General features: G+C 42.0%; 3 protein-coding genes and 1 non-coding gene across 7 annotated transcripts; 1 reads left to right on the top strand and 3 right to left on the bottom strand.

Moving 5' to 3' along the window:
- Window positions 1-5,609: 5,609 nt before the first annotated feature.
- Window positions 5,610-25,331, top strand: Tlr2 (toll like receptor 2). Its single transcript, XM_046458955.2, has 2 exons — window positions 5,610-6,001; window positions 17,630-25,331. The coding sequence occupies exon 2, from the start codon at window positions 17,644-17,646 to the stop codon at window positions 19,996-19,998; it is 2,355 nt and encodes a 784-aa protein (XP_046314911.1). The 5' UTR covers window positions 5,610-6,001; window positions 17,630-17,643; the 3' UTR covers window positions 19,999-25,331.
- On the bottom strand, window positions 20,875-88,150 carry Rnf175 (ring finger protein 175). 4 transcript variants are annotated; one of them, XM_058583893.1, is made up of 10 exons: window positions 88,067-88,150; window positions 76,798-76,835; window positions 73,991-74,132; window positions 59,168-59,322; window positions 53,983-54,090; window positions 44,846-44,966; window positions 32,252-32,385; window positions 28,579-28,680; window positions 26,144-26,216; window positions 20,875-21,005 (listed from the first exon to the last, which is right to left on the bottom strand). In XM_058583893.1, exons 1-10 carry the CDS (start codon window positions 88,115-88,117, stop codon window positions 20,925-20,927), a joined length of 1,005 nt encoding a protein of 334 aa, XP_058439876.1. In that variant the 5' UTR covers window positions 88,118-88,150; the 3' UTR covers window positions 20,875-20,924. The 4 variants fall into 4 exon arrangements, with proteins under 4 accessions (XP_058439876.1, XP_058439877.1, XP_058439878.1 ...); XM_058583894.1 differs by lacking the exon at window positions 88,067-88,150 and adding an exon at window positions 82,332-82,486 and having other exon boundaries at window positions 73,991-74,172; XM_058583895.1 differs by lacking the exon at window positions 88,067-88,150 and adding an exon at window positions 82,332-82,485.
- A 9,946-nt stretch (window positions 88,151-98,096) lies between these two features.
- Window positions 98,097-98,172, bottom strand: Trnav-cac (transfer RNA valine (anticodon CAC)). The gene has a single exon. It is a non-coding gene; the product is annotated as a tRNA-Val (tRNA).
- Window positions 98,173-104,675: 6,503 nt separating this feature from the next.
- Window positions 104,676-112,386, bottom strand: Sfrp2 (secreted frizzled related protein 2). Its single transcript, XM_046458989.2, has 3 exons — window positions 111,561-112,386; window positions 109,171-109,251; window positions 104,676-105,808 (listed from the first exon to the last, which is right to left on the bottom strand). The coding sequence occupies exons 1-3, from the start codon at window positions 112,060-112,062 to the stop codon at window positions 105,504-105,506; spliced, it is 888 nt and encodes a 295-aa protein (XP_046314945.1). The 5' UTR covers window positions 112,063-112,386; the 3' UTR covers window positions 104,676-105,503.
- Between the last annotated feature and the right edge of the window lie 9,510 nt (window positions 112,387-121,896).

Here is a 121,896-nt window from a genome sequence, read left to right as displayed (position 1 = left end):
TATCTGAAGAGGGCATCCAGCACTTAGTGATATTAAAATACCAGTCACTCATAGATTGTCTGGCAGTATGGATAAAAATAGCATGTGATCTTTATTCCCAGCTTTAAATGGGGTTAATTATAGTGTGGCAGGTCAAGGAATTCAGTTAGAACAAGGGTTGTTCAGCTTCTCTCCCACACAGTTCCTTGTATCTGCTAAGGGCCACTTCAGATCTTTATATTCCATTCCTTCAGGCCCATTCTGAAGAGGTGAGTGAATGCATCTCTCAGTCAGTATTAGTGAGTGATTATTATGTTGGGGAGAATTCACTACAGAAAGGAGAATAAAAGCCATGGCCCCATGAGATTTCCATCCAGTCACATTTGGCAGATAAATGGGAATCTAGAAGCTCCTTTCTACAGTCTAATAAAATTCTTGCAACAAAGGAGAACTATTTGCCTTGTCTCTGCGAGTCTTCTGTATTTCGATCCGACCTATAACAACTTACCTCATTTGTCTTCCTCACCATTTGGCCCTTTGCCTCTAGGATAGTTCATTAGAGACTTGGGGAAAAGTCCCTTTCTCTCTTTCTTTTTCTATTTTCCCAAACTTTAGATTCCTGAAATAATTTATAAGTCTCTTACAATAACACTCCACCACAAAAAACCCCCAAACTGTTCAGTTAGGTTTTTGTTGCTGTGACTGAAATGCCTTACCAGAACAACTTAAGAAGGAAAAGTTTATTTTGGTTCATGGTTTCAGAGTTTCAGTCCATGGTCAGCCAACTCCATTGCTCTGGGCCAATGTGAGGCAGAATATCATGGAGGAAGGCTTTGGTGGGGGAAAGTTGCTCCATCCATGGAGGTTGGCAAGCAAAGAAAGGGGAATGCGTTGAGCTGCAGGGAAGGTGAGCCCTTCCATAGCACATACCCAGTAACCCACCTCCTCGAGCCATGCCTCACCTGACCACAGTTACTACTTAGTCCATTCAAACTAGGGTGGAAGGATTAGGCTACAGCTCTCATAATCCAATCATTCCATCTCTGACTATTCCTGCTCTAACCTAGGAGCTCTGGGGGACATCTCACATCCACACCATAACAAAAATCAATCAAACATTAGAGCTGGGGTGTAACTCAGTAATAGAATGTGAACTTAGTGTGCACAAAACTCTAAATTCAATCCTCAGAAAACAAAACATGACAACAGCAACAAAATGAATAGGATTTTATAGGCTTTCTCTTCTGAATTAAGATTGACATTTCTAATTCTGAGATATGAACCAAGAAGCCTGAGATAAATGTAGATCAGTCATTTGGGCTGACATATGAAACAGTCATTTTTACTCTGAGATTCGGGTACTTAAGGAAACACAACACAAGGGGACAGCTGAAATCAGACCAGGCCCCAACAGAGACTGTAATAAAAACAGCTTAGCTACTGGAATTTTCCATGATGACAACTTGAAAGGAATGCTTCTGCTTTTCCATTAACTGAAGAGATTCACAGCTGAAAGTTCCCAGACCTCCTTAATAGTGTATCTTCCGTCATGATATTTAAAAATCATCAGGCTACTTGGATCTCAGTGGAAATTTGATGGCTAGAAAAAGATTGAAGCATTCATTTCACAAGGATGCCTGGTGCTTATTATATATCTCAAATTTAATACAAAATCACATACAAGCTTTGAAAAACACTTCTTACTTTAGAAAACCTAACACTGATTTTGGGCAGTATACACTTGTTTCTTTACCACTTGACAGTGGCCAGAAAGAGTGGAATTTAACCAACAGAAAAATACACAATAACCCAGTGTTTCCCAGACTCCATGCTTATCAGATGTCAGCAATATCATGTGCATTTTTAGCCAGAATTTTAAAAACTTTACGTTTTCAGATATGTTTAAAGACCCTCTCAGATGCTTTTTTCCTCCTTAAGAGTAAGCAGGAAATTTGCCAGGCATGATGGCACGCACCTGTAATCCCAGTGGCTTGGGAGGCTGAGGCAGGCGGATCCCAAGTTCCAGACCTGTCTCAGCGATTTCCAGAGACCCTGTCTCAAAATTTTTAAATGAGGGAGGGGCTGGGGATGTGGCCCAGTGGTTAAGCACCCCTGGGTTCAATCCTGGTACAAAAAAAAAAAAAAAATCAAGTAGCAAAATAAAACTTTCTCTAAGGAGCAACTGAATCCGTTTCACAGCCTGAAGACTCTGGAGGCTGGTGGCAACAACTTTAACTGCTCCTATGAATTCCTGTCGTTCACTCAGCGCCAGTCAGCTCTGGCCCAGGTGCTGGTGGACTGGCCAGACAGCCACCTGTGTGACTCTCCCTCCCACGTGCACGACCAGCGCGTGCGCGACACCGGGCCTCCGAGTGCTGTGCTGTGGCGTGTGCTGTGCCCTCTTCCTGTTGATCCTGTTCATGGGGGGTCTGTGCCCTCTTCCTGTTGGTCCTGCCCACGGGGGGTCTGTGCCACCGCTTCCACGGTGTGTGGTACGGGAGGGACTCCCACTGGGTGGAGAACCTCCTGGTGCAGGAGCTGGAGAACTGGGAGCCGCCCTTCAAGCTGTGTCTGCACAAGCGGGACTTCGTCCCTGGCAAGTGGATCATGGACAACATCATCGACTGCGTCGAGAAGAGCCACAAAACCGTGTTCGTGCTTTCGGAGAACTTCGTGAGGAGCGAGTGGTGCAAGTATGAGCTGGACTTCTCCCACTTCCGCCTCTTTGATGAGAACAGGCCATTCTTGTCCTGCTGGAGCCCACTGAGAAGCCATTTGTCCTAGTTCACGTGGGCTGCGGTGACAAACATCACACAACAGAAATAGGTTTCTCGCGGTTAAACGGGAGGTTGAGAAGATGCAGTGTCTGGAGAGAGCTGTCTTTCTGGCTCGCTCAGCTGCTTCTTGCTGTGTCCTCATATGGTGGAAGGGACAAGGGAATTCTCTGAAGTCACTTCCATAAAGGAGCTGATCCCATTTAGGCGTCTTGATGGCCTATTTGGATACCAAGGACCCTACCTCCAATCCCACCACTACCATTTTTACCCATGAACCATTTTTGAAGTGTGGGAGGTCACAAACCTTCATTCTATAGCATCATTCCGCGAAGTTTCTATAGGCTGTGGAAGATAACGAACACCATGATCTTCTTGGAGGGACCTTCAAATAAAGATCAGCTGGAAGAGTTTGAGTTGGAGAAAAAAATTCTAACTTTTAAAAGGGAAAAAATTATAAAATGAAATATTCTGATTTTTCATAGCTTGATTCTATGTGGACTTAGAATTTTTCTATTTTTACTTCAGGTAGCTTATAGATATTAAAGCAGTTTGATTAAAAGTAGGGTTTTCCTTTATAGAGTACTCTCTGCATGATGGTGATGTTTTAGTCAATGATGCACCACATATACCACTGTCCAGCCTAGGTATGTAGTAGCCACATGGTATATTCTTTTTTAAAAAAAAATATTTATTTTTTAGTTGTAGTTGGACACAATATCTTCATTTTACTTATTTATTTTTATCTGATGCTGAGGATCGAATCCAGGGCCTCGCACGTGCTAGGTGAGCACTCCACCACTGAGCCACAACCCCAGCCCCACATGGTATATTCTTGTGTAAGTGACGGAATTGTAGAAGGGCCTTCGAAGTCAGGACACGATGGTGAGTGAGGAGGTCAGGGGCAGGGTCAGAACAAAGGAGCATGGAGAAAGTCTTCTAATGAGGTCAATTTCCTGCTTGATGAAAGGACTCATGGACACAAGCGGGGGACCCAATCAGACAGACACCTGTAGTGCTTGTAGCACTCCTAAGTGGGGGATCCAATAGAAAAACTAAAACAGACACATGGACAGAAGGGGGCACCAATAGAAAGGACAATGTGGACAGGGAAGGAGGTAAGGAAAGGAGGAAATTCTAGAGACAATGAAAAGAACAAGTTAAAACTCCCCACCAGATTCCCAGCTCTGGGAGCCCTTTCTCTTTGGAGAAGTCTGACTGTCACTTTTGCAATTATCTGTGTTCTGTTCTTCAATTCTTTACTGAATGAAGACAATGAACCCAGCACCCCTAGACAGTAACATAAGATACTCTACATTGTTCACACAATGAGAGAGTCACCTGAGGATGCATGTCTCAGAATGTGTCCTCGCTGTTAAGCAATGCATGCCTGTGTACTACAAGAACTACTCTTTCACATGTGTTCCTTTTTTTCCTCCTCCTCCTCCCCCCCCCCCCCCCCTCCCCTCCCCTCCCCCTCCCCCTCCTCCTCCCCCTCCTCCTCCTCCCTTTCTCTCTTTCTTTCACCAGGGATTGAACTCAGGGGGTACTTAACTAACGAGCCACAACCCCAGTCTTTTTATATTTTAAAATTTTGAGACAGAGTTTCACTAAGTTGCTTAGGCTCTTACTAAATTGCTGAGGCTGGCTTTGAACTTACCATCCTCTTGCCCCTGCCTCCTGAGCCGCTGGGATTACAGGAATGAGCCACCACATCTGGCCTGTGTTCATTTTCTAACCTTTTTTTTTTTAAAGGTATTTTCAGTTGTAGGAGGTCTTATATCAAACTGAAAAGAAGGCAGACCAGAAAGGAGTAAGGAGAATTGGAGTCTAACCAGGGATGTGCCACCTGTTGTTAGCTGTGGGTCCCTTGACTCTAGGCAACTCTTTAATCACTTGAACAGAAGGGATAATAAAATCTGGAATTTCATGTGTTATTTTCATTTCATGTGTTATTGTGAACCGCAAATGAACAAATAGATGTAAAAATAAAACTTTGAAAATGTTCAATGTGGGGCTTCCTGTTAGTGCTAACAGCTTTGATGAGTGTGTAGGATTGACTTCCCTGTATATAACACTGCTAATAATTTGTGGGTGAATAATTGATTTCTCTCTGATTTTGCCAGAATATTCTGTTTGGCTTCAGGTTTAAAGCAATACTATCAAAATCAGTCTAAGCAGTTTAGGAAACATACATAAAGAACACAGGTCTCTAGCTTCAGGGAAAAGTAATTGGAAAGACATTTTCACAAATACCTAAGAAATCACATGAAAGAGAGGTGGAGATAATGACTTAAGAAAGAAGTCTTTCAGGTAGCTGGTGGGCCTGAATCGCCAGGGATGGAGATAAATATCTACAATCAGTAAGCTATATGGCAAATCAGACTTCACAGGGCACTGAAGTCCTATCAATTTAATATTCATGCCTATTAATTGTTTCCCTGATTTTTGAACGTCACAGATTGGGGTGGGGGGAATATGGGGCTGTCCTTTTCCAGTCCAACAGGCAAAATGTTGCTGTGCTGGTTTGATGTTGGTTGGTAAACTATTTTAATGCAGCAGGGCACAGATTTCAGCGTGAACCCTTGGAAATACACTGGTAGATCAATAAAGTGAACCCTTGGAGATATACTGGTAGGTCAATAAAGAATTGAACGGGGTTGGGGTGGGGGTGGGGAGAAGCACCTTCAGAGTTTGTATTCCGGTTTCCAAAAATGGAGAAGAGTCAGAAATGGAGTTGAAGGAGTGCGTTTCGGGGTGAATTGAGGTTTTGGTTACCCAACCCTTCAATAAAATACTGGTTGGGCACTCAGCTTTCTCTTTGATGACGGAATCAGCTTCTGTACTCGGCGAAATCCCAGGCGGGGCCCTCTAGCATCTGGGTTCCCTTTTTCCTGCTCTGCAACCCTTACCAAGTCCCCAGCGCCCTCCTCTGATCCCCGCTTGGCACAAGGCAGGCACAAGGCAGGATCCACGGGCTCCGATCTAGGCCCGCCTCGGGGCTACAGCCACCAGATAGAGCTTGTGCGAAAGGTGGCCGCGCAGGCGGGGGTGGGGGGTTTGTCTCTGCCACCAGGTGTGCGGACCGAGGTCTGGCACAAGCCACTGCGTGGAAGCGCGCACATACAGTGGGCGTTCCTGCGTCCGGGAAGGCCGGGCAACGGGCTGCACCGACCTCCCCTTCAGTCACTTCCCAGTCCAGGGCCGAGAGGGCGCAGCGGCTCGACCGCCCTCAGCGGGCACCCCAGGTAGGTCAGCCGGTTCCCGCCGGCGCGCTCCGCCGCGTGGTCTGGTCTCTCTGCGCTCCTCCCCGGGCCGGCGGGCAGGGGCGGAGGGGACCCCGGGTTCCCACTCGGCGCACCTGTGCCCCCAGCCGGGAGGCTCAGATTGCGGCGGGGAGGCAGCGGATTCTGGACGCTTGTGCTTCCCGCAGCTTGGGTCTCTGTGCAGCCTCGTGCTTGAATAGGGACAGCAGCGACATCAACGGAGGCCGAGCTGCGGGCGGTACCCGGGAGAAGCAGGGGCACCCAGAAAGGGAAGCGGGCGAGGCAGAGATATCCCTAGCCACTGAGGAGTCTGAGGACGCTGTCCTCCGGGAGTGGTCACGGGTAGCCTCGGAGCCAGCGTGGACGGTGGTCCTGGCTCTGCCAGTTATCCAAGTTACGTTTTGCCGTCGCAGCTGACGGAGTGGCTCAGAGGGAAAGTAACCAGGGGCACGTGAATGCTGTCACCTAGCCATTGCGAGTGACCGCTAGCGTTCTCCGGGATTTGTGTCTGCGATCGTGATTACTTTAGATGGGATTTCAGTCACTAGGGCACTGAAGTGGGCAAGGTGCCAAGGTTCGTTCCAGGGGGTGGTCCAGGACCCTCCCTTACTGTTTTAGTCAGCGTTTTCGTCGCTGTGACCAAAAGAACGGACAAGAACAGTGTAGAGGAGGAAAAGTTTATTGGCCGGCTCTTAGCCGGCCGATGTCCTTGCTGTGCGTCAGAAGCGTGGCAGAACATCACCCGCAGAAGGGTGTGGAGGAGGAAAACAGCTCAGGACATGGCAATCAGGAAGCAGAGAGAGCATCTGCTCATCGGGGACAAAACATAAGCCCCCAAGGTACGACCCCAGTGACCTACCTCCTTCAGCCAGAAGGTATCTGCCTATAGTCAATCCATTCAAGTCAATGCACTGATTAGGTTAAGGATCTCATAACCCAATCATTTCACTTCTAAACTTTCTTGCATTGCCTCACATATGAGCTTTTGGGGGGACACTTTATATGTAAACTATAAGACCTCCTAACAGGGAGTCTGGCCTCTGCACTGTGGAGTGCTTCATGCCCGCTCTGCATTCTTTGATTCTTAGAGTATCTTGAGTTGGGTCTCTCTTGAAAAACCACCTTAGAGCATTTAAACAGTTGTTCTTTAAATAAGAACACTATGAAGTTCCTCTTACAACTTCTTCAACTTCTGAACATGAAAACAAGTGTTTGAAAGTGTTAGAACTTGCAAACCAGAAAGGTGTTTTGTTGATTTTATTGTTTAAGAAAAGAGAAAGTGTTCTGGGTGTTAACAACTCAATCTGCTGCGGATTCCCGCACCCCTCTTTTCCTTCATTGGTAGGTAGGGTGACCTGGCTTGAAAGAGACCATTTTTTTTTTTTTAAAAAAAAGGAAGCACAAAGATCTTGACTTAATGGAAAATGACATTCATCAATATTTTAAGTTTCTTCCTGTTCCAAGTAAAGAACAGATGAATCTTAAACTTTTTACAACATCCCCATCTTACAGAAGTTGCCAGAAGTTTACAGCATGTTTTGGAAGTTTCTAAGCTATCAGTTAATTTTCTCTTATTATTTCATTTATAAACTAACAGGAAGAAAAAAAATCTAATGATAAAAATCACCTCCAAATTTAAGAGAAGGAAAAAAAAGATAGAGACAAGATAACATGAAAAAGGTGGGACTAAAAAGCATAGTGTAATGACTTATATCCCAACAAACCATTAATTAATTAATTAATTAATTCTATTGAATAAAAGGACTATATGTTGTAATCCTCAGACTAATTGTGAGAACAGAATTAAAAACTACAAGCCAACAGTCATGCGTGTTCATAAAAGACATGTTTTAGAAAGATACTAAAAGGTTTAAAGTGAAAGCATGCCACTAATTATCCAAAGAAAAATGTGCAGCTATATTAATTTCAGATAAAATAGACATTAAGCCAAAGAAAGAATATTTCACTGGGATAAAAGTTTCACTGAGAAGAGATACAAATTCTGAGTTGATAAGCACTTACAACATGACATTTAAAAAAAAAATGGAGCCAAAGTGACAGAACTATAAGGAACCAGACAAATCTAGGCATGGTGGGAAGTTATATCTCTACTGATATAAAAAGCAGAGAAAAGGTCAGAAAGGATAAAGAAAATGTGCAAACTGTATGCCAACTAATTGGAAAAGCTATAATAAATGGATAGATTTATGGACACATACATCCTATCTTGATTGACTAACGAAGAAATAGAAATCCAAATAGACCAATATCGAGTAATAAGATTGAATCAGTAATAAAGCCTCCCATCAAAGAAAGACCTAAGAGCTGATGGCTTCACTGCTGAATTCTACCAGACACTTAAGAAGTAATGCCAATTCTTTCCAAACTACTCCAAAAAATTGAAGAGCATGTAATGCTTCCAAACTCATTCTATCATCAGCCTGATACCAAAACCAGACAAGGACCTGACAAAACAAGAAAACCACCATTCCTGATGAATGTGGATGCAAAAATTCTCATCAAAATACTAGCAAGCTAAATTTAGTACATGAAAAAAGAGTATCCTTTTTAATGATCAAGTGGTTTGGATGAATCCCAGGACTTGAGAATGGCTCAACATAGGCAAATCAATAAATGCAATACATTGTGTTAACAGAAAGAATTCAAAAACCATATGGTCATTTCAACAGATGCAGAAAAAGCATCTGATAAAATTCCTTTTATGATAAAAACTCAATAAATTAGGAGTAGAAGGAATGCACCTCAACACAATAATAGTCATTTATGACAAACTCACAGGTAACATCATCCTAAATGGGGAATGATCGAAAGCCTTTCCTCTAATATCTGGAAGAAGATAAGAATGTCCACTTTCATCATTTTTATTCAACATAGTACTAGAAGTCCTAACCAGAACAGTCAGTCAAGAGAAAGAAATAAAGATAACCCAAATTACAAAGGAGGTAGTAAAACTTTCCCTGTTTGCAAACAACATAATCTTATATATAGAAAAATCCTAAAAATTACACTTACAAAACCTGTTAGAAATAATAAATTCAGAAAAGTTACAGGATATAAAATCAACAGGAAAAATTATTAACATTTGTTTTTGCCAATAGTGAACTATCTGAAAAAGAAATCTAGAAAGCAATCCTATTAAAAATAGATAGAGTAAGTCCCCGTGAAACATAGTGCTGTGTTTTAGATATTAGGTGTTCCCCAAAAACCTCATGTGTTAATGAAAGAATGTTCAGAGGTGAAATGATTAGATTATGAGAACTGTTACCTCATCAGTGGATTCAGCCACTTGATGGACTAGTAATTTGGTAACTGTAGGCAGGTAAGTTATGGCTAGAGGAAGTAGGTTGCTGGGGTGGCCTTTGGGTGTTATATTTTGTCCCTGGCTTCTTGTATACTCTTCTCTCTTTCTTTCTCTCTCCTTCCTGGCTCATGAATTGAGCAGGTTCCCTCTGCCATGCTCTTCTGCCTCACCTTAGGTTCAGAGCAATGGGGTTGCCTACCACCGGCTGAACCTCTCAAGCTGTGATCTCAAAATAAATTTTTCATCCTCTAGGTTCTTAGCAATGAAAAGCTGGCTAATACAGGAATTGGCACTCAGAAATGAGTTCCTTGCTGAGAGTAATTTGATCATGTGGTTCAGAAGCCTTTGGAACTGGTTTGTGGGAGGAGTTTGCAAAATTTTGGAGACACAAGCTAGAGAAGCCTTAGTATGTTGTGAGCAGAGCTTAATGCAGGATTCTGGTGGGAGCCAAAAGATCCGACTGCCCATAGGAATACAGACAGTAAAGACTGTGCACATGAAGTTTCAGAGGGCAATGAGGACTCAGTTGGGAATTGGACTAGAAGCTTTTAATGTTATTTTCTGGCAAATAACTTGTCTACATTTCCCCCATGTCTGAGACTTTGTGTGATGCCAAATTTAAAGGTGATGGATTAATTAATGTGGCACAGGAAATTTTTAATGCAAAACAGCACTCAGGCAGTGACATGGGTATTGCTATCATTTTTAGCCAGGTTTATTGTGATAATTTGAAGCAAAAAACAAGAGAATAAAAAATTTTAAGATCTGCAGTTTGGCCAGAAAAAGACATGTAAAACAGGCCAAGGAAAGTGTGGTTGATGAAGAGATTACCACCACTAAAGATAAATACTTTGCCTAGAGACAATGGGATAGATGTATTGAGGGAATCAGGAATCAGCAAGACCATACCATGGCAGATTCAAGGGTGTAAAAGTGAAAACTTGTTTAAAAAGAAAACATGGAGGCACACTGATGTGTAGAAAATTGTTTCTCAAGGAATTTGTTTTGCATGGGTCAGCTGCTCAGACATTAAGAGGCCACTGCAACCATGGTGCAAGGGGGCCTGGTTACTGCTCAAGCTGGAGGCCGACCTTGGCATCATCCACATGGTGCTGGTTCTGTAAGAATGCAGGATGCTAGTGTTAAGGGGTCATGGAGGCTTTTTACCAAGATTTCAAATGAAGGCCTGGCATGCTAGGCAAAGTGTGGCAGGGTTGGAATCCCTCTAGGCAGCCCCTGAGAAGATGATGTAAGAAGATGTGAAAGGTCAAGCTGAACCTGGAATGGAGACCCCTGCAATTAAAAGATGCCAGTAATGTGGACCATCTGCCAATAGGTTGGCCTAGCAGAGCCAGGCCAAGACATGCTATGTGGGATGCAGCCAGCATTTAGGGGCAGGGCTTCCCAAGCCCTTTAGAACACCCATCTTGCCACCACATACCCCAGATGCCAGACCTGGAGCTATAGGACTTATTTGACCAGATGGGTTTTGATTTTGTTTTGGTCCCCTCCCTTCTTTCTGTGCTTCTGTTCTTCCATTGTGGAGTGGAAATGTTTACTTTGTGCCACTATGTGCTGGGTATGTGTAACTTGCTTTTGATCTTTACAGAGGTTCATAGTTTGCCTGTGAGTCTAAGATGAGACTTTGGACTTGGACTTTTGAACAATGCTGGAACTATAAGACTATGGGGACTCTTAGAGGTAGAATAAATGCATTTTGCATTGCAACATTTTGGGGCCAAGAGTGGAATGTTATGGTTTGGATATGAGGTATCCCCCCAAAAAACTCATGTGTTCATGCAGGAATACTTGGAGGTGAAATTATGAGGTTATGAGAGTTGTTACCTCATTAATGGATTAATCTATTTGATGGATAAATAATTTGAATGGGCCAAGTAGGTGGTAACTGTAGGCTGATGGGATGTGGCTAGAGAAAGTAGGTCACTGAGATCATACCTTTGGGGATTATATTTTGTCTCTGACTCCTTGCACTTTTCTCTCCTCTCCTTCCTGGATGCCATGAACTGAACAGCTTTCCTGTGCCTTTTGCAGTGATGTTCTGCTTCACCTTAGGCTCACAGCAATGGAGTCTGCTCACTATGGACTGAGCCTCTGAAACTGTGAGCCCCAAATATCCTCTGCCTCACACACACTAGGCAAGTGCTTCACCACTGAGCTACAACTCCAGCCCCCAACTAATTTTTGACAAAAGCACCAAAAACAATCACTCAGGCAAAAACTCTCTCTTCCATGAACAGTACTAGGAAAATGGATATCCAGATGGAAGAATGAAAGTTAACCCATCCCCCTACATAGAAAAATAAACTCAAAATGTTTTGAAGACTTAAATATAAAACCAAAAAATAGAAAACTATTATAAAACATTAGAGAAGTATTCCTGGATATTGATATGAGCAAGAATTTTTTTGGTTAAGAATTAAGACAGGGCTGGGTATGTGGCTCAAGCGGTAGCGCGCTGGCCTGGCATGCGTGGGCCGTTGGGTTCCATCCTCAGCACCACATACAAATAAAATAAAGATGTTGTGTCCACCGAAAACTAAAAAAAAAAAAAAATAAAAAAAATAAAGAATCAAGACAGTAAAAGCAAAGTAAGGATTACATCAAACTGAAAACTAAAAACCTGATCTCCTAGGGGGGAAAAAAAAAGAGTACAATAATGATAACTGGAGGCTAGGAAAGGTTAGGGGGAGTGGGCACAGAGGGCAGCTGGATAACAGGAGCCCAAGGCCAGTTAGTAGGGGAATAGGTTCTATTGCTCTACAGCACAGTAAGGAGACTACAGTTTACAGCTTATTATTATTTTTTGGTACTGGGGATTGAACCTAGGGGTATTTTACCACTGAGCCACATCCCCAGTCCCTTTTTATGCTTTTTATTTTTATTTATTTATTTGGGGGGGGTACCAGGAATTAAACTCAGGGACACTCAATCACTGAGCCACATTCCCAGCCCTACTTTGTATTTTATTTAGAGAGACAGTCTCACTGAGTTGCGTAGCACCTTGCTTTTGCTGAGGCTGGCTTTGAACGCATTATCCTCCTGCCTCAGTCTCCTAAGCCACTGGGATTACAAATGTGCACCACCACGTCCGGCTATGGTTTTTATTTTGACGCAGGGTCTCACAAAGTTGCTTAGGGCCTCACTAAATTGCTGAAACTGACCTTTAACTCATGATTCTTCTGCCTCAGCCTCCTGAGTCACTGGGATTATAAGCATGCACCACCATGCCTGACTCTTATTATGTAGTTTATAAAAAAACTAGAAAAAAGGAGTTTGTAGACTCCAAACACAAAGAAATAACTAATGTTTAAGGAGATGGAGATGCTAATTACCCTCATTTGATCATTACATGTTGCACACATGTATCAAATGATCAGCTGTACCCCACAAATATGTAAATGACTCTGTTACAATGAAAAATAAATAAAAAACCAAGATTCTGTACAAAGAAGGAAACAACAGAGTGAAGAGTCAGCCTACAGAATGGGAGAAAATATTTGCGAACTGTGCATATGACAAGGGGTTAATATCCAGAATACATAAGGATTTAAAGCAACAACAAAAACAAATTATTAAAATATGGGCAAAAGGCATGAATTGAATTCTCTAAAGATAACATACAACTGACCAACAGATACATGAAAAATTGCTGAACATCATTAATTATCAGGGTAATGCAACTCAAACCCACCAGTGAGAGATCACTTCACCCCAGTTAGAATAGCAGTTACCAAAAAGACAACAAAAAGCCAGGCTCTCAATCCCAGAGACTCAGGAGTGTGAGGCAGGAGGATCACAAGTTCAAGGCCAGCCTTGGCAACTTAGTGAGACTCTGTATTGAAATAAAATAAAGAGGGCTGGGGGTATGGCTTAGTGGTGGTGAGCCTCTGGGTTCAATCCCCAGAATTGCAATAAAGGAAAATAAATGATGGAGTAGATGAATATATAAAGAAAATGGTGTATATACACACACACATACATATACATACATACTATTTGGCCATAAAAAGGAAGAACATGGATGACATAAGAGAAATAAGCCAGGCACAGAAAGGCAGATACTAAATGTTGTAATTGTGGAATCTAAAAAAGATGATCTCATAGAAATACCCAGTGAAATAGGGGTTTGCGGAGACTGAGGAGGGTGGGCAGCTGGGAAGGGTGGGGAGATGGTCAATGAGGATAAAATAAGATAGGGGAATACGCTCTGCTGTTCATAGGGGGACTGTAGTTAACAATGTTATACTGTATATTTTAAAATAACTAGAAGAGAGGATTTTGAATAGTTTCATCACAAGGGATGATCAATGTTGGAGGCAGTTAATATACCAAATATCCTGATTTGATTGTTAGTATACATGTGTGGAATATGTTTGATCATCAGTGTACACTGTTCCCCATAAGTACATATGATTATCATGTATCAGTAAAGAAGAGAAGATATGAACAGCATGGTTAATGTAGTTGATTCGATGGACCAGTATAGATATTGTTCCAACAGCTGCCAAAATCACAGAACATACACAAATCCTGGACTACGGAACAAAGTGCAACACATTTTAAAGGATTTAAATCATTCTGAGTATGTTTTTTTCCTTGCCATAATGCAACTAAAGTAGAGAACAACAACAAAGACTGCCCCTCCCCCCCAAAAAAGAAAAAAAAGCCCATATGTTGGGAAATTAGTACCCACATTTCTATATAAACCATGGGATATAAAAGAATCAGAATAGAAATTAGAAAATGTTTTAAAATGAGTTTTGAATAAACTACATAAAGAAACATGTCAAATGCAGCAAAACTGTTGCTTCAATGATAATTTCTAACCTTAAGTGCATGTACTGAAATTGAATAATGGCCGACAGTTAATGACCAAACAAGAAATTAGAGAAAGAATAGTTAAATAAATCCAGAGAAAGTAGAAGGGAGGAAGTGGTAACAGAACAGTGGAAAATAATGAAATAGAAAGTAGACAATCTGTGAACTCAGAACTGAAAATGTTAATAAAAAATGGAAGACAATCAAGAAAAAAAAAGGCAGGCACAAATAAAATTCGTGAAAGAATAAAACAGAGGACTTCATTTCATTAAATAAAATAAGCTGGAGGCCATTAGCTGGAGACTGTCTCTGTACTCTGTGTTCCTGCATAACAAACTGCAAATTAACTTAGTACATATACAGACCCAAACCTAACTCAGTAGTTTATTTTTTATTTTTATTTTTGTGGTACCAGGAATTGAACCCAGGGGTGCTTTACCACTGAGCCAAATCCCCAGTCCTTTTCTATATTTTATTTAGTGACAGGGTCTTGCTGAGTTGCTTAGGTCCTCACTATATTGCTGAGGCTGGCTTTAAACTCCCTATCCTCCTGCCTCAGCCTCCCAAGACACTGGGATTACATGTGAACTCCACTATCCCCAGCTAGAAGTCATTTTTTGGTGACAAATAGCTATTTTAGCCACTCTCAAACAGCCAGCCTTCAGCCAGTCACAGGTAGCTGAATGATTAGACAGGCCCGTAGAAGACGAATACCTCATCACATCGTGTCCAGGAAGTGGCCTGGCTGTAGCCAGTCCAATCAGATGGTTCCCCTACTTTGCTTCTGTATTCAGCCTATAAAACCTCACTGCTCGCACTAAACTTCCCCTGAACCCCGGTTCCAAGCATGGCATGAACCATTCTTTGCTTAAGATACATCCTAATTTGTTTCATTTTTTAAAACACCTTAAATCCTTTAGACATTAAAATAATAAAAATATTATAAATAATAAAATTGAAAATTTATGAAAGAATAGAAAGTCTTTGAAAAATACAACTTACCGAAAATAAGAGGAAGAAAATCTGAATAGTTCTGTAGTTGTTAAGTAAATTTATCCTGGGTCACAAAACAAAACATACAAACAACAAAACTTCCCGCCTGGCGACACTGGTGAATTCTACCAGGTGAGAATGTCAGGAGAAAGGAAATTGACAGGGCAAATTTGTTTCTGAATATAGCTATAAAAGTTCTAAACAAAATATTACTAAGTAAAATCCAGCAATATATGAAAAGGATAATACATCTTGTCTAACTTGGGTTTATTTTTTAAAGTCGTATTATCTTAACGCTTTAAAATTCACCAGTGCAATCACTACAGTTTATTAACAGAACAAAGACATTGAATCATGTCTCAATAGGTAACTCAGCAACTTGTCAGAGAGTCTGTCTCAGAGTAAAAATTAAAAAAGGGCTGGGGATGTAGCTCTGTGGTAGAGTGCCCCTGGGTTCAGTCTTAGTACTGCAAGAAAAAAAAAAAAAGTGAAGAAATGTTTGGAAGTGATAGATATGTTTATCTTTGGAAGTGATAGATATGTTTATCACATGAATTGTGGTGAGGGTACCATGAATGTGTACTTGTGTCTAAGCTCACCAAATTGTGCACATTAATTATTTACAGTTTTTAATACTAATTATACCTCAATAAAACTGATAATAAAATGAAAATCCAGAATAAATATGCATGGTATGACCCATTTATCTAAACAGACGAGGGGATTCAAAGCAATGGTATTAGTGTGAGCATAAAAATTCTGTCTCCAACAGCAATTAAATTCTCTATGACTATAAACTGTATAACCTGGATCCTTATGACAGCTTAGATTCTGTGAATGTGGGAAGTTCTTTCCATAAAATGTTTTGTACTTGGGGTTAAATATTTTTTTACAAAATGTGTAGAGTTAGTTCATGAACAAATACGGACAAAGGCACCCAGATGCAAGGATTAGGGGCACTGAACGTAGCTAGGGAGGATGTAGGGCCCAGGAAGTGGGCAGAGAGAAAACTGTTGGATTCCTGGCTGAAACTAAAACAGCAGTTGTGTGCAAACAGGTTTATTTCCTCTCTATTCATCTGAACAACACACCCAGGCTTGAACATTGCTTTCTGAACCTCTCTGCAGGAAGAGAAGGTTCTGATGGTTTGAGTGTCGCTCAACTCAGCAAGGTACTTTGCTCAGCCTGGTACTCCCAACATCCCTCCTGCCTGAAAGTAGTAGGTGCAGGCAGGGTTGGTGACCATGAAACCTTTTTCTTTTGGTCAAAGAGCATGCTATTTCTAGAGCTCCATCCAGTGAACAGTTGTCCATGAGAGCAGTAGTTTGGTTCTATGAGTTCTTTATGTGCCGGGTATTAAGGAAGGGGAGAAGCATGCTTAAAGCTAAGAGGGTTTCCAATTCAGGAAGAGGTGATGGAAAGTGGCTATGGTGAGCCTAGCTCATTTCTTACTTTCTTTCTTTTTAAAAAAATGTGTGTGTGTGTGTGTGTGTGTATGTATACACACACACAGTAGATGGACACAATACCTTTATTTTATTTATTTATTTTTACATGGTGCTGAGGATTGAACATAGTGCCTCTCATGTGCCAAGCAAGCGCTCCACCACTGGGCCACAACCCCAACCCCCTAGCTCTCTTCTTAAACTGCTTGCTTGATCATGCCCCCGTTCCTTTATTTGCTTATAACCCATTTTTATTGAGGCCTGTTCCACATTCCCACATGGTAGTGAAGCCAGATTTAAAGTTAGGTAGTCAGTGTAGTTAGGTAAATTGGGTCTAATATTGAGTGAAATCTAAAATGGAGACCATGATGAGAATGACTCTGGGAAAACACAGGACAACTCATGGAATGTTAATGAAGTCCCGAAAAGGCCCTAGGCCAAAGTCCACCTCAAAGAAATGTTAATGAACAGCCCCCAGCAAAAAGGTGCTGACTCAGAAGTCCTTCCTGACCAGATTACTTCTTTGGCCCACCTGTGTCCCACCCCTCGGGCCTTCCCACCTACATTCCATCACTGAAAGAACTATAAAAAGGGGAGACAACATCCCTTCCACGGATTCCACCTCTTGGGTCCCCTTCTTCCTCCGGGAGAAGTCTTTTCTGCTGTCCTTTAATAAACTTCTAATTTCTACTCTGACCTTGCCTCGGCGTGCTTCTTTGGTGTTATTCTTCAACATTGGGGAAGCAAGAACTCGTCACTGGTCAACAGCGGTAACAGTAGTACTTTAAGTCTGAGCAGTGGCCAAATACCTGTTTGTGCTGCTGTATGTATCAGGGAATTCATTTCTCATCCTCATTCATATGTTCCATTTGCCTTCCTGTTATTTCCTCTGTGTGTGTATGTGAGAGAGAGAGAGGTGGGGGGGGACTGTGAGATGCTTGATAAAGCATTTCTCAAGAATCAGTTATGTTGTCAGACACAATCACTCATTGGAACCGCTTTTATTTGTAGGTGCAACCTGGACAATGCCACGGGCTTTGTGGACAGTGTGGGCCTTGGGGGCCATGATCCTCCTCTCCAAGGAAGGGTCTCCAGATCCGGCTCCTCTGTCTTGCAACCCCACTGGCATCTGTGATGGCCGCTCCAGATCTTTCAGCTCCATTCCCTCAGGGCTCACAGCAGCCATGAGAGGGCTTGACCTGTCCAACAATGAGATCACCTATATCGGCCAAGCTGATCTGCAGAGGTGTGTCAACCTCCGGGCTCTGATGCTGAAGTCCAATGGGATCAGCACAATTCAGGAAGATGCCTTTTCTTCCCTAAGCCATCTGGAACATTTGGATTTATCTGATAATCAGTTATCCAATCTATCGTCTTCCTGGTTTAGGCCCCTTTCCTCCTTGAAAATTTTAAACTTACTGGGAAATCCTTACAAAACACTTGGGGAAACATCTCTTTTTTCTCACCTCCCAAATTTGCGAATCCTGAGGGTAGGAAATAGTTACACCTTCACTGGGATTCAGAGAATAGATTTTGTTGGACTCACCTTTCTGGAAGAACTTGAGATCATTGCATCTAGTCTCCAGAGTTATGAGCCCCAAAGTTTGAAGTCAATTCAGAACATCAGTCATCTGATCCTTCATATGAAGCAACCTATGTTACTGGTGAAGATTTTTGTAGATCTTTTAAGTTCAGTGGAATCTTTTGAACTGAGAGATACAGACTTGGACATGTTCCACTTTTCAGGGCTATCCGTCAGTGAAACGAATCCAGTGATTAAAAAGTTCACATTTAGAAATGTAGACATGACCGATCAAAGTTTTAATGACCTTGTGAAACTGTTGAGTTATGCTTCTGAGTTGTTGGAGGTAGAGTTTGATGACTGTACTCTTAATGGAGTTGGTGATTTTCATGTATCTGAGCTCGAGAAAATTAAAATTCCAGGTAAAGTGGAAACACTCACTATACGGAAGTTGCATATCCCAAAGTTCTACTTATTTTATGATCTGAGCACAGTGTATTCAATCACTGAAAGAATTAAAAAAATCACAGTGGAGAACAGTAAGGTTTTTCTGGTTCCTTGTTTATTTTCACAACATTTAAAATCATTAGAACACTTAGATCTCAGTGAAAATCTGATGGTTGAAGAATACTTGAAAAATTCAGCCTGTGAGGATGGCTGGCCCTCCCTGCAGACCTTAATTTTAAGGCAAAATCACTTGACATCATTAGAAAAAACTGGAGAGATTTTGCTGACTCTGAAAAACTTGACCAACCTTGATGTCAGTAAGAACAGTTTTCATTCTATGCCTGAAGCTTGTCAGTGGCCACAAAAGATGAAATATTTGAACTTGTCCAGCACACGGATACACCGTGTAACCAACTGCATTCCCAGGACCCTGGAAATTTTAGATGTCAGCAATAATAATCTCAATTCATTTTCTTTAATTTTACCTCAACTCAAAGAACTTTATATTTCTAGAAATAAGCTGAAGATTCTTCCAGATGCTTCTTCCTTACCCATGTTACTAGTCATGAATATCAGCAGGAATACCATAAATACTTTCTCTAAGGAGCAACTTGATTCGTTTCACAGACTGAAGACTCTGGAGGCTGGTGGCAACAACTTCATCTGCTCCTGTGAATTCCTGTCCTTCACTCAGCAGCAGCCAGCTCTGGCCCAGGTGCTGGTGGACTGGCCAGACAGCTACCTGTGTGACTCTCCCTCCCACGTGCGCGGCCAGCGGGTGCTCGACGTCCGGCTCTCCGCCTCCGAGTGCCACCGGGTGGCGCTGGTGTCTGGCGTGTGCTGTGCCCTCTTCCTGTTGATCCTGCTCACGGGGGGCCTGTGCCACCGCTTCCACGGTGTGTGGTACCTGAAGATGATGTGGGCCTGGCTCCAGGCCAAAAGGAAGCCCCGGAAGGCGCCGTGCAGGGACATCTGCTACGACGCGTTCGTCTCCTACAGCGAGCGGGACTCCCACTGGGTGGAGAACCTCCTGGTGCAGGAGCTGGAGAACTGGGAGCCGCCCTTCAAGCTGTGTCTGCACAAGCGGGACTTCGTCCCTGGCAAGTGGATCATCGACAACATCATCGACTGCATCGAGAAGAGCCACAAAACCGTGTTCGTGCTTTCGGAGAACTTCGTGAGGAGCGAGTGGTGCAAGTATGAGCTGGACTTCTCCCACTTCCGCCTCTTTGATGAGAACGACGACGCGGCCATTCTTGTCCTGCTGGAGCCCATTGAGAAGAAGGCCATCCCCCAGCGCTTCTGTAAGCTGCGGAAGATCATGAACACCAAGACCTACCTGGAGTGGCCCCGGGAGGAAGCTCAGCAGGAAGGCTTTTGGATAAACTTAAGAACTGCAATAAAATCTTAGGTTCCTGGATCACAGTCTGGCTGAGTGGTGGTCTTCAGTTGGTGTCACTTAGTTCATTCTGACATAATTGCATTCACGGGAATGTTCTATTATTTGAGGACTTGTTCACTAAAACTACTTAAACTGCAAATTTTATCTACAGTGCTGTTGTATAAAAACGGTTACCAGATTAGAAAAAAAAAAGTCTTTAAAAATTCTATGATATCATCATGACCCAGTTCCATTACTGGGTATCCGAATGATCCATGGCAATTGGCTCAGTTCATCAGCAAATGGCACAGATGCACTAAAGGTGTCAAATGGTTGTCTCAGGTGGGCTGGCTTGTTGTGAAGCCACTCAGGGGTGGCCACAGGGAGCATTCTCCGTGCCACCCCCTCTCATCTCTCTGTATAGTTGATCTCAAGAGCAGCAAGAAGTGTTTGAGGACACTAGACTAGACTTGATGCTCTTCCTACAAAAGGGCTGTGTGTCCCCGTTCAATTTTTCAGCATACAAAATATCCCGAGGGTGCAGTTTCATTGTGAATGGGGTTTACATTCTTGGGTATTTAACAGATTTCTCCAGCCATATTTACTTGAAAGAGAATGTCTAATACAGGAGTCAATAAATTATGTCTTACCGTGAAAGCAAAACTATTGAGACAATAAAATGCTTAGTTTAGAGGAAGCTGAAGGAAGTCTCCCACATGGGACCCTGAACTTCCTCAGCCTTTGACCACCTGCAAATTTTCCTCCCTCACATGCCATGTGCTGCTTTTTTGTTCTTTGAAAGTCTTTTTTTTTTTTTTTTTTGGTATCCTACCATGGATGGAAAAGTGGGGTGATTAACAACCAAGCCACATCCACAGTCTTCTTTATATTTTATTTAGAGACAGGGTCTTGATAAGTTTCTTAGGGTCTCCCTGCTGAGGCTGGCTTTGAACTTGTCATCTTTCTGTCTCAGCCTTCCAAGCCACTGGAATTACAAATGTGTGCCACTGCTCCCGGCTTATTTGAAAGTCATGTTTCTAATATGAAAAAAGAGAGAGAGCTTTTTTAAACAACCCATGTGAGCTGAACAGATTTTTAAATAACTATATATCTAAAGGTTCTTTATCATGACTCAGAAACAGTTCAGTCAACAATAATTTGATGATCATGCTAGCATATATCAATTTCTATAATCAAGATTTAATACCACATTAAATTCGGATGAGCACTCTTTGCTAAGAGCTCGTTTCTGATTCTGTGCAGCTTTCTTCTTTGCTGGGAACTGTGTTTGAAAGGGAGTGAACCACCTTCGACCCCTGCTCAAATCTCAACCAGACTAGGCTTATGTGGCTAATTGGGTTCTGGAGTGAGACGAGATCTGGGTTGGCAGATGTATAACCTTGGACAAGTCACCTGGCCTGATTCAAAATGTTTTCTTGTCCTCAAAATAGGGACAATCACCTGCACCTGCTAGGTTTGGAACGCAGCACTGAGTGTAATCCACAGAGCACATGCTCTTTGGTACCCTTGCTTCTGGAGGGTGTGAGGAGGGCAAGGGTTCCAAGCCTGCGAGAATGAGAATCGTTTTGCCTGATGTGATATGGCAGCAATGCCTGGCGTAGATGTGAGCTATTATGATTTTTCAGGAAGGGATACATTTCTTTATAAAATTATAGGTTTAAGTGGATTTTTTTTTCTATCATCAGGACTAGCAGGGATAAAAGGAACCCTGCTGTTCACAAAATTACCCAAAGGAAATAAGTTCATTCAGTATGTATCAGGTGTTAATCTTGGAGAACTCACACAGTGCTTCTCATACCAAGTCCCAGGAGAGTGTGGAAGAGGAAACACACCAGCCTAAGGGGAAAAAAGGGTAGGTTTAGGCCAGGTGTGGTGGCATATGCCTGTAATCCCAGTGGCTCAGGAGGTCGAGACAGGATAGTTGTGAGTTCAAAGCCAGCCTCAGCAACGGCAAGGCACTAAGCAGCTCAGTGAGACCCTGTCTCTAAATAAAATACAAAATAGGGCTGGGGATGTGGCTCAGTGGTCGAATGTCTCCAAGTTCAATACCCAGGACCAAAAAAAAAAAAAAAGTGTGTGTGTGGGGGGTAGGTTCAGCAGAAGGAAACCCCAACAGCAATGAATTTTCTGCTTTTCTTTCCCACTGCCTATACTAAGCACCATGTTGATTATTGTGAGAACCAGAGATACATTGACTTGATTTATATATTTAGCTTTAAGAATTTGAACAGCAGCCAGGCGGGGTGGCACGTGTGGCCTGCAATCCCAGCAGCTCTGAAGGCTGAGGCAGGAGAATTGCAAATTTGATGCCAGCCTCAGCCCTAAGCAACTTAGTGAGGCCCTCCCTTAAGAAAAAAAATTTTTTTTGAATACCAATAGAAATAGCCTCAAAGTTTATTGATAGACTTAAGATTACCCTTAAAATAATCTTTATAATTTTTTATTACAATGTTGAACACCACTGAAAAATTTTTAGAAAAGATAATATATAAAAATAGGAATCAGCTCTTATTCCATCACCTTAGTATATATAACCACTGGTAACTAGTATATAGCTCTCCAATCTTTATCAATGCAGGTGTACATAGTACTTCACAAAATTGAGATTAGACTGTAAATACTTAGTTTATAAAGAAAATGGCATATTCCTTTTTTTTATTGTTTACTGATTGCTACATTTTGCACATTGAATGTCCCCTGAAGTGTCAGGTGTTGACAGTTTGATCACCAGCCAGTGGCACTACTGGGAGGTGGTAGGACTTTTAGGAGATGGGGCTTAGTGGAATGTAGGTGGGTTATTGAAGGTACGTCCCTGAAGGGGATATTGGGACTCTGACTCCTCCTCTTCCTCTTTCTTTCTCCTTCCTGGTTCCCATGAAGTGGGCACCTTTCTGGGGCATGGGCTTCCTGCCGTGATTTACTGCCCACCACAGACCCCAAAGCAATGGGGCCAAGTAACCAGGGACTGAAACCTCCAAAACTGTGAGCTAAAATAAACCTTTCCTCTTTTTAACTTGCTGATCTCAGGTACTCGCTTCAGTCGTGGAAAGCTGACTAGTTTAGTGGTTATCTGACATTTCTGAACTGCAAGGACCATTTTGAACTCCATGAAGAGAAGTATTGCTTTAGCTGCCCAGAATTTTAAGGTTCCAGAAGCTACCCTCATGCAGCTGTCCAAAAAGGGCAAGCAGCAAATACATCAGAGATCAGTGTATGGGACTCTTTTTTGGAACAAAAACTAATTTTTCAGATGCAAGATCTTTTATTTGTCAATGGACTGTAAGCTCAAAAAACTTGGTTTATCTCTTTATCCCTTGAATATGCCTAGTATAAATATTGAAGCATTGAATTATTGAAATATGTGCTGAGTAGGGAAATGAATTGTGATCAAATCTAGTAACCTGGATGGTGATGCCCATATGATAATGAAGCACTGGGCAGTTTGAAGAAGGAAAATTACCAACAGGTGGAAATCATCATGTGAGTTCTCTTGATGACAGAACTTTTTTTAAAAAAATGTTTTTAATTTTAATTGACATTTAATAATTGTACATTTATGAGGGCCAACGTGATATTTCAATATGTGTATACCATGTGCAATGATCAGATCAGCGTATAATTGGCATACCCATCACCTAAATATTTATTATTTCTCTGTTAGGGGCATTTAAAATCTCCCATATTAACTACTTTTAAATATGCAACAAATTGTGGTTAACCATGGTTATCCTACTGTGCCACAGAACAGAAGTCATTGCTCTCTTCCAACTGCACCTCCTTACCTGCTCACCAGCCTCTCTCCATCCCTCCCTCCTCCACACCCTTCCCAGCCACTGTTCTCTTTGCTTCTATGAGATCAACATTTTATGTGTGGGTAGTGCTAGGAATTGAACCCAGGGCCTTGCACACACCAGGCAAGCACCTATCAAGCTATTCCCCTAGTTTCAGGAGATCAACTTTTTAGCTTCCAAATATTAGTGAGAACATGTAGTATTTGTCTTTGTCTTCCTGACTCACTTCACTGAACATAATATTCTTCAGTTCTGTTCATTTTGCTGCAAAGGACAGAATTTCATTTTTTTTGTGGCTGAATACTAATGCATCGTATATATTCCCCACATTTTCTTTATCCATCAATTGACATGTTGTTTGATTCTACCTCTTGTCTATTGTGAAGAATGCTGTAGTAAATGTGGGAGTGCACATATCTCTTCAACACACTGATTTTGTTTCCTTTGGATATATGCCCAGTTGTGGGATTACTATATCAGATGGAAGTTTTATTTCTAGTTTTTTGAGAGGAAACCATCATTTTTAACAACTGAGTACTATCCCTCTCTATGAGTAGGCCATCATTTAATCAGTTCTATAGCACTGGACACTTGTTTGAAATTTGGGGGAGGGATTAAATTTTTTATTATGGAGATATTCATACATAATGGTAGAATAGTGTAATTCTGTGAACACACTGATGACAGAACTTTGAATAACACTAAGTCACTGTCAATATTTAGACAAGGAAAATAATAATTGATGTATTCCTTCCTACTTCATGCAGGTGTGATGCAGAAGGTGTCCTCAAGTGCTGCAGAATAGGGATCTAGTGTTCTGTATACAGTGTTGACTGTTTAAAAAATAACAGTAATTTGAACAATTTTGGGGTTCCAGCATATGATTCTTAGGTTAATTCTGTTTTCCCCTATTCAGTTAATTTTGTTCTCTCCTGTCAAATTGATCCATTCTTTCAGAAAAGCGTTTACTTTTACTAAGTGCCTGTTACATGCTGGGCACTGTGTAAGTGCTGGGGATACAGTAGGGAACAAGACAGAATTCCCTGCCTTCGTGGAATAAAAGGATGATATGATTTCAGGTATGAAAAAGATAACAGCAGAGTACAGAAATAGGATGATGGCATATGTCTGTTATGTTTTGGATTTGGTATGTCCCCCCAAAGCTCAGGGGTTGAAGACATGGTCCCCAGTGCAGTAATGTGCAGAAGTGGTGATTTCAGGAAGGGATTGGACCATGAGGCCTCTAACCTCATCAGTGGATTAATCCATTTGGTGGATTAATAACTTGAAGAGACTAGTGGGAGGAGGTGGAAAATGTCAGAAGGTGGGGCATGGTTAGAGGAAGTATGTCACTTGGGGGTGTGAAAATCAGGACTATATCTTGTCCCTGGCTCTTCCTCTCTTTCTGCTTCCTGGTTTTCATAAGAAGAATACCATGTCCATGCCCTTCCACCATGGCCTGCTTCACCTCAGGCCCAATGCAAGGAGCCAGCCAACCACAGACTGAACACACTGAGATTCTGAGCTAAAATAAATCTTTTTGAACTTCAAGTTGTTTGGGTTGCATATTTTATGTGTCACAGGAACACATCAGCTAACACGCTGTCCTTGTGTATGTGTGCATTTGCGTGTGTGAGTGTGCATACAGTGAGTAACACTAAAGCAGAGTGACTCTTTTCCCTTCAGTGCGTGCTTGGGTGGGTGCAGTGCACTCGGCAGCCCCGAGGACCCCAGAGTAGCTGTGGCCCACTGAGTAAGTGTGACACCCGATATAGCAGACTTCAGGAGTCCCACCTTCTGTCCAAGTGCTTTGTGGGTGTAGTGCCTCCACATGATGATAGCACACTGAGTAGAAAGACAAAATCCTTAAACTGCAGATAACCGAAAAGTTCTACTTTCTCTGAAGATACTGAACTGATGATATTATTATAACGAATTATAACTCCATGCTCTATGTGACAAGTACTTTGAAAACCCTTGAAACCCTTTTCAGGTGAGACCATTCTCAGCCAAACTTGGGGTGGAATGTCCATGTGGGGTATGACCAATGTACTGCATGCATGGGTTTCTAGAAAACAATTGGGATAGGAAAGATGTGAGAGCATACTTTTTTTGTTTATTCCACCATTTAGCTTCTCTTTAATTCTTTGCACAAAGATAAATTGCTTTAAGTGTGATACCAAATTTTATTTAGTTTTCTGAACTCTGGGGATCATCTCTAAAATGAAAAAAGAATATCAATATTAAATATAGAACCAAAGATTTAAAAATATTTCAGCCATGCAATACATTGCTGCTGGAGTAAGTGTGCTGTGCTATTCCAGCCCCAGTGAATAGTTAATGCCTTGAACGACTCCTATTACCACAGGTTGCCAGGCCACCAGATATCGAAGCCAATCCAGGATTTGTCCATACAAAAAATGGGTGCGTTCCCAGCTGAGTCTGTGTTAAGGAGGTTGTTCTGTATACAGCCAAGTAACAGAAATAGTCATAAACATCATTTGAAAATATAGTAAGCAATGTAATAAATGGTTGTTTCCTTTCTTGTTAATTCTATGTGTTCAATTAAAAGCCCTTCCTGTGCTGGCATGGTGTTGTGTGCACACCCAGCTGCTAAGACGGCTGAGGCAGGAGGATTGCTTGAGTCTAGGAGTTTGGGGCCAGCTTGGGCAAAACAGTGAGAGAGAGAGAAAATGAATGAGAGAGAGAGAGAGAGAGAGAGAGAGAGAGAGAAAGAAAAAGAGAAAGCAAGAAAGCCCTCACATGATTTTTTTTTTTTTTTTTTTTTGGTAACAGGGATTGAACTCAGGGGCACTCAACCACTGAGCCACATCCCAGCCCTATTTTGTATTTTATTAAGAGACATTTATTGAGTTGCTTACTATCTCACCATTGCTGAGAGGCTGGCTTTGAACTCGAGATCCTCCTGCCTCAGCCTCCAGAGCCACTGGGATTACAGGTGTGTGTCACCGCACCTGGTTTTTCACATGATGTTTTTAGCATTATGTTTATCATTTTTATTTACACCATACTCACTTTCTGAAAACAAATTGAAACTATTTAAAACAAAATCCCAAACTATAAAACAAGGATAGAAGGCAAGGGTACATCCTAAATGAAGGAGGCAGAGGGAGTGACCACATTGGAAAGTGAGCAAAAACAGCTTTCCTGCAGCCGGCACATCAGAGGGAACTTATATATTAAAAAGGAAAACCCTGGTTCACGGGCAAGACATTCCTTTTTCTGGAATCTGGTAACTTCTGCTAAGGGACCTTAACTTAACGCATAGTGACTCTGATAGCAGTTTTACAAACAAAGGGCAGCTCTTTCACAAGTAGCTTTTCCTTATACTGAGTCTCAAAAAAAAAAAAAGAGTACACGTGATATTTAGCACTTCATTCTCTTCAGGCTATATAAAGAAATGATTTGCTGAACCATCCTTTGGTATTTAAACTATCATCTAAGATTACATTTGTGAGTCTATTATCATTGATTTAATTAATTAATTAATTAATTGGGTACTGGGGATTGGACTCAGGGGCATTTGACCACGGAGCCACATTCCCAGCCCTATTTTGTATTTTATTTAGAGACAGGGTCTCACTGAATTGCTTAGCACCTCACTTTTGCTGAGGCTGGCTTTGAACTCATAATCCTCCTGCCTCAGCCTCCAAAGCCACTGGGATGACAGGTGTGTGTCACCCGCCCAGCTATTATCACTAATTTTATAACAAAGGTTTATGTCTTACAGTTTTACAAGTTATGAATCAAAAGCTATACTGGACTCCATCTCCTCCTGTTAGCAGGGAAATTCAGGACAGTGGATGGAAAAGAAGGAGGAGGTAGTTGTGCGCCACCAGCCTTGAGTTGGGAGCAGGCTGGAGGCCAGGCCTGTGAAGGATCAGGTGGCTGTTGAGGCTGGGCTCTGTTGCCACAGCATGGCCTGAGACCCAAAGGCCCACGGACACTGCCTGCTGTTCTAAGGCCCTATGTGGATGTCTCCACCTGCTTTGCCATGTGCTCTGCTGTCAGCAGCCCCCAGGAGACCACACATTCAGGGCTGCTGGGGAGAGAGGAGGCCGGAGCAAGGAGGCTGCTTCCTTAACCTGCAAGGTTTAGGTGTTTCTTAGCAAGTGTGTCTTGTGGGAAGAGAGTATGTGGCAGGGCCATGCCAGCACTCACTGCCCTTCTGTATACAGTGGTGGGGGGCATGCCATGAGCTGGTCAAGGCTGTGAGTCTTGTTTCCTCTCAATCTCATCATCACCAGGATCTAGCCTAAGAGATCAGGCATGCTGCAGAATCTAAAAAGCTAAAATCCAGGGTGGGGAGAAGCCTACTCATTTCTGATAATAATCAAATTTGGTACACCCTAAAAATATTCCTCTATATTTTAATTCACACGTGGGGCTTTTAAGTTTTCCAATTTATCTATCAGTCCCTGCACCCACCTATTCAGTCTAACCATTTAAATATCAATCCATCTATCTATTCATCCACCTATCTGGATTACTTTTCCATGTAATCTACTTATCTTTCACATGGTCTCATCTGATTTCTGCTAAATCCCTTGATGTGGAAAATATGAAACACAAAGAGTGGAACACTGGGGGCATTCCACTTTCTAACCAGAATAATATAGGCACAGACAAGAAAAGAGATTTTAAATGTTGTGAAATAGATTGCTAGAGAGAACAGAAACTTTTGCTGTTAACTGTGCAAAGATAATAAATGTTTAGATGGAAGAGCACATCCCCAGAAACATTTAAGGTAAGGGTATCACACTTTTTAAAAGGATACGGGTTACTGATCATCCTCTTCAAATCAACCTTCTCTTTGCAGTAAGGGCAGGTCTGCTTCTTACCAACAATACACCAACCTCGGATGCAGAATTCGTGAAAGCTGAAGCATCTTGTTAGGGAAGCTTCTGGATAGTCAGTGGCAATGTCTGGCTCAGGGTGACATGGACATCATCCACCTTTAGAGGCCAGCATGGCTGTCGGTCATGGCTGGACTGTGCACATCCCGTTGGCAGGGCTTCTCTAAGACAATGGTAACACCAAGGACAGAGAGCTTGACCTGGGAGCCGCATTAGCTTTCTGACCTGAGGAATCTACTTAGCTTCTTGGCCTGACTTGTTCTTCCCTCGCTTGGGTCTGGTAAGAGTCTGATAAAGGATGTGAGGAAGCTTTTGTCTTACATGAGCCTATTTTGTTTCACTACCTTCTTTATTTTTCCGTTTCTCGTGCGTTCACCACAATTCTCCTTTTTGTGCATTACTTCTATGCACTCAGCCTCGTCTTAGACACTTTGGCAAGTTTAAATTATTTGTGATCATAAACTTACAGATATATCACACCCCCCCCCCCCCCCTGCCTGCTTGTTTGGTGCCAGGGATGAACCCAGGGCCTCACACATGCTAAGCATATGCTCTACCACTGAGCCACACCACCCCATTTCTAAACTTACAGACCTTTTTATTGACTTCTTAAGTTTTTTCCTCAACTTTCTTCTTATTACTGATAAGGAGTCAATTATTTTTAATTGAATATAAGCTCAAAAAGCTGAACTTCTCAAACTCTAGCCATTTACAAATTCATTTGTGTACATCACCCTTTTCAGAAAGTCAGACGCTTTGCCCCTAAAGCTGAGAGTGAATCCCATGATTTTGCACACCACCAGGGACTTATTCCAATGTATCATGACTTTCTGTGTACATACATGTCTCCCTTAGGCCACACCTTACCTGTGGGACTATGACTCACTCAGCTGTGTCGCCAGCACCTTAAGCAGGTGCCCAAGAAATACTGTTTGAGTGAATATATGAATGGATCATTCAAAACCAATTATTTTTGGAAAAAAGCATTTCTAGGTTCCCCAATATTGCAGATTTGGGCAAAATGATTAACTATAGTGAGATCATCTTATTGATTTATTTACTTCCTAAAATCGCTGTTCCCGGTGTGACTTTCAGGGCCAAGATTACATAGTCTTCTGACCAGCCTGCCATGTTCCCATGTTAACAGCAATGATGTAGATGGCCCCTCCTTAACAAGTGGAGGACCACGGAGGAGTAACCCTGTGAAGGCCATGTCCACAATTCCTCAATACTAGATCTCTATGCAACTCAGAGTTTCCACTACTTTATGTTCTTGGAATTGGGGACATTTTTTTTTCCAATATGCTTGGATTAACAAAGTGCTGTATTACAACAAAGATTTTAAATCAAAATCCTTATAGCTCTCCGTTTAAAAGGGATGGAGTAAAGGTTTCATCTTTCAGATGGGTATGGAGTTCAGGGGTCATAGAGCCAGTACCGAAATGTCCATTTCTTCTTAACATGTTCTTTCTTTCATCTTCAAAATCTTCATCCTGAAAAACCTGCACATTGACAGAACTGACCTGGAGCAATACTCAGATAATCCCTGCTTGTTAATATGACTCATGGTGGCCCGCTCCTCACTAATATGACTCATGCTAAAATATGCCATTAAAAATACTCCCTGCAAGCAAATTTAAAGGTGACTACATTTAGATCACATATACATACACGTACCACCATCTCTAAGGGCTTTTTAAGGTGGAAAGAGAAAATATTTCCACTTGCAAATGGAATAAGGGGCTGTGTTCCAACATTTGAAAAGTAAATCATATTTAAAACTAAGGCCAGACTTGGAAAATTTTGACTTAGACTGATAGTTTTTTTGGAAAAGTATCATACTGAAAAACCACTATAGAATGCCATATGGGATATCTTTTGTGTTTCTTCCCTTAAAATTTTAAGGCTTACATGTTGGAGAAAAGGCTCCTATTACACATTTGAGATGCATTTGGACCAGTTTTTGATTCTATTCTCAGAATTGAATAAGTGGAAACTGTCCAGGTTAAACAGAACTGAATCACGGGCCCTGCACATCGAAGGCATTAGGTATTACTGACTGAATTAGGCGGGTGTCAGCGGTACACGACAGCTGGTATAACCATTTCATAATGCCAGAGCTTTGATTTGGCTGGGTATACAGAGATAATGTTATAAAATTGATACTGTATTATAAAATAAATATAAATTATGCTTTTTTTATTTAGGAACAAATTAAAGTATGGACTGTTGGCCAACCCCAACACAACTTGGATATCCATAGTTACATGCTTGGACGGCCCATGCTTTGTTCATGATTCTTGATGCCAGCATTTTTCAATCTACTGAGGCCCTTATCAGGGGTGCCTGGAGTTCCCAATAATGCTAGCTTCCAGGTCTGGCTTGTCTGATACCTCCCACATCAAGATGCCTCAGTCAATAGAGAATTGTTGGAGGAAAAACCCACAGACAGAGGAGCCAAATGATTAAAGAACAAGAAGTCACATATTGGGCCTTCCTTTTGTCATTTAAGGTGTTCTGCTGCTTGTGGCACTATTATTTTTAACACTTCTTCCAAAAAAGCTGATAAAAGGGTTTGGTTTTCTCCCTTGGCCACCCACTATGATTCCTTTTTCTACAAGGGGGCTCCTAGGATTTTCTCTAGGCAAAAGCACACTTTAGATTTTTTGGCCCACCAAGATTTGGACACCAGGCCGGGCGTGATGGCACATGTCTCTAATCCCGGTGGCTCAGGAGGCTGAGGCAGGAGGATTGCAAGTTCAAAGCCAGCCCCAGCTACTGAGCAAGGCCCTAGGTAACTGAGTGAGACCCTGTCTCAAAACAAACAAAAATAGAAAAGGGCTGGGGATGTGGCTCAGTGGATAAGCAACCCTGGGTTCAATTCCTGGTTGAAAAAAAAAAAAAAGACTCAGACATCAGCTCCTCCTGAACAGTCTTGAGTTCTTCCCTCCACTTGACACTTCACTGTTCTGTTTTGGTTTTGGTTCTGGGGATGGAACCTGGGGCCTCATGCATGCTGATCACGTGCTCTATGCCTAAACTCCACCTCCAGCCCCCTACTTTTACTCTTTCTCTCACCCTTAATCTCCTTCTTTCCTTAGACTTTCTTAGTTATGTGCTCACTTGGGGTTTCTACCAGCTTCCACAGGCAACATCCTGCTCCGGTGCTGCAGCCTTTCTGGCCACGTGGCACTAAGAGTCCTCTTTAAAAAGAAAATTACTGGCTAGGCACGGTGGTGCACATCTGTAATCCAAGTGACTCAGGAGGATGAGGCAGTATTACAAGTTTAAGGCCAACTTAGTGAGACCTTGTTTCAAATAAAAATAAAAGGGCTAGGGATATAGCTCAGTGGTAAGCACCCTGGCTTCAATCCCTTGTACTGCCACCAAAAAGAAAAAGGGACATTACTGGAGTTCATTTTAATTGGCAGCTCATTATTCAGCAAAGATTATCAGAAAGTCTCCAAAGACTGGGCTGGAGGACAAAGGTCTGGGACTTGGAGATGGAAGAGGAGATGGGGACAGGAGGAGGAAAGGGAGGGAAGACAGAAGCCTGAGGAAGGAGGAAGGCCGCGGGTTCCCAGGGAAGGATACACGTGATTACACGACAGCTGGTAGGTGTTTTCAATGAGCCCCTCTTCATCGAGCTCCACGATGATCCTCTGTCCACAGACGGCACAGATGTCATCAGCCAAGCTCCTTGTGGGCATCCCGCTGACGCTGTAGAACTGTTAGGGGAAAAAACAGAGCGCTGCTGGACAGGAGAGCAGCCGCCACTGACCGCAGGGCAGCCACGGCCAGGTGCCGGACAGGCAGCCCTTGGTGCATGGAGTCTTCATTGCTTCTCAGTTGGGTGACAAATTGACATCTTTTCCTGTGGGGCCCATGCTGCAGAGGAGTTACGAGATACAACCCTGAATCCCAGGTGGACCCAATGCGCATCACCACCTGTAACCACCCTTTGAACCTCAGTATTTAGGAATCCCTTGAAATGAATCGCTTTTATCCAGGGCGGTAGTTCAGAATCATAAGGGAAGCTTTGGGTTTATCCTTCATCTGGCCCTTCTCTTTATTCTCCTGGAGATTCTGTTTCAGAGATCTGCAGAAAATCCTGGCATCTTTTATCCCCCCTCCTTAATTCCCATGTTCTGGTTGGGGAGCACACAGACTAATCACCACAATTCTAACTTGGGATACTGAGTCTTCTGTGGATGAGAAGTGGTTCTCAGCATTAGTAGCACATTAGAGTTCCTAGGAAATACTTTTTTTTTTTTTAAAAAATAAGATATTTATTTTATAATAGTTTTTTTTAAAAGAGATCAACACAGACATAGCACAGACTACCCATGTGCCACACACCCCATTTCCTCTATTACAATTACTGATTCATTTTAATGTTTATGGGGACTGTCGGTCAGAAACCTGCAGGAAAGGCTAGTAGGCTGGAGACCCTGGGAAGAGTTGGTGCTGCTGTTGAGGCAGGATCCCTTCTTCTCTAGGAAGCCTCAGGTTTTGCTTTTTAGGCCTTTAATTGATTAGATGAGGTCCACCCACATTACCACGGGTAAACCTCCTTCACTTACAGTCAGCTGATTATAGAAGTTAATCATATGCATGACATACCTTCATAGCAATATCTAGACCAGAGCTTAACAGACAACTGGGCACCACAGCCTCGGTAAATGGACCCAAAGTTGAACCATCACAACCTCCATCAGCAACGTCAGTTATGTGGAACTATTCCTCATGGACTTATCTATTCTCCATCTATTTATTTATTTGATCACTTATTTACATGAATATGGTCATATATAGCTGTTTATTTTATACTTGGCTTTGTTATGCTTTGGATCCAGAACGTCCCCCCGCCCCAAAGCTCATGTGTTCAAAGCTTAGTTCCCAATGCAGCAATGTTTACAGGTGGGGCTTTCAGGAAATAATTGGATCATGAGGGCTCTAGCCTCATTAGGTTCTAGTCAGTGCATTAATCCATTCAATGGATGTTTTCATCAGTTTTTTTGAGTCACTCTGACCAAAATACCTGATGAGAACAATTTAGATGACAAAAAGTTTGAGACTCTTGGCTTGAGAGGTTCAGTCCACGGTCAGCTGACTTCATAGCTTTGGGCCCGAGATGTGGCAAAACACCAGGGTAGAGAAGTGTCTGGACGAAAGTGGCTTAGGACAAGGAAACAGGAAGAAGTGGGGGGAGGGAGACGGAGAGAACCTCTGATCAACCAGGGACAAAATATAAACCGCAAAGTCACACCCCCAGTGACCTACTTCCTCCAGCCACAACCTACCTGCCCACAGTTAATCACCAGTGGACTGATCCACAGATTAGGTTACAGCTCTCTTAATCTAATCATTTAACCTCTGAAAATTCTTGCATTGTCTCACGTATCTTATGGGGGATGACTGACATCTAAACCATAACAATGGATTAAAAATTTGAATGCACTCCTGGGCAGTGGTGGAAACTGCAGGCAGGATGGGCATACTTAGAGGAAGTCAGTCGGCACGCCGTTGGGGATTATAGCTTGTCTGTGGTCCCTTCCCCGCCAGCTCTGATGCCATTGGCTGAGCAGCTTTCTTCCACCACACTGTTGCATCATAGTAACTGCCTAACCTCGGGCCCAAAGCCATGGAGCCAGCTGGCCATGGACTGAGACTTCTGAGACCATGAGCTAGAATACACTTTTCCTCCTTTAAGTTGTTTTATGAGGTATTTTTTTCACAGTGACGAAGAGAGGACGGATAGTGTTATAACCTAGTACTGCTACTGTTTTGTTGCCCAACTTCCAGCCCTGGCTACTGGGAGCTCTTCTGGTTTGCTTCTGTGGTTCTTTGACATCTCCATCCTTGTGGTTTTTTTTTTTCTTTTTTTTCCTAGTCTTGGTTTTAGGATGGCCTTACTTCCAAGTCCTCCAGGATGCTCCAGGCTCTTGTTCACATAGAGAATGAAGTCATTGTTCAGATCTATATTCCTTGTTCAGATCTTTTTTTTTTTTTTTTAATTTTTTATTGTGGGTTGTTCAAAACATTACAAATTTCTTGACATATCATATTCCACACTTTGATTCTAGTGGGTTATGAACTCCCACCTTCACCCCATACACAGATTGCAGATTCACATCAGTTACACATCCAATGATTTACAAATTGCCATACTAGTGTCTGTTGTGCTCCGCTGCCTTTCCCATCATCCCCCCTCCCCCCTCCCCACCTCTCCCCTCCCCTCCCCTCCTCTCTCTCTACCCCCTCCACTGTATAACCCTGAGGGTCTCCTTCCATTACCGTGCAATTTACCTTCTCTCTCCCTTTCCCTCCCACCTCTCATCCCTGTTAAATGTTAATCTTCTTCTCCTGTTCTTCGTCCCTACTCTGTTCTTAGTTACTTTCCTTATATCAAAGAAGACATTTGGCATTTGTTTTTTAGGGATTGGCTAGCTTCACTTAGCATAATCTGCTCTAATGCCATCCATTTCCCTGTAAATTCTATGATTTTGTCATTTTTTAATGCAGAGTAATACTCCATTGTGTATAAATGCCACATTTTTTTTATCCATTCGTCTATTGAAGGGCATCTAGGTTGGTTCCACAGTCTTGCTATTGTGGACTGTGCTGCTATGAACATCGATGTAGCAGTGTCCCTGTAGCATGCTCTTTTTAGGTCTTTAGGGAATAGACCAAGAAGGGGAATAGCTGGGTCAAATGGTGGCTCCATTCCCAGCTTTCCAAGAACTCTCCATACTGCTTTCCAAATTGGCTGCACCAATCTGCAGTCCCACCAGCAATGTACAAGTGTACCCTTTTCCCCACATCCTCGCCAGCACTTGTTGTTGTTTGACTTCCTAATGGCTGCCAATCTTACTGGAGTGAGATGGTATCTTAGGGTGGTTTTGATTTGCATTTCTCTGACAGCTAGAGATGTTGAGCATTTTTTCATGTACTTGTTGATTGACTGTATGTCCTCCTCTGTGAAGTGTCTGTTCAGGTCCTTGGCCCATTTGTTGATTGGGTTGTTTGTTCTCTTATTGTCTAATTTTTTGAGTTCTTTGTATACTCTGGATATTAGGGCTCTATCTGAAGTGTGAGGAGTAAAGATTTGTTCCCAGGATGTAGGCTCCCTATTTACCTCTCTTATTGTTTCTTTTGCTGAGAAAAAACTTCTTAGTTTGAGTAAGTCCCATTTGTTGATTCTAGTTATTAACTTTTGTGCTATGGGTGTCCTATTGAGGAATTTGGAGCCCGACCCCACTGACTGTAGATCGTAGCCAACTTTTTCTTCTATCAGACGGCGCGTCTCTGATTTGATATCAAGTTCCTTGATCCATTTTGAATTCACTTTTGTGCATGGCGAGAGAAAGGGATTCAGTTTCATTTTGTTGCATATGGATTTCCAGTTTTCCCAGCACCATTTGTTGAAGATGCTATCCTTCCTCCATTGCATGCTTTTAGCCCCTTTATCAAATATAAGATAGTTGTAGTTTTGTGGATTGGTTTCTGTGTCCTCTATTCTGTACCATTGGTCCACACGCCTGTTTTGGTACCAGTACCATGCTGTTTTTGTTACTATTGCTCTGTAGTATAGTTTGAAGTCTGGTATCGCTATACCGCCTGATTCACACTTCTTGCTTAGCATTGTTTTTGCTATTCTGGGTCTTTTATTTTTCCATATGAATTTCATGATTGCTTTCTCTATTTCTACAAGAAATGCCATTGGGATTTTGATTGGCATTGCATTAAACCTATAGAGAACTTTTGGTAATATCGCCATTTTGATGATGTTAGTTCTGCCTATCCATGAACAGGGTATATTTTTCCATCTTCTAAGATCTTCTTCTATTTCTCTCTTTAGGGTTCTGTAGTTTTCATTGTATAAGTCTTTCACCTCTTTTGTTAGGTTGATTCCCAAGTATTTTATTTTTTTTGAAGATATTTTGAATGGAGTGGTTGCCCTCATTTCCATTTCAGAGGATTTGTCGCTGATATACAGGAATGCCTTTGATTTATGCGTGTTGATTTTAAATCCTGCCACTTTGCTGAATTCATTTATTAGCTCTAATAGTTTCTTTGTAGAGCCTTTTGGGTCTGCTAGATATAGAATCATATCATCTGCAAATAGTGATAATTTAATTTCTTCTTTTCCTATTTTTATGCCTTTAATTTCTTTCGTCTGTCTAATTGCTCTGGCCAGTGTTTCGAGAACTATGTTGAAGAGAAGTGGAGAGAGAGGGCATCCCTGTCTTGTTCCAGATTTTAGAGGGAATGCCTTCAGTTTTTCTCCATTCAGAATAATGCTAGCCTGAGGCTTAGCATAGATTGCTTTTACAATATTGAGGTATGTTCCTGTTATCCCTAGTTTTTCTAGAGTTTTGAACATAAAGGGATGCTGTACTTTGTCAAATGCTTTTTCCGCATCTATCGAGATGATCATATGGTTCTTATTTTTAAGTCTATTGATGTGGTGAATAACATTTATTGATTTCCGTATATTGAACCAGCCTTGCATCCCAGGGATGAATCCTACTTGATCATGGTGTACAATTTTTTTTATATGTTTTTGTATCCGATTCGCCAGAATTTTATTGAGGATTTTTGCATCTAGGTTCATTAGAGATATTGGTCTGTAGTTTTCTTTCTTTGAAGTGTCTTTGTCTGGTTTAGGTATCAGGGTGATGTTGGCCTCATAGAATGAATTTGGAAGTTCTCCCTCCTTTTCTATTTCCTGAAGTAGCTTGAAAAGTATTGGTATTAGTTCTTCTTTAAAGGTTTTGTAAAATTCTGCTGTATACCCATCGGGACCTGGGCTTTTCTTAGTTGGTAGTCTTTTGATGGTTTCTTCTATCTCCTCAATTGATATTGGTCTGTTTAGGTTTTCTATATCCTCCTGACTCAATCTGGGCAGATCATATGACTTAAGAAATTTATCTATGCCTTCACTATCTTCTAATTTATTGGAGTATAAGGATTCAAAATAGTTTTTGATTATCTTCTGTATTTCTGAAGTGTCTGTTGTGATATTGCCTTTTTCATCCCGTATGCTAGTAATTTGAGTTCTCTCTCTTCTTCTCTTCACTAGCATCGCTAAGGGTCTGTCGATTTTGTTTATTTTTTCAAAGAACCAACTTTTAGTTTTGTCAATTTTTTCAATTGTTTCTTTTGTTTCGATTTCATTAATTTCAGCTCTGATTTTAATTATTTCTTGCCTTCTACTTCTTTTGCTGTTGTTTTGCTCTTCTTTTTCAAGGATTTTGAGATGAAGTATGAGATCATTTATTTGTTGGTTTTTTCTTTTTTTAAGGAATGAACTCCAAGCAATGAATTTTCCTCTTAGAACTGCTTTCAATGTGTCCCATAGATTCCGATATGTTGTGTCTGTGTTTTCATTTATCTCTAAGAATTTTTTAATTTCCTCCTTGATGTCTTCTATAACCCATTGATCATTCAGTAACCTATTGTTCATTCTCCAATTGATGTATGCTTTTTCCTTCCTTCTTTTATCGTTGATTTTCAGTTTCATTCCATTATGATCAGATAAGATGCATGGTAATATCTCTACTCCTTTATATTGTCTAAGAGTTGCCCTGTGACATAATATATGATCTATTTTTGAGAAGGATCCATGTGCTGCTGAGAAAAAAGTGTAACTGCTTGATGTTGGGTGGTATACTCTATATATGTCAATTAGGTCTAGGTTATTAATAGTGTTATTGAGTTCTATAGTTTCCTTATTCAACTTTTGTTTGGAAGATCTGTCCAGTGGCGAGAGAGGTGTGTTGAAGTCTCCCATGATTATGGTGTGGTGGTCTATTAGACTCTTGAACTTGAGAAGAGTTTGTTTGACGAACATAGCTGCACCATTGTTTGGGGCATAAATATTTATGATTGTTATGTCTTGTTGGTGTATGGTTCCCTTAAGCAGTATGTAGTGTCCCTCTTTATCTCTTTTGATTAACTTTGGCTTGAAATCTATTTTATTTGATATGAGTATGGACACGCCTGCTTGTTTCCGAAGTCCATATGAGTGATATGATTTTTCCCAACCTTTCACCTTCAGCCTATGTATGTCTTTTCCTATCAAATGCGTCTCCTGTAGGCAGCATATTGTTGGGTCTTGTTTTGTGATCCATTCTACTAGCCTGTGTCTCTTAATTGGTGAGTTTAAGCCATTAACATTTAGGGTTATTATTGAGATATGGGTTGTTCTTCCAGCCATATTTGTTTATTTCTGTTACTAAACATTGTTTGTTTTCCTCTTTGATTGTTTCCCCCCCCCCTTTACTGTCCTACCTCCCACTGTTGGTTTTCATTGTTATTTTCCATTTCCTCTTCCTGTAATACTTTGGCTAGGATGTTTTGAAGAGATGGTTTTCTAGCTGCGAATTCTTTAAACTTTTGTTTATCGTGGAAGGTTTTAATTTCATTCTCCATCCTGAAGCTTAATTTCGCTGGATACACAATTCTTGGTTGGAACCCATTATCTTTCAGTGTTTGAAATATGTTATTCCAGGATCTTCTAGCTTTCAGAGTCTGTGTTGAAAGATCAGCTGTTATCCTGATTGGCTTGCCCCTAAATGTAATCTGCTTCCTTTCTCTTGTAGCTTTTAAAATTCTCTCCTTATTCTGTATGTTGGGCATCTTCATTATAATGTGTCTAGGTGTGGATCTCTTATGATTTTGCACATTCGGCGTCCTGTAGGCTTCTAGGATTTGGGATTCTGTCTCATTCTTCAAGTCTGGGAAGTTTTCTTGTATTATTTCATTAAATAGACTGCTCATTCCTTTGGTTTGGAGCTCTGTACCTTCCTGTATCCCAATGACTCTTAAGTTTGGTCTCTTAATGTTATCCCATATTTCTTGGATGTTCTGCTCATGGTTTCTTAACAGTCTTGCTGAGCTGTCTATGTTCTTTTCCAGTTGAAATACTTTGTCTTCATTGTCTGATGTTCTATCTTCTAAGTGTTCTACTCTGTTGGTAGTATTCTCCATTGAGTTTTTAAGTTGGTTTATTGCTTCCTGCATTTCTAGGATTTCTGATTGCTTGTTTTTTATAACCTCTATCTCCCTGTATAGTTGATCCTTTGCTTCCTGGATTTGTTTGCGTAATTCGTTGTCGAAGTGATCTTTCATTGTCTGATTTTGCTGTTTAATGTCTTCCTTGATACTCCAGATCATCTGAAGCATGTATATCCTGAATTCTTTATCTGACATTCCATCTGCTGCAGCTGTTACCTCTTCTAAAGTTGCGTTGACCTGCATTGCTTGTGGTCCTTTCTTTCCTTGTCTTTTCATACTGCTTGCGTATCTTTCCTGCAGGTGCGGGCGGCGGCTCTGCTCTCTCCTTATTCCAATTGGGGTGTCGTGGCTACCACGCCGGCAGGTCACTGGGCCTGTTCTGGGAGCTGGTGGCGGCTCTGTTCTGCCCCTACTCCAATTGGGGTGACGTGTCTGTCGTACCAGCAGGCCACTGGGCCTGTCCTGCTGGTCGGTCGCAGATCTGCCCACCTTTCGGGCACGAGTGGAGGCTCTGCTTTGCCCCTACTCCAATTGGGGTGTCGTGACTACCCCGCCTGCAGGATGCTGGGTCTGTTCCTGGCAAGGGAGGCGACTCTGCTCTGTCACTACTCCAATTAGGGTGGTATTTGTACCCCGCCGGCAGGCTCCTGGGCCTGATCCGCAGGTCTGTTGTAGGTCTGCCTACCTTGAAGGCGCGGGCGGCGGATCTGCCCTGCCCCTCCTACCACGCCTGCGGACCCCTGGGCCTGATCTGCAGGTTGATCACTGGTCTGCTCACCCTGCGGGCACGGGTGGCGGTTCCGCTCCACCCCCACTCCAATTGGGGTCACGTGACCACCACACCGGCAGGGCCTGATCCGGGCGTGGGATAAGGATCTGCTCTGCCCCTACTCGAGTTGGGGTGACGTGTGTACCACACTGGCAGGCCACTGGGCCTGACCCGCCAGGCTGTCACAGGTCTGTTTACCTTGCAAGCGCGAAGGGCGGCTCTGCCCTGCCCCTCCTACCACGCCCATGTACTACTGGGTCGTGGGTCTGCCCACCTGGCGGGTTTGGGTGGCGGCTCCGCTCCGCCCCCTCTCCAATTGGGGTCACGCGGTCACCACGCTGGCGAGCCGCTGGGCCTGCTCCGGGGGCTGGCGGCGGCCCGGCTCCTTCCCTCTGGCTCGAGGACAAATTGAGGAGACTCGGGTGACTGAGCCTCACCCCCCTTACCAGGAGACCAACTGCTTATGTCACCGCTGGTGTTGATGAAGATCTCTCCTCCACCGCTTTCTGCTGACATCAGATCTCTGCCATGTTGGTATCCTATGCGAATGGCAGCATTTCGTTCCCCTTGCCAGGCAACCCAAGCAATGGGTGAGTCCTGACCTGCCCTCAGCAGGACCCGGACCGAGACACAGTTTCCGCGGGCTCCCAGCCCCGGTCCAGGGAAGTTCCGGGAGCCGGAACTCGGCCGCTCCGTGCTCGGTGTAAGCTCCTATAAGTGTAGGCTCCAAGAAGCAGCCCCCGCGGGCTCAGTTCCGGGAGCCGGAATTCGGCCGCGTAGTGTTTGGTGTATGCTCTGATAGTAGCAGGGTCCAAGAAGCAGCCTCCGCGGGCTCCGCAGCCCTGAGCCAGGGCGGTTCCGGGACGGTTCCGGGAGCCGGAACTCGGCGGCTCTGTGCTCGGTGTAAGCTCCTACAAGTGTAAGCTCCAAGAAGCAGTCCCCGCGGGCTCAGTTCCGGGAGCCGGAACTCGGCCTCTTGGTGTTTCGTGTTTGCTCTGATATTAGCAGGGTCCAAGAAGCAGCCTCCGCAGGCTTCGCAGCCCGGAGCCAGGGCGGTTCCGGGACGGCTCCGGGAGCCGGGACTCGGCCGCCCCGCGCTCCGTGTTCACTCCGATAAGATCAGATTTTAAGAAGCCCCCAGGCGCTGAACCCTAGCAATCTGTCTGCAAGCCGCAGGCGAATTGCAGCCTGAAATTACCTGTTCTATGGCTGAATGAGCTGCGGTCAGTCAAAAACAGGTGTGGTGACGTCAGTTTACCAACATGGTGGCTGCTGGCCTCCTCTGTGGTCTGACCGGTGTGGAGAACCGAGATGGACCGCTTCCTTCCCCGTCTCGAACCCAGAATTCAGCCCTGAGTGCGGTGCTTGCGCGTCTGGCAGAAACTGCAGCGCTGTAACCCTGCGTCTCTATCCCAGCGCGCCTTGCAGACTCCAGCCGCGGGGCGATTCGCTGAATAAGCAGTTTTACCCTCCGTGCGACAAACCTCTCGCGTTTGAGTCCCCGTAGCCGATCCTCATGCGATGGAAATCCTTCCTCCAGGTTCCGGCGCACCCCACTATTGCTGGAAATTCCCAACAAGATATCCTTCAGCCGTCCTGACTTGTCACACTCCCACACAGTGAAGCAGCACACGGGGGTAATGCACTCCCCTCGCCGCCATCTTCCCTCCTCCCCCTTGTTCAGATCTTTAATGAAGTCATTTCTCCAAGAAGCCCTGGTTCCTTTTATTGCAGAACGGTACCAGAAACCAACCCCTGGGTCCTAGGTGTGCCACTGGAGTGTCATTGCTTCTAGGACCTCTTAACTGACAGAGCAAGGAAATGTGTCTTGTGAACCAAGCTGTGCATGTACCCAGACCTGAAAATGTTTCTGTATGTATTCATCTGCATCTGTATTAAGCTAATCAGGAGTTCATACTAATATCTCTTATTCATCCTAATTTATTCCTGCACAGATCATTCTAACCTCTTCTCTTTGCTTGGCAGGGATCTCTCATTGAGACAGTGAGAAACCTAGCTTCCATTATCAGCCATCCACTTACAGGTTCCGTTTCAGAGTACATGAATAGTGGTATCAAAATTGTAAACCATAGTCTGAGAGAAATGACTTTATCAACTATAACATAATGCCTTTTGCTTTTAGTCTTACAATCTCTATGCATTTCAGCTACTTGGGTAACACATTCTGCTCCGCACTTTTTTTATTTTTTTTTAAATACATTTAGATTCTTTTGTCACAGTCTACCTTCTACCCTGGGTTTTTCTGACCTCTGCTATAATTTTTAAATTTTGCATGCATAAAGGTTCATCTTTTCTGTGACATAGTTTTATGGGTTCTGAAAAATGCAGAGTGTCACGTATCCACCATTCCAGCATCAAACAGAGGTTTTCCACTACTATAAAACCTTCCCTGTGCTTCACCTATTAAACCCTGCTCCTTCCCTAAGGCCCTGGCAACCATTGATGTGTTCAGCAGTGCTATAGTTGTGCCTTTTCCAAAATGTTGTATAAACAGAATCATACAGCATGGAGCCTTTTTGGACAGGCTCCTCTCCCTCAGCCATATGCATTTAAAATTCACTCCCATTTTTGGATGGCTTAATAGTCAGTTCATTCCTTTTTCTAAGGAGTCTTTTAAAACAAAGCAGATGCATTGGCATCACTCCCAGAGATTCTGGCTTAATTGATCTGTTGTGGGCTCAGGCACTGGTATGGGAAGAGCGATCGCTCCCCCTTAGCTTCTTCCTTACTTAGTCCCAAGCACCCCCACCCCCTACATTAGTCCAAATCATTGGTGGCTGTGCCAATGGCTTGGGACAGTGGTTTTTATAGATTTGGTAAGTGGAATGAAGATGACAGAGGATGACAAGATGTTGATGACCAGAGATGTGAGATCAGGTGAGAACTCCACAGAAAGTTGGTGCTTAAGTCCTTGGTTATCTCACCCAGTGAAGTCTCTTCTCGGTCCACTGGAGAACAGAGCATATACAACCCTTCTCTTCCTTTCCTGTTCATAAACAAGCACAAGAGGCTTTGGGAATTGTCATAGGAGTGTGACTTGTGATTTTTTTGTTGGAAAAGAGAGTGAAGATGCTCCTCCTGTGCTCACCTTGAACCTTATAAGAAGTGCACTTGTCCCACAGATAACACTTGGCAGAGGAATTCCAAGGGTCATGAATTGTACCACAGAAGTTGGGTTGCAGGCTCTGGAGGAGAGTATAATAGAGCCCTTGGTGGAGTGGAAGGACAAATGGGGTGAAGATGATATCAAGGTCATGTCCATTTAGGTTCTGCCCTACAAATGGAAAGAAGTCCACTCTTGTTATGTACACTAATTTTTCCATTTCGTATCTGGCTGTGTACCCAGAGGCATGTAGACAGGATGTGGAATACCTGAAACCTGGAGCCCTTTGTTTGTAAGTGTTTAGAGATGTGCGTATGCCAGACACAGATGAATGTTCCTAAGATTTGAGTCTGGAATCCATCTAACTAGAAAGTATATCCATTCTGAATTTCAATTTTCAGAGAGTTTGGGGGGGGGGAAGGAACCACAACTATTTGAGATTTAAAACACTTCTAGTCACCAATTACAATATACAGTCAGAACACATTTAGCACATTTTTCTATCTTCTCATTCTTCAGTTGCTGTGTAATGATAAGCAATCTTTATGATAAGTATTGCCCTACATTATTGTTGAGTATGAAGTGTTTTATGTAGTATCAAATGTGAATTATTTTTCAATGATGGGGATCAAATCCAGAACCTTATGCTTGCTAGGCAAGTTCCTCAAATGAGATTTTTATTTGCATTAGGCAGCATTTTTTGTTTTTTTCAGAGAGTTACAGGGTTTTTATTTCTTTAATTTTTTATGGTTGATTTTTTTTTTTTTGGTACCAGGGATTGAACCCAAGGTTGCTTAACCACTGAACCTCATCTCTAGCCCTTCTTTTGTTTTATTTTGAGAAAAGGTCTCAGTAAGTCCTTAGGGCCTCACTATGTTGCTGGGACTGGTCTCAAATTTGCAACCCTCCTGCCTCAGCCTCCCAAGTTGCAGGAAATACAACTGCACCTGGAAGGTTGATCTTTTATGAATCCTTTAAACATTGCCATCTATAGTACGTGAGGTATGATGACTCAAAGAGTCAGCATATTTTAGAAGATGTCTTATTCCCCAACCATTCTATATAAAAAATGTACTTTCTTATTACAATTTTTTTATAAAATATACTTTCAAATTAATCAAAAAAGATTTTTTTTTTTGGATGCAAGGAGAATCCAGGGAACAATGAGGTTGGAATATTCAAAATAGAACCAAAGGAAATGATGCAAATATGTAGGATGAGACCATTTCTCCTTGTGTCATAAATGGTTTCAAACAATGAAAGCAATACTTACCCCTATAGTAGAAGCCATGTAATCTGAGCAGATCTCCGCAAAGTCTCTCCCCATTACCCCATAGTAGAGGCCATAGAACAAGGACACAATGCCAAAATCCATGGAATCTCTAGCCTTGATTCTATTGAAAACAGTAAAAGGGAATAATGAAGTGGCCTTGGGGGAACAGAGGAAAAGCTGGAGTTTGGAAAAGATCTCCTGCCACAGTCTGTAAAAAAGAGCCCTGTGGATATATACTTTTTCACTTATTTATTTAGTCCTTTTTTAAAAATATGAAACATTTTTAAATTCTCTAAATTTCTTTCCAACTGTACCACCCAGCGTCAATGGACAAAGGAATTCTTGAGTAGTCCCCTTTATTCCCAGGTGATATGTTCTAAGATCACCAGTAGATGCATGAGATCTGGCTAGTACTCAACTATATACACACTATTTTTCCCCACACACGTACTTAAGATAAAGTTTAATCTATAATCAGGCACAGTAAGAAGTTAACAACAAATGATAGAGTAACTGAAACAATCTACTATAATAAAAGTTTGTGCTTTGAGGCCATTATTAAATAAAAGAAGGATTACTTGAACACAAGCACAGTGATATCATGACAGATGATGATCTGGTAACTAACTGAGTTAACTGCTAAGCGACTAAGGAAGGTAGCACATATAGCATGGGTATACTACCCAAAGGGGTGATTTACATCCTGAGTGGGATAGAGTGGGACGGTACAAGATTTCATCAGGCTACTTAGGACAGTGTACAATTTAAAAATTATTTATTTTGGGAATTTTCCATTTAATATTTAGGATTATGGTAGACTGTAGGTAACTGAAACCAAAGAAGGTGAAACCACAGGTCAAGGGATACTGCTAGAGTCTTTAAATGTGTCTTAGGTTTTCAGTGCTTAGATAAGTCCATTCTAACCAGGAGTCTCAAGGTGGGTTGAATATAGAAACATCTCCATGTCTAGCCACACCCCAGCTCAATTACATCAGAATCTCTGGGGATGGGACCTGTGCAGCAATGATTTTTAAAGCTCCTGTACACCAGGGGATGCAAATGGGCAGCTAATGGTAAAACCCATTAGATATGATTCTTGGCACGAAACATAGATTAGAGTCACCTGGGGAAATCTAAAAATATACTGGTGCGTGAATGGACCCACCATGAGGACTCTGGCTTAATTGGTCTGGGCAGGGCCTGGCCAGTAGTAGTTTCCAAGATCCTGTCAGGTGATTCTACATTACAGGAAGGGTCTAGCACTTAGATTCTACAAAGTGCCTTCATATACTTTTTCTTACCTAACAAATGTGTTAGATATTATTCTCATTTTGCATGTGAAAACACGGTGACTAGAAAAAAAATTATTTCCTTCACATGACAATTGGTACAATAACAAAGCTAAGAATTAAGCTCAGATTTTGAGACCCATAACTCTTATGCCATTGTTGATATGTATGAGCAACAACAAAAAATATTTCCCCTGCAAATTGAATCATATTTTATTTTATTTTTTAATTTTTATTTTTTTAATTTTTTATTGTTGGTTGTTCAAAACATTACAAATTTCTTGACATATCATATTCCACACTTTGATTCAAGTGGGTTATGAACTCCCACCTTCACCCCATACACAGATTGCAGAATCACATCAGTTACACATCCATTGATTTACATATTGCCATACTAGTGTCTGTTGTGTTGTGCTCCGCTGCCTTTCCCATCCTACACCATCACCCCTCCCCACCACTCCCCTCCCCTCCCCTCCTCTCTCTCTACCCCCTCCACTGTATAACCCTGAGGGTCTCCTTCCATTTCCATGCAATTTCCCATCTCTCTCCCTTTCCCTCCCCCCTCTCATCCCTGTTAAATGTTAATCTTCTTCTCCTGCTCTTCATCCCTACTCTGATCTTAGTTACTCTCCTTATATCAAAGAAGACATTTGGCATTTGTTTTTTAGGGATTGGCTAGCTTCACTTAGCATAATCTGCTCTAATGCCATCCATTTCCCTGCAAATTCTATGATTTTGTCATTTTTAAATGCAGAGTAATACTCCATTGTGTATAAATGCCACATTTTTTTTTATCCATTCGTCTATTGAAGGGCATCTAGGTTGGTTCCACAGCCTTGCTATTGTGAATTGTGCTGCTATGAACATCAATGTAGCAGTGTCCCTGTAGCATGCTCTTTTTAGGTCTTTAGGGAATAGACCAAGAAGGGGAATAGCTGGGTCAAATGGTGGCTCCATTCCCAGCTTTCCAAGAAATCTCCATACTGCTTTCCAGATTGGCTGCACCAATCTGCAGTCCCACCAGCAATGTACAAGTGTACCCTTTTCCCCACATCCTCGCCAGCACTTGTTGTTGTTTGACTTCATAATGGCTGCCAACCTTACTGGAGTGAGATGGTATCTTAGGGTGGTTTTGATTTGCATTTCTCTGACTGCTAGAGGTGGTGAGCATTTTTTCATGTACTTGTTGATTGACTGTATGTCCTCCTCTGAGAAGTGTCTGTTCAGGTCCTTGGCCCATTTGTTGATTGGGTTGTTTGTTCTCTTATTGTCTAATTTTTTGAGTTCTTTGTATACTCTGGATATTAGGGCTCTATCTGAAGTGTGAGGAGTAAAGATTTGTTCCCAGGGTGTAGGCTCCCTATTTACCTCTCTTATTGTTTCTTTTGCTGAGAAAAAACTTTTTAGTTTGAGTAAGTCCCATTTGTTGATTCTAGTTATTAACTTTTGTGCTATGGGTGTCCTATTGAGGAATTTGGAGCCCGACCCCACCGTATGTAGATCGTAGCCAACTTTTTCTTCTATCAGACGGCATGTCTCTGATTTGATATCAAGCTCCTTGATCCATTTTGAATTCACTTTTGTGCATGGCGAGAGAAAGGGATTCAGTTTCATTTTGTTGCATATGGATTTCCAGTTTTCCCAGCACCATTTGTTGAAGATGCTATCCTTCCTCCATTGCATGCTTTTAGCCCCTTTATCAAATATAAGATAGTTGTAGTTTTGTGGATTGGTTTCTGTGTCCTCTATTCTGTACCATTGGTCCACCTGCCTGTTTTGGTACCAGTACCATGCTGTTTTTGTTACTATTGCTCTGTAGTATAGTTTGAAGTCTGGTATCGCTATACCGCCTGATTCATACTTCCTGCTTAGCATTGTTTTTGCTATTCTGGGTCTTTTATTTTTCCATATGAATTTCATGATTGCTTTCTCTATTTCTACAAGAAATGCCTTTGGGATTTTGATTGGCATTGCATTAAACCTATAGAGAACTTTTGGTAATATCGCCATTTTGAGGATGTTAGTTCTGCCTATCCATGAACAGGGTATAGTTTTCCATCTTCTAAGATCTTCTTCTATTTCTCTCTTTAGGGTTCTGTAGTTTTCATTGTATAAGTCTTTCACCTCTTTTGTTAGGTTGATTCCCAAGTATTTTATTTTTTTTGAAGATATTTTGAATGGAGTGGTTGTCCTCATTTCCATTTCAGAGGATTTGTCGCTGATATACAGGAATGCCTTTGATTTATGCGTGTTGATTTTATATCCTGCCACTTTGCTGAATTCATTTATTAGCTCTAATAGTTTCTTTGTAGAGTCTTTTGGGTCTGCTAGGTATAGAATCATATCATCTGCAAATAGTGATAATTTAAGTTCTTCTTTTCCTATTTTGATGCCTTTAATTTCTTTCGTCTGTCTAATTGCTCTGGCCAGTGTTTCGAGAACTATGTTGAACAGAAGTGGTGAGAGAGGGCATCCCTGTCTTGTTCCAGATTTTAGAGGGAATGCCTTCAGTTTTTCTCCATTCAGAATGATGCTAGCCTGAGGCTTAGCATAGATTGCTTTTACAATATTGAGGTATGTTCCTGTTATCCCTAGTTTTTCTAGAGTTTTGAACATAAAGGGATGCTGTACTTTGTTGAATGCTTTTTCCGTATCTATCGAGATGATCATATGGTTCTTATTTTTAAGTCTATTGATGTGGTGAATAACATTTATTGATTTCCGTATATTGAACCAGCCTTGCATCCCAGGGATGAATCCTACTTGATCATGGTGCACAATTTTTTTGATATGTTTTTGTATCCGATTCGCCAGAATTTTATTGAGGATTTTTGCATCTAGGTTCATTAGAGATATTGGTCTGTAGTTTTCTTTCTTTGAAGTGTCTTTGTCTGGTTTAGGTATCAGGGTGATGTTGGCCTCGTAGAATGAATTTGGAAGTTCTCCCTCTTTTTCTATTTCCTGAAGTAGCTTGAAAAGTATTGGTATTAGTTCTTCTTTAAAGGTTTTGTAAAATTTTGCTGTATACCCATCCGGTCCTGGGCTTTTCTTAGTTGGTAGTCTTTTGATGGTTTCTTCTATTTCCTCAATTGATATTGGTCTGTTTAGGTTGTCTATATCCTCCTGACTCAATCTGGGCAGATCATATGACTTAAGAAATTTATCTATGCCTTCACTATCTTCTAATTTATTGGAGTATAAGGATTCAAAATAGTTTTTGATTATCTTCTGTATTTCTGAAGTGTCTGTTGTGATATTGCCTTTTTCATCCCGTATGCTAGTAATTTGAGTTCTCTCTCTTCTTCTCTTCGATAGCATGGCTAAGGGTCTGTCGATTTTGTTTATTTTTTCAAAGAACCAACTTTTAGTTTTGTCAATTTTTTCAATTGTTTCTTTTGTTTCGATTTCATTAATTTCAGCTCTGATTTTAATTATTTCTTGCCTTCTACTTCTTTTGCTGTTGTTTTGCTCTTCTTTTTCAAGGATTTTGAGATGAAGTATGAGATCATTTATTTGTTGGTTTTTTCTTTTTTTAAGGAATGAACTCCAAGCAATGAACTTTCCTCTTAGAACTGCTTTCAATGTGTCCCATAGATTCCGATATGTTGTGTCTGTGTTTTCATTTATCTCTAAGAATTTTTTAATTTCCTCCTTGATGTCTTCTATAACCCATTGATCATTCAGTAACCTATTGTTCATTCTCCAAGTGATGTATGCTTTTTCCTTCCTTCTTTTATCGTTGATTTTCAGTTTCATTCCATTATGATCAGATAAGATGCATGGTATTATCTCTACTCCTTTATATTGTCTAAGAGTTGCCCTGTGACATAATATATGATCTATTTTTGAGAAGGATCCATGTGCTGCTGAGAAAAAAGTGTAACTGCTTGATGTTGGGTGGTATACTCTATATATGTCAATTAAGTCTAGGTTATTAATTGTGTTATTGAGTTCTATAGTTTCCTTATTCAACTTTTGTTTGGAAGATCTGTCCAGTGGCGAGAGAGGTGTGTTGAAGTCTCCCATGATTATTGTATGGTGGTCTATTAGACTCTTGAACTTGAGAAGAATTTGTTTGACGAACATAGCTGCACCATTGTTTGGGGCATAAATATTTATGATTGTTATGTCTTGTTGGTGTATGGTTCCCTTAAGCAGTATGTAGTGTCCCTCTTTATCCCTTTTGATTAACTTGGGCTTGAAATCTATTTTATTTGATATGAGTATGGACACTCCTGCTTGTTTCCGAAGTCCATATGAGTGATATGATTTTTCCCAACCTTTCACCTTCAGCCTATGTATGTCTTTTCCTATCAAATGCGTCTCCTGCAGGCAGCATATTGTTGGTTCTTGTTTTGTGATCCATTCTACTAGCCTGTGTCTCTTAATTGGTGAGTTTAAGCCATTAACATTTAGGGTTATTATTGAGATATGGGTTGTTCTTCCAGCCATATTTGTTTATTTCTGTTACTAAACATTGTTTGTTTTCCTCTTTGATTATTTCCCCCCCCCCTTTACTGTCCTACCTCCCACTGTTGGTTTTCATTGTTATTTTCCATTTCCTCTTCCTGTAATGTTTTGCCAAGGATGTTTTGAAGAGATGGTTTTCTAGCTGCAAATTCTTTAAACTTTTGTTTATCGTGGAAGGTTTTAATTTCATCTTCCATCCTGAAGCTTAATTTCGCTGGATACACAATTCTTGGTTGGAACCCATTTTCTTTCAGTGTTTGAAATATGTTATTCCAGGATCTTCTAGCTTTCAGAGTCTGTGTTGAAAGGTCAGCTGTTATCCTGATTGGCTTACCCCTAAATGTAATCTGCTTCCTTTCTCTTGTAGCTTTTAAAATTCTCTCCTTATTCTGTATGTTGGGCATCTTCATTATAATGTGTCTAGGTGTGGATCTCTTATGATTTTGCACATTCGGCGTCCTGTAGGCTTCTAGGATTTGGGATTCTGTCTCATTCTTCAAGTCTGGGAAGTTTTCTCGTATTATTTCATTGAATAGACTGCTCATTCCTTTGGTTTGGAGCTCTGTACCTTCCTGTATCCCAATGACTCTTAAGTTTGTTCTCTTAATGTTATCCCATATTTCTTGGATGTTCTGCTCATGGTTTCTCAACAGTCTTGCTGAGCTGTCTATGTTCTTTTCCAGTTGAAATACTTTGTCTTCATTGTCTGATGTTCTATCTTCTAAGTGTTCTACTCTGCTGGTAGTATTCTCCATTGAGTTTTTAAGTTGGTTTATTGCTTCCTGCATTTCTAGGATTTCTGTTTGTTTGTTTTTTATAACCTCTATCTCCCTGTATAGTTGATCCTTTGCTTCCTGGATTTGTTTGCATAATTCATTGTCGAAGTGATCTTTCATTGTCTGATTTTGCTGTCTAATGTCTTCCTTGATACTCCAGATCATCTGAAGCATGTATATCCTGAATTCTTTATCTGACATTCCATCTGCTGCAGCTGTTACCTCTTCTAAAGTTGCGTTGACCTGCATTGCTTGTGGTCCTTTCTTTCCTTGTCTTTTCATACTGCTTGCGTATCTTTCCTGTAGGCGTGGGCGGCGGCCCTGCTCTCTCCTTATTCCAATTGGGGTGTCGTGACTACCACGCCGGCAGGTCACTGGGCCTGTTCTGGGCGCTGGCGGCGGCTCTGTTCTGCCCCTACTCCAATTGGGGTGACGAGTGTACCATGCCGGCAGGCCACCGGGCCTGATATGCCGGTCTGTCGCAGGTCTGCCTACCTTGCAGGCCTGGGCGGCGGATCTGCCCTTCCCCTCCTACCACGCCTGCGGACCCCTGGGCCTAATCTGCAGGTTGGTCACAGGTCTGCTCACCCTGCGGGCACGGGTGGTGGTTCCGCTCCACCCCCACTCCAATTGGGTTCACGTGACCACCACACCGGCAGGGCCTGATCCGGGCGTGGGCGAAGGATCTGCTCTGCCTCTACTCCAGTTGGGGTGACGTATGTACCATGCTGGCAGGCCACTGGGCCTGACCCGCCAGTCTGTCACAGGTCTGTTTACCTTGCAAGCGCGGGCGGCGGCTCTGCCCTGCCCCTCCTACCATGCCCGTGTACCACTGGGTCGCGGGTCTGCCCACCTTGCGGGCGCGGGTGGCGGCTCCGGTCCGCCCCCTCTCCAATTGGGGTCACGTGGTCACCACGCTGGCGAGCCGCTGGGCCTGTTCCGGGCTCTGGCGGCGGCCCGGCTCCTCCCCTCTGGCTCGACGAGAAATCGAGGAGACTCAGGTGTCTGTGCCTCACCCCCCTTACCAGGAGACCAACTGTTTCTGTCGCCGCTGGTATTGATGAAGTTCTTGAATCATATTTTAAATTCACTAGGATTCTTTTGTGATCCTGCCCCTCCTTTTAAAGGGAAAGATCTCTTTTAAAAACTGACTGAATCTTAATCCTTGCACATTTGCTTTATTAGATTTGTAAGACCATCTCCAAAGCCTGGGTGGCCTGCTGGGACTCACTGGAGACAGAGCAGAACATGGAGCAGAGTTGGGTGGTCTGTGTCTAGAATCTCTTTTTGATTGCTTTTGTGCTCTGTTAATTTAAGGAGAACATGGTAAAAGCAGAAAGCTTTGTAGATTTAGGAGATAGATTCTTTGTTTTTTTTTTTGGTGATGTGAGTCCTTTCAGGATTTGCTTGGGTGTATTTGAGGATTAGGGTAGTGGAGAGATAAAGACCATCTTCCCTCCACCTGCAGGGCGGTTTGGATTTAAAAGCTTATTGATAAAAAGTACAGTAACAAACCTGCGGCTCATAGAGAAGAATCTTAATACAATAGCAACCACTAGCCTCAGCTCTGCCTGTGAGGATCTCATCACAGCACAATCCAGCAAGCTCCTTCCAAATGGGGGCACAGAACTGAGTCATAGACACCGTTATCCCAGTTTCCTTTATTTCTCAAAAGCGTTTCTCTTCTGTTTTTCCTTCTGTTTGTTTCTAAGTACCCACTTCTCTCCTTTTTCAACTTTCCCCAACAACAGATTTCATGATACTAACAACAAAATTCTGACATATTTTCAATGGAGACCAGTGGAAACACAGCCGTGAGCTGCATAATGACATTTCAATTATGGACTCATGGATCACGATGGTTCCATAAGAAAATATCACCTAGTGACACGGTGTCTGTCTTAGTTTGTGTAAATACACTGTGTGAGGGCTCTCAATGACGCAATTGCCTAACAACGCATTTCTCAAAAACGTATTCTCATCAGTAAATGACAGATATGTGACTGCAATTTTAAATCTTTTAAATGTGTTCACCTTTAAAAAAGTAAAAAGAAACAGATAAAATTTATCCCACCTGTATTTAAAATACCGTCATTCCAATATGTATTCAATAAAAATATTTTTCATTCTGGTTTTGAAATCCAGTATGTATTTTACACTTAATGGCATTTTATTTCGTCTTTAAAATGCTTGGTGGTCACATGACCACCATATTGTGCAGTGACGTTCTAAAGGTTTTAAAGAAGAAGGCGTGTGAAGGAGGTCTGGACTCTAGAATTTCATAGGGGAACCTTGTAGTTCAGTAAGGATTTGCTCTACCACCCCTGGAGACCCACTTTCAATTGTGTTGTTTCAAATTTGTAGATTAAGTATATAGATTCTCTTTAAAGATCCTAATTTAATTTCTTTTTCTTTTGTTTTGTGGAGTGCTCCTTTTCTTGGGATTCCCCTAATAATAAGATGATGTGTGGATATCTATTATAAAAATTCTGTTCCTGGAACATGACAGGTCCAGATGCTCCCAGATGAGAGAACACGGTCAGGTGACTATTTCAAGCAAGTGCTGAGACAGCCATATCCTAAAATTGGAGACACTTACTTGAAAAATAAGTTGAATCCACACATTGTAAACATGATAGCCAAGTAACCCACAACACCAAATGCATAGCTGAGCTTATAGATTAGGAGGAACCATTTGTACACCAATCTGTAAATGAAAAATAGGGAGAAACATGGCACGTGACATAAAGTATTTTATCTTTTTCAAACATTGTTACAAATCAACTCTTAGTTTCTAGAATTTGATGTAGTACATACTATACAGAACATAAGTATAGAAGTAGATACACATAAGTATACATGTGTGTGTATACACACACACACACACACATACACTGAATTCAAGAATAATCTACAGTTTTGGGGCTGAGGTTGAAGTTCAGTGGTAGAGCACTTGCCTAGCACATGTGAGGCACTGGGTTCAAGCCTCAGCACCACATATAAATACATAAATAAATAAAATAAAGGTATTGTGTCCATCCACAACTAAAAAATACTTAAAAAGAAAGAATAATCTACAGTTTTAATCTAATAGCAGCAAGTGGATAAAAGCTACCCTCATGCTCATGTGTTTCTTGGTATAAGCATTTTAGCTTCTCTATGTCTGTCACGTAATCATGACTTTCAGGAAGTGTTCCTCTACCTGGGACCCTGCCTTCCCCTCCCCACCCTCTCCTGTGGCTGAAGGCTTCCTTTAGAGTGGTTTTGGCAGGAGTTGCTTCTGAGGGAAGCAAAGTATCATGGGAGAAGTCAAGAGAGGAGAGCCCCCCTCCAATAGTCCCACTTCCCTCCTGCGGTGTCACCCCTGGATCCCTAGCTCAGTCGTGGGCCCGGCCCTCCTTCCTCACCCCAAAAGTCCCTCTTGTAGCCCTGGGGAAGCAATCACAAGAGCACTCGAGCCTTGACTTCTGCTATGTGAACAGGTCATGTGCACAGCCCATGATTCACCAGGAGGCCCCGAGGCCTTCCCTCTTCTCACAGGGACTAGGGGGAGGTAAGGATGGAGGGAGAGAGAGGAAGCTGGAGGGAGCCCTGCTCCCTGCCTGTTTCCGTCTTCCCTGACTGTAAAGCCTTTAGAAGAACAGCAGCAAGGCCTAGGAAGCTGAGGGAAGAGGTTGAGAGTCCAGTTCTGCTCCTGGTGGGCCATGGCGGAGGGCGAAGCCCACTAGAGCAGGGAGTGAGGGAAGAAGCTGGGGGCTTGTCTTTGGTGCCTGAAGACAATACAGGGGTGGCTGGAACATGGCTCACAGGATGAACAGTGGCAGGAGGCTTGCTTGGCCCTTGCCCTTTCCCTGCCCTTCACCCAACACCAAAACCACACTCAGAATCTCACTGGAGATTCCGCCCCATCCTCTGGCCTCCGAGCCTCTCCCTTCCAGCTCGCTCCCCACTGGGGCCAATGCACTGAATGCTTAAGCTCTATGATGTCACTGTTGCAAGCTTTGGTTTTAAAAGATGCTTTCTTTCATCGAGTTCCAGTAGTTGGGCCTTTCTGTACCATTATGGTTTAATGGGGCTTGTGGGCCAGCGTGAGAAATGAATGGCCATTTAGATCATTTCTGTAGTGAGATGCTTTCTCCCTTTCAATAAACCAACACCTAAGGTTCCTGTGAGCAGGCACTTCCTCCCTGGGTGTACTCCTGTCCTGTGGGAGCCGCAGGCCTGGTGGACCCTGTGGAGCTGGGCACTTGCAAGGCTGCCCTGGGCTGGCTTACGGTACTGTGAGGTGGGGCAGGCCAGAGGGGGCTTTGGGGGTCTTTCTGCCACAGTGACACTTGGGCCACAGGTTCTTTGGATTTGCTTGTGTTGAGCAGTTTGGATCTCAGTGCAGCCAGATCAAGGGGGGAGTTTGTTGCTAAAAGGGGTGATGATGGGGAAGTGGGCAAGCTCTAAGGGGTCCTCCCACTAGCCCCCACGGCCGGCCAACACCAGAGGCTGTGCTCCTTGCACACTCAAGCACTCGGCACACCCTGTTCTTGCCTTGAGGGGCCTCTCTCAAAGCTGTGCCAGTGTGGGAGAGGTTCCAGGACTAACAGCTTTTTGAACTACAAGGTCTGTCTGTGCAGAAGAGTTTGTTGATTTCATGAACCCACAGCCTGTTTTGCGTTAGTAGCCTTTGGTTGACCCTGGGCTGGCCACTCACCGCCTGTGGACTTTGGTCAACTTACTTGGCATTTCTTCCTATGACTGCATCATTTGTAAAGTAAGGTTATATACTGCCAACTCTTGACATCCTACTGAAGATTATAATGATGATTATGATGATGATATAGTGAGATGATGGATTCGTGTTTAAAAGACCTCAGAGGAATGGATAAAGGAAATGTAGTACATATACACAATGGAATATTACTCAGACTTAAAGAAGAATGAAATTATGGCATTTTCCAGTAAATGGATGGAACTGGAGAATATCATGCTAAGCATGACAAGCCATCCCCCAAAACCAAAGGCCAAATGTTATCTCTGGTATGCAGATACTAATTCACAATAAGTGTGGGGGATGTCTAGAGAAGAATAGAGGTACTCTGTATTAGACAGAGGGGTGTGAAGGGAGGGGAGAGAATATGGGATTAAGAAAACAGGATAAAGAATCAGACATTATTACCTTATGTGCATATATAATTACACAACTGGTGTGATTCTATATCATGTACAACAGAAAAATGAGAAGTCATACTCCATTTATGTATGATGTATCAAAGAACATTCTTCTGTCATGTATAACTAATTAGAACTTAAATTTAAAATGTTAAAAAAAAAAAAAGACCAGCACATGATGGGCATGGTGTTGCATGCCTATAATCCCAGTGGCTCTGGAGGCTGAGGTAGGAGGATCGAAAGTTCTAGGCCAGCCTCAGCAGCTAAGCAAGGCCCTAAGCACTTACTGAGACCCTAACTCAAAAGGAAAAATAAAAAGGATTTGGCACATGGCTCAGTGGTTAAGTGCCCTGAGTTCAGTCTTTAGTACACCCCCCCAAAAAACGGGCCTAAACACATTAATGCTCAATATGCTTCCACATTGTTATGAATGTGTTAGATTTTCCACATCATAATCTTCCAGTTTATTGGGATACAAGTTTCCAGAAATAGTAGAGTCCAGAACTTTCTCATGACTCAAACTTACACCTCTGAAGCTATTGAGCAATTGTGTTATTGGAGGCCAAGCAGCATCCAAATGAGAGCTTGACCTTGGGTTACAACTGATGTGGCCAAGTTGAATTCTCAGTGGCTTGTGTGTGGCCTGTTTTTTTTTTTTTTTTTAATTGAGCTTAAACTTCATTGCTTGCCAAACAACCCAACTATAGTAGTAAAGAGGAAATTCACTTCCCCTTCTCTGGTATTCTGTACCACAGCAGGGGCTTGGCGTGCTCCAGTGGAGGAACAGCTGAGTTTCAAATTCTGTTGGTGCTGGAGACCATACTTCTTGAATTTACCTTTTGCACCAATGTTGACTTGCTTTGCCCAGCTTACCTAGCCTGGAAGGAAATCCTCTGCTTCCAAATGGCAGGCAGCTAAGATGTGACTCATATGCAACATGAGCAATCAAAGGCCCATAAAAAAAAAATCAAAGGCCTACTACCTCTCATACAGAGGGGCCCCTTTATCTTGCTGCTTTTCTGGAATAGGCCCTTGTTAGCCTCTCCCATTTTTGTCTCCTCCAATGGCAGCTGGATCTAATGACAGCTCTTGGCTCTCCAGGGGGCAGAGCTGGCCAGGCAGGAAGAAGCTGAGGTGGATCTGCTATGTGCATGAGAAGCAGATGGCGTGATACCTTGGCCATCTGAAATGTCAGCCATGAAGATGAAGCAGCACGTGATGCTTCTTGTAACAAACTTCCTCTGCACTGGGTGAACTGATGGGTCCAGAAACACTGTATTTAGCTAGGGTGATTCATTATACAGTGGGCACGTGGGCCTCATTCAAATACAATACAGATCCTGTTCTATATGATGAATATAGAGAGACAGGTACATCTGGATTCATCCAAAGCTCAGAGCACTTTAAATCTTAATTAACTTATAACACATTGTAAGAAGGAGAAAGATTGTGATATTTCCATTTTACTGATGGGTAAATGGGGTAGTACAATGGCTGTCCAAGACCCTAACCTGGCTGGTGTTAGAAGATCTAACACTGCCACAAAGCTCTTCCCAAAGTGGAATTAACATACTCATAAACCTGAGTTGGTATATTTGAATTTCAATTTTTATCATCATATTTATCTTATATATCTCCTTGCATTTTCTTCTCTAGAAGGGAAAGTTTAATGTTTATCTCTCCTACTATTTTACAGGGTAATAAAACATCTAAATGGGTAAGTAATCATGAAACTATTACACAGAAGCTTATGATTTATTCTCCACAAAAAGTCAAAATAATTTTATAAAAAAATTATTTTATAAAAAAAAGTATATAAAGTAATTTTATATACTTTTTCATTATCTCATCGTAGTTTCGTCTTGGTGATTTGTATCTCACCCAGAACAAGTAAGAACAAACCTGTAGGCACATTATAAGCTCTTAAGATTTGTGCATGATACAACAGAAGTCTATCAATCTGAAGAGATTAGCAATAGCAATTAAATGATCCTTATGAGTCGGGCTTGGTGGCACATGCCTGTAATCAGTAGCTTGGGAGGCTGAGGCAGGAGGATTGCGAGTTCAAAGCCAGTCTCAGCAACTTAGTGAGGCCCTAAGCAACTCAGTGAGATTCTGTCTCTAACTAAAATACAAAAAAGGACTGGGGTGTGGCTCAGGGGTTAAGTACCCTTGGGTTCAATCCCCAGTACCCAAAACCGAACAAACAAAAAAAGAAAACAAAAAATTCTTGTGAGAGTAATGTTTGCCTCTTACTTATAATATATATTTTCAGGTTGAAGCATAAACTTTCAACTCTTGCTCTATTTGCTGAGCTAAAAATAATCATGCAAACAGTGCTCTAGAAAATTTTAAGAAACAGTTTCACTTCTCTTTCTCCTGGCCTTCATGAGCTCATACCTGAAGTTATAAATTTTACAGGCATGTCTGAATCACCATTAGATAAGGAGTGTGAATGAAGACTAGTACAGCTGGTCTCCAAATAGTTTTGATAACAAAAGTAAAAGAAGTTCAGAGGAAGTGTAACCACCCCCACTCACCTTCCTAGGGAAAAGGACGTCCAATATACCTTTTAAGTTTTAAAATAAAGGGGCTCTTGGGGAAGGAAGGAATGCAATACATACCGTGGTGTTCTCCCTGAGAGGGGTTTTCGGGTAGCTCTGAAGAGGATATAACTGGTGATCACCGAGAACATTCCCCACATGGATAGAAACCGCCACCAGTAAAGCTTTATCGTAAAATACAAAGGGACGACCCACATCTGCAGCAAGGTTACCAGCTGTCAGAGAAATGAACAGAAAGACTCCTTCAGTGACCGAGGGCCTGGATGGCATTTCCATTATTGTTTTTCTAAAATTATCTTTTGGTGCTGAGGATTGAACCCTGGGCCTCGTGCATGCCAAGTACAAGTTCTGCCACTGAGCTAACTCTAACCACAGTGTCTCCATGACACTCAGAATCTGCTCTGTGGGGCATGCCTTTACCATCATGCCTGCACCAAGCAACTGGTTCACCGTTCAATCATGATCTTTTCCCACACATGCCAAGCTATGGAGTGAACTGGTGCGTCCATCTGATATTCAAATGGGTGACAATCCAAAATATCCATCTTCTGTCACCTCCTTTCATCTCACTATTTCAGAAGCCATTTGGGGCCTCAACAGCAATGTGTTTTGGACATACAGGTCTCCCTAGAGTTATAAAATTGGGGATACTGATGCCTGGGCTAATCAAAAGAGATGCTGGGCAGGAAACCCTGAGAACCATGCTGTGTTACCCAGAGCTATCACGTGCCCATGTGAAAGTGCACAGCGGTGCCAAAGGAGGAAGTGACAGTGACTTAAAGGTAGCTCTGGGATAACTCTGGGACGTGTTCTACCTGCCATCCCAGTGTGCTCTGCAGCTTAGCGACCTTGCCCTGACTGTTGGATCTGCATCTCACCAGTCTCTCTTCTTTGGTGGCTGATACCTTTTCCAGGTGGCCCAATGTGTGGATTACTCTTTTTCTTCTCTGTATAACCCCTTTGTGGACTATGTCATTGACCCGAGTTCAAGTAACCTGCAGAGGGTCCTTTAACCTGGCTGTCCCCAATCCCATGGGCTGTGTGAGTCACTGACTTGACAAGAGTGCCGTAGTAATAGTCCTTCTTTTTAGAGAAGACTTAAGGCCAGCCAGTCCTCTCTCTTTGGAGAGGCAGAGAGGTTTGGACAATAGCAGTAACCTCTGGTCTTTTATGTGTTACCCATTCAGACTAATTACCTATTATTTGCTCACAATGAACATAAAGGGAATGGCAAAGAGGTTTTGTCTCCAAGTGTAGAAGTTAATTTTCAGTGGCACCTGCAGCACTCTGTGGAGGATTCTGAATCTGGATGCTGATTTGGCAGTGAAGAGTCCCATCAATGGTAAATGACACCTGCCTGGATGTGGGAAGAGTTGTTCGAATTTGTGCATCTCATACTCATCATCCTGAGTATAAAGAGGGCTAATGTCATTTGTTTTCCTAACACTTCTTAACCTTTGTGGCAAAAGGGGAAGGTTTAGGAGAAAAGTCCGTGTGTACATTTTTGGCTCCTTTAAATAAGGGCTTGACCTTGACTTGTAAGGTCAACAACAGAAACTACTGGACAGGTCTTCAAAATGTGAGTTAAAAAGGCAACGTCATAGCCATCTGCTTTCATTGTTGGACAAGAAGGTGTTTCCCAGGTTCTTTATTTTCATTTTGATGCCGCCTCCCTGAAAATGGAAGATCTGGAGTCCGAGAATTGCTCTAGATCTTTCAGAGAACATTCAGATTGTTATTATACATATGCACTTGAACCAAAATACCCAAGGAACAAATCTGATATGAATATCTGGAGAGTTCACAGGGGGATATCCTATAACCTAATTTTTGTTTTGATTTTAAATTCCAGGGAATATTTTCATGGAAAAGGAAATATTTTTTACTCTTCTGAATTAGATAATTGCCTCAATTTTCTATCCTATGAGGTGTGTGTGGTCCAACTTAATGACTGAGTTATAGTCTTTATTTATGACACCGAGATAAGTATATCTATACAGGTGGTAGAATTTTTATTCAAGGAAGCAGAATATTTTCATGAAGACCTGGAACCACATCTAGATGAGTAGGATTCAAGCTCTACTGACCTTCACACTCAGCATGAGCAACCTTGACCCTCTCTGGCATTGACAATAAAAATTACAGCCCCTTAGAAAGAGCTCATCAGTATTTGTGGTTATTTCTTCCCTGTTAGATGATTACAGAGAAAGTTTTCTATCATAATTTATACATTTTCTAACTTTTAAAACTCTATTACTTTTGATATTTCATCCTTCAAAATTGGATCATCTGTCATTTGTATTTTTCATGTAATAACGATTTCTTTTTTATCTTCTCCCCATAAAAATGATGAGTTCTTTGAATAAAAGTTGAGTCAGTTCAATTTAATTCATCAAAATGCTTTGGATCATGAGCCAAAATTTGTAAGACTGATCCATTTGTTCAAATCAACAGAGTTGAAATCTACAATAGTTTGGAGCTACAGTTGGACTGTATTTTTTAAAAATGGGTTCCCTCCCTGTGGATTTATAAGAATGAACCATTTCTGGAAGATCCCAAATTGCTCTTAGTTGATACTGTATTTAATTAACAATTAACAATGAATAACTACTTTTTAAAATAGGCTTTGGAGATCAAAATGAAAGGAAAGCTAAAAATCAGTACCATGCATTATATATGCAAATATTTAATTTCTTAAGTATCTTTAAGTTGTATACCCAGCACCATATTTTATCAACATGCAAAGAGAAGGGTCAGAGATTTGCATTATGAATTCAATAGTTGTACAAAAAGTTATTTTGAAATGAGGGCCCCATTTCATAGCAATTTAAATGATTCTTTATCAATTTCCAGAGCAGTTTAAACTTCTCATTTTTAATAGTAACTGCCACATGTGAAATGTAGGAATGCTGTGCCTCATAAATAAACACATGAAAATGTGAAATCGAGGCACTTACATGCAAAGGAGGAAGCTTGGTGTCTGGAAAACATTACTAATGCCAGAAGGGTCACCATCTGGGCATGTGTGTATAAAACACATCTGCATTGCTGGCGAAGGGCAGCCTGTGCATCTGGACCATATTACGCACGTTCTCCCCACCCATACATCATAGCAGGAAGAATTTCCTGATAAATCAGATGGTGCCCAAAGGTACCATGGTTTTTTCCTTGTTACCATGCATGTAATGAATGTGAAAAGGACTGCAGATCAAGTCAAAACAAAGATATCTTTCATCTGTCTAATCCTACACAATGAGAATGCCATGCAATATTAAAAAGGGAAAGGAAGAAGTTATGCAATGCTCATTTCCTTTGCATTGCAAATACTCAACTATCTGCAACCATTTGTGTGTGGGTGTGGATGGGTTTCCGGGAGAGCAGAGGGATGCTCAGAGGTAAGCAGAAAAGTGTTATGGAAATACGCAACTCCAGAAAACCCTGCTGCTCTCAGCACAAAGATAATAGATGAAAGTGTGGACCTAAATCGAGCAAGAAGAAAGGGAGGAACCTCTACACCCTTAGAAATTCAATTGGTCCATGCTTCTCTCTCCAAATCAATCCCGATAGTTGATTTTGTTATTTAACTCTTAAATAAGATTCTGTAATGTTGTGTACGTATATAAGAACATATGTTAAGAATGAATGTATTTGTGCCTTGCCACATTTAAAAAAAATTTCCTAGTGTTTCACGGCTATTAATAGACAGGAAGTTGATTTAAAGACAGCAGTGTTTCAATCTGTGACAAATTATTTGCCTGTGTATTGAGGCCAGTTAATAGCGCATCTGAAACCGAAATTCTGTGGAGGTAATTGTAAGGCCTTCTTTTAATTTGAAGAGTAATAGAAAGATTCTTTCTTGGCACCGTGCTCCCTACTTCCTGAAAATATGAAAAGTAGTAGGTGCACTTAAGGGAGGGTGGAGAGAGTGGTATTAAAAGAAATTTTATTTTTAATTAAATGCTATTAAAAGCGTTTGGAAATAATTTAACTTTGAAGTTCTGCCAACGTCTGCACCATATCAAGATTGTCAGCTGTAAAGAGAAAAATTCAAATATTCATATGGTTGGTCTACATGGTGCTAAAAATGTGGCTTTTTGGAACAATGCAGGTATTCGGCCATATCCCAAGCAAAATACAATTTTTTTTCCTTCTACTCACTTTCTATTTGCATTTTTTGACATCACAAAGGAACAGTTAATATTATATTTTTTTACTTTATTTTTTTAAGTAAATCATTTCCTTTGTTTTAAGTATTTATAATAAGCTGCTCTGAATTATCCAGCTCTACAGACCACAGAACATAATCTGTCTGGACAGATTAAATGATCACTTTAGAAGAGGGACATATTTGTTAAAAGTTGTATCTGAAAATATTCTGGGCTTTATGAATTAGTCCCTTTCTTCTTAAATACATGGTCTGAATTATGTTTGAAATTATGTGAAAATAATACCTTTAGGTTATAAAAAATTTTTACAAATAGCAATACTGTTAGCATACAGAGCTATTCACATGTGTGTGCATTTCCTACTTTTTTCTAATTTCATTCACTTGCTTATGTATAAACTCCCACTTGATCAGCAAGTAACCTGGTTTCCACTATTTGTCACCTATTTACTTAATTGTTCCATTCCAGTGTACACATACAGCTGTGTTAGGATTGCTAAGCCCTTCTCCAATTGGGAAATAACTTTATCAACCAGAGTACAGTGCTTATGTGCAGTTCCCATTGCCTTAATTTTCAGACTGCTCATTTTCAAAGTTACTTAGATCTGTACCCCTGACCTCCATCCACCATCCTCTTTATCAAAGTTGTTTCAGACCCTTGCAATGCAGTTACATTATTTTGCCATGGTCTGCATTTCTCCCTGAGATTCTCCAACTCCCTAACTGACTTTTTAAAGCGTCCATACCTTAAAGTCCACTTTTGGCAACATACAGTTCTATGGGACTTGACAAATGCATCATGTCTTATAGTCACAATTATAGTATCAGACAGAATAACTTTACTGCTTTGCTTCCTCCCCTTCTTCCCTCTGAAGCACTGGCAACCACGGATCAATTTACTGTGCAGTTTTAGTCTTCAGAATGTCATATAACCGGAAACGTGCAGTATGTATCCTTTTTATACTGGGTTGTATCACCAAGGTTCCTTCATGTTTCTTCATGGCCTGACAACTTCTTTCTTTTTGTTGTTGAAGAGTGTTTCACTGCATGGCTGTATCGCAGTTTGCTTGTTTATTCAGCTTTTAAATGACATCTTAGTTGCTTCTGGATTGGGTGACCATGGATAAAGGTGACATAAATATTTGCATGAAGAGTCTTCATTTTAATGGGGTAAATAAATGCCTAGTACAGTGACATATGGATCATATGGTAAAACTACAAATAGCTTTGTAGGAGACTGCCAAATTTCCTCCAAAAGTGACTTTCCAATTCTTTATTTTCAACAGGAGTTCCTGCTCCTCTGCATTCTTATTAGCTTTTGATATTGTCAGGTTCTTGACTGATGAATTTTAGTCATTCTTGCATCATTTGTATCTTATTGTTGTTTTAATTTGTAAATTCCTAGGACATGATGATGAGATTCTTTTCATATACTTATTTGCCATCTGTCCATCTTTTTTGATAGTGTGTTTTTTTAGATCTTTTGCCATTTTTTAAATTAGTTGCTTTTTTAGGTTGAGTTTCAAGTATATTTTGAATATTAGTCTTTTATTTAAATGTTTGATTGCAAATATTTTCTCCCAGTCTGTGGCTTGTGGTTTTTTTTTTTTTGTTGTTGTTGTTGTTTTTAATTCTCTTATCAGTATCTTCTACAGAACAGTTTTTAATTTCAATAAAATCCAACTTACCAATTTTCTTTCATGGATCATGCTTTCAATGTCATGTCTAAACACTCATCACCGAACCCAAGTTCACATAAAGTTTTTTTCCTATGTCACCTTTTAAAAGTTTTACATTTAGGTTGAAGATCCACTTTGAGAATTTTTGTGAATATTTGTGAAAAATATTGACTTTGTGTCAAGATTAATTTTTTCTTGTTTGTTTGGAAGGCCAATGTTCTATCATGAATCTATTTGAAAAGACTCTTCTTTGTCCATCAAAGTGTCTCTGATCCTCTGTCATAGAATGGGTTGACGTTGACCATGTGAGGGTCTACCTGTGGGTCCTCCATCATAGGCCAGCAATCTAATGTCTATTATTTGCCAATACCACACTGATTACTATTTCCATACAGTAAGTCTTGAAGTTATATAGTGTTATTCCTTCCACTTTACTCTTCTTCGGTGTTAAATTATCTATTTTGTGTCTTTACTTTTCTGTATAAACTGTAGAATCATTTTGCTTTGTTTGATGTTCACAGACTAGCTTACCAGAATTTTGATTGGCTCATCTTGACTCTATAAAGTTGGGAAGAATACCTAAACAGTATTGAAACTTCCAATTCATGAATGCAGAATATCTTTCCATTTATTTTAGGACTTCTTGGTTTTCTGCATATAGATCCTGTGCATATTTTGTTTGAGTTATACCTGTGTATTTCCCTTTTTTTGTGTTTTAATTCAAATTCCATTGCTTATTGCTAGTAAATAAGAAATCATTTGATTTTTGTATATTGATCTTGTGTCTTGCAACTTTGCTATAATCCCTTCTTGGTTCCAGGAGTTTTTATTGTTGTTGTCTTTTTGAGGTTTTCTATGTAGACAATCGTGTAATCTGCAATGAAAGAATTTTTTTCTGCTTCTTTTCCAATCTGTATACTTTTAATTTCCTTTTACTTTCTTATTGAACTACGTGTTACAAGTACAAGGTTGAATAGGAGTGAATAGGAGTGTCTGTTTTAGGGAGAAACCATTTAGTTTTTCATCATTAAGTATGTAATCTGTAGGTTTTTGTTGGTATTCTTTATCAAGTTGAGAAGCTACCCCCTATTTTCAGTTTGTAGAGAATATTGATATAAACGTGTGTTGGACCTTGTTCAATGCTTTCTCTACATCTATTGATAAGCAATAAGACTTTCTTCTGAAGACTTTTAGTATGATTGATTACATAAATTGATTTTTAATTGTTGAACTACTTTTTCATACAGGGGATAAGTCTCACCTGGTCATGGTGTATAAGGTTTTTCTTATTATTATATTGGATTTGCTCATATTTGGTTGAGGGTTTTTGAACTTATATTTGTAAGAGATATTGGTTTATACTTTCCCTTTCTTATAATCTTGTTTTGACAGAAGAGTATTTCTGGCATCAATGAATGAGTTTGCTTCTAACTTCTGGAAAACAATGTATAAAACAGGTATTATTTCTTCTTTAAATGTTTGGTAGGATTTACTAGCAAAACTATCTGGGCTTGGTGCTTTCTTTTTGGGAAAGTTAGTAATTTTTCATTCCATTTTTTAAAAATAAAGACCAAATAAGATTATCTTTTTCTCTTGTGTGAATTTTAATATAATTTATGTCTTTCGAGGAACTGATTGATTTCTTCTAAATTACCCAAATTTATGGGCATAGGATTATTCATAATATACCTTTATTTTCCTTTAATGTCAATAAAACCTGTAATGATGATCTTTCTTTTCTGATATTAGTAATTTGTGCTTTCTCTCTTCTTCTTGGTTAATCTGGTTATGGATCCATCAAATTTATTGAGGTTTTTCAAAGAGCTAGTTTTTGGTTTTATTGAGTTTCCTCTATTGGTTTCTTATTTTAAAATTTCACTGATTTATTATCTAATTTTTATCACTTGTTTTCTGTTTGCTATGGGCTTAAATATTCTTCTTCCTGTAGTTTCTTCAAATGTATTCTTATAGATTTCTGATTTTTCTTAATTTCTAATATGTATATTTAATGCTATTAAATTTCCACTTAAGTAGTGTTTTCACTGTATCTCATGAATTTTGATAAGTTGTGTTTCAATTTTCACTTAGTTCAAATTATTTTTAATTTCTTGAGTTATTTGACCCATATGTTATTTACTGTCCAAATAATTTATCACATTCTCTGAGCTGTTTCCTGTTTTTAAGTTCTAGTTTGTGAACTAAGAGCATAGTTTGTATAATTTCTATTCTTCTAAATTTGTTTTGGTGTTTTATGGCTCAGAACATGGCATCTTGGTGACTGCTCCTTGTGACCTTCCTTCCTTCCGCCAGGGAATGACTCAGGGGTACTTAACCACTGAGCAACATCCCCAGCTCTATTTTGTATTTTATTTATAGACAGGGTCTCACTGACTTGCTTAGCTCCTTGCTGTTACTGAGACTGGCTTTGAACTTGTGATCCTCCTGCCTCAGCCTCCTGAGCTGCTGGGATTATAGGCATGCGCCATTACGCCCTGCTCCTTATGATCTTGAGAATAATGTGTACACTGTTGTTGGATGAAGTATTCTATAAATATCAACTAGAGCAAGTTGATGAACAGAGTTGCTCAGATCAACTCAATTGTTACTAATTCTCTGCCAGTCAGATCTATCACTACTGAAAAAGGGGTGTTGAAATCTCCAACTATATTATTGGATTTATCTATTTATCTTGCAGTTGTATCAATCTTAGCCACATATATTTTGGTGTTTTGTGTTAGGTGCATATACATTGAGAATTGTTGTGTTTTATTAAATAACTGACCCCTTTATCATTATGTATATTTCTCCCTATTCCTGATCATTTTCCCTGGGCTGAAGTCTGCAACTTAGTCTGAAATTAATATAGCTAGTTACACTTTCTTTAGATTAGTTTTAGCATTGCAAATCTTTCCCTGAACCTTTACTTTTAATGTATCAGTATTTTACCAAGTGGGTTTCTTGCAAATGACATTATAATTGGGTCTTAGTGTTTTTTTAACCATTTTGAAAATCCCTATATTCTAATTGATATATTTAGACTGTTCACATTTGAAGTGAGTATTGGTATAGCTGGAGCAATATATACTATGTTTATAACTGTTTTGTATTTGTTGCAATTGTTTTTTGTCCCACACTCCTTTGCATTCTTTGGTTTTAAGCAAGCATTTTATGGATTCCATTTTCTGTTCTCCTTTAGTATATCAACTATACTGTAATAAATTTTTAGTGGTTGCCTTAGAGTTTGCAGTATACCTTTACAGCGAACCCAAGTCCACTTCCAAACAGCACTGCATTGCTTCACACCTGGTAGGCAGACAGCTTACAACAGAAATCTCAAATCCTCCCTCCCATGGTATTTCACTTCACTGATCCATATGCTATAACACTCCAACGCAGTGTTACTATTAATACTTTGAATAGTTATGTATTAGACTAATTAAGAATAAAAGGTCTCATTTTGCCAACATTTATCCTTCTCTGACACTGTATACAGATCTGAGTTTCTTACATCATTTTACTTCTGAAGAGCCTTTTAACATTTCTTGCAGGTTAGATCTCCTGGTGATGAATTCCTTTTTCTCCTCCTTTATGTTTGAGAATGAGAAAGTTTTTATTTCTTTTTTAAATTATCCTTCTTGTAAAGGATAATTTCTGTGGATTTAGAAGTCTGGGTTAGTGGGTTTCCTTTTCCCTGAAGATTTCATTATTTCACTCTGCTCTCTTCTTGCTTCTATGGTTTGTATGTACAAATCGGATTCATTCTTACCCTTGTTCCCTTATAGGGAGGGTTTGAATTTTTTTCCTCTGGCTGTTTTTAAGATTTTCTCTTTGTCTTTGGCTTTCTGCGGCTTTCTGCAATGTGAATTTGATATGCCTAGGTATAGACTTATTGATAATTATCTTACTTGGTGTTTGAGTTTCTTGGATCTGTGGGTTGGCGTGTCATTGATTTTGGAAAATTCTTGGCTGTTACTTCTCCTCTTAGTGTCACTTGTAATTTCTGAGTGAAAAGCAGACATGGTTAGGTGATGGGAGTTGAAATAAATGGGCCATTAGTGTGAGGTTTTGTATTAATTTGACTAGGAGCTGGTCTGTGTTTAATGCTTGCTCTAGCTGTAGGTGTCAGAGGCTTCAATTTCCACTAGTGTCTTTGTTTGTTATCTCTGGGTTTCCATAAAAACACCTTTTTACATAGAATCTATACAAGCTCTTTCAGCTCTAACTTGCTGCACTTCACGGACACCCCTGGATGTGGTGGTAAAGTAGCAGTGAAACTGAAATTTTTGAGATGAAACTTGATTACTGGCTTCTGCCGGCGGGCGGGACAGGTGAGACTGGAGTTTCTCCACGGCTGCTGCAGGGTGGGGTCTGCATAAGGCTGCAGGTCTCTACAGCCAAGAATGCTGCAGTTCTTGATGGTGGGCTTGGTATGGACCCCAGCAGCTCACCATCAATTTCTTTTTCTTTCCAGGTTCTTATCTTCTGAATTTGAAGAATGAAATCCACAGATCAAGATGAGTGAGCGTAAGAGTAGGATTTATTGAAGAATAGACACAGGAACAGAACACTTGCAGGGAAAGGGGGACCCAAGAGCAGTTTTTCTCCATCAGAGTGTGCCAGTCTATAGGTTTACATAGCACTTGGGATCCTGCTAATGGTCCAAACTTAGGCTAAGTAGGGTTGGAAAAAAGTACCAGTGCTATTGGTTCAAACTTGTGCTAATTAGGATTTGGAAAAGTGAGCTACTGGTCAACTCTTGAGTCCCCACTTCCATTCAGGTCTGCCCAACTTCCACTTTCTCACTGCAGGTCAGGAGGTGGGAGGTTGAAGTTGTCAGATGGTCTATGCTTATGGGTTTTGAGCTGCAGCACTGCACGGAAAGTGAGTCTGAAGTAGGTGTCCATATCATGCCCAGGCCTGGCCAGCAAAGGCTGTGTGCCATGGCTTGCAGGACTTCAGGACCACCCTGCCTGCCTGGTGGCTTCAAGAGGCAGCAGGGCATGCTAGCTGCCTGGGCCCCAACTCACCCAGGCTGCCACTACACTGCTGCCCCTCAGGAGGAACTAGTAGGCCAGCTGTGTGGCTGCCAGGGCGCTGTGTCAGCAGGGGAATTCTGCTACCCCGTGTTTATGTCTCTTTTTGTCACTGGGCTATGACCGTCCCAGGTGTTTCTCAGTTTTTTGACACTGTTAGGCAACATAGGAAGGCTCGAGGAAGGTGGGGTGGGTAATCTCTCTCCCTTAGCACTGCGCAAGTTTCTGGTGAAATCTTTTTCCCTTGTGTTATTGGCCTTTTTATGAAGAGATTCTGTTCTAATTCAAAATGGTCACTTGCCAGAAATACTAGGGTTCCTCTTGGGTTTTTACTATGAGAACCCGGTAGGGATCCTGGAATTAACATTTATGAAAATGTGGGGTTCCCCTAAGACTGCGGCCCCCAAGAGCTTCTCCATTCTTGCACTAGACTACACTCCATGTTCAGCAATTCTCGAAGTCCCTACAAGTCTATGGCTCTGATGGCTTTTGCTCCCAGGGAGCAGATCTTACCTGCATTCACCTATTTCTGTACATTTTAAGGTGATGGTTTTCCTTGTGATCTCAATTCTCTGACAGGTTCAGGGAAAGTTTTTCATATTTGGTTTATTCAAAATTTTCCTTCTATTGTGGGAGTGATGACCAAGTTTTTCACATGTTGGAGCTGAAACCAGAAATCCTTCCGATTTTTTTCACATTCTATCATTTTAAATACCAGGAAACTGAGGCTTGCTGTGGTTAAAGGAGTAGCTAGAGTCTTCAGCTCCTAAGCCAGCACTTTTCCCTTCGTCATCTTGCTTCTTAACATCTCATAAAAGCAATCTAGGGAACTGGCTTCAGAAAAAGCATTTGAAAGCATTCAGAATCAACAAGTGGTACTAAACACTCAGGATGTGTCAATCACCATGCTAGAAATTCTCATAAGGAAATATTTCTGAGTTGTGAAATCTTATCTTTCTGCAAGACAAATCCTTACCTTAAGTACCTGAACTTTGCAGATAAGGAAATCATGGCTCAGAGATATTTAAGGAGCTTGTCTTTGATATAAGAGCAAATAACAAATGGGGTTGGCATTGAGTCTTCTCTCTGCAACTAACGGTTATATGACTTGGGCCAACTTATTTAAATTCTCTGAGCTATACTGCACAAAAGAGGATAGAATACTAATTACCACTCTAGATAACTAAGATACAAATAGCACTTATCATGGCTCTAGTACCAATTTGTTTAAAAATTTATAATATAGTATAATTTATATGTTATTATAGTAATAACTAATAATTATTATGAGTGTTATTATAATTAATATGATATATATTGATATGTTACTAAAAATAGATGAGGGTTACAATATCAAATCATGGAAATAAACTTTATTATATGGCCCCTCATGAATAGAGTGCAAAACTGCATGAATCATAAATGTGTTCAGAGTTCTCAGCAGGGCTGGTAGGTCCCACATAATCTTAGGTGCCAAGAGAAATAGTTTAAGAGCTGGATGAGCTTTTAGGCCAGCATTTGTGGAAATATGTCCATCAAAATCCGGCCCAAAGACATTAAATTGGTTAGTACATTTGGTCAGCTTTTAAAAAAATATTGTTCAGGAAGAGTACAATAACAAAAACAGTGTTAGAATAAGCTCTTGGTGCTTTGAGAACCGTTTCCAACTCAAATGGTTGCAGATGTCACTGAGAGTCCCTGAAATGGCTGTGTTTGATGCCTGGCTCTGGAGGTGAATTTCCAAGAAGGGATGCAAAACACAGGTTCAAGTCAAGGCTCCATCCTGGGAAAGCTTGGCCTCACATACTGGCTCTCAACTTGAGCAACAAGGATCAGCAGAGACATGCAGAGGCAAGAGGCTGCTCAACTTATTACTAACAGATTGATGGGGGTTACAATATCAAATCATGGAAATAAGCTTCACTATCTGACCCCATCAGATGGGCTGATGGACAAAGGAGTCGAAAACATCCCAGAGTCTGACCAAGTCTCTAAGCTAACCTAGCAGGGTCCCATCAGGGCCACCATGAGACCCAAATCTGTCCTTGACGATTATGGGAGCATCTTTCTGTAGGCCCCCGTCTTTGTCAAAGTGCTAGACATCATCATCTCAAGAGAGGCCATGATCACAGTCACTTGGTCATCTCCATGGTGATCCTTAGGACCACAGAGTCCTCTGGGTAGCCATAAAACAGGAGCTGTGCAATAAAGGGAGACAAGAACAGCAATACTGGGGAGAAAACCTGGGGTGACTGAGGGGGTCCGGGAGGCTGTCCAAGCAGTGTCTGTGGAGAGACATTTCAGGTGGCAGAGGTTGCAAGTGACAACGGGAAATGACTCACATGCTCCAGCCAACTGTTGTGATCAGGCTCCAAAATGTCAGCCTGGGTCCAGCATAGGCTGAATCAGCTAGGGTCAGGCCCAGCAATGGCCATATGTGTTCATAGGGGTCTTGACTGCTGGGCACATCTATCTGGGGTCAGGTGTGAGGCCAGTGTGTGAGTTTTACACTTACTGGTGTAATGACACATCCTTAGAGTTGACACGGGAACAATTTCTTCAAACACAAGACAAGGACAGAGGCTTTTTGTCTGCCACTCAAATGTCTTCAAATAAAAATGGCAGAGGTACTTGGCACCATTAAGTTACCGGCTCATGTGGCCTTGTTTCTTTCCGAGGGAAGGAGCTTCCAAGGCAAAACCCACACCTGTTACCATGGAAGCCAAACTTTCTTTTCTATACCTAATCTAGAGATAGTTATCACTTAAAAAGAGAAGATAGAATACAGCTATGAACTAATTTCTTAGGAATCCAGTTTCTTTTTACATAAGGATTTTAGAAATTGAATCTTAGTTATTTTGAAGGTATAGAAACTATAATTAAGATATATTTAAAGACCTTCTCTTTGATATGAGAATGAATAACTAGCAAGGTTTGATTCTAGTCTGATTCATTTAAAAATATCAGTCAAGTACAATATAAAGGGTGATTAATAGACATGACAATAGTGATATGGCAGAAAACCATGTCTTTGTTCTAAAAAGAACAAAATGAGATTCTTTTTCTTTAAAATTTCCCAAACTGAAATATTATACAGTATTGAGAATTCTTTTAAACCCTGTACTATACAAGAAATAATGTTTAGATGGGTAAAAATACATAAAATCCTAGTCTGGGCTAAGACTTCATATTTTATAGGAAGTCTTATATGCTCAAAGAGTGGTCTCAGAATCAGCGGTGGCAGCATCAGCACCACCTTTGAACTTGTTAGACATGTAAATTATTGAATCAGAAACTCTGGGAGTGGGACCTATGTGATTCCCAGGCACCCTAAGAACCACTGCAATGACAAGGTCTCAGGTCCAGCAAGGACCAGAGTATGACTCTAAGCCCTGAAATGGGAAAGTTCCAGTAGACATGCTCCATATCACAGGGATTGTCCTGTGATAATGAGATACTTCTCTGTGTTGTTGAGGTGTTTGCTGTGGACACATTTCCATGGATATGCATAAAGGTAAGACAGCTGCTGATATTTATTTATGACTACTTATTGACTGCTAATGAAGCAACATGAGACAGCCTCAACCTTTTGTTTCTGCTATCCCCAATCTTTCTTTGCTTTAGTCATTGGCAGAACTCATTCATACACAAAAGGAAAATTGGTTTACTTAAAGCAGGCTGTCACAGCCTTGCCACGATTGACATTTGGGCTAGATCATTTCTGTACTGGGGAGCCGCCCTCCATCGTAGGAAGTTGACCAGCATCCTTGGACTCTACCCACCAGATCTCAGTAGCAGTTCCCCTCCTCGTCCATCCTGATACCCCAACTAAATCATGACAATCCAGAATGTTTCCAGACATTGTCAAAGATCTCTTGGGGACAGAATTGTACCTGCTTGAGAACCACTGATTTAAGCCAAAGCAGTAAGGACACAAAGTGGTCACAAAGGAGCAACGTGGCAATGAGAAGCTGAAGTGGGCTTCCAGCAGCCAGGGGTGACTCACATTGTAGGATCGGCCATGCCTCTGTCTCCACTGCACCAGCACTACCTGGGCGACAACCAGGGTGCAGAGGAAGATCAAGATCATCTCCACGTGCATGGACTCGTGGCCACGGTGCATCTTGTACATCCTCTCCTGCTGCAGACTGTAACCAGCAAATGAGGTCATCTGAAAAAGCCCTCAACCTTTGCACATTTAGCGAAAGAGAAAATAACAGGTTGGGCTCATAGGAAGAGGAGGATTGAAAAAGCAGGTAGTAAGCTTTGATCACAACGCTTCTCTTTATTTCTCCCCTTCCCCTTAGGTTTGGGAAAAGGACAGCAGATTCTATCAGCAAAACCAGTTCCTCTCAGTCCTTTGCCTCCCCCATGTGATTTTGAGTTCACTTTTTTTTTTTCTTTCCAAATTAAGTAATGAAGCCGAGAAGCAAGATGGGCACTGGGAAGACAGGTTCCAGTCCCTGATGGGCCACTTCATGGACCCATAATCTTGGAAAGTCATTTATCCTCAGTTTCCTCATCTATAAATTTAAGATAATCCCTTCGTACCTCATGGTACTTATGATGTAAGCACATGTTATTTGTAGCTGTATCAGGAAAAATATATATATTAGGCTGAGTCATATGAAACTGCCATTTTTTGAAAGTCAAAAGCAGTAGAATGTTGGTAATTTCCACCATTTTTGATAAAAGGATATCCTGCAGAAGGAGCCTATGCCCAAAAGGGAGTATATTATCCATGGGGAAATGAAAGCTCCAGAGTGAGCTTGTTGTATAAATTATTATACAACTATTATAGGAAGGAAGAATAGGCCTGAGCATTTTCTTAGATGAGCACAAACATTCAGATGATAGTTGGACTTTCAATTTTTAGCTGAACACTTAATTTTTTCACAGTGACCGAGAAAACCACTAAAATGATATGGCATCTGGTTTGGAGCCCTAGAATAGAAGTGACTTTGAAGAAAACCTATAGCAGTGGTTCTTGACCTTTGCTGCCAGTTAAAATCATTAGAAAGTTTTATAAACCCCAGTGCCCGTGCAGTACCCCAAATCATTTAAGTGATCTTTGCTGGGTATTAGGAGCAGGATTGTGTCTTCCACCTCCAGGATTCATCCCTGGTGTGTCACCTTGCCAGCCCAAACTCACCAACACCTTGATCTTGGACTTCAAGCCTACAGAACTATGACAAAGTAAGTTTCTGTTGTTGAAGCCTGCCAGGCTGTTCCGTATTGTCATGGCAGCCCTGGCAAACTAATACAGATGACCACGATGGTAGCTAGCCATTGGTAATCAATTTTTAAAAATTTAAATTGAATTTATTTTGAACTGATACATAAAAACATAAAAATATGCAGATTAATGGAGCATCATGTGATGTTTTGATACATGTATACACAGTCTAACGTTTAAGGCATCAGTCATTTTTAAAGCTTTTCATGTGATTTTAAGGGGCAGCCAAGATTGAGAGCCACTGGCCTAGAGGAAGAGAGAGGCCCAGATTAAACACAGAGAAAGGGGGAAATTGACAAATGCTGCCAATTGCTTAGCATTCTCTCACCAGCAGCAGGGCAACACCATTAATCACAAAATCTCTTAAAGTGAAGTTTCCATTTAGGATTGGTTACAGTATGCAGTTAGCTAGTGTTTCAATCAGAAAACGCTGCAAGGGAATATTCTGTGCCAAAACGCTGATTTTTTTTTTTTTTTAAAGGCACTTGATGGGTATGTTCCAGCATTTCTATACAGTCTGGAAGTACCCATCAGAAAAGGGCCCCATGCAAATCCCAGGGGTGCCCCCTGCTGGTGAAGACATAGAAATGAACCAGTAAATATTCCTGCTTCACTTCAGCTTCTTGGAGATGGACTCTTTGAATAAAGTTACTGTGGGGAGGCATAAACAGGCGGACTGAAAGCCTTTCATTGATCAAGAGAAGAAGCTGGAGTCTAGATCAGAGAATCGACTTGAATAAAATTACATGACTTTTAGTTACTGTTGAAAGCGGCACTCAGGAGACAGGAATGATTTCTAGAAGCTCATACAAAAGAAAAAACTCATTTGTCTCTCAGAAGAAAAGAAAGTGAAGAAAAATGAAAAGGGTACCAGAGGTTAGTTATGATTTTTACACACACAAATCCGAAATAAATATTTAATATTCTGTGTAATTAATGGACTTCCAACTTAGGCTATGAAGATATAGGAGTGAATTCATTGTTGATAGAGAATATCACTTGCACAGACAGAAAACAAAATATGCTTTATGATATTAATTCATTTTGTATATATATACATACAAACATACATACACATTGAAAGCACCTAGAAAATGGATTAACCTATGTGGAAGAACTTTCAAGATCACAAATTGATATACAATGTAATAAGTATTTCCAGTTTTGAGTAAGGATACATTCAATTGATCACTATAAGACAAAAAAGGGAAGAAATCTTCATTTCTCCTCTTTTTGTGGTGCTCACAGTGTCCAAGAGTCCCATTGTAGGTCCCAGCACATAGAGAAATTCATATGTTTTATGTGCCTAAAATAAACAGCCACTTGATACTGCCATATTTTGAAGAATATGTTAATCCAGCTTTGTGGGATTGCATGGATCACACTAGCAAACACATGAAATCCGTGCAGATTTGGTTTGAAGTACCTTTTTGCTGTAGCTACACAGTTTCCTCATTCCACCTTCTTTATCCCAGGAAATATACAAATGAACTGATGACTTCATTGAGTTTCTCAAACTGTTAAGATGCGAATCTAATTTTTAATAAAGCGATTATAAAAAAATACTGATCACTTACTTCCACTCATCATCCGCAGAAAGCTTTGTGTGAGAGATCTGAAAAACATGAAAAACACCCTTGTTAAAAAAAAATCTCACTTTCTTAGCTTTTATTTTATAGCTTATATTTTAGAGCATTCTACAAGAAACCCAAACTATTAAAAACAGCAGTGTTCCCTGGGACTGGAATAATTTAGAATGAAAATCCTAATAAAATAAAAATAAATATTACAGGGTACACACAGGGTAGCATGTATCCAAACATCACATTACCCCATTAATGTGGACATTTATATTTTATGTACCAGTTCAAAAAAAATCTAATTTAAATTTTAAAAAATTACTGAAGGCTGGTTCCCAATCTGGAAATCTGTATTAGTTTGCTAGGGCTGCCATGACCTTATGGCACAGACTGGGTGGCTTAAATGACAGAAACTCATTTTGTCATAGTTCTGGTGGCTTGAGGTCCAAGATCAAGGTGTCGGTGAGTTTGGGTTGGCAGGGTGAAGTACTAGGGAGGAAGCCTTTAACAGGTGAGTTCTGGGGCTGTTATAAAACTGAAACAAAACAAACAAATGAATAACAAGAACAAAACTCCAGAGATCAAGTCACCACTGATAAATATTTGATTCTGCTCCTAAGTCAGAGAACCAGATGTGGTTCCATTCCTGCCCTTGTGCTTTGGCAGATCACTGAAGGTCACAGAGAGTGGCCTCCCCTATCACAGGGACCGCCACTCCGGTTCCTAGGCTGTGGTGTATGAATCCAGTATCCCTAAAACCAATCTGTTTTGCTGGTATCTTAAATGATGCCAGTTAGGGAATTTGGCTCCAAGGTCAAGGCTTTAGAGGCTAAACGGACCACAGGCTCCTGTGTCCTGGAAAATGAAGCATCATTTAAGAAGGGTTACTGTGGCCCTTGCAGATTGAGCAGGCATCAGAGAGACCTTTCCCAAGACAGAGTCCATTCATGGGCTGCTTTCCTTTGGTTACTGCTAACTTACCATATTTGGTTATTTGAGGTCTTGGACACTAGTCACCAGAAAGACATAATCTTACAACTTTCACAGAGACCACAGACCACCTAACCCCTCGTCCAGCAATGTTAAAAGACACTCTTTCAAAGCCCAAATCCCCAGTGATGGCAAAGAAAAGGGAAAGCAAATAAAATATCTGTTAAACAAATCTGATATTAGCCAGATCTTCTCCCCTCTGTTTTCTTCTTCAAATGGTGTAAGCCATCCGGGCAGAGAGAAAGAAACAAATGCCATCCACGGTTTACTCTAGGATCTGTCTGATTGGAGATACACTGGCTCCTCGGGAACATCTATGCTTCTGCCACAGGCATGAAGCATTCCCTTATAAAACAGAACAAGGCTTCGGATGACATGGATGAGAGTCACAGACAGGCTTAGGAGGGATCGGTACAATGCCAGGAAAACAGGACAGAGGTGGTGCTGTGACCGAGGCTGGCAGCTTCTCCATGGCTCCCTACCCACGTGGTGGTCACAGCAGCCAGACTCAAGTGCCAAGTTCCATCAGTAAAGCAACCTTCAGGTAATAGTTGTACCTGAATACCCTTCTTGGTTTGAGAGGCCCTTCTCTGCTGACTCTGCTCTTTAGGAGAAAACACTAGATGGGTTTGGAGCCTTGAGACATGCAGCTACCCAGCACCACCCACCACCACTGAGCTGGCTAGTTCCTTGAATAACAACCTTGGGCACATCACTAATCTATGTTTGTCTCCAGATACTGGATATTGATATAGTAATATCAATATCATTGCAATATTAGGAGCATAAATGAGATTATACGAGAGTTTTGTAGAAAAGTGCTTAAACCAAGGGTTGATGATCTTAATAAAAGTTATAACCTTCAGGACTCTTTTCTTTTTGTTGTTTGAAGTTCACAGTGCTTGGTATTGAAATTATGGGACTGGGTTTTTAGTTTCCTTAAGAGAAAAATTCCATTTGTATCTTACTAGTAAAATAGCCCTGGATATAACTGTCTCCAACTATCCATCAGATTGTTAAGTCACTTTTTAAAAAATATTTATTTATTTATGTTTAGTTGTAGTTGGACACGATACCTTTATTCCATTCATTTATGTGGTGCTGAGGATTGACCCCAGGGCCTCGCACCTGCCAGGTGAGTGTTCTACCGCTGAGCCAGAACCCCAGCTCTGTAAGTCACTTTTAAGGAAGTGTGATAAGTTATTCTTTTGAAAAGGAGAAAAGTTTTAGAGGTGGAAATTGTAACCTGAAATTTTTCTTTTTTTGTTAACTAAAAGTAGGGACTTCCTTAGGTAAAGTGATATTGAAAACCTATTTCTTAGAGAATAAGTGAATTAGGATGACAGTACTGATGTTGGTGTTGGTGATGATGATGATATTCTTAGAGACGTCTCTTGTCTAGTTATAGTCCCCAAGAGTACAGCATTTTCCCCTATGGAGGGGTTCTAATTTTGGGGAAATGTTTTGTGACATATGATTTTACAAGTCCATTGGAAATCCTATGAGGATTTACTTTGGAAATGAAAATGACACTCAAATTCATCTGGAAATATAGCATATAAGGATAGCAGGGAACATTTAGAAGAATAAAGCCTAGAGCCTCGGTTTATCAGACTCTGCAATCCAGAATAAAGGTCACAGAAATCAAGTGAAAGCAGAAGATGAATGAACAGCACACAGAGTCCAAGAATAGACTCAACTGCACATGATGCCGAAGTCACTTCAAATCAATGAAGAAAAGTATACTGTTCATTAAATGGTGTCAGGACAACTGGCTAGGCATTTGGGAAAAACAAAGCTGGATCCACCCATATCTCATTCCTTGCTTCAAAATAAATTTCAGATGGATCAAATATTTAAATGTAAGGAAAAAAAATCTTAAAAGCACTAGAAGAAAATATGGGTAAACATTTTCATGATATTGCAGTGGAGAAGGCATTTCTAAGTATGATGTAGAGCCCAGAAATGATAAAGTAAAACAATAAACAGATTTCAAGGACATAAAAGTTGAAAGACAAATTAAACTGGGGAAAATATGACCTATGTGAGAAGCAGAAAGTTAATAAATTAAATATAAAAAGAGCTTTTTACAGTATAATAAGAAAAACATTTCCAAGGACAAAGTACTTGAATAAGAAATTTACAAAAGAAATATAAATAACCAATATATTTATGGAAAGATGTTTAAGCTTACTAATAACTGTGATTTTAAAAAAAAGCAAGTGAAAACAAGATCTTCCAGTGAAACATGGTAAATTGATATGGTTTAAATATGAAGTGTCCCCCCAAAAGCTCCTGTGTTAATGCAGGTATGTTCAGAAGTGAAATGATTGGATTATGATAGCTGTAATCTAACAGAGGATTGATGGGTTAATAATTTGAATGGAATTCTGTGTGGCAACTATAGACGGAAACAGGTAGGGAATAGCCAAAAGAAGTAGACCATTGGGACATGCCCTCAGGGATTATATCTTGTCCCTTAGTTGGTCTGTCAGTCTGTCTGTCTCTCTCTAGTTACCATGAGCTGAGCAATGTTCCTCTACCACATCCTTCCATCAAGGTGTTGTGTCTCACCTTGGGCCCAGAGTAACGCAGTCTGCTGACCATGAACTGAACCTCTGACACTTGGCCAAAATATACTTTTCCTTCTCTAAGTTGTTCTTGACAGGTATTTTGTTCACAGTGACAAAAACCTAACTAACACAGAAACTAAATATATGCATTTACCTCCTTTCCTTCCTCAAACACCACTAGAATGACTGCAAAAGAATAAAAATTTTAACATAAACCTCCAAGTACAAGAGGAGGCGAGGAGTCTAAGCAATCAGTTTTGGAAACTGGAAAGCAGACGGTCTGTGGACAGTGACTGTGAGCAGAGGACGCTGGCACATGCTGGCAGCAGGAGGTGCAAGGGAGAACCAATCATGCCAAGAACTTCAGGAAGGCAGAGGGATTGCAGGACTTCTGGAAGCAGGTTCATGTGGGATTGATGACAAAGTGCATCCGTGAATCAGTGTAAAGTCCCCACGCTGGCAGACTGCCAATGGTCAAACCTGAGCATGGGACTCAGAGGTGCCTGGCATGCAGAGAGGGCAGATGGCACCAGAAGTCCTCCTCTAAACCGAGAGAACCTAGCTCAGTCCTCTGTGGCAGCATCATCCCTGACCAGGCTGCCAGGTTCCGCCCTGCTGTAGAAGACAGACCCAGAAACACAAAATAATGTGAATTTTGTTTATCTTAGTCTTTTTTGTGTCTTAACATTTCAAATGTTTGGTAACTGAGTGAGTAGAAATTAGAAGTGATGGACGGATGATACCCCAGGGGAACTGGGATGGGGAAGGGGAGAATACGCTGTGCTCTGTTAAATGAAAGAGAGAAAGAGTTTTAAAATTTAACAACTCCAAACCATCCAAAGTGTATATTTAGTAAGACCAGGCTGTCCCCCCAACAGCACGCCTCTCTTCCCTCCTCAGCAGTGGGGTAGTCTGGGAGCAGCTCAGAACGGCCTGGAAATGCTGAGTCTGAAAAGGAGGTGTGTGGCAGAGATCCTACCTGCCATGGGTTCCCTGGGAGTCAACAGAAAGTCAGTCCTTATCCCTGCTTTAGGCACTAGAGTGGGCTGAACTATGTCCCACCCCCAAAGATATATTTGAATCCTAACCCTCATTACCTTATTTGGAAATAGGGTCTTTGCAGATATAATTAAGGATCTCAGGATGAGATCATCCTGGATTCAGGGTGGACCCTAATTCCAAAAGACTGGCTTCCTTGTAAGACAAAGGAGTGGGCCATATGCTATCCAGAGACACACAGACCCAGACAGAGTGAAGTCCGCATGAAGAGACATGCAGAGAACGGAGTGATGCAACCATAAGCCAACAACACCTGACGCCCCCAAAGCTGGAGGCGGCAGCTTTGTTTTCTCTACAGTCAGGGTCCTGCCAATATCCACACTTTGACCTCCAGAACTGTGTGAAATTTCTGTTGTACGGTAGCCCTAGAAAACTAATACAGGCATGTTCAAACTTCTATCCTCTCAGTTCCTTGCTACCGTCCGAGTTTGCAGTCAGCAGTGTACATAGGAAGCCTGTGGGTCTAGCACACTGTGAGGCTCATGAGTGGATGTGCAGGCAAGGCTGTAAGAGCAGACTGGTTTATAATAACTAGCCACGTGGCCTGGAGACCTCCACTTGGGCTCTTGGAGGCCCAGCATGTTAGACATGCACTTGTCCACTTGGCTTGGGTTACTGATAGCCAGACTCAGGCCTTGTTTAGGAAGACTGGATTTATTTATGGGGAACTATCCAAGTCAAGAGAAAAGAACTCTAGATATGCCACTCCTTGTTTTCCCATGAAAAGGCCTGGCCAGGTCAGTCTTCAGTCCAGCCTGCCTGTCAACAAGCCCTCCCTGCCAGCAAGAGCTTCCAAACAGTGGACAGGCAAACAGCCAAAAGTCACTATATATTTGAGAAAGAAGTTTCTGCAACTATAGCGACAAGAACACTGTATTAGTCAACTTTCTGTTGCTGTGACCAAAGTACCTGAGGAGGAATGGTTTATTTTGGCTCACAGTTTCAGTTCATGGTCCTCTGGCTCCACTGTTCTGGACCTGAGGTGAGGCAGAATATCATGGCAGAAGGGTGTAGTGAAGACAGCTGGTCAGCTCTTGGTGGCTGGAAAGTAGAGGTGGGGTAGAAGGGGACAAGACAGTGTTCCTAAGGGCATGCCCTTAGTGACCTACTTTCTCCAACCATGCCCCCATCTGCCTACAGTTTCCACCCAGTAGTCCACTCAAAATATTAATCTATCAGATGGATTAATCCACTTAGAAGGTCAAAGCCCTCATGATCCAATCATTTCCTAAAAATCCCACCTCTGGACATTGCTGCCTTGCTTAACACAGGAGCTTTTGGGGTCATTCTGGATCCAAACTATAACAAACACCACGCTTTAAGGACTATAGAAAAACCGACAAAAGTTCTCAAAATAAAAAACAAGAGGACAGAAATGAAACATCTCATGAAGGGATTGCAGGTAAATCAAATAATTCTCTCAGAAAAAAAAATTTAAAACTCTAAGAGAAGGGATATAGGAGAGAAAATATAAATTATGTAAGAAATTTCCAAGAACTGAAAAATGTTTCCAACATGAAAAACTCACCAAGTACTCAGACAATGGATGAAAAAGATCCATATCTTTGTCTTTCCTTTTGAGAAATCTATAACATTTTAAAAATGATAATGCAGATCCATATTTATTGACATAGACTTTCATGACTCATTGTTACGAGATAATGGGCCTTCAAAATTGTTGTGCATAATGTGAGCCAATTTATGTAAATGTATGGTTTCATAAAGAGACATCCAAAAGTAAAAGATTCACAGAAGACATTACAAAAATGTTACCAGGAATGCTCCATTGGTGATGACATACATTGGAATATTTTACTCTCCTTCTTATACTTTCCTATGTTAAATATTCTACGTGAACAATGACACCTAGAAAGAACAGTACAAAAGTGACTTTTTACTCTGTCTCCCCATTACTTCACCTTTTCTGATTACTTGCCAAGTCCCTTTTTCCAATCTCTGTGCCATGATTTGATCTACCTCTCACTTCTTTCTTTGATTCAGCCAAATCTCACTTTTGAGCTCCCTTTGTATCTCCACTTGGACGTCCCTCAGATGTGTGACCTAATCTGCCTCAAACTGAACACATTAATTTTTTTTACCCAAAGTGCTCCCTTGACGATGTCTCCAATTTCACTCAGTATTTCCACATTTCATCCAACAAACAGAAAACGGGGGCACCATTCTTGACCCTGTATCTCCAACCCATAACCTTTCTGTTGACCCTACCTGTAAATACTACCTCACATACATGTCCACTTCTTTCAGTCCCCTATGGTTCTACCCATCCATTTTTCATTCATTATTCATTCAGCAAATATGTATTGGCCACCTCCTGTGTGCTAGGCACTAGGTTGAGAGGTGGCTCACAGTGGTGAAAAGGACAGGTGAGGTTCCTGTTCTCATGAATCCAGCCCATGTTCTAGAGAAAACAATGAACAATAAACAAAAATTGCCTAATATAGTAACTTCTATGAAGAAAATAAACAGAAAGTGTGATAGAAAATAACCAGCAGGGAGAGGGACTGTGGCTCTTCAGCTAGCAGGACTAGGGAAGGCTCCCTGGGCCCGAGGGCTGCATGGAGGTAGGCAGGGTGTCTGCCTGGGACCCTGCTGTTATGGTTTGGATGTGAGGTGTCCCCACAAAAGCTCATGTGTGACACAATGCAAGAAGGTTCAGAGGAGAAATAGTTGGGTTGTTAGAGCCTTAACCCAGTCAGTGAATTAATCCCCTAATGGATTAACTTGAGTGGTAAGTGAAGGTGGGTGGGGTGTGACTGGAGGGGGTGGGCATTGGGGGTATGCCTTTGAGGTACTTATTTTGTATCTGGCCAGTGGAGTCTCTCTCTCTCTCTGCTTCCTGATCATCCTGTGAGCTGCTTCCCTCCTCCACACTCTTCCGCCACGATTCCTCAAACCCTGAGAAATGGAGCCAGCTGTCTATGGACTGAGACCTCTGAAACCGAGAGCCCCTAAATAAACTTTTCCTCCCCTACAGTTGTTCTGGTCACAGCAGCAAAAAAAGCTGACTAAAACACTTGCCCTCACTCTTCTCCTCTTCAAATTGTAAGGGTGAAGGCATGAAAAGCAAACGGATCCATATTATTACCTTCCTGCTTATAATTCTTGTCAACATGACTCACAGGGACCTGTGTTTTCTCACCACTGTCCCTGCTCTAACCAACCAGAACATTCCTGTCCCCTGAATGCATTTTCTCCACCCCTAGTCTCCATGTGGGGGTGCTTTATTCCTGCTCATCCTTGGGCCCCACTTCCTCCAGGAAGCCCTTTGGGTCTGGCCTTTCCCATACGTCCATGGCACCCTGAGCATTGTCTCCAAACTGCACCTTTGATCATTTATTTACTTGTCTGAATCGGCAGGAGGGCAGCCTGGGCCTTGCCCCACCACTGAATCCCGACGTCTGTGGCAGCACACACTCAGTATACTTGTGAAGGCCACCATGCTGGCATGGCCTTTCATCACCTGAGCTGCTGTCTCCAGGCCGATTTCCCCACTTTCAACCCTTCCCTCACAAAATCCTTCTGTTAGAAAAATCTTTCTGAAACAAGTGGCAAAGACAGGACAATGAATTTAGAAGCTATTAATGTCCCTGTGGTGTGTGTGTGTGTGTGTAGTGTGTGTGTGTGTGTGTGTGTGTGGCAATGTACTCATGATAAGGAATTCATGTTATACGGTATGGAAAAATTAATACTAAACAGGTAAAGGCAGATTGAGGCATCCCAAAATACTAGGCCAAGAAAACATGGAAGACTTTTGATCCTGTGCAAGTTGCTATATCCTGCCATTGACATGCTGAGGGTTACAATTTCGTTAGAGCAGAACATTCCAGTCCTATAGAGAGCTACCAGGCAATTTTCCCAAGAATTTCTTTGTTTTGTTTTTGCTGCTGGGGATAGAACCCTTCTTTCCTCTTCTAAGAATTACTTTATATCTACATATATTCTCCCCCTCCTCTATTGCTGGTGCATGCTTGGCAAGTGCTTTACTCAGCTCTGAGTGTATTTTTTTTTTTTTTTAGTTGTAGACAGTACCCCTATGTATTTATTTTTATGTGGTGCTGAGGATCGAACCCAGGCCTTGCAAGTGCTAGGTGAACACTGTACCGCTGAGCCACAACCCCAGCCCTCTAAGTGTATTCTTTAAATCACTCAATCCCTTTCTTGTAAGATGCCTTGCTATCCTGTCTACACCAATCTAAGTTCTTGAAAAATAACTGATATAATCCCTTTCCCCACTTGAGGATTTTTTGCCTTTAAAACTTGTTTGAAATCTGTAAGACCCCAGAATATATTCCAGCCAGTCGGAAATGTCTCTTGAGCTGCAGTTCTGCTCAGCACAAGTAAACTCATTGTTTCTTAATCAGTTTGTGCCTCGGTTTCTCTTAGGAGCCAGGAAGAGCAGGGCTGCCAAGGGAGGGGTATAGTTTACTCTGAGGCAGGAAGTTGATTTTCTCCCTTTGGTAGAACTTAGAGCCTGGAAAGCAGGCCTCGGACAAGCCCACGAGGGAGCTGCTAAACCCATGCTTCCTGCTCTTGGAGGAGTCTCAAAGTTTCCCAAGGTATAACTCCTCAACAGACTGTGGGATGTGGAGTTGAGGAAGGAGGATGGAGAATAGGGAGATGAAGTCTGAACAGCTGGGCCCCCCAATCATGAGGTTGTACATTACTATTCATTCATTCACCCACTTATTCATTTAACAAATATGGAATTGAGGCCTTGCTATGTGTCAGACTAGATTCCTGATACTGGAACTATAGCAGCTAGTAAGATAAACCATGGTCAGCTCTCCTGGAACTTCCATATTGAAGGCTCTCACAATCAAATGTACAATTAGGCATGCTTTAGGTAGCATTAAAGGTGGTGAAGGAAAATAAAAGAGAATGAGGTTGAGAGTGATGGAATGCTACTATATGTTGGCCGGTCAGTAACTATACTGCTTTTCCTTTTAGTATCCTCAGCTCTTGTAAAGTCTCATTTAACCAAGCTCTTCTCACATTTTAAGTGCACAGTATCACCCTGGGGTCTGGTTTAAATGCAGATTCTGATTGAGTAGGTCTACACTGGGGACTGAGACTGCATTTCTTTTTTAATCTTTATTTTTTAGTTGTATATGGACACAATACCTTTATTTTATTTTATTTCTTATGTGGTGCTGAGGATCGAATTCAGGGCCTCCAATGTGCTAGGCGAGAACTCTACCGCTGAGCCACAACCCCAGCCCCTGAGACTGCATTTTGGCAGGCTTCCAGGTGATGCTTTGACTGCTGATCCCTAGGCCACATTATCTTTCAACATGGGATTATAGGAAAAGCTGAGAGTCCCTTCCAAGGCAGAATTAATAGGGGTGCACACCTCCTGAGGATGGCGGGCAAGGCAGAGATGCTAGCTTTGAGAAGGGCAAACATCAGCAGCAAAGTTGATAGTGTGAAGTCCTCTGCCTTTCCTGGGAGGCAGGGTCTCAATCCATAGCCCCTTTGCATGATACTGGTTTGAAATCAGCAAGAGTCATGGAGTTTCCTTATAGGTTCTCCCATTCTAGAAAAGAAACCTCACATGCATAGTTTCTACACAAGGTCCTCCATGGCCGACTCTTCCAGGGTTCATTTTAAGTATTCATGAACTCTGGGTTCCCGCTAATGTATAGTCCCCCAGCCTATACTAATGTATAGTCCCCAATTGCTGGGGGATTGGTCTTTTCCTATGACCAATCCCCCAGCAATTTTTTTCAACCCCAAACAATTTAGTGCTTGTCTTCCATTCATCTGGAATTCTAACTCCTTCTCAACACCATGTAGTCAGATCCTATTTGTTCTTCAAATCCAGCTCAAACGCCACACCCACCTCATCAAACAGAAATTCTAGAACTCTTTGCCCCAACCTGTTTTGAGACACTAATGTATTCCCGTGAGTTAGTTTTGTTCTTGCTTTAAGGATGTTAATTCCTGAAGAAAGGCCCATCTCTGGATGATATTCCCATAGCTCCTATATCTGGTCAGAGCCTGAGAATTGTCCTACGAATTAAAACTAAAGTAGGATCGGATATATGTATTCACCACTGGTGGGAGGAGGAAAGGACTAACCTAGTGGTTCTCAAGACATCAGCTGCACCTGCTGGAGCTAGTTAGACAAGCTAATTATGATCAGCCTGAAATCCAAAGGTACCCACCAGAAACCCTGGGGACAGAGCCCAGCAATCTGTCTTTCAAGGAGCCCCAGGGTGATGCTGACGCACAAGCCTGGGCACCACACAGTTCGGCCAAAGGCCTGAAATCCACTCCTCACCCTCCCTCAGTCGCCCCCCTTCAATGACCCTTTACTCTGGGTCCCTGGGGGCCACTGCCCAGGAGAGAGGCAGCCAGTGTGGAGGATAGGAATGGATGGGGTCATCCTGGAAGCCGCGGGGAGAGGGAGGGAGCCAAGGAAGAAAAGCAACTGGGCGCCCGGGAGGAAAGGAAGAAACGGGAGGGGATAGGCAGTCCCCGGGCAGCACCTTCCAGTGGTCATCGTCCCTGTTCAGGGCCGGCCTCACCGTGTGGGCGGCGGGACTGGGGACCAGTTGCGCGAGCCGCCCCGCCCCGGCTGAGCCCCGGGACCCTGGCCGCGCCTCCCCCGCCCGCGACGGTACCTGCTCGTGCTGCGGGGACGCCTGCAGCACTGCCGCCTTGCGCGCCGCCATGCCGCCTTCTCCCCGCGCTGCCGGGCTGCGGCGTGCGGCGCACCGAGGCCCCGGGGTCCTCCGCTGCCGGTGCGGACCCAGCGGGCGGCGGAGCGGGCGGCCCCGCCCCGGGCGGCGCGGTGCGGCTGCGGGCGCTGGCGGCCACCGCGGGGCCTTGGGCACGCGCTGCGCCTCCTCCGCAGTGGAGCGGCTCACGAGGGGCGTCGCGGTCGCCCGGGGCGCCCTGTGGGACGCTGGCCTCTCGGTGGAGAAGCCATCCTGTCAGCGGGGTCTGCAAGGAAATGTCTAGCAACCCGCCCAGGGAGCTTGGCAGGAACCAGTGGTTTGGTTATCAGGGGTCAGGGCTGGAGGAGGGGTCAAGGATAAGTAGGTAGCAAAAGAAACGTGGAGTACAGAGGGTGAGAAATAGAAGAGAGAGGAAGAGAAGGGAGAGGAGGGAGGGGAGGAGGGAGGGGAGGAGGGAGGGGAGGGAAGGGGGGAGACTTGAGAGAGGAAGAGGAGGGAGAAGGAAAGGAAGGCTGGGAGAAGAAGAGAGAAAGGGAGGAGTAGCAGAGGGGACAGAGAAGAAAGAGGAGGAGGAGGGAGGAGCAGGAGGCAGGAGGGGAAGGAGGGAGAGGAGGAGAAGGGTCTGAGGAGGTAAAGAGCAGGTTTTCGCTTCAGATCTTCCCCAGAAACAACTCTTAGTAGGCAAGATTTCCCATGGTTGTCCAGATGCTGAGATTGAACCTCTTTTGCACTCCCGGGAAAGCACACAGACTCAGTGAGTGGCCCCTGTGGTGCTCCAGAGCTGCAGGGCCTCCTGGGTAATGGCTCACAGCTTTCCTTTGCCCTCTACCTTGCACTTAGGCCTAAGGCTGCACTCAAGGCTGGGAACAAGCTGGAATATTTAGGTGAGCCTTAGAGAGACTTGGCTGCTAATGGAGGGAAATAGACAATGAAGGAACACACAGTTAAGTCATCTGGTCGACAAAACAAGGCTTTTTCCATTTCAGTTTGTGAGGGCTCTTAGTTTTTTCAACATCCACGAGGAACAAGCTGCAAGTATCTGTGCTGTTGAGGGACTTACAGTCTAATGGGGTGGAGACAGATAATCATCTAAGGACATTTACCACGGTAAATGAACCTGGTTTCCAGCTCTAGTTGCACCTCAGACTCCCATGGAGGACTGTTAAACTTGGATTGTCCATCCCAGGTTCTGATGTCGCAAGTCTGGGCTAGAACCTGAGAATTTGTCTTTTTAAACAAGTTTCCTGGTGATGCTGCTGCTGTTGTTCACTTCCAAAGATTGCCTTGTAGTGTGATCGGGATTTGGGAAAGAGTGTTCCAGATGGAGGGAACAGGAGATGCCAAGGCCTGCAGGCTGGAGAAAGCACAGTGAACTGTGGAAACCAAAATAAAAGCAATAGTTGACACTAACAGAAAGCTCACTATGTGCCCTGGCTGGTTCCAAGCACTGTACAGGCATTAACTCATTCAGTTCTCCCAACAACTCCCTAAGGGAAACTATTATTAATATTTCCATTTGACACATGGGAACACTGAAACAGAGAGGTTCTGAAGTCTGTTCAAGTTTCAAAGCTAATAGGCAGTACCGTGGGAATTTGAATCCAGAGAAGTCTGACTTCATGGTCTGAGCTCTTAACCACTCAAGAAAGTGACTGTCAGATTCAGAAGGGCTATGCATATCAGATTAAACAGATTGGGTGGTGGCCTTGGAAGAGTGGGAAGCCCTCACAATAAGTGAGGGATGACATTATTAGACTTGGAATCTATGACCATGACTCAAGATAAAGAGACCAGTCAGAATGCTTTTGCTATTGTTCCACTGATGGTGATGGTGGCCTTGGGGGTTTGTGAGTGTGTGGAGAGATAGGGTGGAGAAGAGATGGAGAGATATGGATGGGGCCAGGAGGTTTAGATGATAGAATCTACAAGACTTGACTGATCTTCAGTGATGACACCCAAGCACAGGGCTTGAGGGGCTTAGCAATTGGGCAGATGGTGCTGCCATCCCTGAGAAGGGCATAGGGGAGATGGCAGCTGATTTGGGGAGAAAAAGATAGAGAGTTCATGTGAACGCGCCATGTTCCTGCCTAGCTTCTGGCATACCTCCAGTGGCAAAAGCCAATGTTTTTTCCAGCCCAGAAGGTCCTCACATTTTATCTATATTCCAATATAGATAATAAATAATGAAATAAAATATTCCAGATGGAAATGGAAGTTCCTTTGCCTGTGAAAGTCTGGCTCATGATCACTATGAAAATTCTACCTTCCTGATAGGAGACGTTCTTCCCTGGTTGAAGGATGCCATAAAAATCCACATTTTACTATAGACACATCCAAACACAAACGTAGGCATCTAGCTTCTGGTTTCAGCTCAACAATCGTATCAGAACAAAACTCAAGAAGTCTTTTTTTCCCGGCCATCAGTAATGATGGGGTTCTTCTGATCTTTCCTCCTCTCATACTGACCTCCTTTTACAATCAAATTCCAGCCAACCAGAACCAATGGCTCATTTCCCTGTAAAGTAAGCTCAGCTTTATGCAGTGGTTGGTGCTGTGATTTGGTTATAGGTTCAGTGTGTCCCCCAAAGGGTCATGTGCTAGATAGAAGTTTGGTTTTCAGCGTAGCAGTGTTGAAGATGGTAGGACCTTTAAGAAGTGGGGCCCAGTGGGAAGTGGTTAGGTTCTCTAGGACCCCTGGCTAGTTCCTGCAAGAGCTTGTGGTTACAAAAAGGAGTCTGGCCCCTGAATCTCCACATCTGGACTTGTCGCATTCCTACCTAGTGTCTGGTTTGTCTTTCTATGGCAAAGACCAATGTTTTTATCCAGCCCAGGAGGTCCTCAATTTTTGTTTTTTTTTTCTGGATTCTTCCAAGACAGCAAAATAAGAAATAAAATATTCCAGATGCAACAGAAGTTTCTTTTCCTCTACATTCTGGGTGCGTGGTGCCCCCTGATGTTTAGATCTTGCAATTCTATGCTATTGCTCTACAAATGACAACTGATCCCCATCTCCAGCCCACTTCTTTCTGTCTTTATTTTTTTAAATATATTTTTTAGCTGTAGATGGACACAATACCTTTTTTTAAATTTGTTATTTATTTATTTTTATGTGGTGCGGAGGGGTGGGTGCGGGGGTTAGGTGGGGGGCGGGGGGGGGGAATTGAACCCAGTGCCCCATGCATGCTAAGCAAGCGCTCTACCACTAATCCACACCCACAGCCCCTCCCTCTTTCTTTCTGTCTCTCCCTCTCTCCGTTCCCTCCTCCTCTCCCTTTCTTCCTACATATTGACAGACAAAATGTGCATTTGATCTTCAGCATTAAGTTAAAATAGGTGGTTCAAAATGTGCCCACCCAGGTGCAGTGCTGGTCACGTATGGAGTAGGGTGGCAAAGGGAGGATCCAGACAATTGGCTGGGGTTGAGGGAGTCTCCTCTGTGAAGAGGAAGACAAGAGCAGATTCGGTGCCTGTGGGGACGGGGGCATATCAAACTCAACACCATCCAGGCAGTTCAAGTAACAAGTGCTCATCTGATCTTGGAAACTAATTCAGAAGAGACCCCAAAGGTTCTGGACTCCATCCATTCTTGGGTCCAGGGGCAAAGTTGCCATTGGTAGGATCAATCAGCTAAGGGGGTCAGGTCCCACTGAAGCCAGTATCCACCCCCTTGCCACTGCAAACCCCTCTCTGGCACTGTTGGGTCTTCAGAAGTAGATACTTGCCTCTTAGAATTGGCGGAAACCCCATCAAGTTGGACTGATCTCCAGTGATGAGAGTTCTTTCCTGTAGCCCCTGCTTTCCTGGCCCCTCAGGCTACCTGGATAGACATTTCCATCCACCTCTAATTAAATAGTCTATAACTTAAGCACTAGTGTTCAGCACAAATGAAGGATATCAACTTTATCTCTTTAATTAATTGGTATTGTAAACACTAATGATTTCTACTTTTTTCTTTCTTTTTCAGCTAAAATGTACAGAGTTTTGCCATATTATGGTCACATGCTTTTTGTGAGCTGGCCTGTGGCCCTAATTGCCGTTTGTAGCCTCGCTTCTCTGGGAAAATGCATTCTTTCTTCCAAATGCACGTTTGGAACACAATCCGTTTGTAAGCTGGGAACTGTCTGTGTTAACGGTCTCTTGGCCCAGGGCAGCCCCACCACCAAATGACATGTGGTTTAAGGTTCACTTAACAGCCAGTTCATTTAAATAATGTTAGCTAGAGCTCAGCTTTCAGGTTCTTGGGTTTCTGGTTAATTTAGAATAGAGGGACAGCAGAGTGGCAGTGGTCAGACCACAGCGTGCATGGCATGCCCTGCTCCCTACGGAGAAATGGCACATTCTTGCTTTTAATGATTTACCCTGCAGGTTTTAGGACTGAGCCTTTTCCGAGGGCAAGCTTTTCATTTCTGTTGAACAATTGATCTTGAGAAAGAAGAGCTCCTTTTAAAAAGCAACCATACTTTCAAGCCTGGAAGTTCAGCTAGGGTCATTCTAGTTTATGGAGTGCAGGGGCCCTCTCGGCAGGAGGGAAAACCACATTTCAGTCCTTGATGGGACTTCTTCCTTTCCCCACTCCTTGATTTCTTTTGGCCAGTGCTTCCTTTAAAAGTTCTAGACTTCACTCAGTTAAAAGCCAGACAGCCCTTATCAGGCAAGCTAGTCCCCCCATCCTAACTGTAAAGAGTTCATTTTTATCAAACACGACTGTGTGCCAAGGCATCAGGCTAAACACATATTATCTGTGAAAGTGTCCCCCAGTGAAGAGTATCACCAGGCACTGTACAGACAAAGACGTTTAAATCAAGAGATTAATTGCTTTATTGAAGAATGCATAGCAGTGCCCACGGCTGTTCAGCTCCTTAATCTCTAGACTGCACGTGTCTGTGTGTGTGTGTGTGTATGTGTGTGTGTGTGTGTGTGGCTTTGCTGGGGAGCCTCTAGAAAGCCCCATTCTGGTGTGGTGTCCTGTATTTTTTTATATTTAGTGAAAGCCAAGGATTTGCCATTCTAGTTCTGTACTTCAGGTGAACGGTCAAGATTATGTTGTATCTCTGTTCCATCAAAGTCACATTCTTGTGAAAGAAAAATACCAATATTCTCATTTCTTTTGACGTTAGATCTTTGTCCTTCTCAGGGGCTTGAAACAGGTTAGCTAGAAAAGCACCAACAAGAGGACACAGTTATTTTTGTCCTCCTCTTGGCCTTATTTCTTACTCTGCTTCCTACCCATGAAAATAGCTAAAACTTGGGCTGGGGATGTGGCTCAAGCCGTAGCGCGCTCGCCTGGCATGAGTGCGGCCCAGGTTCGATCCTCAGCACCACGTACAAACAAAGATGTTGTGTCCGCCAAAAACTGAAAAATAAATATTAAAAAAATTCTCTCTCTCTCTCTCTCTCTCTCTCTCTCTCTTAAAAAAAAAAAGAAAATAGCTAAAACTTCTTATGATGCCTCCTAACGTCAGGGACTTGACTTGTATTTAATCTGTGAGAGTTAGGTGTATTTTCACTAGTCTCACTTTACAGAGAAGTATGAATAAGGATTTCTGGACCATCTTCTCTGTTTGCCAAGCTCTCTCCTTCCCTAATTTGAATCTGTGGGGGTCCCTTCCTGCATCCCAGAGCCTGCCCAACTTGGTTCCTTCACCAGGCTTTTTCAGACTCCAATGACAGTATACCTCTCTCAACCCTTTCCTCCCCTGGGTTTTTTTTTTTGTTTCTGTCTCTATTCTAAACTACTTGATACTGAAAGTATAGGTATAGTAGTCCCCCTTTATCCTCTAGGGATATGATCCAAGACCTCTGGTGGATGCTCCAAACCACAGATAATACCAGATCCTATGCACAAGCTCTGCAGTACCTCAACAGTAGATCTGTTAACTGATATGGCTATTATGTACATGATTGAGGGAGGGTAGTGTATACAGCGTGGATACACTGGACCACAGGATGATTAATATTCCAGGTAGGATGCCGTTTGAGATCTCATCATGCTATTCAGAATAGCACACAATGTCAAACTTAGGAAATGTTTATTTCTGGAATTTTCCCCTTTAATATTTTCAGACCACAGTAGACTAAAGGTAACTGATACAGACAGAAGCAAAACCAAGGCTAAGGAGGGACTACTGAATGTCTCTGTCAGTCACCCATTTTAAACCCCTGGAAAGCAGAGACCTTCTCCCAGTCCTTTGTCATTCCACCATGGCATCTAGCACAATGGCTGCCCTGGAGCCAAATCAAATGGGTGGTGCTCCTGCCCATCCCTTTCACTGGCTTGTGGAAGAGGAGTGAGGTTTCCTTCAGCCCTTCACCTGCAGCGGTTCTTCCTGGAGGGAGAGGGAGTTGCTCTGTGGCCACAGACTTTCCCAATCTACCCAGTGCAGAACCATTGAGAACTCTTCACATGTATCTGACTGCAAATAGGAGGGCCTAAAGTGTGCCCTTAACCTAATTCAACACAGTTCAGAATAAGCATATCTTAACTTCTTATTTTATGAGCACATATTACTTTTATATATGAGCACTTTCTTATTTTATAATACTATTTATATTTTATAATATTTCATATTCCTATTTCATGATGAGCACATACTGCAGTCACGTACTACCTATATGGATATTTTGGTCAACAGTTGACTGTATGTACAACAGTAGTCCCATAAGATAACATCACTTATGACTTCATGGCTGTCTTGGCTAGTATAAGCACATCCTATGTTGTTCATACAACAATGAAATCATCTCATGATGAATTTCTCAGCACATATTTCTGTCATTAAATGATTCATGACTGTACCTCTTATTTAGAAACATATTGATCAGGAAAGGACATATTTTTGTATCATGGGGAGATGCTCTGAGATGGCTGGGAGAAGGTAAGCAGTATAAAAGGAACTGCTCCACTCACTTCTGTTCTACCTGTTTTCTTACCCTTGAATTGAATGGAGCATACATTTTTGTGTTTAGTCACAGAACTGCTAAGAAATATGTGGCATGAACACAAATGAGTGTTGGAGACACAGATGCTTTTTAAAAATTATTCTATTAATACAATAAACCTAGCATATTATGTAATAGCTGGAATAGTTTCCATACAGTAATAAAACACATATTTACATTATTTGGGAATATCAGAGAATAGAATGTTTGTGGCTAGTTTCATCTTTTCTTTGGAAAAGATTTCAAATACTTCAAGTGACTAAACATTTATAAACAAAAATTTTGTGCTGGGCATGCTGCCCAATTATGACTTTAAATAATTTTTAATACTAAGTATAAAATTACTTATGTATATTTTATTTTATTTTGGTACTGGGGATTGAACTTAGGGGTGCTTAACCACTGAACCACATCCCCAGCCCTTTTTATATTTTATTTAGACACAGGTTCTCACTAAGTTGCTAAAAGGCCTCCCTAAGTTGCTGAGGCTGGCTTTGAACTCATGATCCTCCTGCCTCAGCCTCCTGAGACACTGGGATGACAGGTGTGCACCACCACACTCAGCCCTGTATATTTAATTTTTAGAGTAAATATTTTTCTGGGTTTCAAATGAAGGAAAACTTTAGAAGCTATCCTGAACATGGTGGTAGGTGGGTGATTTAAGGAATAGGGTTGATACTTTCCTGAAGATAGCATGATTGTCCTTCAAAGTGGTCATAGTTTTGGAAATGACTATGTGTGAGCAACTCAAAGAAAGCTTTGTCCTGGTATAAGTGTGTGAGAACACCACGTGCCCATGCCTCCCCTATTGCCTCTCTGCACTGTTTTAGAGACAGAGTCTCCAGTTTTTCCTTTTGGTCCATATTGTGTCCATACTTTAAGTATATATTAAAGGAATTATTAGTAATGAACTGAAAAAGAAAAATCTCATGGGGTTATGTCAGCGGAGGAAAGAATCACCAAAGAAAATGGTCAGAGCTGGTAGCCTGAGCATGGAAAGTTTGATCATTTACTGAACTTGGGGTAGATTAATTATCTTTGCTCTCTGAAGGGGCCTGAGAATTGGAAAGGACATCAGCTAGGGAGTAGTAATTACCAATAAGACTATTCCTAAATGGAGGTGTATGTTGTGGAGGGTGAAGCTAGGTTTCATTTAGTGAGTGTTAATTTTGTGGCACTCCAGGCCAGGCAGGCAGAGTTGCCACTGTTAGAAGATAAACAGAGACTCAAAATTTAGGAATAGGGAAAGATTTGTTGGTTTGACAGTGGTGAAACGATAACATTCCCCAGAAAGTCTCTAATATGAAAAAGGTAGGAGGTCCAGGAGAAGAGTTGGTAGTCAAGACCATGTTAGAGTCAACAAACATGGCTTCAAGTCTTAAGTGTCATATACTCTGTGATTTTAAGCCTTGGGCTACCTGGTCTTTTAAAAAATAACAGACTTGAACTGGGCCTGTAATCCCAGTGGCTCAGGAGGCTGAGGCAGGACGATCGCCAAGTTCAACGCCAGCTTTAGCAACCTATTGAGGCCCTAAGCAAACCAGTAAAACTCTGTCTCTAAATAAAATATAAACAAGGGCTGGGGATGAGGCTCAGTGGTTAAGCACCCGTGGGTTCAATCCCTGCTACCAAAACAAACAAACAAACAACAGACTTGAGACATGATTCACATAAGACATGATTCACCCTTTTAAAGTTTATGATTCTGTGGTTTTAAGTATATTTACAAATTGGAGCACCCATTGCCACTACTTAATTCCAAAACAGTTCCATCATCCCAAAAGAAACCTCATATTCATTAGCAGTCACACCTTATTTCTCTTTTCCTCTATCTCCTGACAGCCACTAATCTGCTTTTTGCCTCTGTGGTTTGTCCGTTGAGGATGTTATATATAAATGGAATCCTATAATATGTGGCCTTTGTATCTGGCTTCTTAGCATCAAGCTTTCAAGTCCTGCAGCCCTTTTATGGTCAAATAATATTCCATTATGGGAACATACCCCATTCTCTCATGAATTGATGAAAGTTTTGGTTGTGTCCACTTTTAGTCTACTATACATTATGCTTCTATGAAAAATCTTATGCAAATTATTTTGTGACTACATATTTTCAATTATTTTGAGTGAATATCTAGAAGTGCCTAGATATTAAAAACACAGTTCAAGATTCATGTTGGATATCTAGCTCTGGTAGGTAGGTTTGGGAGTGACTTGTAGTATAACTTTTCTTTTCTGTCCTTACATTGCTGTAAACCAGAGCACACATTCTAATCCTCTGTGGATTAAGTATTTAATGGAGCCAGGCTGGGACATGTGACGGGGACCAGGCAGCACTCTGGACGGCTCCCCTCTCACTTTCAGTAGTGAGTGTTAAGATTTTTAGAAGTTCAAAGCACTCAAAGTATTATTACTATCTCACCATATCACCCTATGCAAAAAGTATAACTTTTTTAAAAAGTAAAAGTAAGTGTACCACGATTTGGCTTTCTCATGATGCTCTAAAAAATTAAAATTTAAAACTTATGTTTTTGAATTTTCTGCTTAGAACCCTAAATAAAGTGCTTTGTCTGTTCATCATTGCATTAAACACCACAAAAAAGCCTCCTTTGTCCTATTTGGATTTGGGTGGCAAGTGTCTGGGACATGGCTGCCACCCCCTCCTCCCGTGTCCCTGGTGGACACCATCAGGACTATATCTAACCAGGTGCTGGAGTGTAGTTCAGGGATAGAGCACATGCTTAGTATGTGCAAGGCCCTGGGTTCAATCTCCACCATCTCCCTATCAAAATTGATCATGTTTATCCTTGCCTGTGAAATATCTATTCATGCTTTTGCTCATTTCTAAGTGTATTGTTTGATTTTTTTTATAGTTGAGTTTTGAGAGGTCTTTATATATTCTAGACACAAGTCCTTTGTTAGATATATGGTATGCAAATATTTTCTCTAATCATTATTTTTTTAAATCAATTACCAGGAATTTTTCTAGAAAACTTACAAGTTTTCTAGCTTTACTGTTTTTTTTTGGTTTTTTTTTTGGTAGTAGTGCTGGGGATTGAACCCAGGGCCTTGTGCATGTGAGGCAAACACTCTACCAACTGAGCTATATCCCCAGCTTTACATTTTGCAATTAAGTTGATGGCTCATTTCAAGTTAATGTTTGTATGTAGCGTGAGGAGGTTTAGTTTTTTGTTTTTGTTTTTGCTTATTGAATATCTAATTGCTCCAGCACCATTTGTTGAAAAGGTTATCCCTACTCCATTGAATTGCTTTCACATCTTTGTCAAAAAATAACTGTTTATATTTGTGTGAGCCCATTCTCTATTCTGTACCATTGATCAATGTGTCTATTCTTTCCACACTGTCTTGATTACTGTAACTAAATTGTAAGTCTTAACATGGGGAAAATAATTTATTTCATTATTGTCTTTCAAATATTTTTTGCTGTTCTAGGGCCTTTCCCTTTTAATATAAATTTTAGAATAAAGTTGTCCATGTTTGAAAAAAAAAAAGCTTACTGAGATCTTGTTAGCAATTGCATTATGCCTATAGATCAGTTTGGGAAGATTAACATCTTTATCATGTTGTGTCTTCCAATCTGTGAACATAGTATGTCTCTCCCATTATTTAGGGTTTCTTTGCTGTTTTTCACCAGGATTTTGCATTTTTTGGTGTATAAGGCCTGTATGTGCATTGTTAGATTTATACATATTTTGTTTTCATTGGAGTGTTTGTAAATGGTGTGGTTCTTTTTATTTCAGTTTTCACTTGTTTGTTGTTAGTATATTTAATACAATTGATTTTGTGTGTGAATCTTATTTCCAGTGACCTTACTGAACTTACTTCAGTATGGGAGTGAGTTCTTTTTTTTTTTTTTTTGGTAGTTTCTTTGGAATTGTACGTAGATGAGCATATCTGTAAATAGATAAATTGTATTTTTTCCTATATAATTTGTAGCTGTTTATTTCTTTTTCTTGTTTTATTTACCTGGCTAGATCTGCTAATATGGTGTTAAGTAAGAGTGAAAAGAGTGGACAGCCTTTCCTTGTTCCTGATCTTAGGAAGAACAAACTCAGTCACTTACCATTAAGTATGATTTAAATTTTAGGAGTTTTGGTTGATATTCTTTGAATTCTTTGAAATTCCCTTCCATTTCTTGCAATTTTATCACCAAGTTTTGAATTTTGTCAAAAGATGTTTGATTCAATTTATATATAATTTTTATTTCTTTAGTTTGTTGATATGATGAGTTACATCGATTAACTTTTATTGAACCTGTTAGGTATGCTTTCAATAAATCCAGCATGCTTGTAGTATAACATTCTTTTTAATATATTGGTAGATTTAATTTGCTAATATTTTGCTGAGGATTTTTGATCATGAGAGAGATTCATTTTCTTTTTTTGGGCTATCTTTGTCTGGTTTAAGTATTAGTCTCATAAAGTAAGTTGGGAAGTATCTTGTCCTTTATTGTTTTCTGGACAAGATGTATAATTTTGGTGTTAATTATTCTTTAAATGTTTGATAAAATTCTCTATGAAATTTTTGGGCCTGGAGATTTTGATTTTTAATATTATTTTAAACGAGTGAAAGATAATTTGGATTAGAGGGTCCCCGAAAGCCCATGTGTTGAAGGCTTGATCCTCAGCCTGTGTTGCTTTTGAGTGGTGGTGGAACCTTTAGAAGATAAATCCTAGTGGAAGGCAGTTAGGTCATTGGGGGTGTCCTTGAAGGGGATACTGAGACTTCAGTCCCTTTCTCTCTATTTTGCTTTCTGGCCACCACGAGGTGAACAGGCCTCCTCTGTCATACACTCTCACCAAAGCAACATGGCTATATGATCATGGACTGAAACTTTTGAAGCTATGAGCCACAATAAAGATTTCCTCCTTTTAAGTTGATTATCTCAGGCATTTTGTCACAGTTTTGGAAAGCTGACTTATATGGCGAACTTATTTGTATCTTTAAGACTTAATGGGGCTGAAACAGACCATGTCCAGGATGGTCTGAAGAAATGTGGGTCTTGTTTTCTGTTGTCTGTTCCTTGTGAGTCATATTAGACCATGAGCTTCTTAAGGGTAGCCATGGTGCTGTAGTCATCATTGAAATCCCAGTACCTAGGAACGATGCATGGCTCACAGTGGAGATACCTACCAAGTGTAAGGTTGTTGAGTGAATGACTCTCTGTACTCATGCAGACTGAAATCCTGGTGCTGTTTAGCAAGCCCAGTGAGAAGAGGGCAGCACAGAGCAGAGCCTGAGTTCTCTGTGGGGGTGGAAAAATCTCCTTGGAAGAAGGGAGGAGAAGATAGTATTTGTGGTCCAATTTCTTCCTCTTCCAGGGCCCTAATTGACCAAGCAAACTTAAGCAACCCCAGTGTGCTTAGGAAGTTGAATTGTATTGGGAGCTCGTGATGGTGGGAGGAGACCAATTGCAGACTGGTATTCTTTCTTACTGTGAGTATCTTCAGATACAGAAACATGAGAATTACATGTCAAAATGGAGGATGGAAAGGAGAGGAGATAGGAATGCCTTGAGCTTTGGCGTAACTTGCTGAGTACTAATTCTTCTTCTTCTTTTTCCATTTTTTTTTGTTTTTTTAGTGGTGCTAGGGATTGAACCCAGGGCCTTGTGCATGCTAGGCAAGCACTCTACCAACTGAGTTATAGCTCCAGCTCAGTAATGATTCTTAATTGTTTAGAGATGATCAGACTCAGGCTTGTAGGAAATGTTGACTTACTTGGTCTCCGAGTTTCAAAAGTGACACCAAGGTGCTTGCTACTTTTACTGCAGTTTCTAATGAGCTAAGTTATACAGTTATACCTTAAGTTATATGGTTTTAGAGATTTTCTGCCAGGGTTACATTTGTGTGTAGATACACACAAGAGCATGAGAAATTTCATGGATTGTCAGATGTATTTCTGCTGGGATGGACCCAGTTACTGAAAGTGAGTTTTCATCTTTTGCTTGTTTAATTATATAATGGGAAAAGTTAATGACTTTATTACTCTGTACTAGAATATCTTGAGGCAGTTAAATTCTTTGATTTGTCTTAACACTATGTGCATTGACTGATGTCTTTATTAACTTAATTTTTAAGCACTTACCTATCTGTAGCACTCTCTGGACAATTATAAACTATATTTAAAAGTTTCATTATGTTTAATTTCTAGTTTTTTCTGGTCTATATGTTAGTTTGTAATTTGAGAATTTTCAACATTACTGAGTATTATAAAGGCTATGGGTCGTGTGCTAGGTTTTTTTTTTTTTTGTAGCATTAGTACAAAATATCTTCAGCATGCCAGTTGCACATTGTTGCTGGGAATATGTAAAACTGATGATAAATAAGTTGTAAGAGTCTGTCTTAATAGAAAATCTTCTGGCGCAATCTGTTGAAAATTTTTCTAAGTACCTTTACCTGATTCTAAACTCAACCTGAACCAAACATTGTAATTTTACCTGAGTTAACTACTCTCTCCTCTGGGCCCTCCTTTGGGACATGTACACATTTCCCTCTCAACACAGAATTTTGGGATAATCTATTTGTTTGCAAGCTTTTCTCCTGTATTAGATTATGACTGGATTATGAGTTTTTTTTGAAAAGGCTCTAACCCCTGTATCACCAGAGCCTAGCACAATTCCTTACTCTAGAATAAGACCAAAGGAAGGCAGATAACTATATTGAGCATCTAGAACAGCACCTGGCTTGTGGATAATCTCTGAATGCATATTAATTGAATGAGTGAGCCAGTGTCAATAATTGGTGCTCAGTAAACATGTGTTGAGCTAATAAATTAGTCTATACTTGTGCAATTTGTTTCATAGGTGAAAACCATATTGTTCAATAATCCAGATGCAGCAACTGCATAAGGGGTTCATTACCTGGATTTGCTTTTTAATAATCCAGATGCAGCAACTGCATAAGGGGTTCATTACCTGGATTTGCTTTTTAAGGTAATCCTGCCTCCCAACTCAAGAACACTGAAAACCTGATAGAAAACAGCACTGAAAGTTAAAAAAAAAATGCTGCCAAATTATTATTTGATGAGAGAAAAGAAATTAAGAAATAGAAGGCACTTTTTGATAAAACTTATTTTTAATCCTATACATTTCAGTATACTATTTGTGGATGTGGACCGTGCTTTTATTTTTTGTGCTGTTAGGAAATGTTACTCAAAACCCCCTTATAAATTTGTTATAGTTTTCATATCTTATAACTTTTCTGTTTAGGCTGATCTCCTATTTGGGGCATGTTAACTTTACTAATGGATCACAAATCATTTTAGGGAACTCAGAAACCTACTACTAGGTCTTCTTACTTGCTTTCTTTTTGCAATAATGGATGGACATTCATGTTTTCATCTGCCTGCAAAAGAAATCTGATAGTTGAAAAAGTAATTAATAATACAATCATGATTCTTTCAAAAATAAATGAGACACTGTTATTTGAACCATCATGGAAAACAAAACAAAACAATAAAATAAAATAAAATAAAATAAAATAATCAAACATAACCTACCTGTGCTGCCTCATCCATGTCTCACTGGATTGTGCTCTCTGCCAAGATGGGAACAAGAGGCGTGAGGCAGCGGTTGAAATGTCCACAGAGAGACATACATGTAAGAGGCAGATGTTGGCACGATGCCAGAGCTGCTAACTCCTTACAACATGATTGTAGGAGGTGGGTCTAGCTTTAACTTGTTCTCCAGAGCTGAAGTTTTTGCATTCTGTTATGTAAGCACATATTGTTTGCCTTGATTGGAGAGAGAGCAGTCAGGACAGTTTCTTCCAAATGGTTTCTTTTTACCCATTGCATGATTTTCCCCATTCTGATTGCTCATCCTTGATAAGGTAAATCCTTGATTTACTGTTCCCTTTTTTTTTCCCCCCCAGTACTGGGGATTGAACTCAGGGGCACTTGACCCCTGAGCCACATCCCCAGCCCTATTTTGTATTTTATTTAGAGACAGGGTCTCACTGAGTTGCTTAGTGCCTTGTTGCTGAGGCTGCCTTTGAACTTGTGATCCTCCTGCCTCAGCCTCCTGAGCAGCTAGAATTACAGGTGTGTGCCACGGTGCCCAACATTTTCCCTTTCCTCTTTCTTTTTTTCCTATCTTTTCCAGGATCTTTCATCTCCCCTTCCACATGTTTAAAATGAGTGTTGACCTTGATCCTTGGGCCCCTCCCCTTTCTAATCTGCTCCATAGGGGCCCCATGGGAGCAGAGTGTGTGGAATCAGATGAGAAGCAGAGTCAAATTGCAATGCAACTCAGGCCTGGGACCCCCCAAACTGCAGCCTGGGTAGTGAATTAGTTAATTTTGGGTGCCAGATGAACTTGAAGTGTTCTAGAGACACGATCATGAGTATTTGTTTAGGAAACTTTTAAACTAAATTTAAAAATGCCATCAAGTGGAGGCTTCATATAACTTTTCAGTTACATAATTGTGGCTATCTTTAAAATTTTCCTTCACTCCTTTACATGAGCTCTATAAGATGAAGTGCTGCTAAGTGCTTCCCCAGCACTTAGAACAGGGCCTGGCACATTGCTCAATAAATATTTGCTCAGTAAATATTTGTTGAATGGATGAGTGACATAATGCTTCTATAATCCTCTCAGGTTGAATGGAAGGCAGAATTTGTCATTTGAGGGGCCTGAATTGCAACCCTGGCCCTACTTCTTACAGCCTCTTATAATGCCTAACCTCTCTGGGCCTGTTACCTCATATGTCTAATAGAATATCTGCAAAGTCTTTATAGTAAAATGATAAAAAGGTTTTGGATGGATTCTGCTATGATCTGAGTGTTTATGTCCCTCCAAAATTCATGTTAAAATCTAATCCCCAATGACTGCTTCTTAAGAGGTGGAGCCCTGAGGATGTCACTAAGCCACAACAGCAGAGCCCTTGTAAATGGGATTAATGCCTTCACAAAAGAGCCCAGAGGGAGCTGTTCACCCCCTTCCACATGTGAGGACAGTGAGAAAGCACCATCTCTGGAACAGAGCTCTCACCAAATACTGAATCTGCTGGCAAATTGACCTTGAATTTCCCAGCTCCCAGAACAGGGAGAAATAAATTTCTGTTGTTTATAAATTATCCGGCCTAAAATATTTTGTTCTAGTAGCCCACATGGACTAAAACAAACCTTTTGTGGCTGTCTGTCCACTTCTTATATTAATGCTAGTTTTTCACCATATTTTCCTTCATTCCTTCAGTTGTGGCTGCCTTCTTTATGTGAGGGTCCAAGTTTAAGTAGAGAAGGAATTGCCTCTTTTTGCAATGGTCATTCTTTTTCATTATAAAATCTCAGGAAACGAAAAGCACAACTGTACAGCTCATGGGCCTTAAGTTTAGCATAGCATTGTCAAGTAGCTGCAGCTGAACTGCTGAGAAGAGACAAAAGAAGCCTTCAAGTCTCTGCTTCCCACAGGGTCAGCAGTGGTGTAATGTGGGAGATGTGAGACACAAGGTGGGAGGGTGGGAGGACGTGGGGGGGAGACACTGGAGAAGCAGATAACTTCAAACAAACTGGACCCCCTGAGAAGAAATTGACCACTCATGCATAGCTCCCTCCCAGCCCCTAGTACTGAAAAGACAAGACGGGAGACAAAGAATAGGTAGAACAGGATGTAAAGTTTATATACAAGAATATAATGTTTATCTGAAATATTTACAGGGTTGGTTAAAGCAATATTTTTACAACTTTTTCAGGCCAACTACTATGTATATTACAGGTAAGCTACAATGGTTTAATTTGCAAAAATTAAGTAAAAAATGTTTTAAACACAGCTTAAAGTACTCAAGTCAATAATAAAATTTCTTTACTTTGTCCTTTATTTGAAGAGATCATACTATGAAGAATGGTTAATGTGCTTTTTATAAATGGAAAGTCTGCAGCTGGAATGGGATACATGCAACAATCTGACGTTCCCAATGAGGGTGTAAATTGACAAATGAATCCTTGTTAAGACTTAGATGCTGAGTCCCAGGCTGGAGCCCGGGAAGATGTTGAGATAACAGCCAGCTTTATCTCAACCAAGTGTGAACCACAAGTTTGGGCCACAGTTTGCATGCTACGGCAACATCTGTGGAAAGTTGTTTCCCACCAAATAGCGGGAAACAAATCAGACCCAAGTCACAGTCGGACCTATTCAAAAACTAGCCTTGAATTGAACTGTTTTAAACCTTCATAAAAATATTCATAATTTTATTAGTTTGAACATTTCCACATGATCTGGGGGGTTTTCCCTTATGTGAGAGCATCTATCCACTCCCAGGCCTCCCAGGGCCTGGTGACTCGGGAATGCTGGGATGCAATGTGCAAAAGGCAGCTGGGGCTGGAGCAGGGGGCTGTGCTTGGGAGACAGGAAGTGACGTCCTAGAGCGGAAGTGGTCAGCTGGGCTCTGGAGCTGACCGGTCAGGAGCCAAGCGGATGCCGGAACTAGCACTGCAGCTTGCGGATGCTGCGGGAGATGCGCTTGAACTCTCTCTGCCCCTTCTGCCACCGCTTCACGGAGGTGATCACCAGCTCCCCGCCCTGTTTCTGTCCCATGACGAGATAGGGCGCGTTGATGTCGTTCATCTCCTCACAGGTGCACTGCAAGCTGTCTTTGAGCCACAGCACGGATTTCTTCAGGTCCCTTTCGGACACACCGTTCAGCTTGTAAATGGTCTTGCTCTTGGTCTCCAGGATGATCTTGGTATCTCTGTTGATGTAGGTTATCTCCTTCACTTTTATTTTCAGCGCTGTGAGGATGAGAGGGGGCAGAAGGAATCACACCAGTTACCACGAGACCAACAGTATAGGCTGGGAACTTTGTGCACTCTGTCCAGCGGCATGTGTGTGAGCAAAGAGGAGCTTCCTAGAACTAATAAGACTGTCAGGGGTTGCAGGTAGGGGGTTGGGAGCTGGGGGCAGCAGGTGGCTCCATTTCTAAAGCCTCAAAGCGTTTGCCAGGCACTTTGTTTCAAATCAGCCACCCTTTCCAAATGCTTTCTCTTTGCAGGACTCAATTAACTTTTCTCCTGGTTTCCTAGCTCGCCCTTGTGTTTGTAAGTAGGTTGCATGTGGTTCCTGCTCGCCCCAACAAATGACTTCCCCTATTGGAAACTTCAGCATGAAAAGAAATGCCTGACTCTTAGGTGAAACGTGATCCTTCTGTGGCCGTAAACTTTAAACTCAATTTATTATGTCGGAGAGGTTTTTGGACAAACCTGTAAGGAAATTGTATCACACAATCATTGTTTTCTAAAGAACAGATTACAGGGAAGGAGAATTGATCTTGCAGCTGCATTTGATTTGGTAAAGTAACTAGGAGAAAAAATATGCAAGACGCTTTTTAAGAGCACAACATGTTTAGCCATAAAAGTGTTTTTCTGAAGACCTCATCCTCATATGCTCTCATTTGTCTGTCCAAGGCCAAGGCATTTACAGATCATATATGTACTGTTTCCAAAATGTATATGTAGACTCATTAGAATGTTAAGACCTAACGTAAGTGGTTTACTATAAAAGACACATTTTATAGTCATGAATAGTATGCCTTGGGAAAGAAAAATTCTACAAACATACATGCTGGATTTAAATTTCAAGACTCCACGAAGGCAGGAAAAGGATAAAACTTCAAGGTTGGAAGAGGTCATCCCATTAAGATCTCTTGTTATTACATGAAAAATCTGAAATCCAGAGACTTTAGTGACTGGCACCAGGTTACCCAGTTAGATTGTGTCCCACCTTAGTCTAGTTCTCTTGAGGGAAGGTCAAATTTCCCATCCTGGTTAGAGAGCACTAATTTGCCCAACTCCAATGTGTCCTAAGACCCTTGGTGCCACTGACAGCTGTTCTGTATAGGGGACATACAAGTATGACTTCCTGACTTTGATGGGGTTTAATGCATTGTTTAAATTAATAATAGAGGAAGAGTTTTCTTGAGTGTTTATAACTCTTTGAGGGTTTCTCTATCTTTTTTGAAAATCTCAGGGAATTCGACTGAGTATGACTTTCCAGCCAATCAGAAATGAGAAGCTTAACCAGGATGAAATCAAGAATGCTGGATATGCCTCTGAAACAGCACTGAGTTCTCAGACTTTGTGAGACCAAAGTCATGGAAATATCACATGTGGTCTCTGTAAAGCGGGTAGGGCCCTGGAAAGCCCCACCATGAACTGATTACACATTATCCAGGAGCTGCTCTCTAGCACAGATGGAGTGTGTACAAGACTTCACCTGGCCAAATGAAACATTCTTGAGCTGGGAGATCAAAAACCAAATCATCACTTTTAACCAGGAGGAGATTTATTACTCCTCTTCCTGTAGCTATATAATGACCAACCTGGCAAACATGTATCATGGGAAAACATGAGGGGTTTCCTCTTTGCATTTTCAGCTGAGACCAAACATAGGGAATTAAAGCTCCAAAATAACTGTTCCTGCCTTGGAAGATGTGACCAGGGACGTTGGAGTGATGATACCACCCTGCTCAATGATAAGCTAGCTATCTACATATAGATCAGAAGGCAGTTCTGAAGTAAGGAGGTGTTCCACATTTTCCCCACGTTTAAGGAGTGCAGAGGGGAAGTTTCTGCTTTCCCAGATGATAAAAAGGGTCAGTAAATCAGATGGCTATGCTTGATCCTTCTACCCATGTCTCCACGAAGAGCAGAAGTAACATGGAACACTGCCTGTAAACTAAAGGTACATGATGCCCTTCCTGAAATTCCACTTCATTATCCCTTAATGGGTCAAAAGGAGAGTGGAGAGATTGTTTTACTAAAATGGTAGTTATCTCTTGTCTTTAATCAAGTCTTACAGCATGGAAACTTAGAACTGTGTTTTGGTAAGGCTCTGGTGGTTTGGGATTATCTGCTGCTAACATGCCTGGCCCCCAGAAAGTTTGCAATTTGTACATATTTGAATGCAGACGTATGAAATCCTATTAGCCCTACCATTTGTGGCTCTTCCTGATGGGAAGGGTTGGTTAAGACTTTGAACTACTTTCTTTCTCTCCTTTTCCTTAACAGGGGGAAACCTTTTCAAAGGTGGGGGCCATGGTTGTTCTGGGACCTGCCAAGGTTAAAACAAGGCTACTTCTGGAAGAGAGCTGTAGCTGATGAAGGACAGTGATTGGATTGTTTCCAGAGTCAGGGAGCTGGCTGGGCCCAAGGTTTCAGGGATGGCAAGGGAACGAGCTGGGCTCCCCCCTCAGCTGGGAGGCCTGAGGACCCCAGAGGAGGCACTGGTGGAGTTCTTTGCAGAGGAAGCCTCCCACTTTCTTTCCTCTTCTAATACTCTTTTTAAGGGGAATCACTTAGACTTCATGGAACTTGGGCAACGTATCACATATGTTTTTTATTGGCCTTAAGCACCATGTCATCGTGGCATCTTTCATGTATCTTGCTAAAGTAAATTTCTAAGCTTTCTTCTTCTCTGCCTTTTCCCCCCAACTATTTGCATAAAAGTGTGGCGAATGTGTCTAGACTTACTCATAAAACTTTACAAAAATTTCTTTTAAAAAAGGAATTTAAGATGGTAATTGAGGATCATGCAACAGCCCATGTTAGGTGTCTTCTCATGAAGTCCTTCTTTTTAAATTTAAGGATCCTCTCCCCTATAAATAATTGATCAGTGCCTCGGATGTATTCATTAATGATAGAACATAAGAGGAACAAATCACTATGGGTTATAAGTAAAAGTATTTACTTATCTTATTTGTGGCCAACTTAATGCCTCGAATCTTCTTTGCTGAGGATAATATTTGCATTCCAATTGTTGGAACACATGTCAAGAGAAGAGAATATGGCTGGGATTATGTTTGTTGGCACAAAAAAAGTCAAAGTGAGTTGAAAAGTGTGCCACTGGATGTTGATGACTTGAGTCATTTTCTTATTTGATTACTGCTTAAGGAAACTGCATCTCACTCAAAAATGTAACTCAGTATATGATTGTGACAACCAAGGAAACTAAGAGCAACTTAAATGGCTTTAGGAAGCATGAGGTATGGTTATATTTCACCCAGTCTTTAGTAGCATCTTAATGATTTGTACTTTCAGGTTTGGTAAATAAAACTTTTGAATGTGAAATCTGTTGGTGCTGGTGGTGTATTACTTACCAAAATCATTTTTACAAAGAGTTTCCATGATGTCGTTGTCATCCTCACTTTTACTCTTGCAGGCTTCACATACCTTCGGAGCTAGAAGTGTGAAAAATAGTCTTTAGTAAGTTTGCTTTAAAAGGGAATAGCAGGTGGCATTTGTAAATAACCCAAAGGGCTTATCCAGGCCAGGGCAGCAACTGTCCTAGATGACCCCTGCTTCTGCCTCCTCTATAAAAGTAGGATCACTCATTCCTAAGAAAGTCCCCTTTGCTCCTCATTTTTGGTTGGATAATATGAAAAATGCCCCATATGTTGATAAACAACTCCCAAATAAAAAGTTGTGGGCAGAGTGTGCAGGTGTGTGTAACTAGTTCACTTGGACAGGTTGCAACTTTTCAGCTTGTCCTTCCCATCCCTGGGACATATTTGGTCTAATAAAGTTATTCCCAAAGTCTTTCTAAGAAGAAAACACCCGAAACGTTAAAGGGACCCTTGAGAGTTTTGGAAAACGTGGTAACCATAAAATCAGTCCAAAGATCTTTCTCAGCTAGAGGACACCAGGGTAGCTCATTCTAGTCAGCAGAGCTCAGCATCTCAGGGAGCCATGGCTTGGTATTTTGAAGCTTGTGCAGGGAGGGGTGGCTAGTGCTATATTGTCAGGACAATCCACAAAAAAGGATCTTCCCTTACCCAACCAAAATATGGGGGCTGTTTTCCCCCTGGGAAACACCTCTCTAATTATAACAGCTTGCTCTTACTGGTTCTGTCTCACCTTGTGCTTTCTGATTTGTCTGTGCTTGAGTTAGGCAGCATTTATTTCATGGTTATCTATGAAGCTTCCTGGTACAGGTTCTTCTTGCCTTTCTTTGTTTAAAACTCCCCCCAAACAAACCTGTTTCTGAAGCTAGTCAAAGATGAGGCAGACCTGTATGTGGGGTCTGACCAAACCTAGGAATTTTGTGTTTGCATCATTATCAAAAAGTCTAGAAGGATCTTCTAAAACAGTCTTAATTTCTTGAGAAAACATTCTCTTTCTTTCATTTACAAATATGCTAATGCTGTCTTTAAAGTTTAGGTAAAATTTAATTGTCCTAAGGTGGAATGGAATTTTCACAGAAAAAAACTTTATGTGATAGATAATCAAAGAGTTATTTATCAAATCCACCCCCCCCCCAAAGAAAATTTTGAAGAGCACAAACTTTTATTTTGAAGTAGGAAAGTAACTTTTTTTTTTGAGAAATGTACAGTGTATAATGTTGGTACTGACTGATAGTGGGGAAAAACAAAAACAAACAAAACCCAAACCAACCCACAAGAAACTAACTCCCCTCACCCAACCTAAATGAAATATTTCCAATTAGGAGCTCTCAGAATGTATATAAAATGTTACTAACCTGTATTGGTTAGTCTATGGTATATGTTGGACAAATGTTTGAAAAATGCCAAACATTTGCAATAAATTAGAAATCTAACCAATAAGATGATTGCAAACTCATGGTGCCTGCCAGGAAAGATTGCTAAACAACTTTGCATTTTCTTTAACTAATGATGTCTGTAGGAAAACAATTAGACTGAAAGGGAGACACTGCTGAAGTCCTGAAAGGGATTAGGAAGCCCCCTTTCTATCCCAGGGGGACCTAAATCAGCCCAGACACATTGTATACGTTTTCCTTTCAGGAAGAATATCAAGAGCCCATGAGGTTTTCATTGCTTTGATGGTTTTTGCCCAGGAACTCCCCCTCTGTTTTCTAAAAACTTGGGAAACTCGTTTGCATGATTTTCTCCAGTTAATTAAAACCACTCCTAAGATAAAAGCTGATAGTGATAGAAAGATGATTCCTTGAGATTCCTTTTATGCCCTCTTTCTCAAACACCTGGGCAATTAAAACGAAATATTCGATTTCCAGTCAGTCCTGGTTTTCTCTCCAAAACCTAAACTGGCAAAGGACAAAAGGTAGCTTAAAAGGTCATCCGTTTGTGCATCTTTGTAATCCTGGCTGTATGGGAAATGATGCTGAGACTAGCACACTGCCCAGAGGTAAGAACGTGAGGAATAAGGGATGGTCAAGGAACCCTGGCTCCCCACCAACCAACTCCTCCACACAAGCCCACTTCGAACGCTCTCAGAAGGACGCCCTAGTGTTATCATCTTCAGCAAGAATTGTATGTCTATAAAGAAAAGTTGCTTTTGTTGTTCTTTGTTTTATTTCTTTTTCTGGTATAATTCGGGGGTGGGGATGTCTCAAATTTGATAGTCTTCTTGCATCATAGGAGAGCAAGGAGAGCGTCTGCCCTTTGCAGGACTGGCACCCTCAGCGTGACAAATCCGGATGCCAGAAGGGGGCTGCGGGATCCCACGGGAGGGTCTTAGCCGTGAGGGGGACGAATTAAGAGGGAAGGCTTACCTTCCTCAGTGGCCGGCAGGAGGTGGTCGCTGCTAGCGAGGGGAATGCAGAGGTCGTTGTCTTGGGGGAAACGATCGCACTCGAGCATGTCGGGCCAGGGGAAGCCGAAGGCGGACATCACTGGAGCGCAGCGATCCTTCACCTGCACACAGAGTGAGTGGCACGGCTGAATCGTCTCGTCTAGGTCGTCGAGGCAGACAGGGGCGAAAAGGGAGCACAGGAACTTTTTGGTGTCCGGGTGGCACTGCTTCATGACCAGTGGGATCCAGGCGCCCGCCTGCTCCAGCACCTCCTTCATGGTCTCATGGCCCAGCAGGTTGGGCAACCGCATGTTCTGGTACTCGATGCCGTGGCACAGCTGCAGGTTGGCCGGGATGGGTTTGCAATTGCTGCGCTTGTAGGAGAAGTCGGGCTGGCCGAAGAGGAAGAGCCCGCGCGCCGAGCCAAGGCAGCAGTGCGAGGCGAGGACGAGCAGCAGCAGCGAACCGGGACCCTGTGGCATGGTGGGCGCGCGACCCCCGCGGGGCGGAGAGAGCCGAGCCGGGGAAGCGCGAGGCAACCGGAGCTCGAGCTCGTCCCGGGTCCGCTGGTTCCGCTAGGCGCGGTTCGTGGGCTTGGAAAACCCGCGCCGGTGGTCCTAGCGCGCGAAGCCGGGAACTGGAAAGACCGCTCCGGCGAGGCGCTGCAAACTCGCGCGCAGCTCCGGGGGGTTCCGACCCGGGGGAGCAGAGTGAGCCGCTGCTGGGGCACAGCCAGAGTTTTCTTGGCCTTTTTTATGCAAATCTGGAGGTGGGGGGGGGCAAGGGAGGAGCCAGTGGAGAGTAATCTGAGGAGGGCTGGTCACTATTTTCTTGGTCTGGTTTTCGGTTGAGAATGGCCCTCGTGAGCTCGCTGGAAGTAAATTCTGGCTGTGCCCCATCCCCAGATGCTGCTGCTGCGCGCGCGCTCTACGATTGCTTTAAACAACAAACAGACAAGCCTGGCTGCGTCCCGCAGGGAGCGAGCCATGCGCGGGCTGCGGGAGTTGGGGACAAGCACCTCGCAGAGCGAGCGGCCTCGCAGCCAGGTTCAGGCCTGAACGTACTCCACCGTTCTAGCGGCCCTGGCCGTTGTGCCTTGTGCCACAGCCCTCAGTTTTTGTTCTTTCTGCTGCATTGCGCCGCGAAACGGAGTCCCAGGGAGCCACCAACCACCAGCCTTCAGGCTCTGTGTGCCCCGGGACCAGAGCCCCAGGCCGCCTCGGCGAATTTCATTTGTTACCAAAACTCCAGCTAAAGTTCAGCAGAGTGGTCCATGTGGCGTGTTTCCCTCTGCTCCTGGAAAAACCATCAGAATTATAAAGTAAGCAAAGCTTTACATGGAAAACGAAATAACAATAAGTACTGGAGTATTTTGTTGGGGCGTTTAATGATCTTGCCATTGTAGAAATGCCTCGCATCTCATCAGCATCACACAAAATTGCCCACCATTTCTCCTTTTCGGAGGCGAGATTTTCCTCATTTAAGTAAATGGGATGAGTCCCAAAAGGGTCCTAGCACAGACCGACCCTTACAGCAGGGGGCTCAGGAGCGTTTCCTGAACACCATCGGGGAAGAATTTCTGCCCAGCACAAGAGACTGGCAGATTGGGAAGAGCAGAATCCTGCCAAGAGACCCGGAAGGGTTAAACGCGACCTTGGCAGCATTGGTTCACTCACTTTACACGCACAGGGTGTACCAAGCTGGGCAGAGGTGAACAAACTCTGCTCACGTGGTTCTGGGGATTTAGAGTCTTTGAGGACTGCAAACCGTAAGTTCACAGCTGCAAACTGGGTACTGGGTGCCAGGCAAGGAAAGTGCGTGCGTGCGTGCGTGCGTGCGTGTGTGTGTGTGTCTCCCCTCCCCCTCATCGCTCCCAATCCCCCCACCCCCGCCGGGGAAGCGGCTTTCACCTCCTGGGGCTCCTCTTGCTCCTCCTCCCTCACAGTGTGAAGGTGCACAGCCCCAGAGAGCGAGGTTCTTTCATATGTAAGATGGGCGCATTGTTATTACTTTCCGGCCACTGAGAACCGTCCACTGGCTCAGACCTGCCCTATATCCTCCTTCCGGGGGATGCTTTGGCCTTGCAGACTCCCCCAGGCTCTGTAGTCGGACACGCTTTGTGGTCCAGCAGCTTAGAGGAGGGGGTTAAGAAGTGGCGAAAGCACATTCAGAATCATCTCTTATTTATTTCTGGTGGTAAACACATTGGAAAAGCACCAAGCGGTGGGAGCGCACCTTTCGAATTCGGAGAATCAGGATCGTTAAAAGCTCAGCTTTGATCCTTCTGCAGTGACAAGGTTGCTCAGCCCGGGAAAGGCCCAGGGAGGCAGTAAACAGCCGCTCTCTCCCCGACTTTGTCTTAGGCCTCTCGGTTTCTAACTTAAGCACCGAGAGCCTTAAAACCCGCCTCTCCAAACACACACTGCTTTGACTACCCCGTAGGAAACGCAAGACATCGAATCAAACGGCTACTCGGTGCCTGAGCTCGGAGAGATGCTAGGACTTCGGCGGGGGTCGGGGAGGGGTGGGAGCCTTCCCGCCTCGGACGCCCCCGTCCCCAACGCGCTCTTCTGGGGTACCCTCTGCTCCGCAGAGACCCTTGCTGGGGGCTCTAGAAGTCCGAAGACGGTCGGGCTGGTTTGAGCCAGGCTCTGTGGCACACCCGGGAGGTGTGTGTGCACGTGTGTGTGCCGGGGGCAGAGGGTGGGGCGGACCACGCGCCCGAGCGGCCCGGGGCATTGTTTCGGGAGACCGTGCGGCTACTTCACCGCCAGGGGGCGCCGGGAATAGTGCTGGAGTCACCGCTCCCGAGGTTCGCACTGTCCCGCTCCCGCCCGCCTGGCTGTCCCGCCCGCGGCGCCTACCGCAGCTGTCACGGCTTCTCCTTGCATCCAAGCCCCTCAGCCTCTACCCCACCCTGCGCCGGCTGCATCTTACTTCCCTACCTTCTCCACCTCGTGTCGCATTCCCCTCCCTTTTGTTTTTTCCTTGTCTGCGACCCGCCAAGCGCGTGTCCGTGTGACAGGCGCGCCGGCAGGACCAGCCGATTGCTAGGCAACCTGGAAATAACCTCCCGCCGAGGCTGGTACCCGAGCGGGGACCTCTGAGTGAAAAACACAGCACTGGGACAACTGGTGGCAATCGTGGCGTGTCTTCCCAGCTCCGGTCCCTCTGCTACTGCAGCCAGTCACCCTGAGCAGAGTGCCAGTTTAGACATGTGTGCATGTGGTGCTGCTCCACCCGGGCATCTTAGATAACACAGCCCTCTAGTTCACAGGTTTCCTCCGATCCTTGTCATTTATCCAAAGAAGCCAAAGGCTTTTGTTTTGGGATAAAACAACAAACAAAACCCAGCCCCCCCCCCCCCCCAACCTGCTAACTCTCTTCCCTGCCGATTTAGTGCCTCTTTTAGGAACGGAAATTCTATTCACCACACCCAGTAAGTGGTGATGGGTGTCCACCCCATGGTGATTCCATATACCAAGCCACGCATCCTGTTTAAAGAGCTCTGCTCATGGGTCTCTGGAGGAGTTTTGATTCCCCCTCACCCCAGAGCACACAGCGAATAACATCTCACCCACAGGTTACAGGCCTGAAAAAAAGCCTCCACCAACTGTGTTCTGGATTTGGCCCTGCTTCTCTGCTTGAGTGTTTTCTGTGGCCAGGACACTGAAAATCTTGAGTGACAAAGAAAGGCACCCCACCCCACCAACCCCCCGCCAATCACTGCAGAGCAGTTCAGGCACTTGGTTAAACCTGTGTTGCTGCAAGAGTTTCTGGGCAGGTAGGACCCTCACTCTCAGTCTCTGAGATTCTGTCCTTCACCAGGGCCCAAGCTGGGAACCTCTCCACCCCAGCATCAGCTCTGCATTCTTTTTTTTTTTTTAATCTTTATTTGTATGTGGTGCTGAGGATCGAACCCGGGCCGCACGCATGCCAGGCGAGCATGCTACCACTTTAGCCACATCCCCAGCCCCAGCTCTGCATTCTTGAAGTGCTGGAGAAAGTGACCCTCCCATCCCCACTGGCGAAATAATCTCATGAAAGAGAAAGCGTACAGATGCTTATTTCTTAGGAGTGAAAGCAAGAAGGAGAAAAATACGTGTAATATGCTTTTTCTTAATTCTCCTACTCTAGCACCGGCATCAGAAGGGGAGCTTCAAATTGAAAACTAGTTTCTTAGCCCCCTAATGTACACACCATAACTTCTTGTTCACTTAGATTGGAAAATTTGGGGTGTTCATGCTCCAGATTAAAATGCACAGCCTCTTGGGATGCGTTAAGGCGTTACCCAGCAATTCCCAAGCCCAGAGTAATTCCGTTACTTGGGGAAAGGACGTGAGCAATGCAGAGAAGAGCAATCCATTGCTAAGACGCTTCACTAACTGTCTGATTGAGGGCCATCCTGCCTGACGACATCCTCACTGCCACCTTTTTATTATCCTTTTGCACATCACTAGTCACGAGGAAACTGAGGCGCCCAGAGATTAATTGAGCCCGGTCACCTAGTAGTTGCTGACCTCATAGGTATTTTGGTGAAATTATGCCTCGGCCGATTTTGGGGTCCCGTCCTGACTATTGGGTGTCTTCAACAGCTTTGTGGCTTGGCTTTCACCCACGCGTCGGTCAGCGGGTGGGCGACGTCTGGTCCTCCTCTTTTGGCCGTCCCTGCTCTGCCTGCAGCCGCGCCACTTTCAGGTTACTACTCTCTGAAGCATCTTTTCTGAGATTCGAAGTAGCCATGTGGGGGCGCCATTTCCCAAACCAGACATTGTCCCTCGAAGATTGCAAGTCGGCTTCTTTCCTGCTATCGTGGCTCTGAGATCCCCCCCCCCCTTAAAACAAATTGGGCACGAGGATGGCTTTTGGGGGGACTGGGGGGTCATTTTCTTTGTCTTTGGTCCTCCCTTCACTAGGCCTCACTGCCCTTGAGGGAAGCTTCCCGACGTCAGTGCAGAGAGGACAGGTGCCAGCGCTCCGTCGCAGGGCATCTCAGTTGCACTTGGACCCCCTGGTACCCCACAGCTTAGACTAGACCCGGGCCTGCTACGCCCGCCTCGGCCTCTCATTTAAAAAAAAAAAAAGAGTTGAGTCTGAGGATGACCCGTTTGCCAACTCTTAACCCGAGTTCTTGCGCTTGTCGCTTTGCTGTAGATTCCAAGGGCTCGAGATCCTTCTGGGAAAACCAGCAAAGGGACCAGGGAGGCCAGTCTCTGCCCGTCCCCAGGCGAGGCCCCTGTCGCCTTTTCGCGGTGGAGTCGCAGACTGGTTGGCTGGGGAGGGGTTCCTCGGGGCCGGGCAGGAGCCGCCCCCCTCTTCCCGGCCGGGTCACCTTCCCGCGGAGAACGCAGCGCCCGGAGAGTGGTAACGCCCGGTGGGTGTGAGCGCCCTGGTCGGTGTGAAGCAAGCCGGTGTGAAGCCCTTTTTGTCCCAACCACAACGAACTCGCTCATTGAGAAAGACTCTGAAGTCAGCGAATGGAGACTTTGGGAACTCCATAAAAATGGCTAAAAACCAGTCTCCAATATAATAAAAATAATTACTCTAGGATCATTTCCTTGCTCTTCCCCTGGCCACACGGATGATTTAGTGGAAAACTGGGTATGGACAGAGAATAGTATATTGTATATTGTTTTATAATATACTTTTTTTTTTTCAGAAAAAGGAGAAACATCACGGAGGCAGCCTGGGTTTGGCGCCTTTGCAGGGACCAGTTTCCATTTTTTTTTTCTATTGTTTTTTCAAAGAGAAGATTTTCGAAGAAGGGACGGGGCTAGAGCATGGCTTTTCTTATTTGCATCCCTGGGCTACTTCTGGTTAAAAAACAAAACATCCTCGGTGGCGGTTCAGTAATATCCGCCCCTGGGAAGGAAATTTCATTTGTTTTGTGCATACAACACCCCACCACCACCTCCCCACCCCTGCTCCAAAGCAGCTTTTTATTTACAGTCTAAGTTCTCCAATTTGCTGGGCCATTAGTAATTCCTTGGTCTTGGATTCCAACATTTGAAGTTTGTGACAAGTGTATGCACCTAATTCATTTAGCACTCTTAATTACTAAAAGATTTATTAACACTTTTCCTTTCCTTCCCCCCCCCCACCCCGACCCCTTTCCTCCAATTTTTCCTGTCTTTTTCTGGAATCCCAGGAGTTTATTGATCGCTGATGAGTTGCAACTGCTGATGAGACTCTTGAAATGAAGTATCTCCTAATTGCTCACATTAGGAAATCCGAATGGAAACAGCAAAAACTCAGGGCTGTTCATAGAGGGCAGTCCACAAACCAGTCTCTGGGAAGAAAGACCTGCTCCGTTGTCTGAAGTGAACAGCAGGGGTCACTGGCTAAGCTGGTGCTTCACTCTGGTGGGAATTTATTGCATCAGATAAGAGCACAAAGTCAATACAATAAAGCCTGTTGGCTCTAAAGCAGCAGATGGAATCTGAATTCCTGCACCCATGTACGATCTTTCCAGAGACAAATCCCTGAATAAAAAGCCTTTTGTCATTCTTAGTGAACTGAGTGTTAGGGATGCTTTTCCATACTCCATATTTGGACCTTTCTCTATAATGGTAGACTTTAATGCAGCTCAAATTAAGACATTTGTCAGATTCATTAAAGTGATTCATCATTTTATGACACATTCAACTTTAGTAAGTAACAATATTCATAGTAGTAGTTAAACCTAAATTAGAAAAGCCTTTTTTTTTTTTAATTGTTGTTGATCTAGGGCTAAGAGTATATAACCTGTAATTTCAAACTACAGTGTCCAGCATATGCTGATGTAGCAGTTTTGGCTGAAGTCATTGGTACTCACTATTAACAAAGTTTCATTAGTGAGCCCAATGTTTCTTAGTAGTTTGTAAATCTCCAGTGATACAATGGGGAGTGAAATATTACATAGAAATAACATTTCCAAATGTAGGTGGCCAGTTTGTGAAGTGTCTAGAGATCATCTTGGCCATGTTGTGCAAGCTTCGCTGTTTTCCTTTTATTTCCTTGAAATCTTAATTAGCCAAAAAAGTTCATGACAAGTTCTTCTCTGGAAGAAAATAAGGATGGAAAGAACACTTTTATGAGTACACTTAATTTATTACTCTTTGTAGTAGTTTAGAAACCCTTCTCTGTCTGCTTGCCTGCATTAAAGATTCAAGATGAGCAAGTTTATCAGAGGTTTTTCTATTATCAATTCTTCTCTGGAACAAATATTGAAAACATGTCTTTAACTCCTTCCTTTTCAATTGAGGGAATTGAAATCTTTGATTTGTGCTAGTTCTAGTTATATTCTGAGGAGCTGAGGATGCAGAGGACAGGAGAGCAGGAGAGAAGAAAAGGGTCAATTTTGCTTGTACCCAGCTTCAAAATCAGATTTTTGTTTCATTTTAAAATGTTTTGGAAAATGATCTATTATTCCCTAGAATATTCCCATGCTATTTATGGACTTTCTAGGTAGTCACTGGAATGATTTCCAATGAGATGTCACCATGTCACCACAACAGGGTAAATATTCTGCCCTGTTCTTCTTTTTAATAGATGTTATAATTAGCACCTAATACCTTAGAGTGGAAAATTTCCTCAAGATCATTAACATTTAATTCTGTCCATCCCAATCAAATGACTGCTGAGAGTCTATGCTGCACTGAGGGAGTAAAAAAAAGGGCCTTCATCTTTAGGATTTTTTTTTTTTTTTGGCTTGTATTAGGTAAAATTAAAATCTTGCTGTTTTGCATTTACTTAAAGATGGCACATGTCTGAGAATAAAGAATTTTTCTGACTGCACATGGATAAAAGGTGAAGATTCTCAAAGAGTGAATATGTGTTGTGTGGCAAAGGAATAACAAAGCAAAGGATGACAATTTATTTGCTGGTCCTGTTTGAGAACCTTAGTTGTCTTTGAGTGAACTTTTTGTGATAAGCTTTATGAGAAAGCAGACAATCAGAAAAACCTTCTGGAAAAGATCTTGAGAAATCTGTTCCTTGTCCTCATATGAGATCAACTTAAATGATCAAACAAAAGATTATATTCTGCCCAGTTTATAAATTTACTTTCAGAAAAGAATATTCATGTTTTAATAACCCTAAATTATTATTTTTTTTTAAAATTTTTTATTGTTGGCTGTTCAAAACATTACATAGTTCTTGATATATCATATTTCACAATTTGATTCAAGTGGGTTATGAGCTCCCATTTTTACCCCATATACAGATTGCAGAATCACATCAGTTACACATCCATTGATTTACATATTGCCATACTAGTGTCTGTTGTGTTCTGCTGCCTTTCCTATCCTCTACTATCCCCCCTCCCCTCCCCTCCCCTCCCCTCCCCTCCACTCCCCTCTTCTCTCTCTGCTCCCTCTACTGACATTCGTTTGTCCCCCTTATATTATTTTTCCCCTTCCCCTCACTTCCTCTTGTATGTACTTTTGTATAACTCTGAGGGTCTCCTTCCATTTCCATGCATTTTCCCTTCTCTCTCCCTTTCCCTCCCACCTCTCATCCCTGTTTAATGTTAATCTTCTTCTCATGTTCTTCGACCCTACTCTGTTCCTAGTTACTCTCCTTATATCAAAGAAGACATTTGGCATTTGTTTTTTAGGGATTGGCTAGCTTCACTTAGCATAATCTGCTCTAATGCCATCCATTTCCCTGTAAATTCTATGATTTTGTCATTTTTTAATGCAGAGTAATACTCCATTGTGTATAAATGCCACATTTTTTTTATCCATTCATCCATTGAAGGGCATCTAGGTTGGTTCCACAGTCTAGCTATTGTGAATTGTGCTGCTATGAACATCGATGTAGCAGTGTCCCTGTAGCATGCTCTTTTTAGGTCTTTAGGGAATAGACCGAGAAGGGGAATAGCTGGGTCAAATGGTGGCTCCATTCCCAGCTTTCCAAGAAATCTCCATACTGCTTTCCAAATTGGCTGCACCAATTTGCAGTCCCACCAGCAATGTACAAGTGTACCCTTTTCCCCACATCCTCGCCAGCACTTGTTGTTGTTTGACTTCATAATGGCTGCCAATCTAACTGGAGTGAGATGGTATCTTAGGGTGGTTTTGATTTGCATTTCTCTGACTGCTAGAGATGGTGAGCATTTTTTCATGTACTTGTTGATTGATTGTATGTCCTCCTCTGAGAAGTGTCTGTTCAGGTCCTTGGCCCATTTGTTGATTGGGTTGTTTGTTCTCTTATTGTCTAATTTTTTGAGTTCTTTGTATACTCTGGATATTAGAGCTCTATCTGAAGTGTGAGGAGTAAAGATTTGTTCCCAGGATGTAGGCTCTCTATTTACCTCTCTTATTGTATCTTTTGCTGAGAAAAAACTTTTTAGTTTGAGTAAGTCCCATTTGTTGATTCTAGTTATTAACTTTTGTGCTATGGGTGTCCTATTGAGGAATTTGGAGCCCGACCCCACCGACTGTAGATCGTAGCCAACTTTTTCTTCTATCAGACGGCATGTCTCTGATTTGATATCAAGCTCCTTGATCCATTTTGAATTAACTTTTGTGCATGGGGAGAGAAAGGGATTCAGTTTCATTTTGTTGCATATGGATTTCCAGTTTTCCCAGCACCATTTGTTGAAGATGCTATCCTTCCTCCATTGCATGCTTTTAGCCCCTTTATCAAATATAAGGTAGTTGTAGTTTTGTGGATTGGTTTCTGTGTCCTCTATTCTGTACCATTGGTCCACCTGCCTGTTTTGGTACCAGTACCATGCTGTTTTTGTTACTATTGCTCTGTAGTATAGTTTGAAGTCTGGTATCGCTATACCGCCTGATTCACACTTCCTGCTTAGCATTGTTTTTGCTATTCTGGGTCTTTTGTTTTTCCATATGAATTTCATGATTGCTTTCTCTATTTCTACAAGAAATGCCGTTGGGATTTTGATTGGCATTGCATTAAACCTATAGAGAACTTTTGGTAATATCGCCATTTTGATGATGTTAGTTCTGCCTATCCATGAACAGGGTATATTTTTCCATCTTCTAAGATCTTCTTCTATTTCTCTCTTTAGGGTTCTGTAGTTTTCATTGTATAAGTCTTTCACCTCTTTTGTTAGGTTGATTCCCAAGTATTTTATTTTTTTTGAAGATATTGTGAATGGAGTGGTTGTCCTCATTTCCATTTCAGAGGATTTGTCGCTGATATACAGGAATGCCTTTGATTTATGCGTGTTGATTTTATATCCTGCCACTTTGCTGAATTCATTTATTAGCTCTAATAGTTTCTTTGTAGACCCTTTTGGGTCTGCTAGGTATAGAATCATGTCATCTGCAAATAGTGATAATTTAAGTTCTTCTTTTCCTATTTTG

The sequence above is a fragment of the Marmota monax genome, unplaced genomic scaffold, assembly GCF_021218885.2.
Source record: "Marmota monax isolate L192 unplaced genomic scaffold, Marmota_monax_Labrador192_F-V1.1 WCK01_AAM20220418_F8-fsc00002, whole genome shotgun sequence".
Taxonomy (NCBI): Eukaryota; Metazoa; Chordata; class Mammalia; order Rodentia; family Sciuridae; genus Marmota; species Marmota monax.
Note: the sequence above shows the minus strand (reverse complement) of the source record. Positions and strands in the feature narration are given on the sequence as shown.

Coding starts and splice junctions, on each gene's coding strand:
- Tlr2 (XM_046458955.2), top strand. CDS start 17,644: ATGCCACGGGCTTTGTGGACAGTGTGGGCCTTGGGGGCCATGATCCTC.
- Rnf175 (XM_058583893.1), bottom strand. CDS start 88,117: ATGGCGGCGCGCAAGGCGGCAGTGCTGCAGGCGTCCCCGCAGCACGAG. Junction 76,836..88,066: donor CGTCCCCGCAGCACGAGCAG/GTACCGTCGCGG, acceptor CATGTTTTTCAG/ATCTCTCACACAAAGCTTTC. Junction 28,681..32,251: donor CAGCTGTCGTGTAATCACGT/GTATCCTTCCCT, acceptor AAGATGCTTCAG/CTTTCACGAATTCTGCATCC.
- Sfrp2 (XM_046458989.2), bottom strand. CDS start 112,062: ATGCCACAGGGTCCCGGTTCGCTGCTGCTGCTCGTCCTCGCCTCGCAC. Junction 109,252..111,560: donor CCTGCCGGCCACTGAGGAAG/GTAAGCCTTCCC, acceptor TCACACTTCTAG/CTCCGAAGGTATGTGAAGCC. Junction 105,809..109,170: donor TCTTTGTAAAAATGATTTTG/GTAAGTAATACA, acceptor TCATCCTCACAG/CGCTGAAAATAAAAGTGAAG.